The sequence below is a fragment of the Furipterus horrens genome, unplaced genomic scaffold (genome assembly GCF_987537825.1).
Source record: "Furipterus horrens unplaced genomic scaffold, mFurHor1.1.pri manual_scaffold_6, whole genome shotgun sequence".
Taxonomy (NCBI): domain Eukaryota; kingdom Metazoa; phylum Chordata; class Mammalia; order Chiroptera; family Furipteridae; genus Furipterus; species Furipterus horrens.
In genome coordinates, this window is record NW_028327176.1 from 81,967,164 (window position 1) to 82,111,342 (window position 144,179).

Consider the following 144,179-nt stretch of genomic DNA (forward strand, 5'->3'; position numbering starts at 1 on the left):
TGAAATCTACAATGATCTCAATTATATCAGAATTTACAATTATCACAAGGTAAAAAGTTTAATATAAACAAAATTTATGACTTAGCTTAAATAAGGAATTTACATGATTTCTTTTGTTGGTTTCTAATAAAATGAAAAAATGAGCTATGTGTCAAAATTTAGCAGAAGGTAAAACATTAGTTTTTCTCTTATTAACCATTATTTGAAGAGCTAGAAGACTTCTTTTAACTTTTTCTAAATCTATTCAATTTAACATTGAATAAAAATTAATAAGAATTCAACAAATTTGCTGTATAGACTTTATGTGGGACATTTAGAAGGGAAAGATAGAGTCATATTTCTGATACAAACATTACAAACATGTTGACTAAGTCATTGGTATATATAGGTATCCAAGTTGTACATAGTAATACTCCATGAATGTTTACAAAAAACAACTGTATTTCCAGTCATGTTACCCTAAACATTCTGAAAGAGAATTCTTCTGCTGCTTCTGTGAAAAAGCTATATCTGGACTCTCTTGTTTTTATTGATGGTGATTGCACATATCAATGAGGTTAATATAGGAAGTGTAATTCCGAAGTTAATTGTTTCAATATGCCTTGTATATACTGACTACTTCTAAAAGAGTTGTTTTTTTGCTTGCAATGTTATTTCTACAATATTTCCAAAAAGTCCCTATTTCATCTAACTAATTTAACCATCAAATACTATTCTGAAAATAAAACTTTTCTAGAATAATTCATGGATGGTTATTTCATTGCTGTAACAGCAAGTCAGCTTATTATAAAATTTGAATTGTGGAGATCCAAGATGGCAGAGGAGTAAGTGGAAGAAGTTACACTAACTTCCTCCCAGCACCAATCTGGAATTAGAACTTAATGGTGGATAAATTATCTGGAATAATCAACTGAACACTAGCTGGAGAGAAGTCCTATTACCATGGAGAGGCAGAATAGGCCGACTCACCACAACATGACAGGTAGGAAGTGCAGAGACGTGAAAGGGCTGGCTGGGCTCCCACGGATGGCAGCTGAAGGGACTGAGAAACAGTTCAGCAGCTGGGGGTTCCCCCTGAGAAGAGCAGGAACTAAACCCTGAGTTGGGCTTCCCAGCCTACAGCAACAGAGCAGAAAGTAAAACAGCATCCAGCTGCAAAAAGTGAAAAGCCACAGGGTTTTTTGCTGACCTTAAAGAAACAGCTGGAGAAAAAGAGTTCTTAAGCAGATCACGTACAAAAATATTTTGGCACCCACTTACCCTGGGTTCAAGCAGAGGGAGGGCAGAGAGGACTAGAGACAATTGGGGAGAATTTGGGGCGGTGGCTTTGAGGAGAGAACTGAGGGAGCAGCCAACCAGGTCCCTGTGCTGACTCATTCCCCATACTGCAGGCAGACCATTCCCCTCCAAGTGGTGTCAGCCTAAGGGGAAGCAAAAGCCCCTCCTACAGTAATTAAGCTGACCCACCCTCGGTGCTTAAGCCTGACAGCTGATCACAGATTGAATAGACTAACAACTAAAGGGGACAGACAAAAGCAGTAGTCTCCAACAGGCTGCCTAGGCCCCGACTTGTACACAATCTGATGCCATCAGGGGCAGGTCCAAAAAGTGCAGATCAATCTAAAAAGCAGCAACATACAAGAAGAGTCACAAAAATGGGGAGACTGGGAAACAACCTCCCATGGAATAAAAAGGAGGGATCCCCAGAAACTGTGCTAAATGAAATAGAGAAAAGCAAACTATCAGACATGGAATTCAAAACATGGATTATAGAGAAGCTCAATGAGCTCAGCGAGCTCAAGAAAACTCCAAAGAACTCCAGGGAAACTACGAGGAACTCCAGGGGAAATACAAGAAACTAACTGAGAATTACACAAGCATGAAAAAGGACATAGAAGCTATCAATAAGAACCAGGAGGAAATGAAGAATACAACTTCTGAATTGAAGAACACAGTAGAAGAAATTAAAAGCAGGCTAGAGGAAGCAGAAAATTGGATCAGCAAGATGGAGGAAAACATGTAGAAAAAAATTCCCAGACAGTACAACAAAATGAAAAAAGACTGAAAATGAATGAAGAGGTTTTAAGAGAGCTATAGGACAATATGAAACATAATAATATTTATATCATAGGAATACCAGAAGAAGAAGAGAAACAAGGGATAGAAAACCTGATCCTGATTGAAAAATTAATGACAGAAAACTTCCCTAACTTGATGAGAGAAAAAGTCACACAAATCCAGGAAGCAGAGAGGGTCCCAATGAAGATGAACCCCAACAGGCCCACTGCAAGACACATCATAATTAAAATGGCATTATTGAAAACCAAAGAGAGAATCCTAAAAGCAGCAAGAGAGAAACAGCTAATAATGTACAAGGAACTCCAATAAGGCTATCATCAGATTTCTCAACAGAAACACTACAAGCCAGAAGGGAATGGCAAAAAATATTCCAAGCAATGAAAAACAAAGGCCTACAACCAAGAATACTCTACCCAGCAAGGCTCTCATTCAAAATGGAAGGTGAAATAAGGAGTTTCCAAGACAAAAGAAGGCTGAAAGAATACATCCCCACCAAACCAGCATTGCAAGAGATGCTAAAGTGTCTGCTATAAGAAGATGAAGAAACAGAGAGAGACAGAGAGAAACACAAGTACAAAGGGGGAAAATGACAATGACTAAGTACCTATCGAGAATAACCTTAAATGTAAATGGATTAAATGCACGAATCAAAAAACAAGGGTAGCTGAATGGATTAGAAAGCATGACCCAAAGATATTCTGTCTACGAGACCCACCTTAGAACAAAAGATCTACACAGACTGAAAGTGAAAGGATGGAAAAAAATATTTCAAACAAAAGGACAGGAAAAAAAAAGCTGGGGTAGTAATACTCATATCAGAAAAAGCAGATTTCACAGCAAAGGCCATAAAGAGACAAAAAAGGACATTTCATAATACTTAAGGGAAGAATCCATCAAGATGATATAACTCTTGTAAACAAATATGCACCCAACATAGGAGCAACCAAATACGTAAGGAAATTTTTTAAAAGACTTCAGGAAGGATATAGACAGTGACACACTCATAGTAGGGGACTTTAACCCCCATTGTCAACAGTGGACAGATCTTCAAAGCAAAGAAACACCAAGGATACTGAGGCATTGAACAACACTCTAGATCAAATGGACTTAGTTGATATATATAGAACTTTTCAACCCAAAGAAGCAAAATATACCTTCTTTTCAAGAGCACATGGAACATTTTCAAAGAGAAAACCATTTGATAAGACACAAGAAAAGCCTTAACAATTATAAAAAAAATTGAAATTATATCAACCATCTTCTAAGATCATAATGGCTTGAAACTGGAAACCAACCTCAGGGATAAAACTCAAAAACATTGAAACTCATGGAGAGTGAATAACATGCTATTAAATAATGAATGGGTTAACAATGACATCAAGGAAGAAATCAAAAAGTTTCTGGAAATGAATGATAATGAACACACAACAAACCAAAACCTATGAAATACTGAGAAAGCAGTCCTGAGAGAAAGTTCATAGCAATACAGGCCTACCTAAAAAGAATAGAAAAATATTTAACAAAAATATCTAACCCTACCCCTACAAGAACGAGAGAAACAACAACAAACAAAGCCCAGAGTGAGTAGAAGGAAGAAAATCATCAAGATCAGAGCACAATTAAATGATATAGAGACTAAACAAACAATTCAAAAATCAATAAACCCAGGAGCTGGTTCTTTGAAAAGATAAACAAAATCGACAAGCCTTTAACCAGGCTTATTCAAGAAAAAAAGAGAGAGGACCCAAATAAACAAAAACAGAAATGAAAGAGGAGAAATCACAACCAATACTACGGAAATAAAAAGGATTGTAAGAAATTACTACAAACAACTGTATGGCAAGACACTTGACAACCTAGATGAAATGGATAAATTTCTGGAAACATAATCTTCCAAAACTAAATTAAGAAGAAGCAGAAAGCCTGAACAGATCAGTAATAAAGAGTGAAATTGAAGTAGTAATCAAAAAAATCCTGGCACACAAAAGCCCCAGACCGGATGGCTTCACAGGTGAATTCTACAAAACATTTAGAAAAGAACTAACTCCTATCCTTCTCAGAATATTTTAAAAAAAAAAAATACGAGAAGAGAGAAGACTCCCAAACTCTTTCTATGAAGCCAGTATTAATCTAATTCCAAAATCAGGTCAAGGGACAACAAAGAAAGAAAACTACAGGCCAATATCACTGATGATCATAGAGGCTAAAATCCTCAACAAAATATTGGCACACCGGATCCAGCAACACATTAGAAAGATGATACAAATTGAATAACCAAAAAATTAAATTAAAAAAAAAAGAAGAAGAAAAAAAAAAAGAAAGATGATACACCACGATCAAGTGGGATTAATCCCAGAAATGCAAGGATGGTTTAATATTCACAAATCAATAAACATAATATACCACATAAACAAAATGAAACACAAAAACCACATGATCATATCATTAGATGCTGAAAAAGCATTTGATAAAGTACAACACTCATTTATGATGAAAACACTCAGCAAAATGGGAATAGAGGGAGCATACCTCAACATAATAAAGGCCATATACGAGAAACCTGAAGCCAACATCATACTCAACGGACAAAAACTGAAAGCATTTTTCCTGAAGTCAGGAACAAGACAAGAATGTCCACTCTCCCCACTCCAGTTCAACATAAGTCTTGGAAGTTCTACCTACAGCAATCAGACAAGAAAAAGAAATAAAAGGCATCCAAATTGGGAAAGAGGAAGTAAAACTGTCATTATTTGCAGACGACATGGCAGCGAGCATAGAAAACCCTTATAGACTCCATGAAAAAACTACTCAACCTAACAAGTGAATATGGCAAAATAGCAGGGTACAAACTCAATATTCAGAAATCGAAGGCATTTCTGTACACAAGCAATAAAATATCAGAGTTAGAAACTAGGAAAAAATCCCATTTACTATACCAACAATAAAAATAAAATACTTAGGAATAAACTTAACCAAGGGGGTAAAAGACGTGTACTCGGAAAACTACTTAACACTGAAGAAAGAAATTAAGGAAGATACAAATAAATGGAAGCATATATCATGTTCATGGATGGGAAGAATCCACGTCATTAAAATGTCCATACTACCAAAGCAATTTATAGATTCAATGCAATCCCTTTTAAAATACAAATGACGTATTTCAGGATCTAGAACAAATACTTCAAAAATGTATCTGGAACCAAAAAAGACCCCGAATAGCCACAGCAACCTTGAGGGAGAAGAACACAGTAGGACGAATCACAATACCTGGTACCATACTATAATACAAGGCTACAAAAATCAAAACAATCTGGTACTGTCATAAGAGTAGACATATAGATCAACGAAACAGAATAGAGAGCCCAGAAATAAACCCTGTTCTACATGGTCAACTAATACACTGGGGAACACAGTTTTTGTTGAATTAGATCTGACACTTGTTTTTGATTAACTTTTGGCATCCGAATCCAAAAATGACTCCAGTTTTTCTCTATCACTTCAACTTTTGAAGGTACAGAACAACCTCCATTTGTCCCCAAAATCATACAAAATGTACATACAAAGGAAAATAAATTAAAAAATTACCTGAATATACCGTTTATTTAGAGTTATTTTATTCATATATATACAGTCACAATATAAAGACTATATATTGTGACTGTAAGTCAAAATGTGCACAAGCAGTAAAGTTCTGCTACCAAACATACATATTAAGGTATTTATCTTTTGAATCGACAGGCTAGGAAATGTCAGAATGAGATACTTGAAACAGCCTTCTTCAGTTGGCAAAGCTGTAACAAATTGCTTCATGAGGTCCAGATTTATGTGAAGAGGTGGGAATAAAATGTTCTTTGTGTCAACAAGTGGCTCATGTAGAATGTTTGGATCACCAGGTTTCAGGTCAGATCTTGGAGGCCAACTTGACTCCATCCAATGCTTCTCATAAGCTCTGCTGTCCTATATACACAGAAAACAGGGATACTTGGTGTATCCGCATTGCTGACTAAGAAGGAAGCAGACCATTTTAAGGTCAACACGGATGACCCAACTGTGCTTGTGATATTGCAACAGATCAATGACTCTCTTTATATCTTCATATTCTTCACAGAAACAAACTGAATGGCCAATTGGGACTACACCAAATAAATTGCTATTGTGGAGGAGGACACACTTGAAGCTCTGCTTTGAGCTACCAATGAATAGTCGCCATTCAGTTGCATTATAGATTGGAATTTCCAATTCCTCCATTAAACCATGTATGTTATGGCAATACACAAAGCCACCATCACTTTGAAAGTACTGCAGAAATGCACTTTCTCTTGATCAAAAGTAGGATACCTTTGCTCCTTTTTCAAGCAAGTTTTTCTTGTGCAGTCTTGATGCTAGGAGTTCTGAAGCCTTTCTGATGCACTGATGTTTGTCCTTTGACTGGGAATGGTGAAACTGCCAGAGATAGAACAAAACAAATCAGGCTTGTTTAGGCACTTGTGATGAGAAATAGCAGAGGCAAACATGATCTGAAGGAAAGGAAATAAGTATGTATATAAATAAAATAATAAATTCTGTTAACTCCTTGTATACAGACAAGAACTTGGACTACACTTCAGAATCTAATTCACTATATAGAGCGGCACACAACCTCTCACCACACTGTCTCTTGTGTAACTGAATAGCCTAGACAAGTATAAACCTGTCGCTGGTCTTCAAGGTCATCCCTCACCTCTTCCCACTCGAGGGAGGTTTGCTCTCAGCCGGTAGGAGAGCACTAGTGCTTCCCTTGATCCAAGCTCAATCCAGCCTAGAGTGGTTGCCTTAAGATAAACTGCACAGGAAAAACTTGACGTGATAGAAGAAAACTAGTTGCAGTTTTGAAATCAGCATGCCTATTTAAGTCTAAAATAGCTGAAAAATCAAGCTCAACAGGGATTATGTTATAAATTGTTCCCCTGTGCTATGCTGTTAGTCCCTGCACCATTTCCCCATTTCTTCCCCTTCTCCCTCCCAGCAGATAACCCTCCAAATGATCCCCATACCTATGATTCTATCCCTATTCTAGTTGTTTGCTTAGTTTGTTTTTGCATTTATGTTTTCAGATTCTATTGTTGATAGTTGTAAGTTTCTTGTCATTTTAATGTTCATAGTTTTAATCTTCTTTTCCTTAAATAAGTCTTTTTAACATTTCATATAATAATGGCTTGGTGATGGTGAATTCCTTTAGTTTTCCTTATCTGGGAAGCACTTTCTCTGCCCTTCCATTCTAAATGATAGCTTTGCTGGATAGAGTAATCTTGCTTGTAGGTCCTTGCTTTTCATCACTTTTAATACTTCTTGCCTGCAAAATTTCTTTTGAGAAATCAGCAATTAGTTTTATAGGCATCCCTTTGTACGTACCTCTTTGCTTTTCTCTTCCTGCTTTTAAGATTCTCTTTATCTTGAACCTTTGGCATTTTAATTATGATGTGTCTTAGTGTGGTCCTCTTTGGGTCTATCTTATTTAGACTTGTATGTCTATTTCCTTCGCCAAATTTGGGAAGTTTTTCTTTGTTATTTTCTCACATAAGTTTTTGATTTCTTGTTCTTCATCATCCTCTGGCATATCTATGATTAGGATATTGGCACGTTTAAAGTTGTTCTAGTGTTTCCTAAGCCTCTACTTGTTTTTTTTAATTCTTGTTTCTTCACTCTGTACTGGTTGACTTTATTTCTTCTTTATGTTCCAAATCATTGATTTGAACCCCTGTTTCCTTATCTTCACCATTGGTTTTGTGTGGATTTTCCTTTGTTTCACTTAGCCTAGCCTTCACGTCTTCCCTTCTGCATTTACTGTACTTCAAGCATACCTATCAAGCCTGTGAGCATCTTTATCACCAGTGCTTTGAAATGTGTGTCTGTTAGGTTGGCTATCTCCTCATCGCTCACTTCTCCCACTGGAATCTTGATCTGTCCCTGCTTTTGGGCCATACTTCTCTGACTGATCATCTTGACAGATTTCTGTGTTTGCCATTCTTAGGTAGAGCTGTCTTACCTGTTATGTTGTAAGGGTCGAAGCCTTAGGTATTTGCCAGTGCTGGTGACCTGTTTCACCACATTGTGGCGCTCTATGTGGGGGCGGGGTCTGAGAGGGAACAAGGTCGCTTGCTCAGCACTTGCCCCTTTTCCAGGCATTTCTCACACTTCCCATATGGTGCCTCTCTAGCTGTTGCTCTGGCTGTGGTTCACAGAGTAGGTGGGTTTGCGCATGTTCCAGGACCATGGGGGCCCTCTGAACAATCAGACTCTGCTTAGAGACCGACAATTTCTTCCTCACCTCAACACCCACTGGTTTTCAGAGTCAGAAGCAATGAGGCTTTATTTTGCATGGCACTGGAACCATGAGTAGCACAGTCTGGTCTGGTGCTTGGAGCACTCTCCAAGTGTCCCTCCCTGCTTTTATTTTAATGTGTGACTGGGCTTTCTGTCTGCTGGCCACAGCCGCTGTTGCCACCACCGCCACCTCATCCTCTCTGACACGACTCTGCCCCTCCTACCTGTCTGGATGAGTATTTCTTCTTTATATTGTTTTTTGTTGGACTTCCATGTGGCTTGATTTTCTGGAACTTCTGGTTGTCTCTAGTTTGAAGGTAGTTGTGTTTCCTCATAGTTGTGGAGGGAGACCCAGTGTGTCTGTCTAATCTTCAGTCTTGGCCAGACCCCCGCGGTTGCATGCTTCAACCAAGCAGAACAAGGAACTTGACCTAACTGTTATTCCTTTGAGCAGAGACCTATTCTTTTGAGCAATGACCTGGGGAATAGTGGAAAATTTTTGTCTATACATGCTGTATTTCTGTTCAAGTTCCCACCTGCAGGAACAAGAATGCACCTGAAATGCTTTATAACCCCCCAAACCCTAAGGTCACTGTGCACCTAAGTCCGACTTGTGGACTGGTGGGCAGTCATTGGCCAGCTAATAAAGGCTCCTTAAATTCTAATTTGGTTGTGTCCAACCTTTTGGTTCTCGCACTTGCTCCACAACACTTGTTTCCTGATTCTGTACTGGTTGACTGTTTTATTCTTCCTTATGTTCCATATTATTGATTTGAACCCCGGTTTCCTTCCCTTCAACATTGATTTTGTGTGGGTTTTCCTTCGTCTCACTTAGCATAGCCTTCACTTCTTCTCTTATGTGTTTGCCGTATTCAAGAATGTCTGTCAATCCTGTGAGCATCTTTATCACCAGTGTTTTGAATTCTGTGTCTGTCAGGTTGGTTATCTCCTCATCACTTAGTTCTCCCACTGGAACCTTGATCTGTTCCCTATTTTGGGCCATACTTCTCTGTCTTCTCATCTTGACAAGCTCCTGTGTTTGTTTGTCTCTGTGTCTTAGGTAGAGCTGTCACTCCTGTTACGTTGTAAGGGGCGGAGCCTTAGGGATTTGTCAGTACAGGGCGACCTGTTTCACCATGTTGTGGTGCTGTATGTGGGGAAGGGTCTGAGAGGGAACAATGCCATGTGCCCAGCACTCGCCCCTTTTCCAGACACTTCTCCCACTTCCATATGGGACTGGAGCCCCTCTAGCTGTTGCCCTGGCCATCGTTCCCAGAGTGAGTGGGTCTATGGATGTTCTAGGACTGTGGGGGCCCTTTAAACAAGCGGATACTGCTGAGAGGCCAGCAGTTTCTGCCTCCACCCCAACCCCCACTTGTTTGAACAGTCAGAAACAATGAGGCTTGATTTTCCCTGGCACTGGGACCGAGAGTTGCACAATCTGGTGAGGAGCTGGGAATGTTTCCCAGGTGTCCCTCCTGACTTTTTAAAACATGTAACTGTGCTTTCCACCAGCCTGCTGCTGCCACCACCACAACCATGGTCTTTCTGCCATGGCTTTTGCCCTCCTACCTGACTGGATGAGTATTTCTTCTTTATATCTTTGTTTGTTGAACTTCCACGCAGCTCAGTTTTCTGGAACTTCTGGTTGTTTCTAGTTTTGAGGTAGTTGTATTCCTTCTTAGTTGTGGAGGGAGATGTAGCATGTCTGTCTAAGCCTCCATCTTGGCCAGAAGTCTTCTCTCATGCAGTCTTGATGCTAGGACTTCTGAAACCTTTTTCTGTAGTCCCAAATCTCATGCCAAATCATTCAACATATGCTGAATAAATCCCTTATGAACTGAATCATCTTCAATTTCAAAATCTTCATCGTTGCTCTCACTTAGTTCTTCACCATACTTCGGTTTTATGAAAGAGAGTATTTCAATGAAAACTGGCACTGAGATTTCAACTGAATGAGATACTGGGTGTATAGCTGATGGCAGACTAGGATACTCTATTTTACATTTATTTTTCTTGTTATATCCTGACGTTTTCACTATACAAAAGGAACAGTCACTTGAATGACCTCTGTGCTCTCACAAACCATAGGTATACCAAATGGCAATTTATCATGTGTTCCCTTCATCCACATCTGTAAACTCTCAACACACTCTTGCACACCTTGTGAGAGACTGAAGACTTATCTTGATCACCAAGTGTTCCTTTAAAATATGCAATATAGGCTTGCCTGACAAATGCGCTGATGTTTGTCCTTTGACTGGGAATCGTGAAACTGCCAGAGATAGAACAAAATGAATCAGGGTTGTTTAGGCACTTACAACAAGAAATAGCAAAGGCAGACATGATCTGAAGGAAAGGAAATAAGTACATATGTAAATGAAAAAATAAATTCTGCTAACTCCTATATAGACAAGAAGTCGGACTACACTTCGGAATACGATTCACTATATTGAGTGGCACACAACCTCTCACCACACTGTCTCATGTGTAACTGAATATCCTAGACAGGTATGAACCTGTCACTGGTCTCCAAGGTCAACCCCAACCCCTCCCCACTTGAGGGAGATTTGCTCTCAGACAATAGGAGAGCACTAGTGCTTCCCTTCATCCAGGCTCAATCCAGCCTGGAGTGGTCACATTAAGATAAGCTGCACATAAAAACTCAACGTGAGAGAAGAAAACTAACTGCAGTTATGAAATCATCATGCCTATTTAAGTCTAAAACAGCTGAAAAATTGAACTCAATAGGAATTATGTTAAAAAATTTTCCCCTGTGATATTTGACAATGGGGGAAGGAACATAAAATGGTGTGAAAATAGCCTCTTCAACAAATGGTGCTGGGAGAACTGGACAGGGACATGCAAAAAAATGAAACTGGACCACTAACTTACACCATATACCAGAATAAACTCAAGATGGATCCAAGACTTTAAGGTAAGCCATGATACCATAAAAGTCCTAGAGGAAAACATAGGTAGAAAAATGTCAGATATTCCATATAGCAATATTTTTGCCAATGTATCTCCTAGGGCAAAGAAAATAAAGGAAAGAATAAAAAAATGGAACTACATCAAACTAATGGGTTTCTGCTCAGCAAAAGAAAACATCACCAAGATGAAAAGGGAATCAACCATATGGGAAAACATATTTGCCAATGATATCTCAGACAAGGCACTGATCTCCAAAATATATAAACTTATATAACTGAACACCAAGAAGTCAGATAATCCAGTTAAAAATAGGCTAAGAACCTAAACAAAGACCTCTCCAAAGAGGACATACAGAGAGTCCATGGGCATATGAAAGAATGCTCAACATCACTAGCCATCAGAGAGATGCAAATTAAAACCACAATGAGCTACCACCTCACACTGGTCAGAATGGCCATCATCAACAAGTCAACAAGCAACAAGTGCTGGTGGCGATGTAGAGAAAAGGGAACCCTAGTGCACTGTTGGTAGGAATGTAGACTGGTGCAGCCACTATGGAAAACAGTATGAAATTTCCTCAAAAAAATAAAGATGGAACTGCATTTTCATCCAGCAATTCCATTTCTAGGATTATACCTGAAGAATCCTGAAAAAACAATGCAAAAGAACCTATGCTCCCCTATGTTCATAGCAGCACTATTCATAATAGCTAAGTGCTGGAAACAGCCTAAGTGCCCATTAATAGATAAGTGGATTAAAAAACTGGTACATTTACACAATGAAATAATATGTAGCAGAAAGAAAGAAGGAACTCCTACCTTTTGTGACAACATGGATGGAACTGGAGAGAATTATGCTTAGTGAAATAAGCCAGGCAATGAAAGACAAATACCATATGATATCACCTAATACAGGACACTAATGAACAACACAAACCAATGAGCAAAATAGAACCAGAGGCAAGCAAACAAGGAGCAGACTGACAGTACCGGGAGGGGAGGAGGGAGAGGTGAAGTGGGGTGAGAAGGGAAAGGGTCTAGTCAAGGAACTAGCATGAATGACTCATGGACATGGACAACGGGGTGGGGATTGACTATTGGAGAAGGGATGGGCAGGGAGTGGGGGGAGCAATGGGGGAAAAAGTGGGACAACTATAGTAGAAAAACAATAAATAAAAATTAAAAAAAAACAAAAAACAAACCTGTGGAACACCACAAGCATCCCATACATAATGGGCATTCCAGAGGAGATGAAAAGTATAAGAAAAAATGATTAAAGAACTAATGGCTAAAAACTCCCCAAATTTTATGAAAAGAATGTTTTGCCACACATCAAAGCTCAAAATTGCAAGTAGAATAAACTTAAAGAGATTCACATCTATACACATTATAATCACACTGTTGAAAGACAGAGTGGATCCCATAGAGGCCAGAGGGCAGTGGGATGACATATTTAAAATGCTGAAATTAAAACCTGTCAACCAAAGAATCTAAACGCAGTAAAACTATACTTCAAAAAAGAAAGAGAAATTAAGACATTCCCAGATAAACAAACACAAAATTTAAAAGAATATATTGCTAGCAAACCTGCTCCATAAGAAATATTAAAGAGGGTCCTTCATATTGAAATGAAAGAACAATAAACAGCAAATTGAATACAAAGAAATAGAAAACTCTGGTAAAGGTAACTATGGCAGTAAACACAAATAGATAGTTTAATTATGGTTCTGTTTGTAACTCTTTTCTTCTCTTATCTGATTTAAAAGACACTGCATAAAGCAATAATTATAAAACTGTGTCGATGGTTTATAATGGATAAAGATATAAATGTATGAGCATAATTGAGGGGAAAAAAGAGCGAGACTTTCAGTCATGATAGCAGCATAAGTAAACACAGCTCACCTCCTCACACAAGCACATCGAAAATACAACTGAACTATAGAACAACCATCATTCAGAACTGTCAGAAATTGAGCTGAATGGTAGTTCTACAATTGCGGAATGAATGAAAATCAACTATGGAATTAATGAAGAAACCACATTGAGACTAGTAAGAGGGGCTGAGACGTGGAATGGGCTGGCCCCACACCCATGTGTGGTGGATAAAAATCAGGAGGGATATCACAGAGTGAGGGGTCCCAGTCCCACACCAGGACTAGCATCCCAGGGTTCCAGTGCCAGGAAGAGAAATTGCCGTAACTTCTAGGTATAAAAACTAGCAGAGATTGAGGCTGTGGAAGACAGAAACTTCTGGAGTCCCAGGCAGTTCCTTTTAAAGGGCCCACACACAGACTTACTTTTACTCACTCTCTTTGAGCTCCAGTATGGGGCAGCAGATTGAAAGGCATCAGAGAGACACAGGGAGGACCTGAATTATCTGTCATCAGGGTGAGAGTTAGGGAGCAGCTTTCTCTCACACAGAAGTGCTAGCAGAGGCCACTGTTCTTTCTCTGAGCTCTCCCTCCACAGAGTCACAGAGCTGGCAGACAGTTGCCATATCTGAAACTCCATCAACCTGACTCACACTGTTTACCTTTCCCTAGTGACTCCCTGAAGCCCAGCCCCATCCAACTTTAAGGTCCACCCAGACTGTTTACCATGGCTTTTCCATACAAATGGCTTGTCTTGGCCCATACTTCATATTTTCCTAAATTATCTCAAACAATTAGTATTTGGCTTCATTGTACCTCTCACTAAGTTGCCCCAGGCCCGGCACTAGGAGCAGCCAGCTTTGGTTCACAACTTGGCTTTGACTGGGCACCTCCAAGCCCAACACAAGTAGAAGCCATCTGCAGACCACTTTGTAGCTTAGGCTGTATGACCCTGGATAGAACACAGGCAGTGTTTGACCATGGACGTGCTAACAGCAATCAAGGCTCAACAACAAGAGCAGGGTATACACAGCCCACACAGTGGGTATACTTCAAGTATCCAGCTTGGGTAATAGGGGAGGCTGTGCCACTGGACCCTATAAGACACCTATTACATTAGGCCACTCTATTAAGCCTGGGAGACATAGCAGTTCTACCTAGTACATAGAAAGAAACCCAGGGAGGCTGCCACAATGAGGAGACAAAGAAACGTGGTCCAAATGAAAGAACAGAACCCAACTCCAGAAAAAGAACTAAACAAAACGGAGACAAGCAAGGTACTAGATATATAATTCAAAACCCTGGTCATCACCTTATACTAGTCAGAATGGCCATCATAAACAAATCAACAAACAAGTGCTGGCAAGATTGTGGAGAAAAGGGAACCCTAGTGCACTGTTGTTGTGAATGCAGACTGGTGTAGCCACTGTAGAAAACAATATGAAATTGCCTTTTCATCCAGTGATTACATTGCTAGGATTATACCCAAAGAATCCTGAAACACCAACTCAAAAGAACCTATGCTCTCCTATGTTCATAGCAGCTATTTACAATAGTCAAGTGCTGGAAACAGCCTAAGTGCCCATCTGTAGATGAGTGGATCAAAAAACTGTGGGACATTTACACAACGGAATACTATGCAGCGGAAAGAAGGAACTCCCACCACTTGCAAAAACATGGATGGAACTGGAGAGTGTTACGCTTAGTGAAATAAGCCAGGCAGTGAAAGACAAATACCATATGATATCTAATTCAAGGAACTAATGAACAACACAAACAAACAAGAAAAATAGAACCAGAGAAATGTAAACAAGGATCAGACTGTCAGTGACCAGAGGAGATGAGGGGAGGGGGAAAGGGGGAAAAAAGAGAAGGGTCTATTCAAGAAACTAGTATAAATGACCTATGGACATGGATAACAGGGTGAGGATTGCCTATGTGAGAAGGGGTGGGCAGGGTGGGTGAGAGCAATGGGGGGAAAAAGTGGGACAACTGTAATAGAAAAACAATAAATTACATACAAAGGGATCCCAATGAGACTATCAGCTGATTTCTCAAAAGAAACTCTGCAGGCAAGAAGGGACTGGCAAGAAATACTCAAAGTAATTAAAAGCAAAAACCTACAACAACAATTATTCTATCCAGTGAATTGTCATTCAGAATAGAAGGACAGAGAAAGTGCTACTAGGACAAAGGAAAACTGAAGGAGTTCATCAGATCCAAACCACTGTTATATGAAATGTTAAAGGGACTTGTTTAGGAGAAAGAGGATCAAAACTATGAACACTGTATCACAACAACCAACAACAGGAGCTAGGGAATTGAAACAAAGGCAAACTAAGTAGGCAACAAGAGTGGGAAAAGAATTATAGTTATGGGGAACATTACGGGGGGGAGGTCACCAGGGAGTGGGAAGGGGGAAAAGAGAGGGTGATAGTACAGGAATTAAGAAACATAATAGGAGGGAGTGGAGTAGACAGGAAGATGTTGAGAAGAACTATATGCACAACTAATGGGCATGGACTAAGGGTGGAGGACAACTGGAGGGAGGGGGGCCACTGGGTGGAGGGGAACAAAGGGAAAAGAAATTGGGACAACTGTAACAGCATAATCAATAAAGCATATAAAAAAAAGAAAAACAATACATATATTTTTAAAAACCACACTGGTTATAAGGATGTACAAGGGCCCTTGCTGGTATGGCTCAGTGGATTGAATGCTAGCCTGTGAACTGAAAGGTCACAGGTTTGATTACCAGTAAGGGTACATGTGTGGGTTGTGGGCCAGTCCCCAGTTGGGGTCTTGCAGGAGGCAGCTGAGCAATATTTCTCTCACACATCAATGTTTCTCTCCTCTTTCTCCCTCTCTTATCTTCTCTTTAAAAAGAAAGAAAAATAAAAATCATTTTTTAAAAAGGAACTTAGTGAGAACCTCAATAGCATTAAAAATCCAGTCAGAAACAAAGTATACACTAATAGAACTAAAGATCAACTTACCTGAAATCAGCAGTAGAGTAGATGAAGCCAAGAATCTGACCCGTCCGCAGGTCGAGCAACGAGGACCCTGGAGGGGGAGTGAGGATGAGAAAGGGGCAAGAGGCACAAAGAATGGAGACAAGACAGTGCTCTGATCAAGTCTCGTTTATTCTTAGTAAAAACAGCATTCTTATAGCTCAGGAGAGGAGGAATTTTTCACTAGGGAGGAGCGCAGCTGCAGCTGGGGCGTTATCTAACAGATAAGAGTTAAGATGAAGGACAGCAACTCCCAAGAAGAGAAAGAGGGAAGTTGCCCTTAATTAGGAGCAGACAACTGTTATGGGATAATGAGGCCATGCCAAGCAGAACTTTAGGATACCGGTCAGCAAGACTTTAGCCGAGGAACTTTTTAGTTCCCCACAAGAATCAAATAAGTGATTTGAACTATAAGAAAGCAAAAAATAATGAATCAGAACAGAAAGAAAATAATGAGTCCAAAAAACATGAGAGTAGTATAAGAAGCCTCTGGGACAAGTTTGAGCACACCGACATTCACATCATGGTGGTACTGGAAGGAGAAGAGAGAGAGCAAGTAACTGAAAACCTATTTGAAAAAGTAATGACAGAAAAATTACTTAATTCAGTGAAGGAAATAGACATACAAGTCCAAAAATTATAGAGTCCCAAACATGATAAACCCAAAGAGGCCCACAACAAGACATATCATAATTAAAATGTCAAAAGTTAAAGACAAAGAATACTAAAAGCAGCAAGAGAAAAGCAGTTAGTTACTTACAAGGGAGCCCCCATAAGACTGTCAGCTGAGTTACAACAGAAACTTTGCAGGTCAGAAGGGATTGGCAAGAAATATTCAGTGATGAAAACAAGGATCTACAAACCAGATTACTCTATCTAGCAAAGCTATCATTTGGAATTGCAGGCTTGTTAGAAATGTGAATTCATGGGCTGCACCCAGAATCCGGAGTCAAAATCTATGAGAGTGAAACCCAGGAATCTCTTTTAACAAGTTCTTCAGCTATGAGACCCAGACCCACATTAAAGTGTGAAAGATCCTGGGTTAGAGGATTCCAGAGGCATAGGGGTAAGCATGTGCCTGAAGAGATAAGAAGGAAGAGAGGAAGCCAGTCTCAAAGACAGTCCAGGCTCCAGGGCAATACAGAAGGGGCTGCTGAGATCTGAAGTGAGGAGGTCCTGGGGTGCTCACCTCAGCAAAGCCTCCTCCTTCCCTTCATGACAGGCAGGGAAACAATGTATAAAGGGACTGTAAGGCACCACTGGAGACCTTGACAGTCAGTTGCCAATGTGTTCACAAGGAGAGCCCCTCCCCAGCCCTAGACCTGGATTCTGGACCCCACTGGGGTCTACCACATTCTGAGGGACCCAATGATCACTGACACACCCATAATGGGACAGAGCCCATAGTCTGATTTATTTTTATTTAAAAACAAAAACAAAAACTACCACCACCCAAAAGAACAAAGAACTGGAGGACTCTTGCACACCCAAAATTATAACATTGGAAACTGAGATTCTTTCCCACTACGGGTATTATAATGTCAATAAACAAAACAAAGCACTATTTCAATAAATATAAAATTTTTTAATCTGGGGTTATGAATGATGCTTTCAGTCTTATATCAGCCTCACTTGCTTTAGTGTTTATTAGGGATTTTTTGAACAATATAAAGGAAATCTTAAATCTCAATAAGAGGTAGTATAGTAAGCAGTTAGATAGGCATGAGCAGAGCAGGAATGCTAGGCCAGGTTCAGAGGGTCACCAGGCCAGAGAGCCCCACGTGCCTAGCAATGGGCAAAACTACAAGCCCCTGAATGACCTTAAACATTAACCCTTGGAAGATGATATCTAAGCTTCAGCTGAAGCTCCAGGTCCAGAAAAGCAGCAAAATATGAGTGACTCCATGGCTGACGTCAGGACCAGCTGCATTGACCAATGATCCCCCAGCGCCAATCAGTGGAGACCATCAGGAGGCACACCTGGAAAACTGATGTATGTTCTATTGAGATCCTCCCCTGATACCACAGATAAAAGCACTCAGGATGGAGGACCCAGCAGGGCTCTCTCTATGGAGTTCTTTCCCCACCTCTTTCCTATTTTTTTTCCTCAGGTGTCTCTCTCTCTGTCTCTCTCTCTGTCTCTCTGTCTCTCTCTCTCTCTCTCTCCCCCTCTCCCCCCTTCTCTCCCCCTCTCCTCTACTCTTTGAGGAGGTCTAATACAGAATTATAACTTTTCTAACTAATACCATTTTGAAAAACTTAAAATATGTGTAGATGGAGAGCAGTATGACAGCTGGGTGGGGGAAGTTAGGGGGTGGAGGGATTGAGCAAAAAGGAAAAAGGACTCATGGACAAGGACAACATTGTGGTGATTGATTGCTGGGGAGAGGAGGGTATAAGGGACTAAAATAGTAATGGAAAAAATACAATAAAGATTAAATTTAAAAAATATTTGTAGAGGTGAAAAAAGCTTTATCCAGGAACAGGCAAAACAAAAACAAAAACAAAAAACAGAAAGGAAAAGACCATCTTGGTTGCAATTAAAATCTCTGATATGAATAAAATAAAATTTAGTATATTACATATTTAAATACATGTGTTTCTTACAACTTCAAAAGTTGGAACTCTATTAAGAATAATATATTGCAGCTAACAAGAAGGCTCTTGCAAAGTAAGTCATATATAAGCATAAGGCTACAGTTTATCATTTCTCAAGTGGAAAGGTTAAAATCCAGGTACCAGGAGAAATTGTATTTAGGGGATTAGATCAGTGGATTGGTGGTTCTCAAATGGAGGTGTGCCTCAGAATCACCTGAAGGGCTTTTCAAAACACAGAATCCTGGGCTCTACTCCCTCACCCTTCTCCCTAGTTCAGGATTCAGTAGATCTAGGGTGGAGCCTAAAAATTTGCATTTCTAGTAAATTCCCAGGTGATAATAATACTGGCCCAGGGACTACCCTTTCAGAACAACTACAACCAACTGTGGCTACCCTCCATTGCTTGCCTTGACCAGATTTCTTGCAAGAAAGAAGATTTCTAGGTGGCACCTCAAAGTTCCTCTGGGCTCAGAACAGTGTTGAACTATTATCCATCTACTTCATACTAGTACTTACTGCACCTGACAATCATCTAGGAACTTTTTGTAAGCTTGGAATACATAGGTCGTACCTCCAGAAAATCTGATTTAACTAGTCTGGAACCCTATTGGGGCTCCAATGATCATAGTGGGTCAACCCTGGGTCCAAATTTGCAACACTGGAAATCCTCTTAAAGCCTACCTAGTCCTGACTCCATTCCAGGCCTCTTATCAGAATCTCTAGGGCAGTGGTTCTCGACCTTCCTAATGCTGCGACCCTTTAATACAGTTCCTCATGTTGTGGTGACCCCCAACCATAAAATTATTTTTGTTGCTACTTCATAACTGTAATTTTGCTACTGTTATGAATCATAATGTAAATCTCTGATATGCAGGATGTATTTTCATTGTTACAAATTGAACGTAATTAAAGCATAGTGATTAATCACAAAAACAATATGTAATTATATATGTGTTTTCCGATGGTCTTAGGTGACCCCTGTGAAAAGGTCATTCGACCCCCAAAGGAGTTGTGACCCACAGATTGAGAACCACTGCTCTAGGGGAAGTGGTCCTTGGGTTGTTCTGGCTTTTTGGCTTCTGTTTTTAATGAATAGACTTTAGCCCTGACTGGTGTGGCTCACTGGATTGAGCATCAGCCTGCAAACCTAAAGGTCACCAGTTCATATTCCCGGTCAAGGCACATAACTGGGTTGCAGGCCAGGCCCCCAGTTATGGGCATGCAAGAGGCAACTAATCAATGTTTCTACATCTCCCTCCTTTCCTCTCTCTCTAAAAAATAATAATTAGTAGACTTCATTTCTTAGAGCAATTTTATGTTTACAGAAAAAAATGAACAGAAATTACAAAGCATTCCCATATATTTCCTTCCCCATACCCACCCCTCACAGTCTCCCATACTATTAACATCTTGCATTGCTGTGATATGTTTGTTACCACTGCTGAACACTAATAAATTGATGAATATTGGTAGGTTATTATTAACTAAAATCCGCAGTTTACATTAGGGTTCACGCTTTATGTCATATAGTTCTGTGGTTTTGACAAATGCATAATGTCAAGTATCCACCATTGTAGCATCACACACAATTGTTTTGGCCTTGCTGTTTTTAAAAAATACCCCAGGAGATTTGAGGAACAGCTAAGTTGAGAACCACTCATTTAACAATTATCAACAACTGGTAACAAAAATAACTGAGAACTTTCCCATAGTCGCTACTTTTAAAAATTCCTCATCTGGTTCCCAGTAATGAGCAGCAAATTAAAGGGACTGGGAGTCAATTGGAATAAAAACATGCATACCCAAATAAAACATTCTGATATTATTTGCCACTCAGATTGGCAAAGGTCTAAAAGTTTGCTAACACACTACACTGGTACTCTCTGATGGATGTCACTAGTGGAATAGAATTTGGTAAAACCTCTGAGCGGGGAACATATTGGCACTATCTACCAAAATTACAAATGCATTAACCTTTGCACCCACCAATTCTACTTCTAAAGCTCTGTTCTATAGATAAATGTGTAAAGGGGCATATGCGCAAGGTTATTTATTGCAAAGCTGTTTATAATGGCAAAAGACTGATAATAATCCAAATGTTCATTTGTTGGTGACTGGTTAAATAGATGATGGAACATTCATATTAGATACTATATAGCCTAAAAAAGGCTGCTCTTCATGAATCACTATGTAAAGATCTTTAACAAATAAACAAGTGAAAAGTACAAGGTGAAAGACAGTTTATAATATCTTACCATTTTTCTTAAAAAAAAAAAGGAGGGATGAAAAGTAAATATATAAACTAATTTGTTGTATAATTATAAAATTAATTACATTGAAACAATCTATAAGAAACTAATGACATTGATTGTCTCAGTGTAGGGTAGCTGAAGCAAAAGTCGCCAAGAGTATACTGTATTTGTACCCTTGGGACTTTTAATCATGAGAATGTATTATATTAAAAAGAATCTTTTAATGTGACCATTCTTAAGTCAAGCAACTTCAGTTTTAGCAACTGATCCTATAGGGGAAGGATTAAATCAGTGTGCAACTTTTCATTGATAAGTGTTATAAATATAAAATATTATATTATAAATTATGAATAAGAAAATATTATAAATTTTCTGTCTTTATTTATAATATGGAAAAATAAGAAACAACTTCTGTGTCCTAAAACAGGAATTGATTATAAAAACACTTTTGCTTTCTCCCTGGCCAGGTGGCTTAGTTGGTTGGAGCACCAACCTATACACCAAAAGGTAGGGGGTTTGATATCCAGTCAGGGCACATACTTAGGCTGCCTAGGTTTCCCCCCCCCCCCCGCCCCCATCTCTCTCTCATGAGGATTTTACAAAAAGATAAAAAAGAAAAAAACAGTTTGCTTTCAAATGATGGAATGCCATGTAGCCATTTAAATGATCTTAGAGAAGTGTTGTAACAGGAGTCCCCAAAAGTCCCCACAACCCATGCTTTGGGGGATGGAGGGAAGGGACAGTGAAGCCTTTAAGGTACTTTGCATATCTATGGCAGGCTGGTAGCTAGTTTCTTAGTTATGCAAATGGTATGGCCTTCCTCAGCCCAAGGAGATGGGAGGGGCTTTGACCACAGAATGATGATGAAAAAGCTTACAGTGTCTGCACAAAATTTTGGGAGTGGCCAGGACTAGTCACCACACTAACTGTGTCACAGGCCGCAGTCATGGGTTTAAAAATAAGGCAGTAGCCTTTTGGTGCACTGGGCCATGTGTTTTGAAAAGACTGCAGAAGTACTGTACCAGCCCTCCATGAGATCTGGTGCATAGGAAGAGAGCCATAATTTAACAACTAGGCAGCTTTGTAGTGAAGCTGGTCTGAGGTGAGAAGGAAGAAGCAGCTATGGGAGAGGCCATGTGACCTAGGCTACTAAGAAAGCTAGCATGCTGCTGCTTTGATCATGCCTGCTCCAGCTAACTTGGAAGCCACCAAGAACTCTCCCTTGCCAATCTGGACTCTCTCAGGACTCTTGGAACTTGGGACATGAAGAGAGGACTCTCTTAGGACTTGTGCCTTTCCTGGACTGCACCATGATCCAGTGCAACATGGCACATGCTTTTCTGGACTATTATATGAAGGGTAATGACATCATACCCCAGACCCTGAAGGAGAGAGCTGATAAGAAATGGGGAACTATTGGGTTTGGTTTTGGGGAGCAGGGGAAGTGCTGGGTCTCGTGGGAGAATAGGGCTCTGAGCTGCAGTGCTCCCAGCATCCCACAGGTTGGAAAATTGTAAATAAAGACCTGTTTTTCTCCACAGTAATTGTTGGGTCTTACACCAAGGCATCACATGAATGAACCCCCCTTTGCTTGGTAACATGTGTGCTTATGAAATAGAAAAAAATGCTCATGAGATTCTGCTGAGTTTTTTAAATGTAAATAAACAATATGCATTGTATTTTGTCATTTAAAAAAAATTTATAGGGTCATATAAAAAAGATCAGAATGTGGTTTATCAAAATTCAACAATACATCTCTGGTATAATTATGGTATTTTTAACTTTTTTCAATTTACCCATATATGTTTATCATTTTTTATTTTATAATGAGCATGTATTATTTCTTTTTCTTCTTTTCTTTTTTCTTTTTACAAAGCCAGAGGACAAATAGTAGTCTCTAAAAAAAGCATTTTCTACAAAAAGTAAACCAACAACAAACAACAACAACAACAAAAAACCCAGTTTCCTAGAGAAATAGCTGGTGCTCAGTTGACTTTAGAAAGCAAAGAAGGTATATAAGAATACCATCGATGGGAGAATTTGGGCTTCACAGAAAGGACCTGAAGAATTAAATCTTTGGAGGAAGTTAGGAATTCATTATTCCAAAAATTGATAAATAAAATAATTAAACATTTAACCTGACCCTTCTATACAAATGATGCCTCAGGGTAACCCCTATTTGTTGAGAGGTAGTTTCTTTTCACAGAAGTATTCCAGCTCCTAAATGAAGAAGGAATGCTAGAATTATAATGTCACTGCTCTGCAAAACCTTGATAAAATTATAGATTTAGGTACTAACATTACAAAACAGAAGAACACCCCAACATGATGTGCTCTTAGATGGAATTGCCCAGCACCACCTATGAAGTGTTCTTGCCCCCAAATATAAGCTGGATCAGATTAGACCTCTTGAAGTAACTACCAATTGACAGAAAATACTGGGGACAGAGGAATATGCTAAATTGTCACCAGCCATTATAATCAGTCAAATACAGAATGTGGAAAATTATACAGGACGAATTGTTACCGGACAAGGGCCTGGCCCTGAATGGGTCTGCCAAGGGCCAGACGATAGCATGCGTTCTTGATTTTGTGTAGAAGAGATTTCACAACAGCAGTCCAAGTCACTATGAGGGTATGTTTATTAAAGCTGGGGACAGTGAAACAAGGAAAGGCTTAGCATATAAGAACCATCAGGAGAGTCCAGGCTGTGCTGCCTTAGCTCACTGGGCACAGGTTCAGGGGATTAGCCTCGGACAAGCTGCCAGCTGCCCATTGTCTTAGGGTTTAGGAAATTAGTGGCTGTGGGGAAAGAAGGAGTGGGGAGAAGGAAAAGGAAATGGAGTGGGCTGCTCCCCAGACTGAGTGCACACTTGTGCTGGGTCCTTTGTCTTGAGGCTTTTATCTCTCTCTCGTAGGCAGAAATCTTAGGGGAGTTCTCAGGGGAGGGTTTCAGCAGAATATTCATCAGTTCTCCAGGTGTGCCCTTTTAGGTCATGGTCTCCTCTGATTGGTCATTGACAGGGTAGGGGATCTTTAGTCATTGCAGTTGGTTTTGGCATCCCCCACCTGGTTTTGCTACTTTTCTAGACCTGAAGCTGAAATAAAACTGAGGCCTAGATGTTATCTCCAGGGAGGAAAGGATAGGGAAGAAGAGTTTACCCTGAGGGTGAGGTCCTTGTTTTCCCTGTTTTGCTCCTGCCAGGCCTTCAGACCCTGGTGACCACCTGTACCTAGCTATAAATTGTTTGGCCATTGTGTTCAGCTATCTGTCTCAGTTTCCCTATTCTACTTGCTAAAGAATTTTCTTAGCTTCTCACTATCCTGTTTCAAAATCATCCAATTTCTTAAAAAAAGAAAAGAAAAGAAAAAGAAACTTATGAATAAAAGATATTTGAGAGACATTTCTTTCAAATGCAATATGTGAGTGTTTGAATCTTGACCCAAATAAACTAAAGGTAAAATAACATTCAGGAGACAATTGGGAAATTTATGCACCAGCTGGATATTTGATGATGTTAAAGAACTACGGACAATTTTTTGTGTGATTATGTTTTTGCTTTTGTTTATTAAAAATTGTGATAATATTGTGTTATGTTTTTGTTTTTAAACATTAAAATGTTTACAAACAAGATGATATGATATTGAGTGGGCAGAAAAATAGTTTTCTTTCTCTCTAAATTCTTTTGGCTAGACTAATCAAATTAACTAACATGAAACATTAACAGGAGAAAATTACCAAATATATTGTGTATGTACTTATGAGGTTCCATAAGAATATGAGACCCAGAACCCATTCAGCACTTGAGATTTATATGTCATTCTGGACAAAAGAGAGGGAAGTAGGGGTCTGGGATTTCAAAGGGATAGTAGGTAATTCACAGATAGTTGAAAAAGGGCAAACAAATTCTTGCCAGGCCACCCAGAAACAATGGAACATAGAGGGGGTTCTAACAAGAGGTTTGCCTGGATCTTCCCTGTCTGCCACACTTAATTCTTGCATGCTAAGGTGAATATGCCAAGGTTCTCTTCCTGCAGCAGGTTTTTCTATTGGAATTCCTTTGGGCAGGCAATGGGAAAGGGTCAAAGTTTCTTTCTAAGTCTTTTGTTTCTTAAAAATAACCAGCTTAAAATAATCAATACCCCAAAAATGCTTATTTGGGGGTGACAACTTCTGCTTCCCCTCAATGTCTGGGATTTCCTTCAAAATAATCCAATAGGGGCATGTGGAAGTCACTGGGTATACTGTATACTAAAAATGAAATTGGCCCTGAGTTGATCATTATTGAGTCTGTTATAGGTGCATAGAGGTTCATTATATTAGTCTCTCTACTTTTGGAACAGTTGAAATTTTCCATAATAAAACTATTGAAAGAAAAGACAATGACACCTGCCTCACCCCACCACCCCACCTCACGCATAAAGAGTGGTGGGGTGAGGCCTGTCAGCTCTTCTTCTGTGACAGTAGGGAAGAGACTGAGTGGCACCTGGCAACTAGTATAGGGAATGAAAGCCCTATCAGTATGAGTCAGTGGTGGCAGGTTTGGATGGGGGTAGAACCTGCAGAGGCCTGGAGTTGATAATGGAAAATAAAAACCAAGAAGTTGGGGTAGGCCTTGGGGCTCAACAGCTGTAAGGCCTGTCCCTATTAGCCTGTTGGACTTCACTGAGCTACATGCCTGTCAACAATCATGAATCCTTGACTCTGAAACAAGTCAAAAGAGATATTTTGCTCTTTTTAGACACATTGATTAGACACACATGACACTCTGCTGGCTGAGGTAGACTCATAAAAACAGCAAAGATGCAATCTTGGCCCTCAGGAAACCCAGTATTATAAAAAGGCTAAAAACTGTATTGGAAATCAGTATTGCTGATACAACATTAATTTGTAAGCATAATATAAGCAAGCAACAGAAAATAGGAGGAGCACCTAAGTTTGCCTTTAGGAACCAGAGGTCTCACTGAAGAATAACAAGTTAATACTTGAAGACTAACTTGGTGTCTTCTAGGACAAGAGCAGGGAGTAAGATTTCAAGGAGTAGCAGAAAAATTTGTAAAACAGCATGAAAATGCAAGGCTTGTTCTGGGAACTACAAGTATTTGCTTTGCTAGAATACAATGTGGGGGTCCTAGGACCTGCTCCTAGCCTGCCTCGACCACCATACTTTATCTTGCTTTGAGATAGGATAGTAAGAAGCTAGAAAATTCCTTGGCAAGTGGACTAGGGAAACTGAGACAAACAACTGAACAAACTGGCCAAGCCATTTACAGCTAGATGCAGGTCACCTCCCAGAGATAACATCTAGGCCTCAGTTGTATTTCAGCTCCAGGCCCAGAAAAGCAGCAAAAACCAGGTGGGTAACACCAAGACCAAATGTGATGACTAATGACTCCCTACCCTCGCACTGACCAATCAGTGGAGACCATGACCTGAAAGCGTTCACCTGGAGAACTGATGAATAATCTACTGAAACCCTCTCCTGAGACCTCCCCTAAGGTTCCCTCCTGCAAAACAGAGATAAAAGCCTAAAGGACCCAGCACAAGTGTGCTCTCCCTCTGGGGAGCAGCCCATGCCATTTCCTTCCCGCTTTTCTTCCCTGATAGCCACAAATCTCCTAAGCTCTAAGGACCCACACAGAGGTGGATAAAGGTCAGTTGAGGAACTGGGCGCAGAAGAAAATATTGGGCCCCTTAAAGAAAAGAGAGAGACAGGGAAAATAAAAATACATGTTAACCATATTTTTAAATAAATAAAAAATATTATGTACTATTAATGTTTTATTTCCAATAAAATTTGAATATATGTACAATATAATTAATAATAGCATAATAATCACAAAGTTTTGATGTGGTTTCATTTTTCTAGCTACCAATGAAAAGAAAAATATAAAATTTAATGGTCTGAATGATTAGCATACTAGAGAAGAGATTTTTTGGTATAGAGCAATAAATTAATATTAATTAAAATTAAAAAATTATTCATAAACTACAAAAATCCAGGCACTGATGTAACAACAGGAATTAATTTTATCTTAATATAATTTCAACTTACCTGAATATTTATTTATATGCACAGAAAACTATTTTTAAAACCGTAAATGGAACAAGTACATATCCACAAACTAATTTACATCCCTGCGTATTTACATATATCCTAAGTCTGTACTGTAGGAGAAGCTTTGTAAGTACAAAGTAGCAAATACGATTCTATTGCTCCAATGAGTGTTAGCGCACCCACCTGGGGCCTATACAGTGTAGTATGTGTGTAGTATGCAGCATAGTAATGAAATAATGAAAATAAGCGAATATAAACATACTATCAGGTTTTACCACCAATTGTAAACTTGTACGTAATTAAAACTGCACATATGAAACCAAACTTGGTGTCATGAGAAAAAAAGTGCAAACTTGGGGTTTTGCAGGGCCGTTCATAAGTCAGGGGCAAGGGTGCGCCATTAAATCTGCCTCTGGACCCACAAGACTTGCAACCAGGGGAGAAATGGGCAGCAGCACCTTGTCCCAGGCTAATCCCCTGAACCTGTACCCAAGGCCCTCTTTTCTCTGATTTTCCAGGAGCTAAGGCAGCACAGCCAGGGCTCTCCTGTTGTTTCTTCTATGCTAAGCCCTTCCTTGTTTCACTGTCCCTAGCTTTAATAAACATACCCTTATAGTCACCTGGACTACTGTTGTGAAATCTTCCCTACACGAAGTCAAGAACCCATGCTATCGGTTGGCCCTAGTCAGACCCACTCAGGGCCAGGCCCCTTGTCCCGTAATACCTTATTCTAGGTTTTGGATCCTTTCAGCCTTTTAAAACTAGTTTCTTGATGTGAAAGGGAGAAGAGATTCAACTTGAAAGAAAACTTAGTTTGTGGGCCAGACTGAATAATGGAAGACAGTTTTAAAATGCAGTCCAATAAAAATATTTAATAAAAAATGAGTCGTTTGTTAAAAAATAAAAAATAAACTAAAACGCAGTCTACAAAAAAGTTGATAACAAGAAATGTAAACGGGTTTAAGGCCCAACAAAAACCCCTGTTGTGAGTGGCAACAACCTACTTCCAGCCATTAGAGATCCTTCTTTGTACAAAGAAGGAAGATGAGTCAGAAGTTTTCTTAACTGCTTTTCCTTACAGCAGTGAGTGTCAGAACATGGAGGCAGCTAGAATGCACGCCTGGACTTTTGATATATGCTAATCAACCTGGCCCTGGCTAGGGCTCCAGGAGGCTATGCTGATGGACCTAGCCCATTCCCAGAGGATATGTTAATAGATTTAGCCCTAGCAGCAGGATAAGTTAACTAACCTTCGGGGGGTGGGGGTGGGCAATAAGATGCAAATGAACTACCGAATATGTTGATAAGCAAACTCACCCTCACCAAAATATGTGATTGACAAATATTAAAAGAATGCCTGTGGCAGTGCGGGCGGGACTCCTCCCTCGGGCCCATGAGGAAGATCGGGAGTCCCCATTCTCCTTGCTCCTATAGACAGACCCTCGAGTTGGTCCTGGGGCTCCTTCTCCCTTCCACCCCCCTTTCCCTCAATAAACCCATTGCCTGATCCCACAGTGGTCTCTGGGTGATTTCTCAGAGCAAGGCTGACTTGATAGTAAGGTTTTATATCCAGGGCAAGTTTATTTATTTCCAAACAAATTCTTTTCTTTTTATTTATTTATTGCTGTACAATTTGTTTGATGTACTTATTTCAAAACTACAGATTATATATAAAATACATAATAAATAGGGTTCTTGTGAGTATAACACTTGACAAAAACCACCAAGCAGCAATTGGCATTACAAAATTGTAGCAGTAAGTACTTGTAAAATGTGTGTAGCTTTGGATTTTTTAAATTGGATTTTTAAATGTTTTAGACATGCAAGTTCTTTGCCACAGTAAATTATTCATAAACATCCGTTGATGATTTTACACAATCCCACTCTCATGCCTCGCAAAGAAGCTTCCCGTTTCTCTGACGGTCACCTCCCCTGGCTTCCTGGGCGTCAGAGGTACTCTTGCACGAGGTCGACCGCTGCCTACTGTGCGGGCATTGCCCAACACATCGCAAGGGCAATCTGCACCACCTTCTCAGTCCCCAGGGTCTCCTGCGTCTCAGGACCAAGCGACTACAATGCACCAGACTCTCACAGGAGCAAGCGAGGCTCCAGCCCAAGGGCAACTCAACCGACTGGGGGAGGGGAAAGGGCGAGGGGCCACGCCCTTCCTATCGCTCCGCCCCGCTCCGGGCCACCAGGTGCGCCTGCGTCGCGGCTGGCGGGTCTTCCTGTTGCCCTCTTCTCGGGGCCCGCTGGGAACGCTAGCTTCCTGGTGGTTCTCAGCTTCCTCTAACGCTTGCGCTCCCTCTGGAAGTTGTTTGACCCCCGGCTGGGCCTGCTCCTAGTCAGCGGGACGGTGAGGCCATGACGCGGCGGCTGCAGCGGCCTGCAGCTGGCTGCGGGGCCCGCGACGTGCTGGCGCTGTTGGCGCTTGCCTTGTGCGTGCCCGGGACACGGGGTCGGACGCTCGAGTGGTACTCCGCTGTGGTGAGCGTCGAGTACGTGGACAGACAGACGAACCGGACCGCGTTTAGCGTCTCGGAGAGCGGCCGCTTCGGCGACAGCTCACCCAAGGAGGGCGCGCTAGGCCTGGTGGGCATCCCACGCGCGGTGGATGCTGACCCTGAGGGTTGCGCGCCGGACACGCGCTTCGTTGTACCCCGGCCCGGCGGTCGAAGTGCCGAGTCTTGGGTCGCCCTGGTGGCACGCGGGGGCTGCACCTTCAAGGACAAGGTGCTGGTGGCCGCGCGGAGGAATGCCTCGGCTGTGGTGATCTACAACGAGGAGCGCTATGGGAACCTCACCGCGCCCATGTCCCACCCCGGTGAGCCGGGCTGGGGATTCGGGGAAGTGGAGGGGGCGTCTTTGCAGCGCGGTTATGACTGGCGGTCTTAACGTTCTCCCACTCGATCCCTGAGCGGATGGGTGGTGAGGATGGTACGACTTGGATGGCCCACGGCAGTTCGGAACTTTTAGGGAAGCACTAGAGTTGTTCGGTGTGCCCACTGGGGTGCTGTTAAGAGGGAGCCCAGGCTCCTGAAGGCAATGGGGAGAACGAGAGAAAAAAAACACTGGAGAAGGAATATGGTTCTAACCTGGAAAATTTCATCATGTGTCCATTTCCATTCAGTGTATCAGAGAATCAGCTACAAAGCACTCCAGGGTCTGGCTGTCACTTCACCAGGGTAAAGTGGTAGCTTAATAGCACTCTGGTTTCTTGACCTAGAGCTTGTCAGAATATTCTAAACTGTGAGTTAGAAAATCGGATTTAACTCTCAGAAAGCCTGGATATAAATTCGGGTATGTTCTTTCACTAAAGGTAGGGTTATAATACTGGCTTGACTGCCAATAAGATTTATTTAGCCTTGAGTTTAGATGAAAATTTTAAAGCTGTGTTCATTCAAGAAAAGATCTTGCTCTTTGCAAGGCAAGCCTTCTTACATACACGTATTCCCCAGGGCAACAGGTTGCATCTTCAAGCGGTAGTGATAGTTTAAAAGTCTTATTTTGTAAGATATCTTCTATTTGAATCCAAGTGCTTTTTGACCAGTGCACAGCAGAATAGTGTATTTCTGTTCTGCCAACATCACGACTCATTCTGAACTTAACTGTTATTAAAATCTCTTTAAAGTTCCTTCGGCTACAAGTTGGATATCCTTTCTCCTGTACTTTTGTTTTTCATTCTGTTTTGGCCTTCTGAATGTACGTTTAGATATTAACAGTAAAATGAGGGCAGAAAAGTGACTTTGGATTTGTCCTATTTTAGCTGAGTGATAGGAACAAGTCAGTTGAGAGGTGAGGAAGTGGAGACAAAACAACACTTTCAAGAAGATTGACTGGAAGGGCTTGGGAGGGGCTGATAAATGGGGTGAAGATGATAAATGGGGCAGGGAGAGTAGGATTGACAATGGTGAGGCATATTTGAAATTGGACGGGAGTGATCTGGTAGAGATCTAGGATAGAAATGAGGTAACTAAAAGAGTAAGGTCTTTCAGAGGCTGTGTCCAGAATACTTGTGGAGGTGTTGGCCTCAGATAGTAGAGGGAAAATTCCTCAGTTACAACAGAAAGAAAGTGTGTTTGGAGAGGACATGGAGTAGATGTCCATTGATAGCATTGGGCCAGGCACCACTTTCGGTGCACTTATTCCAGTGATTACAAATCTGTCCTTTTGTCATTGTATCCAAGTCATGCTTCTACAAGACTCATGAAAAGTCCTGCTTGTCAGATTTCACATAGCATTCCAGATACATCCTATCAGTAGTGTTCCCCAAGTTTGGTAGTTTTGTCCCAGAAGAGTTTAGTGTGTCAGAATTCTCTGATTCTGGGTTCTTGCAATCCCCTCTCAGTCTACATCTTAATGTAGCTGTGTTCTTCCCAATGGCTTATAAGCCAGCAATTGTCTAAATCTGTTTACTGCCATTTTTTGTTATGACACTAACATCTTTCCAGGCTAACAGCACTTGCTCTAACCATGGTTCAGCAATCTTGCTTTCTTATATTTTTGACATACAGTTTATCCAAGCCCAGAAAAACGTCTCTCATTTTAAATCCTCTTCTCATAAGTTTTTGCTCCTATTATCAATGTCCATCCTAGCCTTTTTGCTGTGGGAATAATTCTCTTTGAGAAAAATGATGAAAATAGCAGCAGTTTTTATAAAATGTGTGAAGTACCCAGTGCTTAGGCATAGTGCTCAGTATTCTTTATACAACGGTTCTGGTAATCCTCCTGACAGCCCTTTAAGGTAGGAATTTTAACCCCATTTTACCAGTGAGGAAACTGATGCTCAAAGAATTTAAATGGCCCAAGGTAACAAGGTGATATATGGCCAGATCATTCTTTGTTCTGGGAAGGGTCATTATGTGCATTATATGATATTTAGCAGCATCCCTTTCCTCTACCAACTAGATTCCAGTAGCACTCCCCCAGTTGTGACATCAAAAAATGTCTCCAGATAATTCCAGATGTTCAGGTAGAGAAGGGGGGTGACAAAATCATCCAAGTTTTTGAACCACTGACTTAATGTGCTAGCATTGTGATTAATGGATTAAACAGAAAAACCGGAAACAAAGAATCCAGTTTGATTGTTGGGCTAGTCCAAATAGAAATATAAGGGCCAGTATAGTGGTTACTGTAAAAACGGAAAAGAATGACCCTCACAGAACTTGGCCCAATGGGCATAGTGGTACAAATGTATCATGATTTTTTGAGAATGGAATATACAGTAATTAAGAAAAAAATGGATGTAATTAAGTCAGAAGAGGAACTGGCTCTGATAAACATGAATTTGAAATGTTACACATAACCTGGTAGGCATCACAGACTTAGATTTCTTGTATTTTTCCAGAATGGGTCTAGAGCCAGTAAAAATCTTAGATTTAGTGGTTCCCAGGCTTCTGTATAACACTGGTGTTAGACAAAATAGGTAGAAATGGCTGCTTGTAAAATGGAATCAAGAGAGTCTCACGGAGAATTTCTCCAGTTTTTCTTAAACCTGTTGCTTGACTGTATTAGAACCCAGTATAAGATATTTTGAGAACCCTGATCAGGTGGCTCAGTTGATTGGAGCATTGTCCTGTATACCAAAAGGTTGGGGATTTGACCCTCATCAGAGTATGTACAGAAGTCAACCCCATCAATGTTCTCTCTCACATCAGTGTTTTTATCTCTGTCTTTCAAATCAATAAACATATATACAGGGAAGGATTAAAATTTTTTTTCCATGAAAAAAGTTATTTGGGATTTATATCAATATTGAATAGTGGCTCTAAAATATATCATGACTTTAAAGTAATACTCTGACAGAACAACTGTAAGAACTGTTAGACTAATGGCCAGAGTTGATTTCCTTTAGCAGACAGATACTGAGCCAAGTAATGTGCCTTCTCAGAGACAGAAATGCATAAGACACATGCCTCTCTCTGAGGAGTTTGTGGCTTAGTGAGCAATAAACAACTTCCCAGACAATCTGGTTTGGACCCCGACAGAATTATATGCACAAGTGCTTAGAAAGCATAAAGGAAGGACATGGAATGTGGATATTGCAAAGATGACTAGAAGTTAGTTGAACAAGATGGATAAAAATTGATACAAGTCATATAATTAAAAGCTTTTATGAAGTATTGGCCTTAGTGTAGTTATTATTGAATAATAAATAGGATGATTCTTTAGCTGAAATCTTAGCATGGTCTTTTAGTAATGATGCTTTTATTCTGGTAAAAGTTGTTTACTTAGTGCCAAGTACTGGCAAGGCTTAGAGCTGTGTTTGGGGAAGAGGCCAGAGTTGGAATGGAGGGAGATGACAGAGAGGTATATGAAGTTCCTAACCCTAAGAGAGACATGCAGTTTGTGTTTGCAGAGCACAGTAAAATTGATGAATAATAAAATACTTTTAGTTTAAATACTTTTTTATTTTTCAATTACAGTTGACATATATTGTTTCAGGTGTACAACTCATTAATTAAACATTATAAAACTTACTAACGGATCATCCTGATAAATCTTGCACCGATCTGACATCATGCACATTTATTGGAATATTATTGACTGTATTCCCTATGCTATATTTTATATTCCCATGGACTACCTGATCCCTTCATCTTTTTCATCTAGCCCCTCCAACCCTTCTCCCATCTGGCCACCATCAAAATGTTCTCTGTATCTCTACCTTGTTCATTTTGCTTTTTATATTCATTTGTTGATATGTATTTCCTGCCATTTTATTGTTCATATTTTTAATCTTTTTTTCTTCTTCTTTAAGAAGACCCTTTAACATTTTTTGTTTGGTGGTGATGAACTCCTTTAGCTTTTTCTTCCCTGGAAAGCACTATGTTAGTACTTCAATTCTAAATAATAGATTTGCTGGGTAGAATAATCTTGATTATAGGTCTTTGCTTTTCATCACTTTGATATTTCTTGCCAATCCCTTCAGGCCTGCAAAGTTTCTTTTGAGAAATCAGATGACAATCTTATGGGAGCTCCCTTGTAGGTAACTGTTTCTCTCTTGCTGCTTTTAAGGTTCTCTCTTTGTCTTCAAATTTGGCATTTTAATTATGTGTCCTGGTGTGGGCCTCTTTGGGCTCATCTTGTTCGGGACGCTGCACTTCTTGGACTTGTATGTCTATTTCCTTCACCAGGTTAGGGAAATTTTCTGTCATTATTTTTTCACATAGGTTTTCAATTCATTGCACTCTCTCCTCCTCATGGCACCTCTATAATACAAATGTTGATATGCGTGAAGTTGTCTCAGAGGTTCCTTATACTGTTCTTTTTTTCTCTTCTGGATTCTTTTTTTCTTTTTGCTGTACTGATTGGGTGTTTTCTGCTTCCTTAGCTTCCAAATCTCTGGTTTGACCTTCTGCTTCATCTACTCCACTGTTGATTTCCTGTAATGTATGTTCTTCATTTCAGTTAATGCATTTGTCATTTTTCACTGTTTCATTTTTACGTTTTCTAGTTCCATTATGTTTCCTATCTCTTTGTTGAAGTTCTAAGTTCATACTCTTCTAGTTCATTAAGCATCCTTATAACCAGTGTTTTAAACTCTGTCTGGTAGACTGTTTGTCTCTATTTTGCTTAGTTCCTTTTCTGGATTTTTTTGCTTTGTTGGTTCATTTGGGACATGTTTCTTTGCCTCCCTACCCACCCCATCCCCTTCTCTTTTTTTTGCCTCCCCATGTTTGTTTCTATGTATTAGGTAGAGCTGCTATGTCTCCTAGGCTTGGTAGAGTGGCCTTATGTGGTAGGTGTCCTGAAGGGTCCAGCGTCACAGCCTCCCCAATCACCCAAGCTGGACACTCCAGGTGCACCCCCACTACACCCTCATGTGGGCTGTGTGCATCCTTCTGCTGTAGTTGAGCCTTGATTGCTGTTGGCACATCAGTAGGAGGGGTTTGTCCCCAGGCTGATCAGTTGCAAAGACTGGCTGCAACCACTGTGAAGGATCAGCTGTAAAGGGGCACACCCCATGGGACAGGACTTACTTAGGTGGGGCGCTTGTGCCTACTGAGCCCGCCCATTGCGTGTGTCACCCATGGAGGTGGTTGGATTGTGCTTTGACATGGTTTAAAGCTGTCCACCTGTTGCACTGGCTCTTGGGCCTTCTGGGAGGTGCAGGCCAAGGTCAGCCACTGCCTGTATTCTGCTTGGGGTCACCTAGCATGAGCTACAGTGTGATCTGCAGATAGATGGCTGCTACTCGTGCTGAGCTTGGAGGTGCCCAGGAGAGGCCAAGCTGCGAAACAAGGTCGGCAGAACAAGGGCTGGGGCAATTTAGCAAGAGGCCAGATGCTGCTTGTTTGAGAGATTTTAGGAAAGTCTGAATCATGAGCTGGGACAGGCTGTGTCTTTGAAAAAGCCAGCTTGGGTAGGCTGAAAGTTGGGTAGGGTGGGATCATAGGGAATCACCAGGGTGAACATTGTTAGCCAGGTTGATGGGGTCTCAGATATGGTTCCTGCCTGCTGGCTCTATGGAGGGAGGGTTTATCAAAGGAACAATGGCCACTGCCAGCACTCTTGTCTGGGAGAAAGGTGCCCCTCTAGCTCTCACCCTGAAGCCAGACAATTCACTTCCTCCCATATGTCCCTGGTGTCTTTCAAGCTGCTGCTCCAGTGCTGGAGCTTAGAGGGAGTGAGTCAAAGTTAGTGAGGTGTCCCTTTAAGAGGAACACCTGACTCCTCTGTCTCACTCAGCCTAATCCCCACTGGTTTTTATAGCCAGAAGTTATGGGACTTATCTTATGAGCACCCTGGGCTGAGGGCATGGTGTGGGCCTGGGGTGCCTGGTTTTTCAGGGGGACTTCCACAACCAAGATGTCCCTCGCAATTTTATCTGGCACATGTGGGTGTATGGGACCAGTCCGTTCTGTTCTGTGTCTCTGCCCCTCCTACAAGTCTCAATGTGACTTCTTTATGTCCTTAGTTGTAGGACTTTTGTTCAGGAAGATTTCAGGCTTTTCTGAATGATAGTTATTCTGCAGTTGAGTGTAATTTTGATGTGGTTGTGGAGGAGGTGAGTACCAGATTTACCTACAATGCCATCTTGACCAGAAGCCTCGAATAATAAAATCTTGTTTTATTTTGGTTATTTATTTATTTATTTATTTATTTATAAATAAATAAATAAATAAATAAACATCAATGTGTGGTTGCCTCTCACGCACCCCCAACTGGGGACCTGGCCCACAACCCAGGCATGTGCGCTGACTGGGAATCGAACCAGTGACCTTTTGGTTTGCAGGCTGGTACTCAGTCCACTGAGCCACAGCATCCAGGGCTTGATGATCTTTAATGCTCACTGCCACAAATGATCTAAAAATTTAGCTTTGAATTTAGAATGTATTTTGGTGTTATAGAAAGATAGAAATGGCACCTGAGAACTTCATAGAAGGTGGAATTAACTAGAACAGTTTCTAGAAAGATTGAGTTTGAAGGACAAGTGAAGATGATGGAGAAGGTGTCTCTGGGATGTATAGTATTAGTTAAGGGTTGGTAGGCTATAGGACATTCTGGGTAGTGGGATTAGCCCTGCAGAAGGCTGAGTGCCTGAGATAAAGTAATACATTTAGGAAAACAGCAAAGAGTTCCCAATAAGATTGTTGATTAGTACATTCAACAAATACAAAATATTTTTGAGCAAACCAAATTATCCAAAATATAATTTAAAGTTCCAAGAAGAGAATTACGTTTAATTTTTGGGTCCTCTTTGCTCTGAGCCAACCGTAAACATATGTAAAATAGTTCCAAATTTTGGAGACATTTACATTCATATTTAGTGTACTATTTCCCCTGCAAAGGAGTTAATATTCTCCTTATTGGGTCATTTCAACTATAATACTAGAAGATAAGCCAATTTTTCAAATTTATTCATTCAGAAACCTTTCTATAAATCATCAGTGTGGTGCTGGGCTACAAAACTAATAAATAAGAGCAAATAGTACTGGTCTAGTGAGGCAGAGAGACCTATAAAGAAATTAGAATAGGTACATAAAAAGAGGTATATCTAAGAGGCTTTGATGCATTGCATACCCAAAGGGGTAGATGGTGCTGAAAAAACCTTAATTTGAGCTTAGGCTGAACCTTCAGTATTTAACCAGGAAGTCTCCTGGATGGGGGTAAAGGTGGAGAGGGTATGGAAGTTAAGTTATTGGAAAAAAGAAAACCTGAAAGTTCATGGAACTCTTTTGCTAGAACTTTAAAATGTATTTCTTGCTGCCCAAATTAGTTTTCTGCAACAGAAATGTAATCCACTATTTAAAATATTTTAGTATTTCCTATCTCTTTCAACAGAATGTTGAAATTCATTTAAAATAGTTTCCTTTGGAGGAGAAATGGTACACTAAACTCAAAGGTCACCCTCTAGAATTTTGAAGCTATTGACCACAAACCAGATTTTTAAAAAACATTTGTTTATTTTTGACAAGATGGTAGGAGGAAAACAGAAATTTGAAAGGCAGTGGAAATACATCCAACTTTATTTGGGGCATGGAAGAGTTTAATGGATGATTTGGCTTTCTAAAGAATACTTTATTTGGTATTTATTATTATTTAACAAGTAGGTTTTTGATTATGTACTGTGTGCAAAGACCTTGTGATAAGTGTATGATAAAAATAAAATAAACTGCCTCAGATTCTCCTATCTGATGGTGATGTGTATAGATTATTTGGGGGAGCATAGGGGGTTGCACTAGGTGACCTTTTAGTCAAATGTGATTGGTGGCAATGTTAAGGCCTAAGGAAGAAAAATAGATTTAAGGGCTTTTTCTCACCTGTGCCAAGTCCTTGGGTGTCTGTGTAGTTTGTGAAGAAATCTACCTATTTCATTTGAGAATAAATAGTGGTGTGCTGTCATATGCCACTGAGGTTCTCTGGGATTGGTAGAGATGCATCAGGAGAGAGCAGGGCCAGCCCCCTTGGGTTGTGCAGACAGTGACCTCAAGCTGGTGCATTTTTACTCAACTTCCCTGCCTTCTGTTTATCCCCCCAAAATGTCACAGAAAAGCATATCACAAGAGCCTTTGTTCTGAATTTTATTAATTTATAGTATTGGGTTGGTCAGAAAGTCTGTATGGTTTTTTTCCATAAAATAAAAGACACATTTTTCATTTTCACCAGTAACTTTGATTTGGATATTTTGAGTATGTCACCTATCTCCTGCTATTGGCTTCTGGTGGGTAGAGGCCAAGGGTGCTGCTAAACATTTTTCCAATGCATAAGACAGCCCCACAGCAAAGAATTATTTGGCCAAAATGTCAGTAGTACCAAGAAACTTTGCAAATCACTTTGAATACATTTGATTAGCCACAGCACCTTCTCCATACACTGCATAAATCTTATATTGCATTTCAGTTCCATTTTTAACCTTTCTTGAAATAATAAAGCATAATATGCCAAAAACTGTTACTTATTTTCTTCTATCTTCAATATTAAAATGGCTACACAAAAATTTATCAATTTTGGTAAATTTTTTTAAATGCATGCTGATATGACCGCTGTCACAATACAATCCAACAAAATTGTTTTGAATGAAGTTAAATATGACTAAGCACTATTAGAGCCTTCTTATGGAAAAAAACAAATGAACTTTTTGGCCAACTCAATAGTTCCCAGAAGCAATCTTGCTGCTGTAATTACAGAACATACAGTAAACAGTTCAGCAATCATTCTAGGCATGGGATTTTTAAAAAATGATTTCTTTTGCCTCACTAAACTAAGATTAATTTCCTAGTTGAAAAATTTCAGATTGGTATGACAAATTTTTCAGTTCAGGGTATCCTTCTGATGGTCATTGTGTATTAGTTGCCCCATCCCTCTCACATGTGAGATTGTATGTGCTTAAGAACCTCTCTCATCTCAGTTTATATTTAATTTTCATTCATTCATTTATCTATTCAACAAATATTTTCTAAACACTCTGCCAGCTTGTATGTGAGGCATTGGGGATAATAAGATTAACACCTTTAGTCACTAATGAGACTAAATTAGTCACCATACCTAATACATTATTGTGATGGTTTCACAGCCTAGAGGGTTTCACAATTTACTTTCCTTGGTAAAGTTTCCTGTCCTCCACGATGTAACTCAGATGTACATCTGAGGGAAAGAGTTCCCCATCTGCCCAGACAAGATAATCACATTGTTTCTATAGCTCTTTCTTTTCCCTTATTAAGTGACAGTTCAAAATAGAAAAATTTTCATCTCTATTTTATAGCTAAGAAATATTCTCAGAGAAGACAGATTCTCCAGACCCAGACAGTGGTAACACAGTGAGATTTGAACCCAGTCTGCAGCTCCGATGCTTGTGTCCCTGTGATGACCACATAGGTGTTGATTCTTCTAGAATCCACTTTTTCAGGTGCCGTATGACATTGGGCAGCTCTTAATGATTCCCAAGCCGTCATCTGTAAAATGGTAATATGGCCTCTTTTCACTTCAAGTGAGATCTAAATGCGAAAGTGCTTCAAAGTTGTTTGTCAACAACTGGCATAGACAGTTTTATTTTCTGTATAAAAATTTTTAACAGAGACAGGTACATGTGGTTCCTTATACTAGTCTTCCTACTTTAAGTATGTTTCTGAAAATTTCCACAAAAAGGAGCTTTATTAAAAAGGCTTTCAGCTTGTGAAGTGCCATATCATTATAAGTAGTGTAACTATCATAATTGTTTTTGTAGTTCTCTTTTTTAGCCACTAGGTGTTTATTTTTCTGAAGCCAGGAAATGCCCTAGTCCTTATTGTATCTCCCAGTGATGACATGGTAGATTGTGTCAGTGCTGAGACAACCTGAGTTCTTGTGAAGTGGCGCTTTTAGGTACAACTCATATGATTGCCTTCCAGGCAGGAGCCACTTAGAAGGATGCCCTTCTAGTGTTTCAGTAACTAAATCCCAATGGCTGAGGGCCACATTGGATTTGCTATACAATAAATTTCCCTCTAAGGTAAAATAGTGTTATAATGTGTTTTTGTGTAATGTCAAAGAACATTATATATATATTTTTATTGTTTTAAAGATTTGATTTAGAAAAAAATTATTGTAGAGAGAGGGGAAGGGAGGTAGAAAGAGAGGGAGAGAAACATTAATTGGTTGCCTTCCATACATACCCCAGCTGGGACCCAACCCAAAACCCAGGCATGTGCCCAGGCTGGAAATGAACCGGAGACCTTTTGCCTTGTGAGATGACACCCAACAAAATGAAACACACCAGTTGGCGCTATATATGTGTTTTTGAAATTGATTTTTGAATAGTAATATGTGCACATGGTACAGAGGTTTTACTATGCCCAGCTCCTCTCGCAGAGGCAGTAGGGTCCCCAATCTCTGGGGTTGCCTGCCAGGAGTAGTCTGTATTGATATGACCATAAAAATCTCAGGGTCACACAGTTTTAATGCTGCATTTTTTCTCATTTGCATAGCTTGAGTGCTATCAGTATTGACAGAGTTGATGCCTCTGTCTGTGTACATATACTTTGATTTATATAACTTTTCTTACAGACATTTCAATTGTGATAGCAAAAACTTAAAAAAACATTGACAGTCAATATCTTTATAGATACCTCATGTGTACATATGTAGGTATATCTGTGCAGTTAAGTTCTCGGATGTGGAATCACTAGGTCAAAGAAACTTGTGCATTAAAAAACATTTTTGATAGCCATTGCCCTCTATACCAGATTGTAATAATTCAGTACCTGGCAGTGTGCAAGAGTGCATATTTGTGTTCACTCCTCCCAATATAGTGTATCAAACATTTTTAATTTTTGCCGTTGTATAGGTATAATGTTTTTATGTATATCATGATTTTTCATATGTCTAAAATCTATATGTTGGGGGGAAGATCCAAGATGGTGGAGGAGTAAGTGGAAGCTACACTAACCTTCTCCCAGCACCAATCTGGAATTACAACCTAATTGTAGAGAAATAATATGGAATAATCAACTGAACACTAGCTGGAGAGAAGTCTTTAATCACAGAGAGACAGAAAGGCCATTTCAGCACAACGTGACTGATAGGAAGTGCGGAGATGTGAAATGGCTGGCTGGGCTCCCATGGGTGGCAGCAGAAGGGACTGAGAAAGAGCTTAGCAGCTGGGGTTCCCCCTGAGAAGTGAGGGTCTAAACCCCTGGCTGGGCTTCCCAGAGTACAGCAACAGAGCAGAAAGGAAGATAGCATCCAGATTTAAAAAGTGAAAAGCTGCAGGGTTTTTTTTTGTTTGTTTGTGTTTTTCTTTTTGCTGGCCTGAAAGAAACAGCTGGAAACAAATAGCTCTTAAAGGGATCATGTACAAAAATATTTTGGCACCAACTTACCCTGGGCTCAAACAGAGGGATGGCAGAGAGGACTGGAGACACTTAAGGAGAGTTTGGGGCGGTGCCTTTGAGGAGATAACTGAGGGAGCAGCCCACCGGGTCCCAGTGCTGACTCATTCCCCATACTGCAGGCAGACCATTCCCCTCCAAGTGGTGTCAACCTGAGGGGACGCAAAAGCCCTGCCCGCAGGAATTAATCTGCTCCACACTCAGTGCTTAGGCCTGATGGCTGATCACAAATTGAATAGATTAACAACTAAAGGAGACAGACAAAGGCAGTAGATCTCTGGTAGTTTCTCCAACAGGTTGCCTAGGCCCAGACTGGTACATGATCTGACGCCACTGGGACAGATCCAGGAAATGCAGATCAATCTAAAAAGCAGCAACAAACAAGAAGAGTCACAAAAAATGAGACAGAGAAACAACCCCCCATCGAAAGGAAAGGAGGAATCCCCAGAAAGAGTGCTAAATGAAATAGAGGAAAGCAAACTGTCAGACATGGAATTCAAAACATGGATTATAGGGAAGCTCAGTGAGCTCAAAGAAAACTGCAAAGAACTCCAGGGAAACTACAAGGAACTTACTGAGAATTACATCAGCATGAAAAAGGACATAGAAGCTATTAATAATAGGAGGAAATGAAGAATACAATTTCTGAATTGAAGAATACAGTGAAAGGAATTAAAAGCAGGCTAGAGGAAGCAGAAGATTGGATCAGCGAACTGGAGGACAATGTAGAAAAGAATTCCCAGATAGTGCAACAAAATGAAAAAAGACTGAAAAAGAATGAAGAGGTTTTAAGAGAGCTATAGGACAACATGAAATGTAATACTATCTGTATCATAGGAATACCAGAAGGAGAAGAGGAGCAAGGGATAGAAAACCTGATTGAAAAAGTAATGACAGGAAACTTCCCTAACTTGATGAGAGAAAAAGTCACCCAAGTCCAGGAAGCACAGAGGGTCCCAATGAAGATGAACCCCAACAGGCCCACTGCAAGACACATCATAATTAAAATGGCATTATTGAAAGACAAAGAGAGAATCCTAAAAGCAGCAAGAGAGAAACAGCTAGTAATGTACAAGGAGCTCCAATAAGGCTATCATCAGATTTCTTAACAGAAACACTACAAACCAGAAGGGAATGGCAAAAAATATTCCAAGCAATGAAAAGCAAAGGCCTACAACCAAGACTATTCTACCCAGCAAGGCTCTCATTCCAAATGGAAGGTGAAATCAGGAGTTTCCAAGACAAAAGAAGACTAAAGAATACATCTCCACCAAATCATCATTGCAAGAGATGCTAAAGGGTCTGCTTTAAGAAGATGAAGAAACAGCCCTGACTGGCATGGCTCAGTGGATGGGGTATTGTCCCACAAAGCAAAAGGTCACTGCTTTGATTCCCAGTTGGGACACATGCCTGGGTTTGCAGGTCAGGTCCCCAGTTTTGGGCATGGGAGACAAACCGAGCAATGTATCTCCCACACTGATGTTTCTCTCTCTCTCTTTTTATCTCCCTTCCCTTCTCTCTAAAAGTAAATAAAACATTTTTAAAAAAGATGAGGAAACAAACAGTGAGGAACAAAAGTGCAAAGCGGAAAAATGACATTGAATAAGTACCTATCAATAATAACCTTAAATGTAAATGGATTAAATGCAACAATCAAAAGACATAGGATAGCTGAATGAATTAGAAAGCATGACCCACATATATGCTGTCTACAAGAGACCCACCTCTGAACAAAAGAGCTACACAGACTGAAAGTGAAGGGACAGAAAAAAATATATCAAGCAAATGGACATGAAAAAGCAGAGGTACCAATACTTATATCAGACAAAACAGATTTCACAGCAAAGGCCATAAAAAGAGATAAAGAAGGACATTTCATAATACTTAAGGGAAAAATCCATCAAGATGACATAACCCTTGTAAACATATATGTACCCAACATAGGAGTACCCAAATATATAAGGAAAATTTTGAAGAACTTCAAGAAGGATAGACAAAAACACACTCATAGTAGGGGACTTTAACACCCCATTGTCAACAATGGACAGATCTTCAAAGCAAAGAAACACCAAGGATATTGAGGCATTGAACAACACTCTAGATCAAATGGACTTAGTTGATATATATAGAACTTTTCACCCCAAAGAGGCAAAATATACATTCTTTTCAAGAGCATATGACATTTTCAAAGATAGAACACATGATAGGACACAAAACAAGCCTCAACAAATTCAAGAAAGTTGAAATCATATCAAGCAAGTTCTCAGATCATAATGGCTTGAAACTGGAAACCAACCTAAGGAAAAAACTAAAAGACACTCAAACTCATGGAGAATGAATAACATGCTATTAAATAATGAATGTATTAACAATGACATCAAGGAAGAAATCAAAAAGTTTCTTGAAACAAATGATAATGAACACACAACAACCCAAAACCTATGGGATACAATGAAAGCAGTTCTGAGAGGAAAGTTCATAGCAATACAGGCCTACATAAAAGGGACAGAATAATCTCAAATAAAAAAGTTTAACCCTACAGCCTGAAGAACTAGAGAAACAACAGAAAACAAAGCCCAGAGCGAGAAGAAGGAAATCATAAAGATCAGAGCAGAATTAAATGACATAAAGATTAAACAAACAATTCAAAAGATCAATAAACCCAGGAGCTGGTTCTTCGAAAAGACAAATACCATATGATTTCACGTATAAGAAGAACCTAATGAACAAAACAAACAAGTAAAATAGAAGCAGAGGCATAGGAACAAGGAATAGACCAGAGAGTGGGGAGGAGGGGGATAAAGAGGGAAAGAAGGGGAAAGGTCTAGTCAAGGAACATGTATAAAAGACCCATGGACATGGACGACAGGGTAGGGGTTGACTGTGGGAGCTGGGGGTGGGGTGGACGGGGCTGAAGAGAGCAATAGGGGGAAATTGGGACAACTGTAAGAAGAACAACAATAGAAAAAGCAAAACCAAAAAAATTAAAGCTATTTAAAAAAATAAAACCCTTTTCTATTTTTCTTTCTGCAAACTGACTTCATTTACAGTATTTCCTTACTTATCCACGGGTATTATGTTCTAGACCCGCCCCCCCTACCCCCCCGCGATAGGTGAAAATCCGCAAAGTAGGAACCTTACATTTATTTTAGTATATATATATTTAAGGCTTTATAAACCCTTCCCACACACTTTATAAACCGTTTCCACACTTTTATAAACACTACTTATGTTTTTAAACATATTCTACATTCTTAAACCTACATAACTTTAACAACATACGTATACAGTACAGCAAAATCCCGCTATATAGCGAAAAATCTGCGATAATTTAATATATATTTTTAAGTATATTTTATTGACTATGTTGTTACAGTAGTTCCAATTTTTTTCCCCCTTTGCTCCCCTCTGCCCGGTACCCCCTTCCCTCTAGCAATCTCACCCCCTTAGTTCATGTCCATGGGTCATGCATATAAGTTCGTTGGCTTCACCCTTTCCTATATTATTCTTAACTTCCCCCTATTTTGTACCAACCGATTATGCTTCTTAGTCCCTGAACCATTTCCCCATTTCTCCCCCTTCCGGGCCCTCCCAGCTGATAACCCTCCAGGTGATCCCCGTACCTATGATTCTGTTCCTATTCTGGTTTGCCTAGTTGGATTTTGTTTTTATTTTTTAGATTCAGTTGTTGAGAGTTGTGAGTTTGTTGTTATTTTAGTGTTCATAGTTTTGATCTTTTTCTTAAGTCCCTTTGACATTTCATATAATAATGGCTTGGTGATGATAAACTGCTTTAGCTCCACCTTGTCTGGGAAGCACTTCATCTGCCCTTCCATTCCAAATGATAGCTTTGCTGGAGAGAGTAATGTTGGTTGTAGGTTGCTTTTTATTACATTGAATACTGCTTGGCAGTTCCTTCCTGCCTGCAAAGTGTCCTCTGAGAAATCAGCTGATAGTCTGTAGGCAACTCTCCGCCCCACTCTTGCTGCTCACAGGACTCTGTCTTTATCTTTTGCCTTTGGTATCTCAATCATGATGCATCCTGGTGTGGTCTCCTCTGGGTCCAGCTCACCCAGGACCCTCTGTGCTTCCGGGACCTGTATGTCCATATCCTTCCCAAAATTTGGGAAGTTTTCCTCATTTTTTCCAATTCTTGTTTCATCATTCTGCACTGTTTGACTTTTTTTCTTTCTTATGTTCCAAATCATTGATTTGAACCCCAGTTTTCTTACCTTCACCATTGGTTTTGTGTGGATTTTCCTTCGTTTGATTTAGCATAGCCTTCACTTCTTTTATGCGTTTGCTGTAGTGAAGCATATCTGGCAAGCCTGTGAGCATCTTTATCATCAGTGTTTTGAATTCTGCATCTGTTAGGTTGTCTATCTCCTCATCTGTGAGGTTGGCTCTCTCTTCATCGCTTAGTTCTCCCACTGGAACCTTGATCCGTTCCCCCTTTTGGGCCATACTTCTCTGTCTCCTCATTCTAACAGGCTCCTGTGTTTGTTTGCTTCCGTGTCCAGGTAGAGCTGTCACTTCTGTTACATTGTAAGGGTCGGAGCCTTAGGGATTTGTGAGTATGGGACGACCTGTTTCACCACGTTGTGGTGCTGTATGTGGGGGAGGGGTCTGAGAGGGAACAATGCCGTGTGCCCAGCACTCGCCCCTTTTCCAGGCACCTCTACCAATTCCACACTGGACTGGCGCCTCTCTAGGTGCTGCCCTGGCTGTCGTTTCCAGAGTGGGTGGGTCTGCGGACTCTCTAGGACCATGGGGGGCCCTTTAAACAAGCAGACTCTGCTGAGACCGGCAGTTTCTGCGTTCACCCCAAACCCCACTGGTATGCACAGTCAGAAGCAATGAGGCTTGATTTTCCGCGGTGCTGGGACCATGAGCTGCGAGGTCTAGTGAGGAGCTGGGAACGCTCCCCACATGTCCCTCCTGACTTTTTAAAACGTGTGACTGCGCTTTCTGCTGGTCTGCCACTGCTGCCGCCACAACACCGTGTCTTCTCCTCCCCTCCTACCTGTTTGGATGAGTATTTTTTCTTTATATCTTTGTTTGCTGAACTTCCATGCAGTTTGATTTCCTGGAACTTCTTGTTGTTTCTAGTTTTGAGGTAATTGTATTCCTTCTTAGTTGTGGAGGGAGACGCAGTGTGTCTGTCTATGCCTCCATCTTGGCCGGAAGTCCCTAAATATAATATTTTTAAAAATCCAACAATACAGTGAGGCCATGATAAGTGAACCGCGATATAGAGAGGGACTATTGTATTTTTTCTGTTGTTTTTCTTATAGGAAATTAGTTTTTAGTTTTAGTTTTTATAATGTTACATGTATTTCTCTCCAGTTGCAGTAATAATCTTGATTCCTTTATTTTGCTCTTCAGGTATGTAGAAAATTTTTATTTATATGGTTGGTCAAATCGTTTATTTTTGCTTTCCATTCTTGTTTTTAAACTTTGAGTTGCTTTTTCATACTTTGAAAGGTTTTTCTTTGATATTTTTAAATTCCCATGTTTCTTCTAGCTCTTTCAATTTTCTTTTTCCTTTTCACTTTTGGTTCTAGAGAGAGGGGAAGTGAGGGAGAAAGAGAAGAAGAGAAACATCTATGTGAGACAGAAACATCAATTGGTTGCTTCTTGCATGTGCCCCAACCCCTGGCTCAACTCAGGCATATGCCCTGACCTGGAATCAAGCGGGCAATCTTGCATGTTGCAGGATGATTCCCAACCAACTGAGCCACACTGTCCAGGGTTCTTCTGGCTATTTTGTATTTACTTTTTTAAATATTTAATTCTTTGATTTTAAATCTTTAGAATTTATTTTGGCATGAGTTGTAAACAAGGGGCAATAGGTTTTTTCCCCTTCAGATCATACCCAGTTGCCCCCTCATTTCATTTTACCCCATTGATTTGAAATTCCACTTTTATTATTTCTTAAATTCTTTTATGTTTTGGGGCCTAAAGTCTAGATTTTTAATTCTGCCCCGTTATTGTCATCTTCATATGTTACTACACACTGTTTTAATTACTTGAAATAAAAAGGCTAGTCCAGGTTTTACTGTTTGAAAGGTTTTCCTGATCATTCTTGATAATTTTTCCCTGAAGTGAACTTCAGAAGTGGCATTTTTTAAGGTTTTTAAAATCCTATTGACATTTTATGGTTATTGCATTAACTTACAGAGATATTCATGAAATTGATTATTTCACTCCTTTGCTATTTCTCTTTATGTTTTATCTTATTTTTGCTTGTGCATTCAGGGCAGTGTTAAATACTAGTGATCACAGGAGTTCTCAGCTTGCCTCCCTGGGTGTAATGTGCATGCTTTAGGCATTATAGTCATAAGAGAATTGGGCTGTATGGTTCTTTTGCTTTTTTTTATTACCATGGTAGGTTTTATGATCTTAAAAATAATTTTTAAAAAAATCTGTTATGGAACAATTTAAATATTGGTGTTGTTCGCCCTTAAAAGGTTTGGTGGTACAATTCACCTGTGAAACTGAGTGGGACTCTTTGCTTTTGGGGAGGTAGTTCTTAGTGATTTATTCTACTTCTTATATAATCAGTCTGCTTTTTCTTTTGGGTCCAGTTTTGGTAACTTCTGTCTTTCTTAAAATTACCCATTTTATCAAAGTTTTTGAATGTATATGCATGGACAAGTTATAGTACTCTTACATTTACTCTGTATCTTATTTCATGTTCTTTATATTGATATCTTTGTTGTTTCTTACAGGGACAGGAAATATAGTGGTCATTATGGTTAGTTATCCAAAAGCAAAAGAAATTTTGGATCTGGTGCAAAAAGGAATTCAAGTCAAAATGACCATAGAGGTTGGCACCCGTCATATACAGGAATTCATCAGTGGTCAGTCTGTCGTGTTTGTGGCCATCGCCTTTATCACCATGATGATTATCTCATTAGCATGGCTGATATTTTACTATATACAGCGTTTCCTGTATACTGGCTCACAGTTTGGAAGTCGGGTAATTATAGTTAACTCTTTTCAACTTTGCTTTTTAAAAGATAGTTTGTAAATATTTTCTATACATATTGCTTTAAGTTGTGTCAGACCCATTCTTAATTTCATTTTTACTCATATAATTTAAGAATTAATATTTTTCTGAAAATAACCTTTAAATTAGAATATATTAAATTTTCTCTTCAGTGGCAAATTTGATATCTTTAAATCCAGGTCACTTTTTGCATGTTGTGCTCCTTTTCCAGACATAAAGGAATGACAAAAAGGCAGGAGGTAGATGGGACCTGATTTTGTGTTTAAAAAGAGAGAACTCTGGGCCCTAAGGTGAGAAGCACAGTGGGAGGGGCTTCCCTGTCTATCGCAGAGCAACAATCAAAGCCATTTATCTGCCGAGAAACACTGTCTCAGTGTCAGCACAGAAGAGGGCGGTTGAAGAGCCAGAGGCTTCCAACACAGACTCTTTGAATTTCGCACTTACCTTTGTTGCGTTAAAAAGTCACCCTTCCTGACTTTGTAGGCATTAGGTAGTCATTTCTGAGTAGTCTTCTACCTGGTAACTAGGAAACCTCTTTTCTTTTAGGGAATTTAATAGATGGTAGCCCTATCCTCAGCATGTTACTTTCTTTCCAATATTTAATAATAAGAATTTGAATTGGGTTCTTGTTCAGGTATGGAATTGAAAAACGTATTTTGCCCCCACTACCCACCATTACTGTTTATATTCAGTGTTATTTTATAGTGGTTAGACAGTCATGTAACTTACAAAGTATTCCCCGTTATATTTCTAGTACCCTCTTGGCATCATCCATCGTTATTACATTATTGACTATATTTCCGATGCTGTACTTTATATCTCCATGACTATTTTGTAATTACCAATCTGTACTTCTCAATCCTGTCACCTTTTACACCTAGTCCTCCAACTCCCCTCCCCTCTGGCAACCATAATTCTCTTGTCTGTATCTATGAGTCTATTGTTGTTTTGTTTATTCAGTTTATATTTTTCTTTAGATGCCACATATAAGTGAAATCATATAGTATTTGTTTCTCTGGCTGACTCATTTGCAACAGCATGGATGACTCTAGAGAGTATTATGCTAAGTGAAAATAAGTATTCTTGATCAAATAGCTCTTAAGTTATATGTACATATTCTATATATTAAGACAAGTGGTAATTTTTAAAGTTATTTTCATTATAGTCATTTAACTTCGCTTTTAAATGAAATTTTTTCTGTAAGCCACCTTATATATTATGAAGTTTTAAAATAGTGATTTTTACATAAAATTTTTAATAATTTTTTTTTCCTATCTAAGAGCCATAGAAAAGAAACCAAGAAGGTTATTGGCCAGCTTCCACTCCATACTCTAAAGCATGGGGAAAAGGTAATATTTTTCTGTTCTTCTGTTTTGTTTTGTTTTTGGTTTAGACTAGACTGTATATCTGTCTTTGTGTCTAAGTAATGCTTTCCAATCTGCTAAATTCACAGTATTGAACATGTGGAGTTTTAACTAGTTTGAGTTAATACTGACTTCTTTTATGTATGTTCATTTAAAGCAGTGTTGTCAGAAATAATTTTGTTGCATATGTGATGAGCCTTTCAGACTTAGGTAGCCAGTAGTCATAGATGGCTACTGGAATTTAAATGAAATAAATTAAACTTGAAATTTATTTCCTCCATCACACTGAGCTACATTCAAATGCTCAAATTATCCACATTGGCTGGTTGCTACCATCCTGGACAGTGCCAGTATTGCCCATCATTAAAAAAACTTCTACCTGTTGGTCAGACTCAGATGACTCTAAAGAAGATTAAGAAGTTCCCTGACTAGTGTGACTCAGTTGGGTGTCATCCCACAGAGTGAAAGGTCGCCAGATCATTTCTGGTCTGGACACATGCCTGGGTAGCGGGTTCAGTTCTGGGTTGGGGAGCTTGCGACAGGCAACCTAGCGATGTTTCTCTCCCTTTCTTTCTCCCTCCCTTCCCTCTTGCTAAAAGTAAATAAATAAAATCTTTAAAAAAAAGAGGTTAAAGTCTACCACAGACCCTTGAAAAAAAATTTTTTTTGACTTCTTTTAGAATTTTTTAAAGTATATTCTATTGATTATGCTATTACATTTGTCCCAATTTCTTTTCCCTTTTCTCCCCTCTGCCCAGAACCCCATTTCCCTCCAGCAACCCCACCCCCCTTAGTTCATGTCCATGGGTTGTGCATATAAGTTCTTTGGCTTCACCCTTTCCTATATTGGTCTTAACATTCCTGTCTGTTTTGTACCTACCAATTCACTGGGGAACACAATTTTCATTGACTTAGATCTGACACTTGTTTTTGACTAACTTTTGGCATCTGAATCCAAAAATGACCTCAGTTTTTCTTTAATCACGTCACCTTTTTAAGGTACAGGATACCCTCCCTTTATCCCCAAAATCATACAAAATGTACATACAAAGGAAAATAAATAAAAAGTTACCTGAAAATACTGTTTAGTTAGAGTTATTTTATTCATATTGTTACTGTAAGTCAAATTGTGTACAAGTAATAAAATTCTGCTGGCAAACATACATTTTAAGGTATTTTATCTTTTCAAATGACAAGCTAGGAAATGCCCAAATGAGATACTTGAAACAGTCTCCTTCAGTTGGCAAAGCTATAACAGATTGCTTCAGGAGGTCCAGTTTTATGTGCAGAGATGGGAATAGAATGTTCTTTCTATCAACAAATGGCTCCTGTAGAATGTTTGGATCACCAGGTTTGAGGTCAGATCTTGGAGGCCAATTCGACTCCACCCAATGCTTCTCATGAGCTCTGCTGTCCCACGTACACAGAAAACAGGGATACTTGGTGTGTCTGCATTGCTGAGCAAGAAGGAAGCAGACTATTTTAAGGTCAGCATGGATGATCCAGTTGTGTTTGTGATATTGCAACAGATCAATGACTCTCTTTATGTCTTCATATTTTTCACGAAAACAAACTTAATGGCCAACTGGGACTGCACCAAATAAATTGCTATTGTGGAGGAGGACACACTTCAAGCTCCACTTTGAACTATCGATGAACAGTCGCCATTCAGTTGCGTTATAGATTTGGAATTTCCAATTCCTCCATTAAACCATCCATGTTATGGCAATACACAAAGCCACCATCACTTCAAAAGTATTGCAGAAATGCACTTTCTCTTGATCAAAAGTAGGATACCTTTGCTCCTTTTTCAAGCAAGTTTTTCTTGTGCAGTCTTGATGCTAGGAGTTCTGAAGCCTTTCTGATGCACTGATGTTTGTCCTTTGACTGGGAATGGTGAAACTGCCGGAGATAGAACAAAACAAATCAGGCTTGTTTAGGCACTTGTGATGAGAAATAGCAGAGGCAGACATGATCTGAAGGAAAGGAAATAAGTATGTATATAAATAAAATAATAAATTCTGTTAACTCCTTGTATACAGACAAGAACTTGGACTACACTTCAGAATCTAATTCACTATATAGAGCAGCACACAACCTCTCACCACACTGTCTCTTGTGTAACTGAATAGCCTAGACAAGTATAAACCTGTCGCTGGTCTTCAAGGTCATCCCTCACCTCTTCCCACTCGAGGGAGGTTTGCTCTCAGCCGGTAGGAGAGCACTAGTGCTTCTCTTGATCCAGGCTCAATCCAGCCTAGAGTGGTTGCCTTAAGATAAACTGCACAGGAAAAACTTGACGTGATAGAAGAAAACTAGTTGCAGTTTTGAAATCAGCATGCCTATTTAAGTCTAAAATAGCTGAAAAATCAAGTTCAACAGGAATTATGTTAAAAATTGTTCCCCTGTGCTATGCTATTAGTCCCTGAACCATTTCCCCATTTCTCCCCCTTCTCCCTCCCAGCAGATAACCCTCCAAATGATCCCCATACCTATGATTCTATCCCTATTCTAGTTGTTTGCTTAGTTTGTTTTTGCATTTATGTTTTCAGATTCTATTGTTGATAGTTGTAAGTTTCTTGTCATTTTAATGTTCATAGTTTTAATCTTCTTTTCCTTAAATAAGTCTTTTTAACATTTCATATAATAATGGCTTGGTGATGGTGAATTCCTTTGGTTTTCCTTATCTGGGAAGCACTTTCTCTGCCCTTCCATTCTAAATGATAGCTTTGCTGGATAGAGTAATCTTGCTTGTAGGTCCTTGCTTTTCATCACTTTTAATACTTCTTGCCTGCAAAATTTCTTTTGAGAAATCAGCAATTAGTTTTATAGGCACCCCTTTGTACGTACCTCTTTGCTTTTCTCTTCCTGCTTTTAAGATTCTCTTTATCTTGAACCTTTGGCATTTTAATTATGATGTGTCTTAGTGTGGTCCTCTTTGGGTCTATCTTATTTAGACTTGTATGTCTATTTCCTTCGCCAAATTTGGGAAGTTTTTCTTTGTTATTTTCTCACATAAGTTTTTGATTTCTTGTTCTTCATCATCCTCTGGCACATCTATGATTAGGATATTGGCACGTTTAAAGTTGTTCCAGAGTTTCTTAAGCCTCTACTTGTTTTTTTTTAATTCTTGTTTCTTCATTCTGTACTGGTTGACTTTATTTCTTCTTTATGTTCCAAATCATTGATTTGAACCCCCGTTTCCTTATCTTCACCATTGGTTTTGTGTGGATTTTCCTTTGTTTCACTTAGCCTAGCCTTCACGTCTTCCCTTCTGCATTTACTGTACTTAAAGCATACCTATCAAGCCTGTGAGCATCTTTATCACCAGTGCTTTGAAATGTGTGTCTGTTAGGTTGGCTATCTCCTCATCGCTCACTTCTCCCACTGGAATCTTGATCTGTCCCTGCTTTTGGGCCATACTTCTCTGACTGATCATCTTGACAGATTTCTGTGTTTGCCATTCTTAGGTAGAGCTGTCTTACCTGTTATGTTGTAAGGGTCGAAGCCTTAGGTATTTGCCAGTGCTGGTGACCTGTTTCACCACATTGTGGCACTCTATGTGGGGGCGGGGTCTGAGAGGGAACAAGGTTGCTTGCTCAGCACTTGCCCCTTTTCCAGGCATTTCTCACACTTCCCATATGGTGCCTCTCTAGCTGTTGCTCTGGCTGTGGTTCACAGAGTAGGTGGGTTTGCGCATGTTCCAGGACCATGGGGGCCCTCTGAACAATCAGACTCTGCTTAGAGACCGACAATTTCTTCCTCACCTCAACACCCACTGGTTTTCAGAGTCAGAAGCAATGAGGCTTTATTTTGCATGGCACTGGAACCATGAGTAGCACAGTCTGGTCTGGTGCTTGGAGCACTCTCCAAGTGTCCCTCCCTGCTTTTATTTTAATGTGTGACTGGGCTTTCTGTCTGCTGGCCACAGCCGCTGTTGCCACCACCGCCACCTCGTCCTCTCTGACACGACTCTGCCCCTCCTACCTGTCTGGATGAGTATTTCTTCTTTATATTGTTTTTTGTTGGACTTCCATGTGGCTTGATTTTCTGGAACTTCTGGTTGTCTCTAGTTTGAAGGTAGTTGTGTTTCCTCATAGTTGTGGAGGGAGACCCAGTGTGTCTGTCTAATCTTCAGTCTTGGCCAGAACTGGAAAATTTTAGTCCATCTGTGTTGAATCTGCGACTATGATGTTCCTTCTCTCTAATTCCTTTAATTGGAGAAAATTTGTGTAGAAGGGGAGAAAAGATGTTTTGTTAAAATAAAATAAAATAAAATAAAAAGACATTTTGACATGGTCAATCTGAGACTTAATAGGTCAAAATTATACCAGAGTAGAAGCATTTGTAGACTAGGATAGATCCTGAACCTAGATCCTCAAATCTGAGAAGGTAGATTCTCTAAAATAGTTGCTAATGCAGTGGTATTTGTTCTTTTAACAATCCATCTTTTCTGCTGTTAATGTTGGTAACTGTGTTGACGTAGCTGTGGGTTGGTTCAGTTGTTCTGGTTTTTATTTTCTCTCATTAAGTTGTTGAGAAAATCTATTCCTCCTTAATCTAGTCTCTACTTCAAAAAAAGAAAAGAAAGTTGCACTTACGGTATTTACCTCTTCCTCTGACCTACTTAAAGAATCAAAACAGAAATAACATAGACTTTTGATTTAAAAAATTTGGAATCTAATATCAATGGTTTATATCTTTAATATTAAGATATTCCTGGCATTGTATTATTGATTGCCATTCCTTCCCTAAAGCCTTCACATTGTAGTAACAGTTGTTTTAATGGCTTGTGGAAAGTTTCTTGCCATGAAGATGAACTGAACAGAAAAAGTTTTATTAAAGTTTCCGATCTTAAGGGTTAAGGTTAGCCCCATTTATAAAACAAGGGTCCTTGTGGAGAAAGTCTCCAGTGATGAATTCCTATGACAAACTAATGTATTTGGTGTAGTCAGTTACTTAACAAGCATGTAGTCTGTTTCTCTTGGAATAGGTCTTCTCTCCATAGCAGGAATTCTCAGTCCTTAAATGAGAAGACATAGATCTATATGTAATAGTTTACTGAGTTGAGTCTTTGAGAACATAAGTAAATTGATATCCTCTTTCTATACATAAAATTTTTGAAAAAAGTCTTACATGCACTGTTTTTTTTTTTTAATTAATTAATTTGTTTGTTTTATTTTTTAGAGAGAGGGGAAAGGAGAAAGAGAACGAGAGAAACATCACTGTATGGTTGCTTCTCACTTGCGCCCCCAACTGGGGACCTGACGTGCAACCTAATCGTGTGCCCTGACTAGGAATTGAACCAGTGACACTTGGCTCTCAGGCCAACGCTCAATCCACTGAGCCACAGCAGCCAGGGCTTGTTTTTTTTTTTTTTTTAAGTTTTCAAAATGGTAGTTTAGAAAAGAGGATTCATATGGTCCAGGAGATATATACATGGATTTTCTGACGATTTTATATTTTAAACTTTATGGAAAAATGTTCTTTTCTTAAATCTGGAGGAGACTAGTGTTTGTTTTCTAATTTTTCTTATGGACTCATTCACAGTAACATATAAACTTGTCAGTCATTAGGGACTTTAAAAGTATTTCATCACTCTTGTATGGCATATAATAAATAGTAAGTGATAATATTTACTTTAGTTGTAACATAATTTTAAGTGTTATAAGGTTCATTTTAATACAGTTTCTGATAACTATATCTATAAAATCAGTTTTTATTGGTTGTTAACAAGTGATATACACATGACTAAATATATTTTAAAATAATTATCATGTAGCCAAGATCCGTACAATTAACTTGTTAAAGTTGTAGCCACCTGCAGACACTGCTTGGTGTTTCCCCAGTCCCCATCCCAGCATCTTGGGAATGTATATGAGTCTCATTGGTCTTTCTGGGTCAAATAATCACTCTGGCCCCACATGCTTTCATTGATGGGATGAGGCCAGGCGGGTAGATCCTCACTACCCAGGAAAATGTGAGGGGTGGGGGATTGACCCATACATTCTTAGAAGTGGAAATTTTGTCATAAGACTGCTTCCTTCCTTGCTATTTTTTCTTATTTTTACCTTTGTTAATGTGATAGATTTTAAAAATGGTAACTTATTTCAATTTGTAATTTTTAAATCACCAGTGAGGTGAATATTTACATTTCTCCCTTTGCAAGTTGAAACTGTGCTTAAGCAAATTCTCATGCACATGCTCTAGTTTTTCTTTTTAATGATTCCAGAAAACAAGCAGCTTATTGGATATTCATTCTCTTTATAAATTTTCTTTGAAAAATATTATCATAGTAAAGCAGGCATTTGCATTTCTAACGTCTTTAAAGCATGAACACTCTTAAAAAACCATGAACACTAGCCTAGTATATAACTACTATTCATGTCTGATTATGTAGACAATGAGGTTTTTTTCTTTTCAGCCAAATTCTTTAAATATTCTATTGATAGAGGTAAAAAGTAAATACCAAATAGAAATTGTGTGTTTAGTTTCAGGTAGTACCCATGTAGACTAGAATTCATCACTGTTTTACCCAGGGTACAGTGAGTTTTACCAAGGATATGCTATACACCTAGGTTAATAAACTTACTTCTTCTTATTACAGGGAATTGATGTCAGTGCTGAGAATTGTGCAGTGTGTATTGAAAATTTTAAAGTGAAGGATGTTATCAGAATTCTGCCATGCAAGTATGTTCTTTTTACTTCCTGGGATGTTAAAAAGTACTTGACAGGCTTCAGGTTTCCAGCAGAAGAGTTTCGTGTCTTCATGACATGAAGATCTTGCTATCATCATGATCTCATGATCACCTTCTTCTTCTGAAAAGACGTTTTCCAGTCTACAAAGCTCCTGTTTTTTATAGCTTTAAAATTGCTTTGCTTAGGAGACTGTAGGTGAGACTTATTGGGACCCATAATATATCTTTGTCATGGATGGGCCGTTTAAACGTGTGATGTGTAAGGGGCAAGGGAACTGAAGCATCACAGGTGAAAGCCCTGGTTGAGGGCTAGAATGGGGTGGCAGAGAGAGTAGGTTGGGAGGGCAGTGGTTTGCTATTATTTGCATCCTAGCTTTGGGTTCTTTTGTGGGTTGCATAAAATAAATATTCCTCCCCTTACTCTAGGTACATTAGGGGCCTGGGTATTTTTTTAGCAACAGGAGTTATATTTCCTTTTTAATAATGAGATAGTTTGATAACTTTTAAAAAATTGTTTTGTTAGCAGAAGGATGTACTAAATTTACAATATTAATACATTTAAGTGTGATCAGTTTTAATTATACTTCACAGCTATTACAAGCAAGTCACCAGTTAATACAGGGTAGGGCAAAAGTAGGTTTACAGTTGTGAGTATGTGGAACACAGTTTATTCCTGTATTCATTATTGTATTAATTTTCCATACAAACAACTGAAAACCTGCTTTTCCCCTACTCTGTATATAATTATGTTTGCAAATATTTTAATTTATATACAAGTACTTTGCATTAGATTGAGTTCTCAATAGTTGTGGAGGAAATGAATAAATATCATAATAACAAAAGTTTCCTGAATAAAGATATATAGCTTAAAACTATAGGTATTTATAGTAGGTTGGTGTGGTGGGTACTTAATGAACTGGGGTCAGTACAGGTTGATCATATCCTATAGAAAGTTATTGAAATAGAAAAGTATTTTTACACTAGACTGGTTTAGGACAAGTCTTGCTGACTTAAAAATGATGTTTGGGATGCTGCACAGAGAAGCACCAGATATATCCTGACAGCGGAGCTGGGGTTTGTACTTGACCCTCATGTGACATGTGAACATTTCCTGGTCTCCTTAGGGGTTTTGATGTTTTTACTCCATTTTCTCCTGTGCTTTGTTTAATGAGTTTCTCAGTAAAGCCAATATGTTCCTTTTATGTTTTTATAAAAATATTTCCTTTGAGTGAGTCAGTTTCAGTTTGAAGATGGAAAGGTCAAAAGAGAAGTTGGACTAGACTGTGTTATATTAAGTACTGATATTTTTAACTGCACCAGCAGACTGTTGTATGATGAACAGTTTCTAAGTATTTCCTGTTCCCAGCACTGTTATAAGCACATTACATGTTTGCTCCTCAAAAAGCTTGTGGTATAGGTGCAGAGAGGTTATGGAACTAGCTCAAAGTCACAGTGTCAAGTCACACAACTGGTAATTGAGCCTAATCTGTCTGGTCTAACACCTATGCACTTAAGTCCTTATCTTCATCACATAAGAGCCAGCAAACACAAGTCAGTAAAAGAAAATATGTACAGTAGTTCCTCTCTATATCGCGGTTCACTTATCGTGGCCTCACTGTATCGTGGGATTTTAAAAAATATTATATTTATTTATCGCAGATTTTTCGCTATATTGTGGGATTTTGCGGTACTGTATACGGATGTTGTTAAAGTTATGTAGGTTTTAAGAGTATAAAATAAATGTAAGGTTCCTACTTTGCGGGGGGTCTAGAATGTAATACCTGCGATAAGTGAGGGAATACTGTACATTATTTTATCTGAAAATGATAGGTATTTGTTACAGAAAAATGTAGCATATAGAAAAATATGTGACAAGGAAATGTGCTTTTTTAAGCCTACAACCCAGAGATAATTTGTTAATATTTTGGTGTATTTCCATTTGAGTCATTTTATAGACTTATATAAGTAAGATGCTACAGTTTAGTATTAGTTTATTATTATTAGTTTACTGTTCATTTAGTTATTCTGCATTTATTCCCAAAAGGCTTCAAAAGCACATAAAAATATAATATAGCATAAGGTGAAAAAACACCATGCTATTTTTTGTGGAATGAGGGGGAAATTTTCCTGTAAGGTTCTGTTTAACATGGAAAATAGAATAGATAAGAACTTAGGGTAAGTGAATAGCCTAGAATGTTAATTGGATGTTATTTAACTTGTAACAAGAGGATATGTTGGTAGAATGTGTAGTTTCCTTTATAAGATACAAACATTGATTTCACTTAATTTTTTAGGCATGTTTTTCATAGAATGTGCATTGACCAATGGCTTTTGGATCACCACACGTGTCCCATGTGTAAACTTGACGTCATCAAAGCCCTGGGATATTGGGTTTGTTACATTTTTGTTTATATTCAATCTTTGCCCTGGTTTTTCCTGAGGGATATGATGTCATCACTGAGCAGAGGCAAGAGAGATGGACTAAATACACCTTCTAACATTCTTGTGGTTCTCTGAATAAATTTTCCTCTTCATTAAAAATGAATTAAGACTCTTCAAAAAAATTAATGAACTGAATTTGTGTTTATAGAATAATATGCTTGATTTTTTTTAGAGAGTTTGTAATTACTAAGAGCAATATATTTTGGTATAATACATTGCAGAATATGTATGTACTGATCAGTCTCGTATAAACAAGAATTATGAACTATTGGAAATGGAAGGAGCCCCAGATGTTTTCTGGCTCAAGGTGCACACCTTGTATATGAGGAAGTCAAAGCCAACACTTCCTAACACCAGTTCTCTTGATTCCTGGGTTTCAAGATCAAATACTGTTGGGGAAATGTGTCCTGTATTGAATTTGTTCCATCAGTTTGATACTTAGATAGTCATAGTACCTTCCTCAGACAACAGACACTAGGGCAAAGTGAGAGACAGCACATAATAACAGTCAAACTGTGTGCTAAATGCCATACACATTATTACATTTCCCCCTCACAGGTCTCCATGAGGTAAGTACTGAACTATCTATTTTGTTCGTTAGAAACTAGAATTAAGGAGATGCTAAATAGCTCACCTAAGGTTACAGCTTGTTGATGGGGAGTCAGCTTTCAGAAACAAGTTTGCTTATTTCCAGGATCTAAGCTCCCATCCTACTCAAAAGGGGAGACAGAGAGAGAAGAGAACAGGTTTTTCTAGGTGGTTCTATTTTTTATCCTTTTTAGAGTCTTTATATAATCAAATCAGTGTTCCAAAATATTCTTGATTAAATAATAAATAGTTGTAGAATAAAGATCTTTGAAAGAAGTAATGTAAATATAAAATATAATTTTCTTATTGCTAACGTATTTTTAGTTTCTTGTGTTTATTTTAGTTAGAAACTGTTGCGGTTTTTTTTAAATGATAATTTTATGCTTCGTAAAGCCATAATGGCCTTTAAAGCTGTAGGCCTGCTTAAAGTGTTCTCTCATCATGTAGCTTAGCATATCTACAAAGTATCTAGTTGAGAAACCACTACCTTAATAACCATCATAATTTCCTGTGAATTATAGTTTTGAAGTGTAAGTTCTGAAATGCCCTCATCATAGGTACAAAGAAAGGGGGAAGGTCAGTATTCAACAACTATCTTACTTAAATCTCATTTGCTTTGATAGCTAGAAAATTTGTCTTTTCTGTAGAATTTCATAGTTGCTATTTTAAGTTTTTTTTTTAAGATTTTAATTTTAGAGAGGAAAAGGGAGGGAGAGAAACTTGGATGTGCGAGAGATACATCAATCGGTTACCTCTGACACACCCCCAACCGGGGACCTGGCTTACAACCCAGGCATATACCCTGACTGGGAATCAAACCAGTGACCTTTTGGTTTGCAGGCTGGCGCTCAATCCACTGAGCCACACCAGTCAGAGCTGTAGAATTTCATAGTTTTTAATAATGATGGCTCTGTGTAGCATGTTGTAACATGCTTTCTTAGTGAACTAGGCTCATCCCCTCTCTGCAGCAGACAAGGCGATGCACCTTCCTGGGACAGCATTTTACATGGTAGAATCCAGGCAGCTTGACAGATCCTTTCTTGGCAAAATCCACCCCTCCCCATCCTTCCTTAGATACACTCTGAAGCTCATTTAAAGTAACCTACTTCATGCCAGAGGTGGACTTAATAGTGGGCGCACCGGGCACACTAGGCGCACGCCCTGGGCCCTGACTTCTGAAGGGCCCCCCAAAACCCCAACTTTACACTTTTTTCTAATGACACCAAGTTTGGTTTCATATGTGCAGTTTTAATTACGTACAGGTTGTAAACTTGTGGGGCCTTTCAGAAGTTGGGGCCCAGGGAGCGCACCTGGTGCGCCCGCTGTTAAATCCGCCTCTGTTACTCACTGATTTTAAACTTGCTTGGCATTTCTAAAAATTTGTATAAAAGGAATTTCACTGACAATTAGTATTAAGACTTTAATCCTCATGAGTTTTGTTTTGGAAAAGTCAAGATTCTTCATTTTATATGAGGTTGGATTGCTTTCTTAGAATGTTAACTTCACAAAGCTAGAATATGTATCCCCAGAAAGCTTTTTAAAGAACAGAAACCTGTAGTAACTCTAACTCAAACTAAATAACTTGTCTTGCCTTTACATTTTTCTAATCTTTCGACAAGTACGCCATTTTCTTTATACCCATTGGCCCCTCCTATGTTGGATTTCATAGGTAGTTATGATATGCTGTCATGTAACAACTATAACTAGTTGTCATTTCCAAGAAAATGTCCCCAGTGGGAAAGAGGTCATCCGTCCTTCACATAGACATCAAAGGTGGACCTTTGGTTTGCAGTTGTAACCACTTTGATGTGCCATTTGTCACTGTTGTTTTCATTAATTTGGCAAACATTTATCAAATAAATGCTGTCTAAGGTGCTGGATCTGAACTTGGCACTGGGGAATCAGTGATGAAGACACAGCCCTTCCACTCTCGGCTTTTGGGGATTTCACTGTCTGGGCTGGTGGGGGCCGGGGCATCCACCCAAACATAGCATGGTAGTAGAGGCTGTAGGAATGCAGCAGAAGGAGGGTTTTCTCTGCCAGGTTCATGTGGGAAGGAAAGAGAGTAGTGTTTTAGAGGGGCATCTGAGCCAGATGTTAAAGAATTTGTCTGACAGATGAGTAGATTGCAGGGGTATGAACGTCGGTTTTGAGGCTAACAGGTGTTTAAGTTTGGCAGGTATTTAGAGAAGTACCTTGAAAATATGATTAGGGTGGGCTGAGCGAGTTTGGACATTATGGCAACTCAACAGGATTTGGTGTGTGGTGTGTCAGGAGTCATATTCTGAGCGTTCATTACTGATGAGAAGGCGGCAGTATACCATGTGGTAGTCGGAAGGTATGGGCTGTTCTAGAACACAGGTGGAGCTGTAGTGGGAGCAGCAGGCCAACGTGCCCTTGGCCCTGAGAGCCCAGAGGACGGGAGAGGGGGAACAATTGTGCAGCGTTTTCACTTGGAGCAAAGGTGACAGACAGTCTCAGGCAAACTCACAGTAAACCCACAGTCACCCCTCATTTCATAGGTCACCAGCAGTTTCATCTAATCACAACACAGCTTGACTCTGGCTTATCAAATAGGTTTCTCGATAGCCCCCAGATTTTGATACTTAATGTAGTAATCATCCTAGAGTTTTGGCCCTTACTTTTATTATTTTATTTTCTTCTTTAAAGCAGCAAATGGGAGGGAAATTTTGAGGCAAATTGACAGCCAATATTTTTAAGTGAACCAAAATCCAGTCTGAAGCCCTGTGTTGTTCAGAAGCCTTGTTCATTTCTGAAACTCTAGCACCTCACTGTAAAACAGTACAGCAGTTCCAGGCAGTGATTGTAACTCATGGCCAAGGCCAGAAGTGATCAGCAACAGCCAGGCTGATTTCCACCATCTGTTCAAGAAGGCAGCAGTGTAACAAAACCTCACTTTCTGTCAACAAATAGTTTAAACGCTGGCATTGTTTGTATCTAGAGAAAAATGGTTTTTAGAATAAAAATGCTTAGGTCCTAGAAAGCTGCTTATTTGCGAAGTAATTCATTGATGATGCTAAATAAAGAAGACATCAATGTGCTTTTTGCCATATTCTGTGTATAAGTAAACATTTTGTGTGAATTTTGAACAAAAGATGATAAACTTTGATTTTGTTACTTAGAAACACATTTTCTTTTGTGCTAACTCTCAAGGGAGAGCTTGAGGAAGTCCACGAGATGCCCACTCCAGAATTGGCCCCTGGAAGTGTTCTGGCTGCAAATTTGAATATTACTGTACAAGACAATGACAGGAGCAATTCACCATTACCCTCCAGTAATGAACCCACGCCACAATGCGATGTACATTTTAAAGAAGATGCAGGTGAAAACACAGCTTTACTGGGTAAGTAGCTTGCAGATTATAAAACAAACTGATATTATTAGTCATTGAAAGAAAATGAAGAAAAATATAAAGAAAATACCATTTTAACATTTTTACAAATATCTTTTAAAAGTTTTTTCTGTGTTTAAGGATGGGGAGAATGTCATTTATGTGTTATTAGGTAACCTGTTTTTTTTTCCTTAGTGGATGAAGCTCTTTCTATATCAATAGAGACTTTTTTTTTTTTTTTTTAATTTATTGATTTTGGAGAGAGAGAGGGGAAGAGAGAGAAACATCAATTTGTTGTTCCTCTTGTTTATGCATTTATTGGTTGATTCTTGTGTGTGCCCTGACCAGAGATTGAACCCACAACCTTGGCATATCAGGATGAAGCTGTAACTAACTGAGCCATTTCTTTAAACCATGCCCTGTCGATGAAATTCTGTCAGTCGTCGGCAGCCGTCCGTCTCGAGAGACAATGGTGTAGCTTCTTAAGAGTCTATCTGCACCGCCGAGAATGGCTGTGCAGTCCGACTCGGGAGTGACATGGTATCTGTCTCCTCCCGTGTTGAATCGACATCTTGCGATGAAGCTACAGAGCCTGGGCAGGGTGATATGGAGGGTCTGCTGTTGCCCATGCAGCAGACCCCCCCCCTCTCTTCGCAGCTGAAGGGTCCAAGGGAAAGACGGAGTCAATACAGCTTGGCTTCAGGTGCGCCGCAGGAGTTGCCGGTGTTGACTACAACGTCAAACCGCCTTAGGGACTCCGGCTCCGGATTTTCTGTCGGGGTTTACTCCCTTAGCCTTTCCCCTGAAGAGGTATGCCGCAAGGCAGAGGAGGTTTTTTGGAGTCAGAGTTTTCCTTCTCTGATGTGCCCTGACTGAAAGATTGAACCAGCGACACTTAGCTCGCAGGCCGACGCTCAATCCACTGAGCTAAACCAGCCAGTAATACTTTAATATCATTATGTGTATGTTTACCACTTGCTTGTTTTCTGTCCTTCTGATAGGTAAAACAGAGTGAATTGTATTTTTTAATTATTGATGAGATTACCTTCTTTTTGTATTTGTCAGTCATTTGTTTATAAGATGTCTATTTCATTCTGAGCTTATTTTTCTATAGAGAAACTAATTTTTCATACTGATTCCAAGAGCACTTTGGTCTTTGTCATATATATTATATATATCATCACCTCCTCCCCTCAATATCCATCTTTGACTTTCTGATGTATTTTGCTTAGATAGAAATTTTAAATTTTTATTGAATGTTTGATTTTGTATTTTATATTTAAACATTTAATCCCTACAGTTTAAAGGGAGATTGAGCTAACATATTTTTTTCCTAGTGTTTAACCAATTATCCTAATATTCTTTAGTGAATAACAATTATTTATGAATAACATGTTTTGATATTTGTAAGACAATGCAATTTCCTTCATCTTTATTCTTTTAAAAAATTTCCTGGCCTGTTCCACGTTTTTAAAGATTAATTTTGACTGGTAATTGTTTCCTTCATATTGGTGGCCCTGATAGAGGGACTGTAAGCCCTGGCAGTAATATCATAGAGGTTATACTACCTGCCTGAATTTAATCTTCATTTCCTGTGTTTGTTTCCTGAATTGGACCTACGTTACTGTATTTCTTTTTCTCATTTTTATTATTGTACAGTTTCTTTACCTTTTAAGTTTAAATATGTACATAAAATGTAAATACAAAGAATTCACTAAAACCCACTATTACCAATTACCGTGTAAATAAAACTTGTAAGCAGTTATCATTTGAAATGAGTTTTCATTACTTTGGGGATATCTGACTTATTTACCTATATTTAGAGGAAAAAAGGAGTAAACTTTTTTCTTGCCAAATCCAACTAAAATATTGTACTGTATCTCCCTGTGAACCTCCTATACAGGCAATATGGTATTATTCACATTGTCAGTTTTTCTTTTAGTTAAAGTATATTTTCAATTAAAAAATAACTTTTCCTGCAGGCCTCACGATAATGTGAAATTTAATATGTTGTTTCATTTATTTGTCTACTTAGTAAATATATGTACTTTTCACTTCGTTGTCCTTTTAGCCCAGGTCTACATTGTCTTATTTAAGTGCTGCTAGAAGATTACAGTAACTAGCATAGTTTTCTAAAGTCATAGAACATAGTCATAGTTTCTCCTGATTTCTTTTGCATTAACAACCTTCATGTAATGTCACCGGTTTCAGTATAGTATTTGACTTTACAAAAGCTACGTAGCATTTGCAGAAGGGCATTGAGATTTTTAAAGCCTCTGATTTCAGGATAACAGTTTTCATTGTAGCTTAGGAACTGACACAATTTTCATCTAGAAAAATCAAGTTTTTAGAGTCTGTACTATTGAAGGGTATAATTCTAAAGCATATACTCATGGAATAATTTATCTTCATAATGCCATATGGTTTATTTTGATTTTTTATTTCCTATTTTTGTTTGGATAACATATAATGATATTGTATTCCATGAACATATTCAGACAGCATAGATTGGTATAAAAGAGGTAAAAACATGTTAGTATTGGAAAATCAGATTTTAATTTACCATGACTAGTTGACCTAGTCTTAGAAAACAAAGTCTTACCTCTGGGGGAAAAATTGATATTTGTATTAAATTCATATTATATATTGTCAAAGTGGTGTCTAAAATATGAATTCCCAAAGGTAGCAAAACTTACTTAATTAGGACTTTACTGCTTTACAACATGTAAAAACAAAAATGAAATAGTAATTTAAAAAATTTTAGGGATACTAGCTACTTCAGAAAGAAAAGCCTTGTTGTTTAAAAGGGTTGTTTGCTTACTAACAGTGTAATTGCAATATACCTGAACGTCTTGCTACTTTGAATGAATACAGGAACATTTGTACGATTATATGCCATGCACTGCCTCTTAATATTTTGATAGGCTAAATAAAGTTTCAAGATTAGGGAGGTTAGCAAAATTGCATTTCTTGCTAAACATTCTACCATTTATATGATCCTCTCTTGGTTCCAGTTAATGAAGTTTGACTATGTACATTTCATTCTGTGGGTTGGGATTATTTTCTAATAAACATCAAGAAGAAAATTTGACTTTTAAAAATTGCATTGACAAAGTATTTCATTTGTTGGAACATTTAAGTAAATAGTGCTTTCATGATTTTATTTAAAACAAAGTGACTTTGTACTATTATAGTTTATTTGGAAAATCACTTTTGTAATACAAATATAAATGGTTAATATATATTTGCAATATATAAAATTTATAACAATGAGGGGGGTCTCCCCAAAACCCGAATTTATTCATAAACAATTGTGTATTTATTCTTACATGTTTAAACTTCAGGCACCTTCAAAGTTCTTTCCATTTGATGCAGTACAATTGAGACTTTTCCACTGCTCAAAACAGTTTCCGAACTCATTGATTTTGATGCCTTTTAATGCTTCTGCCATTTTTTGTTTCTCCTCTTCCACGTTTCCCTTTGAGGACTTTCATATGGGTGAAATCTGGTGAATTGGGAGGGTGAGGTATAGGGGTCATGCTGTTTTTGGTCAAAAACTGCTGAATGCTCAGCATGGTACAGGCAGGTATGCTTGTAAATCACCCATCATGAAATGGGCAAATCTGTGAGTCTTCAAAAAGAATGCAGGCTCTCACAACACCACCAACTAGTACAATTATGCAGTTGGGTTCCTAGAACACTCATCTAATGGAGGAAGCCTGTACTATTAAGAGGTCCACCCTCCAGAAGATAACTCCAGGTTATTTGGGGGGGTCTCCCCTTGTATATATGTTCTAATTTTTCATCTTCGGGCATAATATTATATAAATGGTATTATAAAAGTAGAAAGTAAAACTTAAAATTTCCCTGGTCTAGGCAGTATTTGATAATTGATATTGTAAGTAGATGATACATTTTGATTATCAAATAAATCCCAAGGCTTTTAATTTTAGCATCTTTAGTCTTAAGAAACTTTGAAAGGGATGTATTTACTTGATTGAAACCTTTGTAGATTGTGGAAGTCTTTGAATGCCTGTGTTTATAAGTGTTTGAATGATAGTGTTCTAGTCTTAAATTAGTACCCAATGATTTTAAAATAAATTATGCTGCAATGAAAAAAAACCCGACCTGTTCTACATTTTTAAAGATTAATCTTAAAATCATTTTACCAAGTAAAAGAAAGTTCCATAAGAACTTTTATTGTAATTGAATTATTTTACAAATTATTGATGCTTCTGATTTTAATATTTGCCATCTTGGAAGAGGAAGTATGTTTCTCCAAATCTGTAATATACAGACTGAATCAGTTTCTCATTTGTTTTATATGTTTAGGATCTGTGAGGCAAAGATAGAAATTTTAGAGCTTAAGTTTTAAATGGATACCAGAGGAAGAAAGGCTGCACTATGGAAGAAAATGAAGACTATATTTCAGAGAATTAGACAGTTGGGAGGTTGATCTCTTATAGGCATTCTTTTAACCAGCTCTCTGGTCTCCTGCTTAGACTAAACCAACTTACAAGGCAGTGCCTTGGTTTATACATAACTCATATTTTTAAAAATTCCATTGTTGTTAAGCCAAAGTGCATACCAATGTAACTTATGACATTGCTGGCAGTCTCCTGAAAAGGAAGGAACTTTGCTTCTCTAGTACTTGGCCACCCTTGAGATATTTAAAGACAGATAAAACTTCTGTCCTGACCAAACATCCTTCAAAAGTGGTCTCCAGGTTTTTCTTCATTCTTTTCTTTTTTTTAAAGTATATTTTATTATGTTGTTACAGTAGTCCCAATTTCTTTTTTCTTTGCTCCCCTCTGCCCAGTACCCACCTTCCCTCCAGCAATCCTACCCCTCTTAGTTCATGTCCATGGCTCATACATATAAGTTCTTTGGCTTCACCCTTTCCTATATTATTCTTAACTTCCCCCTATTTTCTACCAACCAATTATGCATCATAGTCCCTGCACCATTTCCCTATTTCTCCCCCTTCTCCCTCCCCGCTGATAATCCATCAAATGATCCCCATACCTATGATTCTGTTCCTGTTCTGGTTGTTTGTTTAGTTTGTTTTTGCTTTTATTTTTTAGAGTCAGTTGTTGATACTTGTGAGTTTGTTGTCATTTTAATGTTCATAGTTTTGATCTTCTTTTTCTTAAATAAGTCTCTTTAACATGTCATATAATAATGGCTTGGTGATAATGAACTCCTTTAGCTTTACCTTGTCTGGGAAGCACTTTATCTGCCTGTCCATTCTAAATGATAGCTTTGCTGGATATAGTCTTGTTTGTAGGTCCTTACTTTTCATCACATTGAATACTTCTTGCCAGGCCCTTCTTGCCTGCAAAGTTTCTTTTGAGAAATCAGCTGATAGTCTTATAGGCAGGCACCCCTTTGTAGGCAACTCTCTGCTTTTCTCTTGCTGCTTTTAAGATTCTTTATCTTTCACCTTTGGCATTTTAATGATGATATGTCTTGGTGTGGTCCTCTTTGGGTCTAGCTTGTTTGGGACTCCCTGTGCTCCCTAGCCTTGTATGTCTATTTCCTTCGCCAAATTAGGGAAATTTTCCTTCATTATTTTTTCACATAAGCTTTCAATTTCTTGCTCTTCCTCTTCTCCTTCTGGCACCCCTATGATTCGGATGTTGGCACATTTAAAGTCGACCCAGAGGTTCCTAAGCCTCTCATTTTTTAAAATTCTTGTCTCCTCATTCTGTACTGGTTGACTTTTTTTCTTCCTTATGTTCCAAATCATTGATTTGAACCCCAGTTTCCTTCCCTTCACCATACGTTTTGTGTGGATTTTCCTTCATTTCATTTAGCATAGCCTTCACTTCTTCCCTTATGCATTTGCCATACTTAAGCATATGTCAAGTCTGTGAGCATCTTTATCACCAGTGTTTTGAACTCTGTGTCTGTTAGATTGGCTATCTCCTTGTCTGTTGGGTTAGCTATCTCCTCGTCACTTAGTTCTCCCACTAGAACCTTATTCCAGTCCCTCTTTTGGGCCATACTTCTCTGTCTCCTCATCTTGACAGGCTCCTGTGTTTGTTTGCCTCTGTGTCTTAGGTAGAGCTGTCGCACATGTTATGTTGTAAGGGGTGGAGCCTTAGGTATTCATCAGTACAGGGCAACGTGTTTCACCACATTGTGGTGCTGTGGGGGAACAGTGCCACCTGCTCAGCACTCACCCCCCTTTCAGGTACTTCTCCCACTTCCGTATGGGCCCGGTGCCTCTCTAGCTGTTGCCCTGGCTGTTGTTCCCAGGGTGGGCGGGTCTGCGGACGTTCTAGGACCATGGGTGCCCTTTAAATAAGCGGACTCTGCTAAGAGAACGGCAGTTTTTGCCTCTGCCCCAACCACCACTGTTTTGCACAGTTAGAAGCAATGAGGATTTACTGTTCCCGGTGCTGGAGTCATGAGCTGTGCAGTCTGGTCTGGTGCTGGGAATGCTCCTCAGGAGTCCCTTTTGATTTTTTTAAATGTTTGACTGTGCTTTCTCCCAGCCTGCCACTGCCACTGCTGCCACCGCTGCTGTCAGCACCACACCTTGTCCTCTCCACCACTCCTATCTGTCTGGATGAGTACTTCTTCTTTATATCTTTGTTTGTTGGACTTCCATGCAGCTTGATTTTCTGGAACTTCTGGTTGTCTCTAGTTTTGAGGTAATTGTATTCCTTCTTAGTTGTGGAGGGAGATGCAGCTTCTCTATTTAAGCCTCCATCTTGGCTGGAAGTCTCTTCGTTCTTGTTACCTGTAGTACAATAATTTGTCAGGATCTCTCCTCAAATGCCCTCTTAAAACTAAGATAATATAATTTCAAATAATACATAGAAACAAAATTGTGGGAAAAAAACTGAGGTTACAAAAAAGAATGGTAGACCACTCACTGGAGAATGTATTTCTCTGGTTGGTTTTCCTTCCATTGTCCAGTTCACCTTGCACTTAGCTCCATTGTAGGTGAGTTCAAAGTATTTGGTTCTCGTGCATTAAAGAATATTCTATTATTGTGAGAAACTTTGTGCTGAAATTATTTTGTACTCCTTTTCCTAATATATCAGATTGTCAGGATTTAAATACGATTCTCTTCCAAGATACTTTTACTTCTCTGTGCTTCAGTTTTCTCATCTGTAAAATGAGGATAATATATAGTGTCTACCTTGGGTCGATATATATTGCCAGATAAATGGTAGCTATTGGTTTCATAGGCGGTGACATCATCATCATCATCATCACCAAAGCTACTTGTTTTACTTTTGGAAGCATACTCTTAACACCAGTTCAGACAGCATCATTTTTTATAGCACCATGCTGATCAGATTACTGTTGATTAGGCTAATACTGGAAAGCCAAGAGGCTTTCCATACATATGTGACTTGACTCTGGAATGGGTTGCCATTTTTACATGTAAGTTTTATTTAAAATTTTTTGTGATTTATTGCTTGAATTACAGTCTCTAAATGAGTAACAGTACTCATTTAATTGAAGTGCAGAATATGCCAATTGACTAATGGCTTTTGTTGCTTTGTTGTAGAAATGGGCAGGAGTGACCTTCAGCACGGAGGACCCATTTCCTAGCATATTAGCCACTGACAGTGGCATGGACAGAACTTTTAATTGAAGGACATTTTATTTTTTTTACTTTAATACATAGTGTGTATATTTGAAAATAATGTACATTCTTTTATCTTTCGTGTTCTGATTTGATATACAAAGGAATATTTTATTCTTGAGACTTTTTGATTAGTGTCATATATTTATCTACTAAAGTATATCATTTACAATAACTAATATGTTATTCCTGTCTGTTTACAGAGATGACTAGGGAAAAGCATGTTAATGTCATGATGGGCAGTGTGTCTAAATACTAGAGTAGCTACTATGGTACTATATAAATAAGATTAATTCTGTCTCTAAAGGGTGGTTTTAGCTAAACGCACTGAATTTACACTATTTGAAATGGAACTGTGTAATTAAATTCTGTAAATTGATCATGTTGATTATCCCTGGAGATGTTTTTTAGAACATTAAACTTGTAAATAACATGAGAGAAATATACAACTTTCTTGCACATTGGTATTATTGAGAGATTACAAAACCTGATAACACTTTTTCATTGTTATATTATCTAATTTCTTGTGACATTTTGATGGGAAGTTTGTTCTTTTCAACAAATAAAACTACTAAGAATCTGCATTTCACATGAGCATTAAGGTCTTCATTGCTTTGTTAGGAAATCAAGTGGATAGAGACTGATTTTTTTTGTAAATGATTGATGTAATAGATCAGTTCCAATTACAATTTAATATTTACAATTACATGGGTGAGGAATGGAGGATTTTTTATTGTTAACAAAATGAATAACCAGTTTTCTTCATTTTAAAGCAAGCTTTTGTGACCATGACCTTGTTTAATCTTTTTTTTTTTTTTTTTTAAACTTTAGTTTGCTGTTCTTGTAGTTGAAAGAAGCAGGCGAATATAAAGCATTTGGGGACTAAGTTACACAAAGTGAATAAACACACACACCCTGCTCTTCCACCCTGTAGAGGTGGAAGTTGAGGAATATGAGGGAGAGAGTTTTTTATTTTTTTATTCTTTTAGGGAGAGAGATTTATTGTTCCACTTAGTTATGTATTCATTGGTTGATTCTTATATGTATTCTGACCAGGGATCTAACCCGCATCTTGGGCATATTGGGACAACATTCTAACCAACTGAGCTACTTGGCCACAGCCCAGAGTTACTTTTTTTAGAACTTGAAATTGTAGCTATTTGTTACTTTGCTTCTAAACTAGTTACTTATGTGTATTTTTTCTTGTGGGTAAAACTAAATGTTAGTGACAAAATATATTTTACAAAATTTAAAGAACTTATTCTTATAGCTATATCTAAGATATAAAGTTTTAGGTAGCTTTTTTTTTTTTTTTCAAACTACTTACCACACTTTGAGTGTAGCCGCTCACAGTGAGTTGAAATACTTGATGAGTAAACAGTTTTTTACTAAAGTAAACTCTATGGCCAGATTCAGTTTGAAGAGCTATTAAAATAGAAAATTTATCATACTCTTGAGCTCTCATTTAAACAGACATCCTCAAAGTAGGTTTTCATTTTAGTCATAATCTTTAAAATCTGCCTTGTTTGGTTCATTGTGAATAGTAAAATATGGCCTTGGGTCTATACCAAGTAAATTGCTTGCTTCTTTGTATTTTAAGCAACATACTAGGGAGAAATGCTTTAACAATTTTTTTTCAGTAGCCAATGAAGCTGACTTCTAAAAGAATACTGTGATTTCATAATCAGGGGCTGTCAGATATAGCTTTCCTTAATTCAAAAGTTTGAACACTAAATTATAAATAGAAGAGGTTGTAAGAACTGAGATGTCTAGAAACATAGATCTTTAACAGCAGGAAAAAAGCAAGATAAACTCTTCAGTACTTCAAAAGGAAAAAGTTTCCTTTGGTAGGTATTTTTAAATATGGAAATAAATGAGAAGTCATACTTACAGAATTTGGGCTGAAACATAAAGTTGGTAAATTGCTGGGAATATGGGGAATATAAGTGAAGAAAGAGCATTCTAAATCAGATTTAGTTTTTATGGCACTATAATCATTTTCCTTCAAACAATTGTCATAAAAGTCATTTGTTCGCAAATAATGTAGAAAGTTTTAATTTTAAAAGTTGACAGGCAGCCTGAGAAAGAGGCAGTGTGTCCATGAATGTGAAGCACTCTGCGTAGTCCCCTGCCTGCCCATGTGCTGCTTTTGGTTGTCCCTTCAAAAACCAGGAAGGTCTGGAGGAGAGGCGTGGAAACAGCACCATGTCAGGTAATTCCTTGCATGCTGTCTTTTTAGGGACCTTGACTATACAAAGCCTTTCTAGAAAGCTTGCTCCCTATGGTTACTGAGGAATGATGACAATAAAAGGCCGAATTGCAGTGCTTCCATCAGCAGTTTACTCTCTTTGTGGATGCACAATGACAAAATCTCCTGAAGCGAACCATTGGTCTGACCTCAGTAACAGGATAGAAACTGCATGCCTTGGGCAAGCTTTCCAGGAAAGGCTTCAAATAGCTCAGGTATTTTTAAGGAAAAATAATCAGTGAATCTTGGACAACACTAGGCCTTAAATGAATAATAAATGTCTCTGTATAATTTACAATATACTTGCTCAATCAAAGACAGCTAGGATCATAAAGATAATAAACCTTTAAGAACAGGTGTGTCCCCAGTTGGATGAAGGACCCAGTATAACCAAATTTCCCGGTTAAGATAGCTTAATTTGGCAAGTTTCTTCTTTTGAATACACTAAAGTTTATTTGCTCAAGGAAGGCTAAGATTAAATCAGTATGTATATATTACTAACTTGAACATGATAATTATATGTATTAGTTAAAAGTTTTTTAAGGCTTGGTGTAAACCCTACTTTGTGATTTAAAAAGCACAGCACGTTGGCCTGAACCTAAACTAGTTTTGTGGCATAAAATGTTGTGCTTCTTTGACACAACCAATTAGAAAAGCCACCTACACCTTTTCTAGTTAGTTTTTGAAGGTTTAAAAATACTTATAAGCATTTCACTTTCAAAAATATGTATATGGCCCTGGCTGGTGTGGCATAGTGGATTGAGTGTCAGCCTGCAAACCAAAGGGTCGCCAGTTCAATTCCCGGTCAGGGCACATGCCTGGGTTATGGGCCAGGTCCCCAGTTGGGGGAGTAAGAGAGGCAACCACACATCATGTTTCTCTCCCTCTCCTTCTCCCTCCCTTCCCCTCTCTTTAAAAATAAGTAAATAAAATCTTTTTTAAATATATGGATATGTGTATTAGTTATAAAAAGTGAAATTTTTAGTGTCATAGTCATACCACTAGAAATTGACAAAGTATTAAGTTGTAAATTGAGGAAAGTATTATATTAATTTAAAACTAATGTAACACCACAAAGTCAATCCATTCTTTTTCATCAGTTGTAGGCTTGTGTATTATGGGCTAATGAGAAATCTGGGAACACCATTATTTCTGTGCACTGATTGCAACATTTAAATCCTGGGATTAGATGAGTGCTATTGGAAGTGTCTTGGGGGGGTTTCCTGAAAACAACAGTGACTGCAAAGATGAGATATAAAGTGAAATCAGCAAACTGTCTTAGGTAGAGGGTGCAAGAATTTTAATGAATATGTAAATAGTACTTCATTAGTTTTCCAGATACCCTTAAAATGTGATCTGAAAGGGCTATCACTGAACATTTTATTTAAAATATAGGGTGGGGCAAAGGTCGGTTTACAGTTGTCATAGGGAAAATAATATAGTAATTAAACTCTTGTGTACATACAACTGTAAACCTACTTTTGCCCACTCTGTAGGTGTGTGAGCCCTCATTATCCATGGAAAGGTGAACCATTACAGAAAATATAAGATGGTTCGTGCTGCCTAAAATTATGTGAAAATGTATGTATACTCTTAAGAATAAAAAGTGAATAACATTTTTAATACCATTTCTTAAGGTTGTTTAAATATATACTGTTAATTATTTGAAAGTTATATTTTAGGATCCGAAATATTTTTTTAAGTTCTACTCTGTTACTTAGTGTTGTCTTCTTTTTAACAGGTGGTTCGAAGACATTAAAGCAAAACATTGGACCTAGAAAATCCAGAGAATTCAAGATGTGTTTTTTAAGATGTTAAATTGAACTAGCTTGAGTACACTTAAAAGTTGATTGCACACTTCCAGTCAAGATGGAGGCATAGGTGGACACATTACCCCTCCTTCCACAACCATAAGAAGGCTCACAACTAACCTCAAAATAAAAAACAGCCAGAACTGCCAGAAAATCTTAACTGTATGGAACTCCGGCACCCAAGGATTTAAAGAAGCCTATTCATCCAGATGGGTAGGAGGGACAGAGACATGGAGCCAGGGCAGAGAGGACACAGCGAGGTGGAGGTGGTGAACAGGTGATTCTACATTCACATGTAGTGGATAATAATTGAAGGGATATCTTGTGAGTGAGTGATCCCAGCCCCAGGCCAGACCATGCAGCCAGGGTTCCAACACCAGGGAAAAACAAAGCCTCATAACTGCTGACTGTAAAAACCAGTAGTGGTTGTAGTGGTAGAAGAAACTGCCAGTTTCTCAGGAGAGTTTGTTTATAGGGACTACCTGGACCCGTAATGTACACAAAACTACCAGCCAGGGTAGCAACTGGAGGGGTGCCAGTCACATATAGGAAGTGGGTGAAGTGACTGGAAACAGGGCGAGTGCCAGGCAAGCCTCCAGAAGTCAGGCAGCAGCAGCATTGTCCCCTCACCAACCCCCGCCACACACACATACACAGCCACAAAGGGATGAAGTGGGTTGCCCCGCCCTGGCGAATACCAAGGCTCCACCCCATACAATTTAACAGGTGTGCTACAACAAGGGGCTAGAGCACTTCTATGTAGTACACAGAAACAAACACAGGGAGGCTGCCAAGTTGAGAAGACAAAATCTGGCCCAAATTAAGGAACACAACAGAACCACAGAAAAAAGAGCTGAGCAAAGCGGAGATAGCCAACATGCCAGATGCAGAGTTCAAAACACTGGTAATGAGAATGCTCAGAGATCTGAGTATGGCAAAGATGTAAAGGAAGAAATAAAGTCTACACTAAGTGAAAGAAAAGTCTACAGGGAACCAACAGCGATGGGAAGGAAGCTGGGGTTCAAATCAACGATTTGGAACATAGAAAGAAACAGACATTGAACCAGAACAGAATGAAGAAACAAGAATCCAAAAAAATGAGAGAATAAGATTCTGGAACATCTTCAAAAGTGCCAACATCCAAATTATAGGGATGTCAAAAGGAGAAGAGGAAGAGCAAGAAATTGAAAACTTATTTGAAAAAATAATGAAGGAAAACTTCCCTAATGTGGCGAAGGAAATAGACATACAAGTCCAGGAAGCACAGAGTACCAAACAAGCTAGACACAAAGAGGACCACACCAAGACACATAATTAAAATGCCAAAGGCTAATGATAAAAAGAGAATCTTAAATGCAGCAAGAGAAAGAAGAGATTTCCTATGAGACTATTAGCTAATTTCTTAAACTACAGGCAAGGAGAGAATGGCAAGAAGTATTCAAAGTGATGAAAAGCAAGGACCTACAACCAAGATTACTCTATGCAGCAAAGCTATCATTTAGAATGGAAGGGCAGATAAGGCTAAAGTTAAAGGAATTCATCATCACCAAGCCCTTATCATAAGAAATGTTAAAGGCACTCATTTAAAAAAAGATCAAAACTATGAACATTAAAATGACAACAAACTCACAACTATCAACAACTGAATCTAAAAAACAAAAACCACCAAACTAAGCAAGCAACTAGAACAGGAGCAGAATCATAGATGTGGAGATCATTTGGAGGGTTATCAGCGGAGAGGGAGTAGGGGGAGAAAGAGGGTCATGGTGTAGGGATTAAGAAGCATAATTGGTAGGTACAAAATAGATGGGGATGTTAAAAATAGTATAGGAGGTGGAGAATTCTTGCCAAAGAACTTACATGCCCTACCCATGGACAAGAACTAAGAGGGAGACAGCTGGAGGAAAGGCGGGGTACCAGGTGGAGGGATCATAGGGAAAAAACTTGGGACAACTGTAATAGCATAATCAATATATACTTTTAAAATTGATTGCATAAAAATAAGCAAAAAATATAAATAAAAAGTTCATTGCAGTTACCGTATCCTGGGATCAGTTTCTTGTATTTCAGGTAGACTTTCCTCTGTTTTTAAACTGTTTAATGAAGAACTTTCTGATGTTCTAAATGTTGAATCAGGTTTACAGTACTCCCTCTCTATATCGTGGTTCATTCATTGTGGCCTCACTGTATCACAAGATTTTTTAAAATATATTTGTTGCAGATTTTTCACTTTATTGCAGGATTTTGCAGTACTGTATATGTATGTTGTTAAAGTTACGTAGGTTTAAGAGTGTAGAATATGTTTAAGAACATAAGTAGTGTTTGTAAAAGTGTGGAAAAGGTTAATAAGGGACTGGAAATGGTTTATAAGTGTGTGGGAAGCGTTTATAAAGCCTTAAAAAATATTTTAAGGTTCCTACTGCACGGATTTTTCACCTATTGCGGGGGGGTCTGGAATGTAATACCCGTGGTAAGTGAGGGAATACTACATAATGTTCTGTAAATATAACTACTATTCTTTGTAAGCTACCTGAAGTAAATCTGAAAGTCTTTACTCCTTGAAGAAAACACCAGTATTGTGATTTTGAAATGATCAGCAGCCATCATTCTATTCAGTCCATGTCTGTGAATTTGCCTACTGAGACTTACTTGTAATCCAAAAATCAGTATGGGCAGAGCTTTTGCAGTTGTGTATAAACACAAAGCAGTAAAAATCCTGAGTTGCCTGACACGCATGCTCCAGTTGAGGAAGACTCTTGTTTCAGCTCTCAAACTGTCAATATGTGACTTTTTCATGGTCTCTTCACTGCCAGTTTTTACTTTTTGTGGCCACCATGTGTAGTGCTTAAGTGCTGTCTCCTGGTCCTAAGCACAAGGTTGTGATGTGCCTCACAGAGAAAATGTATGTTAAATAAGCTTCCCTCAGGCAAGAGTTCCAGTGCTACTGGCCATGAGTTCAAGTTGTCAGAGAATCAGGAGCAAGGTTTGGATTGCTTCCAACAGTGGCAGTGGTTGAAACTTTGCCATTCCAAAAAGTATTTTAATAATGAACTTGTTTTCCACAATGATAATATGCAAAAAATAGTGATGCTCACTTTGAGGTATTGAAAGAAGTCAAGTTTGTTGTTCTCTGAAGGTGCTGCTCTTGTTACATCAGCTTGGGTCCTTATTTTAAGGAAATATAAACCCCTTACTTTCATAAGGATACCCAAGATAAAATTTATTATAAATGTAGGAGTACTACTCTTACCAATATTTATACAATTGAAACTTATACTTGAAACCACTAGACTTGGTTTTCTTGAATTTTTGCTGAGAATTGGACTGGAAGGTAATTCATATTGAATAGATTACTTCCCTATAAAGTATATATGCTTTGAAAATACCTCAGTACACGAAGAGTTTTTCAATTTTTTAAAGAAAAAAAGTACAGACAATACAGAATTTATAAAAAAGAACTTTAATGTAAGGCACTGTTGTCCAAAAGTTAAATGAGTGATGAGAGCCCACGTGATGCCCTCTTCCTCTCCTACTTCTCAAACAGTGCGCTTGCCCCACCACCGGCAGAAGACTGCAGAGCCTACTCAGCAAGCAGTTTTATATTACAGTTCCTCAGTAATGATATTACTTCCCAAAGCACTGACTTTTTCCTTAAAACAAAAACTGACTATCTTAGACTAATAACAGAAGAACTAATGAACATCTCAAGAGATAACCCAGAAAACTATACCAGCTAATCTATTAAGACCTCATAACAAGAAAGGATAAAGTTACCCGTCCTTGGTTCAAACTCTGCTTAATGAGAAGCTAAGAGTTACATGCGGCAAATGAGTTCAAGGATCAAACTTCTGTTTGCCATGTGATTAAAAACACTCAACTGATTTCACCTCAAGGGCAGTACAACAAATTCTTAAGACTGTCTTCATTTACTCTCATTAAATACATTTAACATTGGAACTGGATTCTTGACTTAATCAGAAGCCTGTAATTTGTTTCAAACAAAAACAGGCACCTTGCTCTTTAGTACCAAAGACCTCAGCTACTTTTTTGCCATAATTTTGTTTGGATAAGCATTTTAGTGTGTTAAGACACCTAAAGTCATTCTTCCAAGTTCTTACTGAAAATTCTAAAGGAAAGTAAAACTTTTAAGTAGCTCAGGTGTTGTTTATATGCATTACGCCAAACAATCCACTCAGGGTTTTAACAGTTTCAAAAATTAAATAACAGTATAGCTGAACAATGAATGAGGTGGTTCTGATGGGGTATTATTTTGACATTTTGGTCTCAGAAGGTGTTTCCCCAGTATCTAATGTCTTCAACAACCGGAAAAGGCCAGCTGCTTCTCGTATCCTGCTGAACTCAATACAGAATGCCTGCACTTCTATAAACAAATCCTGCACATTAATAATTTTGTTACGGATCAAGGATTGGAGAAAGACACACACAAGACGCACCAAACGATTCTGAAAAAGAAAAAGAAAAACTTAGTGTGGCCATTTTCTTGGCAAGTATTTGTAAAATTGACTAAAATTCTAGTACTTACCTGCATATATTTATCCTTAATTTGTTCACAGGTAGAGATGCAATTTGATATATAAAGGTGAATAAATTCAGGAGGTAGATCAACAGCTGTAGTTAGTCTGTTTCATAAAATTAGAAAATTAGGTCTGTTCATTGAATTTGCTAACATTAAAAAACATTGTTAACCATAAAATATAGTTTCCTTTGGTCATTTAGTGCCAATTTCTGATAGATGACCAATTACCTAGTTTAAATATACTAATGCAAATAAACATAAGAGCCACACCCATTTGTTAATAAATGACACTTCCATTTTTTGTCTGTACTTGGCATTATGCATTGTAATTACTCATTAAGCAATCAATTCTTTTTTTTCAGCTAGGAAGAAATGATTTATTGTACACATTCAGCCACAAATGAGAACAGAACCAGTCCAGAATGTCACAGGTCCAGGGCAAAGAACCAAAGGGGACTATTGTTTTAAGAGCAGGGTGGGTCTTTTAAAAGGTGGTTGTGGATCAAATGGCAGTGTGTGTTATAGATCCATCAAGAAATTCTAGATAGGCACACACAGTTCAACAATTTGTACCAGTATCCCTGGCCTCTAACTTCCCTTATTTCTGCTTCTGTGGCTTGCACGGTTGCACAAGCTAGCAGTTTACTTGGACCTCTGCTTCATCTTTCTTCTTTTGCGCTTAAGCCTGTGCATTCACTTCTTCCTCCACTTAGCTCTCATAGTGCAGGGGTTTCTAAGAAGATGGTGCTAAGGCCAAGAGCTAAGCAATCAATTATTTGAGCACAATGTCCCTGTGTGTTTTTGGCCAAATCATAATTCAGTTATGTTCCTGGCTCTAATTGCCTTGGCAATGACTATTCATTTACTAAACCCTGATTACATGTAAGTGCTATGCAAAGCAGTGTGAAGGAGGTGTAAGTTTAGTGACTAAATGGTATAAGATGTAACAATGCTAAAATGAGGCACTTGCAAAAAATAACATGGGAAGAGTTGGGAAAAGCCTTAAAAGGGTAAATGACTTGAATTGACAGCTCAGAGAAGTACGTAATGTGAGTAAAGCTTGGAATCAGGGATTAGCACAGCATGTTCAGGAGCACAGTTGGCAACACCTGGCTGGAAGTTAACATAAGGCATGGCATGGTGGCAGGTCAGTTTAGAGCCTCAAAAGGGGAGGCTGGTATTTTTCAAAGGATTCTATGGAATGTTTTAAGAGAAATAAAATGAAGTGGGAATTCCATGTTCATGTAAATGTATACATACTAACTATACAGTATGAATTTCCAGAAGAAACTAGACTTTCTTGTGTCTAGAACTTTATCCCATAAGGCACTGACAAACTAGTGTTCCAAGGAAACTGCTACTGGCTGCTGAGGTCACAAATTGTTTCACACTTACAGGTGATGCACTATGATTTGGTGGGGTGGAGCACAAAGAATGGATCTTGTCCTTGAAATTATTGATAAGAAGATGTATTCTTGGACTAAGTTCCAAATGTCTGATAGACAATATCTCCTACAAGTATGTGATGTATGGAAAGAAGTGAGCTTTCAGAACTCCGTCAACCCAAAAGACTCGACAGAATGCAGCCCCTAAAAGAAGAGTGACTCTTAACAGTAGGGGAAAGTCTTCAATAAGGAGAATGCAGAAGTGAAGTAGCATATTTTAAACAAGTAGCTAACCAGTTTTGACAGTGACAATAAATAAAGTTGAAAACCTCATGCTTCTTTACCCATCCCAAAAAGGAAGCACTCTCTTATATTTGGGATCACCTGTCTTCAGCTAGGTTTTTTTTCACCAGTTGATTAACTTAAAATGAAATAGTCTCTAGTACAACTTCAAGTAGGTGAAAAAATAATCACAAAAATAAACAGGTGTTCAAAAAAATGAGCTCTAATTGAAGTTCAGTTGCCTGGCACTCAGAATGGATTTCCCCACAGAGCAGAAAGACCATATAAATATAATTTAGCACCCCAAACAGGACACCGCATGAAAGGAGGCCAAGAGAAGCCTAAATTGGGATTACTCAGATAAACCTGGGTATATGGCCACCCTATATATCATATAAACAACTTCATAAAATAGGCTACCAAGAAAACCCCACAAGCCTATTAAATCCACAGTTTTAAGGAAAACAGTATAAAATGGGAATACACTCTACAAAGAACATCTGAAAGGAATGCATTATATTTTTCTGACAGTCCGTGACAACAGAGGAGAATCAAAGATTGGGAAAACAGAACAACGACTTTTAGGATGACATTCCCAGAATTCTTGCAACTCTTAAAACCCACACTTTCCCACAATATAGCTGTTAGTCACTAACAAAAAATAATGTAACATCTGTATTTGTGTAGAGGTAGAGAATATACCACTATATAGAGAAATAAATTTTAGCAATTATGTCTGTTAATGCTAAATATTTGAAATCCTACTTTTGGGTTTTTTCCCTGTGGATGCTCAATTCACATGCAGTGAACACTAAGGCTCAGATTATTTATTTAATGGATTTTCTCAGGCTAACAGGATCAGAAAAAATTTTTGCTAGCTTTTCCCACCTGGTCATGTAATCAGGATCTATATACTCTCACATTTGGTCAAGTATAGGAACTTACCGATTTACAACTTCCATGGAATGTAAAGACATATCCATATTGACCAGGACTGAAAAATATTCGGTGATCTGGCTTGACTGCATTAACTTCAGCAACATTTCTATGGCAACTAGAGGGTTGTTTTCCACTAGGTCAGGAAGTTTGGCTGGAGTGAGGCCAATATGATAAACAAGTTTGGGGTCTTTTTCCAATTCACCAAGGAGCTAAATACAATCAAATTTTTAAAAAGAGAAAGAGATAAGTCTTAAGTCAAAGAGACCTTCTGTTTCCTGCATACAAAATATGTATTTTACACAAAAAGCTATAAAATTACCTGCAATGAACTTCATAAATTTCTTCCCTGAAACCCATGTTCTTAACAACCTGATATTTTTCAATATATATCTGAATTATAAAGATATTAAAATATCACTCTTAAATATGCCAGTGATTTTTCCTGGGCATTAAACCAGACTCAATATTGTCCAGTTGAATAACATATTTCTGGATTGTAACAACATTGTCCTTAAGTCCTTTGTGGGTTTCTTTTTCTGTCATCTTTACAACCAAAAATAATTTTAATTACCAACTAGTTCTCCCAAAAAACAGACCGTAGAGCACTGAGGAGCATCTGAATCAACAGCATAGCCAGCTCCATCCAAGTGGGGAAGAGAAATTCCTGAGAAGGAAGCAGGATGGGAAGAGGGAGCTCTGTCCTGCAACCCCATCCGTTTGTAGATTTATGGTTCAAGTTGCATTCACACTGTGTAATTCAAAGAAATATCCTCTAAAATAAGTTTTTCCCACCAAATGATTACTTTTTATTTAAAATTTTCTATGTTCTTTCCCCTACCTACTTATATGTACCACAGTGGACTGGGTTTCAGGATGACTTAGTTAAGTACAGTGAACTACAAATATAGTTATTTACTTGACTTTGAAAATAGTGTTTTTGGCAGTAAACTGCACTGGAGATGTTAACATCTGACAAATTCTAATGTGAAAGCATGAAATCTGAATAAAACTCACCAACCAGAAACCACCCACAGGGGGTCCTTGTCTTCCCAAGGGGAGTCTTCTAATTGGGCACCAGGGGCTAGTTTACGTTACCTGAGTGTTTTTCCTCTTCCAACATATTAATAAATCCAGTGACCCTCTGGAGTTACTGTCCAGCTTCAACATAACAATGAACATAAGGTGTAGCTGGCACAGAGCAGAGGCAGAGTGCCAAAAAAGTGAGACCCATCCTATCCCTCCTCCCAGAGTCAAACTGATTCCAAACAAATGTTGGTACATGTTTAGTCCTCAGACTTTTTACCCCATCACAGTGAGAGGGGCAGAAGAGAGTTTTAGAGAGCCAAAGACGATCCCCAAAACTGCCTACTGCTGGCTCATGTTAACAGTATCATTCTATTGGTCATTTATCATGTTATGAAAAACTAAAATAAATACTTGATGAATTAAAGAAAAGGTTTACCTGTGTTTGTTGAGGAGAAGATAAGGGGCTTTTGAAAGCTTTGGCCATTATTCGCTTGATCTCTACACCCGTGCTATTCTTAACACACATTGATTTATCCCACTGAATCGAATGATCAGGCTCTGTTGGATTTAGCCATGCCAGCTCATCCTCACAAACATGGAGTGGAGGTGGTGGACGAATAAACTCTGGCCGAAAATGGCCTGTAAAGAGAGCAGTAACATGTGACTGCTTCAGTCAGGAAGCTAACACCTGTACACATCTATATACATCTCATATGTTTCACTTAATGAAGTAAACTAACACCCTTTTAAGAAGGATAACATAATGAAACTGAGACTTCAAAACCACAAGCACAAGTGATAGAAAGTCAGGGTTTTATTCTTAATACAAAGAAGAAAGTGAAAGACTAATATTATGCCAGAGACCAAATCTATGTATTTTTGGAAAGAGGAGAGGAATGCATCACCATGATCTTACAACTTTCCATTCAAGCATGATTACCACTCAGTAGCAAAAAGACACAACCTACTATATTGGTAAAAGTCTTTTGGTGGTAAAAATGAAATCCTATTTGATTTCACTCATCCTATTCTTAAGTTATCACTATTTTATTCTGAGACCATTATGATTTGTACTTACTTTATCTCTCTATCTTACAACCTTGAAGTGGCAAATTACATGGAAATGAAAAACCAGGGGGAAAAAAGTATGGTAGACCTGACATTTTCAAATGAACCTGAAGACTTCCATAAATACACAAATACCATATTCATTTTCATAAAACAGTAAAAGTGTAACAGGAAAATAAAGTGACTCAACACCTCAACTATTTCATAAAACAAGATTGATCTCTAAGTTAGAAACCCACTAAAATAAATGCTGGCTGGGACTTACGCTAAACAAGTTTCACACCTCTGGTTTCCACATATGGCCTAAGATGTCTTGTTTCTACCATGGATCCTAGCCCTTGCCAAATTTGAGATTATACTCTATTTTATTTAAAATGTCTGTTTTCTAGCTAAGAATTAACACCGTAGTTTATACTATCTTGTAACTTACCTCACCATAACTAGCACCTGAATCTCTTTTCATGAGAAGCACTATATTGGGATGGCCAAAAAATTTGTTAGATTTCCCCAAAGGCTTCATTTGAAACAGTTTTGCTAGATTGTATTGTGACATGTGTCTTATCAGTGTGCATTTAAAAACATAAAAATTGGTGAATTTTTGTGTAGCCACTTTAATACTGAAGATGGAAGAAATTAAGCAACATTTTCCCCATATTATGCTTCATTACTTCAAGAAAGGTAAAAACGCAATTGGAACGCAAAGACAGATCTGTGCAGTGTACAGAGAAGGTGCTGTGACTAATCGAATGTGTCAAAAGTGGTTTGTGAAGTTTTGTGCTGGAGCTTTTTCCCTGAACAATGCTCCACAGTTGGGTAGACCAGCTGAGGTTGACAGCGATCAAATCGAGACATTAATTGAGTACAATCAATGTTATAGTGGGAGAGAGCCAACATACTCAAAATTTCCAAATCAGGCACTGAAAATAATTTGCACCAGCTTGGTTATGCTAATCACTCTGATGTTTCAATTCCACATTAAGTTAAGCAAAAAAATGGTTCTTGACTGTATTTTACATGCGATTCTCTACTTAAACATGACAAAAACGTTGTTTTTAAAGATTTTATTTATTTTAACAGAGGGGAAGGGAGGGAGAAAGAGAGGAAGAGAAACATCAATGTGCAAGAGAAACATCGATTGGCTGCCTCTTGCACACCCCCAAATGGGGACCTGGCCTGCAATCCATGTATGTGTCCTGACCAGGAATCGAACTGGGCACTCAATCCAATGAACTACATCAGCCAGGACAAAAGCGTTCCGTTTTTAAAACAAACTGTGACAGGCAATGAAAAGTGGATACTTTACAATAATATGGAACAGAAGAGATCATGGGGCAAGCAAAATGAACCATCAACCACACCAAAGGCTGGTCTTCATATCCAAAGAAGTTGATGTTGTGTATGTGGTGGGACTAGAAGGGAGTCCTCTATTATGAGCTCCTTCCAGGAAACCAAATGATTAATTCCAACAAGTACTGCTATCAATTAGACCAACTGAAAGCAGTACTCGAGGAAAAGTATCCAGATTTATTCAATAGAAAATGCATAATTTTCCATCAGGATAACACAAGACCACATGTTTCTTTGATGAACAGACAAAAGTTGTTACAGCTTGGCTGGGAAGTTCTGATCCATCCACTGTATTCACCAGACATTGCACCTTTGGATTTCCATTTATTTTGGTCTTTACAAAATTCACTTAATGGGAAAAATTTTAATTCCCCAGAGGACTGCAAAAGGCACCTGAACAGTTCTTTACTCAAAAAGATAAAAAGTTTTGGGAAGACGGAATTATGAAGTTGTCTAAAAGATGGCAGAAGGCAGTGAAACAAACAGTAAATATGTTGTTCCATAAAGTTCTTGGTGAAAATAAAATATATGTCTCTTATTTTTACTTAAAACTGAACAAACTTTCTGGCTAACACAGTATGATCAACTTCCCGTGAGGTAAAGATGCTGGGTGTTTACTAAATGTCTTATAGATTTGCTTTTCACACACGTTTCTGGTGACCCATGAAGTCAAAACTAAACCTGAGGGAGCATTAAAACCAGTATGTGCCATGGACCTTCAGGCATACTTGTAACCAGCTGAGACTTTGATACTAAACCCATATATGCCAAAAATTCATTGTAAATGGCATAAATAGAAAGTGGAGAACATGTTGTTATCCCTAAGCAGAAAGTCCATCATTAAAACCATACAGAAGACTATAAAACCAAAAGATGCAGCTATAATATTTCAAGTTCAATAGATGTTTTGAATTAAAGAGCTCTAAGATCAGTAAAACTTTACAATGAAGAATGATAGTGATTAAATTAAAGAAGGTAACTTTTACCAAGCATCTCCAGCATGTTCTAGACAATATACTAAGAAGTTTCTCATTAAATTCTAATTTAGGCAGCAATGAAAATAACAGTGTTTCAGAAAACCATCTCAGAGGATCTGATAAAATAAAACCAAGGGTATAAAATATATACATACTTTCAATAGGTGGCTTTGGTCCACTGACTAAAGCTTCTGTGATCTGAGAGGCAACTGAGCTGTCAAATCCAGAATTAGAAGAATCCGGGTCTGGGTCACTGAGAATACTAGGGAAACTAGCCTTACTTTGGGTTGGCAATTCAGACTGGCGTTCTGAAAAGGTTAAAAGAGGAGACATTTTAAAACTGAGGGCACCACAAGGAGAGTGAAAAGATAAGCTACTAACTGGGGAAAGCTATCTGCAACACATAAGCATAGGGCCAGATTCAGAATATGCATATATATATTTTTAAACTCCTACAAATAAATTTTTATAAATAGGAAAAAATAGGCTAATGACTTCAACAAGCATCTTATTTTTAAAAAACAAAAGCCTAAATGGCCAATAAATATTAACAAAAATGTTCAATCCCATTAGACACCTGGGAAAAATCAGTTAAAAACATAAGATACTATTACACACCCACTAGATTGGAAAAAATTAACATTAACAAACCTGACATTATCAAATGCAGAGGAGGTTGTCAAGTAACTCGCAGACTGCTAATGGAATGAAAAGAGGCACAACAACTTTGGAAACCTATTTGCCATTACCTAGTAAAGTTTAACGTGCTTATCTTTCCATCTAAAAGAAACTTTTAGATGGAATATACAAAAATGATGTTGATAGCAACACTATGTCCATCAACAGTAGAGCAGATAAAGAACTTGGTATTCCACTATTTGGAATATATACTTACAACTCACTATCAAAAATCAATCCAATTAAAAAATGGGCAAAAGGCCTGAACAGACAGTTTTCCAAAGAAGACAGATGACCATGAATAGATGCTCTACATCACTAATCACCAGAGAAATGGAAATAAAACCACAATGATATGTCACCTTGCACTAGTCAGAATGGCCATCATCAAAAAGACGAGATAATAATGCTGGCAAGGATGCAGAGAAAAGGGAATCCTCATGCATTGTTGGTAGGATTGTAAACTGGTACACCTACTATGGTGAACAGTATGGATGTTCTTCAAAATGTTAAAAATAGAACTACCATATAATTCAGCAATTCCACTGCTGGGCATTTACCCAAAGAAAACAAAAACAGTAATTCAAAAGATATATGCACCCCTATATTCACTGCAGTATTATTTATAATAGCCAAGATATGGAAACATCCCAAATGTCCACCAATGGATGAATGGATAAAGAAAATGTGTTGTCTCCATCTATAGCACACCTTTGGCCCATGGATCCCGCTGTGATATCTGAATTTTAGGCTTCTGCAAAGATGATGTATGTAGCTAGGTCCAGAGAAGATAGATGAATTTCCATTTATTTTGCAATTGTGAAATAAATGGCTTACGATATCTTCAATTTGGGTAGGGGACAGCAAGAAGCAAACTTAGCCACTCTGCCAAGCTTCTCAATCCTAACTGTGGTCATATATTCCTTTCTGAGCTTGACATACCTTAACACTTTCTCACAGGCTGACTCAAGTCATCACAAGTTGAGGGGTCAGATCTGAGTCTTACTATCTGGAATACAAAGCTAAAGCCCTCAAAATACCACTTCTGAAGGTTAAGGTAATTGCTACTGTTTATCACCTCTGTACCCCAGAGGTATGGAAATAATCATATTATGTAGCATTAGTGACTAATAAGTACTTCTGTGTACCTTTAATCCTAAAAGTCTTAAAAAGATTTTCCTTGCTTTCAGTAAAATAACCAGTTACAGTATACCCTCACTTGTCACGTGTATTACATTCTAGAGTCCCCCGCGATAGGTGAAAATCCGCGTAGTAGGAACCTTATATTTCTTTTAGTATTTATATATATATATATATATATACATATATATATGTATATATATTAAGGCTTTATAAACCCTTCCCACACACTTATAAACAATTCCCAGTCCCTTATTTTCCCAGTCCCTTATTAACCTTTTCCACACTTTTATAAACACTACATGTTTTTAAACATATTCTACACTCTTAAACCTACGTAACTTTAACAACATACGTATACAGTACCATAAAATCCCGCGATATAGCGAAAAGTCCATGATAAATAATTAAATATAATACAGTAGTCCCTCTCTATATCGCGATTCACTTATCACGGCCTCACTGTATCATGGGATTTTTAAAAATATTATATTTAATTATTTATCGCGGATTTTTCTCTATATCGCGGGATTTTGTGGTACTGTATAAGTATGTTGTTAAAGTTACGTAGGTTTAAGAGTGTAGAATAAATGTAAGGTTCCTACTTCGCGAGGGCGGGGGGGTCTAGAATGTAATACCCGCGGTAAGTGAGGGAATACTGTATTTTAAAAAACCCCGCGATACAGTGAGGCCACAATAAGTGAACCGTGATATAGAGAGGGATTACTGTATATTGTTAATACCCAGTGGTTAAAAAGTGAGATTCAGAATGCTGTAAGGAAAAAGTAGTCACCTGAAAGATGTCACCTTTTATAAGCAGCCAAATGTCACAGGTATGTTTAGTCTAAAAATGGGGCAGTCAAAATAAATACTGAGGCTCATTTAATCGGAAGATCAAGGGTTCACAAATCTGGCAATATAGTAGAATTTCCCCACTAAATCACTCCCAAGTGATAAGACCCAAGCATCTGTATTTTTGCTCACAGCAGGCAAGCAAAAGTTGCCTCTTCTCCTTCACTCCTCAGAGAGGCTCTCTCTGACTACCCAGTTCAAGAAGGTCCCCTTATTTTCTATCACAACACACTTTTGTTTCAAGAGCACCCACTAACGTGCTTATATGTGTAACACAGGAAGTGCCAAAAACAAAGGTCTCACGCTTCCTAATCTCAAAACTTACTACAAAAGCTACTATAATCAAAAGTGTGGCATTGGAATAAAGAGAGACTATAAGATGGAGGCAGAAGTAGACATCCTGCATCTCCCTCACAACTAAGAAGGAATTTACAACCACTTCAAAACTAAAAAACCCAGAAGATCCAGAAAATCAAATTACATGGAAGTTCAATAAACAAAGAAATAAAGAAGAAATATTCAGCCAGACAGGTAGGAGGGCAGAGCTGGGACAGAGAGAATGAGGTATGGCACTGTGGCAGTGGTTGCAGGGGTAGCGCTTAGCGGTGGTGACAGCGACACAGGGACTGCAGCTGCGGCAAAAAGCAGTCATACATTTTAAATCTGGCAAGCAATCCCAGCCCCAGACCAGACCATGCAGCTCATAGTTTCAGAGTCAGGAAAAACAGTCACATTGCTTCTGACTGTGAAAACCAGTAGGGGGTTGGAGCACAGGAAGAAACTGCTGGGCTCTCAAATGAGGCAGCTTGTTTTAGTACAGGAAGGGGGAGAAGTGCCTGGAAAAGGGGCGAGTGCTGAGCTGGAGGCATTATTGCCTCTCAGACCCCTCCCCCCCTCCCCCACATACAGCGCCACAACATGGTGAAACAGGTCACCAGCACTGGCGAATACCTAAGGCTTCGCCCCTTAGAGCACAACAGGTGAGACAGCTCTACCTAAGACAAGCAAACAGAGAAAGCTGTCAAGTTGAGGAGACAGAGAAGTATGGCCCCAAAGGGGGAGCAGATCAAGGTTCCAGTGGGAGAACTGAGTGATGAGGAGATAGCCAACCTAACAGTCACATGGTTCAAAGCACTGGTGATAACGATGCTCACAGACTTGACAAACAAAATTGAGTACAGCAAATACAAAAGAGAAGAAATGAAGGCTATGTTAAATGAAACAAAGGAAAACCCACATGAAACCAGTGGTGAAGGGAAGGAAACCAGGGTTCAAATCAACAAATTGGAACATAAGAAATAAACAGTCAACTAGTACAGAAGGAGGAAACAAGAATGGGAAAAATGAGCAGCTTAGAAATCTCTGGGATAACTTTAAACATGCCAACATCTAAATCATAGGGGTGCCAGAAGGAGAAGAGGAAAAACAAGAAATTGAAAGCTTATGTGAAAAAACAATGAAGGAAAACTTCTCTAATGTGGGGAAGGAAATAAACATACAGGTCCAGGAAGGACAGAGAGTCCTAAACAAAGTAGACCCAGAGAGGACCACACCAAAACACATCATAATTAAAATGCTAAAGGTTAAGGATAAAGAGAAAATCTTAAACTCAGCAAGAGAAAAAAAAAAGAGTTACCTACAAAGGAGTTCCCATAAGATTATCAGCTGAGTTCTCAAAAGAAACTTTGCAGGCAAGAAGAGACTGACAGGAAATATTCCAAGTGATGGGAGGCAAGGACCTACAACCAAGACTACTCTATCCATTAAAGCTATCACTTAGAACGGAAGGGCAGATAAAGTACTTCCCAGACAAGGTAAAGCTAAAGGAGTACATCATCACCAAACCACTATTACATGAAATGTTAAAGCGATTTATTTAAGGAAAAAAGATCAATATTATGAACATTAAAATGACAACAAACTCACAACTATCAACAACAGAATCGAAAAAATAAAAACAAAAGCAAACTAAGTAGACAACCAGAGTAGGAACAGAATCATAGGTATGGGGAGCATGTGGAGGGGTGTTTTGGGAGGGGGATGGGGTAGAGAGAGGGACATGGTGCAGGGATTAAGAAGCATAATTGGTAGGTACAGGATGGACGAGAAAATGTTAAGAATAGTACAGGAAAGGGTAAAGTCAAAGAATTTATATGCACGACCCATGGACATGAACTAAGGCAGGATGGGACTGCTGGAGGGAGGGCGGATGGGGATGCTGGGTGGAGGGGAACAAAGGGAAAAGGAATTGGGATAACTGTAATAGCATAATCAATTAAAAAATACACACACAGACACACACAAAAAGACAGACATATAAACTGTGACACAAAACAGGGACCCCAGAAAGTTCCATATGGTCAAATGATTTTCAACAACAGTGCCAAGAGGACATTGTTTTAGCTATTCAGTGTCCCTTGAGATTCCATATAAATTTTATAATGGGTTTTTCTATTTCTGCAAAACATACTGTTGGGATGTTTACAGGAATTGCACTAAATCTGAGTAGAACTGACATGAGTAAAATATTTTTATATTTTTAACAGACTTAATTTTATCCGGCATTCTTCTGAAGTTGGAAAAGCAATCCAATCAAGTAAAAACTCAAATGAACTTACATGCCATTTTAGCAAGAATCTAGAACTGAAGCTGTGTTTTTCATGGAAAATACTAACCTTTAGCACAGCTACTAACCTTCATTTTAAGGAGGGAGTACCTTAAGAAAAAAGGCTTAATACTACCCCACAAGAATGCCCAAACCGCCAATTCCTCCTTACCAGCCAAGGCTAGTTGAAGCCCGCTAATGTCCACAGACTGGCCCATGTTTCCAACGTCCATCAAAGCAATTTGTCGAGGTGTCTTTTTAAAGAGTTCCCTTGGGGGTGCCAGCATTAGCTGGGAAAGAAAAAACTTTTCTGGCGGAGTTATAGGAGGTAAAAATCCTGTAAACAAAGATGTATAACGATTTCTCCAGTGGTTATTTTAAAAAATTAATACAAATCTGGTAAAATTAGCATTTGCCATCTCAACTTACACATTTTCAAAGACAAAATTATTTTAAGTTTCAGTTACCCAAACATATATATTTATGAAAATAATTAAATGTCATTTGAAGTTCTATGATTTGTGGCAATATCAACAAAACTTAAGATTTTTATAATTATTAAGAACTTTGTTTTTAACATGCCTCACTTCCTGCAAGCAAAAACATTTAAAAACTACAACATTCAGAAATGCTTTCCTGCTGCTACCAGCAACTGTGCAGAGGTTGAAGAGACAAGGAAATACTCACTAGCAATACAAACACATTTCACATACCTACTTCACAATATACAGTGCAGCTACAAAACTCCTAGTGCCGAATGTTGCTTCCCTTTTGTCCCATATTCAACTGGTCACCAAGCCTCATTCGTCCTACCAAAGCAATGTTTCCAGATGCCATTCCCACATCACCATTCCCTGTCCCCTCCTTTTGCCTGAACCACATACAGAACAGCCTTTTTGGTTTTCCCAGCTCCCAGTTTTGACTCCTGCCCTACCCACCACCCACAGTCCACACCCTCACTTACCATTTAGTTACATTTCTAGGTACAAATCTGCTTCGAATATATTTACACAGAAATAAACCCAAACTTCTGCACCATTATAAAACCCTCACCCACTTTCCGAAACTCATCTCTTGAATCCCTCTCTAATCCATGTACCCTACTCTCTAGCTACAAATTCTCTCAGCTTCTCTGATTCCAGATTTCAAAATATCCAATACACCAAGTTCTTTATAACCTGGCAGGGCCACACCTTTTCCTTCCACTACTGTCTCCAATCAATACCCAGGAAAACATCACTCCCTTTGAGAAGCTTTTCAGTTACACTTAGGTAGTTCTTCCTCTGTGATACCAAGCATTTTGTATGTGATACCTAGCATAGTCCTTACCGCACTGTGTTTTGACTATGTTTACATCTCCCCAACCAGACTGCAAGCTTCTTGAGTACAAGGAAGCCTTATTTACTTTCAGATACATTCTCAACCCTCGCTCTGTATCAGAATCACCTGAAAAACTTTAAAATACATCGCATTAGATGCTTACCCTGCTTACCCTAGGTGTACAATATCTTAAGCCTTGGCACTGATATTCCCTTTGTTGTATATTTAAGCACCATCCCTACCTAATTTAATGAAAGTAATGATGATAATGGCTAACATTTATCACACTTTTATTCCTCATAATAAGGCTACCAGCTAGAAATTATTGCATTTTTACAGATGAAAAATCTGAGGCACAGAGAGAGAAAACAAACAACCCATGGGTTACTTCCTTGACAAATCTGTGTTTACAATGCAGTCTACGGCCTACATTTAGGTTTAGACTCATTGCATTTGAGAATGCATCATATAAATCATGGTTCCTTTGTCAAGAAATCAAAGGGTCATGTGACCTAAATCCCACTGTCCTCATCCTCTGCTAAGGGCAACTGAGGGTGGTGGGTTTTGACCACCAATACACAGGTTGCATTCAGTTTCTGGGCATTCTCAAACTTCCTGAAACCCTAGGGCATCTCAACCACCATGAAGGTTCTCCTCTTAGACAAGGGCAGAGAAGGAAACAAACCAGAAGATGCTCTAGATCCAGAGGGTTTCCAGGCAGGACCAGACTAACATAAAATGTAGAAGCCTTGCTGTTCCATGTAAAACTTCCTGGTTTACCCTTTGATTCCCTGTATAAGTAAGTGGCCCCAACCTACGGAGTGATTTGCTCTTTTTCCCATGCGTTAACTACTATAAAATCAAGTCGTTTCCCACCTCCAACTACCTGCTCCCCCCATTACACTGGTTCTTGTCTAAATCTTCTAAGTACCCCCACAATCCCGACTGTGCCTTTCTCCTCTCCTGGCTGCTAGTCTCATAAAGCATCTCGACTTTAAAACAAAATGAAAACGAAAAGGCAGCCTCACAAAGACCCACTGATCTGACGAATGTTGCACACATACACATTTTACACAATGTCCAGTAATCGTGCGCTTTCTGAACTGTGCCGTGAATTTGAGACTACCTTCTATCTATTCTCTGCTCCCACCACATTATCCGAAGGCACCTAATAGCCCAACGAAGGCGACTGCAAAGTTTATAAACACTGTTTTATGTGTTTCCGCCCAACAACGTCTTTGGCTTCCGAACAGTGGCCTCTACTTACTCGTCTGAGACTTAAAACCAGGGGCAGATGCAGTGTGTCATTAGTCACAATTTCACACCCCCGAGATGGGCTTTACAAAAATGACCTGTATTTAAGGTATTAAAAACGTCAAGCTCCACTATGCACTGCACGACTTGACGACCTGTACTAAGAGAATTATTTTCGGTGCCATGAATTTCTAATTAAACCACCACTTTTCCACATGTCAGAGTTGAAGGCGGAGGAAATCGGTTCAGATTTCCTTTCACTTGGCGGGTGTAAAGCGGTAGAACCTAACGATTCACAACGCATCCCTGGCTCCCAGCGCCTGAGGAACGCACCTGAGAGCGGCGGCCGGTCGGGCTCCTGGCCGCCGCGGGCGGGCGGCGCGGGGTTGAGTAGGTGCGCAAAGCTGGCGGCGAAGGGGTTGGCGGCGAGTGGCTCCGTGCGGTACATCTCCCAGAGCAGGTAGAGCGCCGTGAGCCGCTGCGCTGCGCTGGGCAGCAAGTCCGGCTGCTGCAACAGCATGACCAGCACCGAACCCAGGCGGAAGTGGTCAGCCTTGCTAAAGTAGTGGTGGAAGGCGGTGGACAGGCCCTCGAAGGTGCTGCCGCCGCCCGCCTCCTCAGAGATTATGCTCAGCAGGCTAGAGAGCTCCTTCGGGGTCAGGCTCATCCTGCCTGCGGAACCCACCGGGCCTCCACTCCCCGGCCCGGGGCCTCCTGCTGCGCCTCTGCTGCCGCTGCCGGAGCCGGAGCCACCCGAGCCGTCCCTGGATGCCGACACCGCAGCTTCCGGGACCCCTCTTTGCTCCGCGGCAGTGAACAGCCGGCCAGACGCCGCGCTCACCCCACCACCAGGCATCAACCTCACTCACTCGCCAGTACCGCTTCCCGGAGGGTGCGGCCTTGGCAACGGCTTGCTCTTATCTGCCACCGTAAAGCGTGCTGTTACACGACAGAGTCGCAAACAAAACACGTGCAACAAACCAGAGAGCCGCAGAGGGGAGGGGTATCTCTGAGCAAAAACGAGGCCAGTGGAGCAAGGACAGAGAGGCCTAGAGCCGCAGGGTGGGCGGGATAAAGAGGCCGGAAGTGGGCGGGGCCTGCGCGGTCCGGTCTCTAGCTGCAGAGACCTGGCGGTCTGGCAACTGGATTGGGCTGAGGTGTATACCTCGGTGACCAGGCTCTCAGGGACGTGTGTGGAAACATGGGTTATTGTTTGGAAAAATGCATATTAGATTCTAAATAGCTTAATATATCACACGTGAGTCTTAAAGGTAATAAAACAGTTCAAGTGCAAATAACTGAAAACATCACACATTACTCAACCAGAGTTCATTTCCAGTCTTACACACTCCTTTTTGCAGAAATGGAATCATACTGCATGAGAGTTTTTGTATATGGTCACTGTGGAGAGCAGGACCAATAAAATGGCATTCGTCTGGTCAAGATAGCATAAAGCATATAAAACAAAATGGAGACACTCATGTCAACCGAGAGAGCTGCTCATGCTAAACACATCTGGTAAGGAGACACATATAAGATATCTTCACACGTGACCAGAACAGCCATGTCTGCAGAGCGGAACCACCCATAGGTAGGCTCCTGGGAAAATTCCCCACTTTGCATCAAGGGTGCCAAGACACCTATCAAGAGACCCAGAAGGGTAGAGTACACCACTCTCAAGGAATAACTGAGGCAGCCTTCAGGCTACTGCTGAGACAGCTGAGCTCCACACACCAAGATGCTGCTCCGTGCCATGCTGATCTCCCTTGGCATCAGCGGCAGGAGGATCTGCTCTGCTCTGCTGGACCGAGGGCATCGTCTGCTCTGCTGCCCACCTACCTCCAGAATCCTTCCTTGCAAGATGCTGATGGCTCCCTTGCCCACTGTGCTGTCTCCCAGACCCGCAGACTGAGACTCTGGGAATCATGTTCGTTATCCCCCAATTCTCTTATGTGATGTTATTACTGATTGTTTCTGAGTGATTAATATTGTTATTAGGTTAGTATAGATTGGATTAACTCTGCATTAATAAAAGCTGAGGGAACCTGCATTAATAAGATCTGAGTGAATAGCACTGTTATTGCTCAGTGCTGGTGAAACCTATAGGCAGCCCCACCCTTTCAGTTTTTAAGGCCTGAAACAGACAATCCAAGTGGAGACAAAAAGCTGATGTATAGGAAAGTCTACATCATGTACAGGAAAGACTATATCATGAACATATACTCTGGGCAATCATTTTAACAAGATTTTGGGGAAATGTTTTCAATAAATATTCATTTACGAAATCGGTGTGCAACTTTTTACTTAGCCTGCCCCACCGATTTCTGGGTCTTGATTGCACATTGAAGGCCCTGGGGACATGTGTCCTAGTGCCTGGTTCAACTCCTGGGGGTGATGACTCAGGTATTAAAGAATAAAGACCAAAACACCTCCCCAAGTGAGTCTAGTGTGCACTCTGGGCTGAGAAACACCCAGTGGCGTTTCCCAGATTTGCCCATTACCTCTCTAGACCTATGGGAAGCCTACAGGCATTTCACTAAACAGTAATTCATTCCCACCAGGCAAGTTTGATAAATCCAGTCTTCACTAAACAATGCTAACAGCTCAATAATTGCCAAGTTAAGTGCCACCTTAATTCTAAAGTAAAATTGAAGGGATAGAAATCTCTGGATCATTGGATGTGCATATTTTGAAGGCTTCTTCAACTTCTTGCTACATTGCTCTCTAGAAAGCTCCTGCCAAATACCATTCCTAAAAGCAGCTGTTAAAAAATTCAACCAAGTAAATTTGAAAATCTAATTGACTTTTTTGAAAGATTCATAAATCAGGCAATATTCCATCTAGTCAGTAAGAGAGGTGCTCCGAGGGCCTGTACAAAATAAGAGGTTTTTCTAGGAAACTGAGTGGGGCAAGAAAGTTATTAGCAAAAGACAAAAAACAAGATTGTTTAGGCAAGGTCACCTGCCTTTGGAAGAAAGGTGACAGGGGTCTTATCAGGCAGATTACCTCACTAGTGTTGATCAGGAAATTCCACACTGATTGGTTTAAGATCACATTCCTGAGCCCACATGTGTAGATTTTACTGTTTGTCTATTTTCTAAAGATACTTCAAAATATTTGAAGATTATGTTACCCCTTCCCCACCCCTGCAAAAAGCAAGAAAACCACAGGCCCAAAATGGCATCACTTATGCCAAAAGCCCATGATACTAAACCTTGATTTAATGCTTGACATAACCGCTATTTCAACTCTCCTAGAAATATAATTTTAATCAATCAGTCAGAATATTCTGGACAAGCACCAGTTAGGTAATCTATTACTCAGCCCTCTCTAATCCCCCATGGAAAGAAGAGGTAAACTGCATGATAAAAACCTTTCCCACTCTCTCACCCTCCCCCCCAAAAATGTACTGCCCCCAAATAAACCTTTCTTTCCTTTTCTTAATCATTCCCTTGCCCCACCTTGTTTCATATAAAAACCTTCCATCTTGTACAGCACCTAGAATTCCCTGTTAGTTGCTATATAGTATACTACCCTTATTCATGAATCACCTAATAAAGCCAATTAGATCTTCAGATTTACTTAGTTGAATTTTGTTTTTTAACAAACAATACTTTTTTTTTTCCTATAGGAGTATTTTCAAAATTTAGATGTTATCCAGAGCTTTCTACATATTCCCTGAAAACAACACTCAGGTTTTGAATTAATTTCCTGATAACCACAACGTGAGTGGTTTAACACAACAGAAATTTGTTCTTTCATGGTCCTGGAGGCTAAAAGTCTGAAATGAAGGTGTTAGGAGTGCCATGCCCCCTTCAAATGCTCTAGGGAAGAATCCCCACTTGTCTCCTTCTAGCTTCTGCTGGTTTCCAGCCATCTCTGATGTCCCTTGGCTTATAGCTGCACCATTCCAATCTCCACCTTTGCAGCCACATAGCCTTCTTCCCATTGTGTCTATATTTTATATGACCTTCTTATGAGGATACTAGTCATTGGATTTAGAGCCCACCCTAATCCAGTATGACCTCATCTTAACTAATTACACCTGAAAATACCCCCATTTCAAAATAAGGTCACACTCTGAGGTTCGAAGTAGAGATGAGGCCCACAGCTCTCCTGAGCATATGTCTTGGTAGTTCACACCCAACTCAGATTTGCCCTTAGATTTGTTAACCTACAAATAAAAGGCCAGGGTGAGAAGCAACAGCATTTATCTGAGATCAGAAGAACAGCTAATTGGGAAGGATTGATTCAGTCAGAAACCCAAATGGTGTTCTGATTAGGAGATTAGAAGACAAGGTTTACTTATGAGAAAGGGAAGGAGAACAATTACATCAAGGAATCAAGGTTTTTCTATAGGTGCAGGTAAGCTAACATAGTTATGTTAATTCTAAAGTATGTTTTTGCTTCTCAGTCCCATAGGTAGTCATCACTCCAGTAATCATAACTGCTTTCTTGTTACCTTTGCAAACAGTTCTTTGGTCCTCTTAACTCCACTGGCTGGCAACCCTGACTTGAGTTTACAAGGTTCTCTCAGGTTTAGCTCTGGATAATGGTTGCCTATAGAGTTTGTCAGTTTTCCCCAGCTGAGTCCAGGAACTGGCAGGTCAAAGCTTATTGCAGATCCCTGGATTAGAGCTATCAATATGTCCTAGGATAAGGGTGCAAGTGCTTATGACACTGAACACATGATAGTAAGACAGTAGCATTGTTAGCCTAAATTTTTCAATTGTTAATGTTAGAAGAAATGTATTTCAGAGATCTTTGTACTATATGGATGAGGTGCTTTGGGGATTCAATTCATGAGGTTAACTGATTAAGATCTAATGATGCAGCAATAGTCCCAAGTCAGTTGATTTAATTTAAACTGTTGGTCAGTCCTAAAGATGGAGCTCCCAGCTGGTTGTTGATATTGGTGGGCTCAACATGTCGGTGGTGTACACATTCATGTCAGTCACTTGCCCTCTCAGATCTGAACTTACCTTTTTAAAATCCTCACCTGAGGATACGTTTTTATTGATTTTAGAGAGAGAAGAAGGGAGAAAGAGAGAGAGAGAAAAACATCAATGTGAGAGAAAAACATCAATTGGTTGCTTCCCATACATGCCTCAACCAGGGCTTGAACTTACAACCTAGGTATGTGCCCAGACTGGGAATCAAACCCAGAAACTTTTGGTGTATGAGATGACACTCCAACCAAATGAGTCACCCAGCTAGGGCTGAACTTTTCTGATGCTCACACTTTCCTTCTTTTCTTTCAGGGATCAGCCTTCTTAGGTAGGCAACAAAAAATCCAGAGACCAGGTTTAAAGCATGAGTAGGTGTCCTGGTCACCATTGTACAATATCATGCAAGTATGTGAAATTTTTCCTCCAGTCACATTGGTCATGGTGGGCAGCATAATACCAAGATAACTTTAAATCACACATAAAAAACTAAGTACATCTCAGACCAAAAAGGGCTCATTAGCTTCTGCTATGAACAGTGAGTTGGCTTTTGCAGAGAGTTATACATTTATTACTGATTTTGTAATTTAGGAAAACCTTTAATCTTAGTCTCTAATTGGCTTGTGGGATTATATATATATATATATATATATATATATATATATATATATATATATATATGTACACCTTTCAGAAAAATAATTTGGTAGTATGCATTAAGAGTCTGAAAGACATTAACATATTTTGTTGAAATATTTCCACTTCTATCAGAATCAGGAAACCTTTTTTTAGACAAGATATTCAATAGCGCTTATTTTCATCAGCAACACCTAAATGTACAACAATATGAAAATAGCTACAGCACATCTACCAGCAAGAATATTATGGGAGACTTCCGGCCAAGATGGAGGTGTAGACAGACGTCTGCATCTCCCTCCACAACTAAGAAAGAATACAACTACCTCAAAACTATAAACAACCAGAAGTTCCAGAAAATTAAACTGCATGGAAGTCCAGCAAACAAAGATATAAAGAAGAAATACTCATCCAGACAGGTAGGAGGGGCGGAGCTGGGGGAGAGGACACGGTGTGGTGGTGGCAGCAGCAGCAACAGCAGCAGGCCAACAGAAAGCACAGTTACACATTTTAAAAAGTCAGGAGGGACACCTGGGAGCTTGCCCAGCTCGTCCCCAAACCGCGAAGCTCACTGTCCCAGCACCAGGGAAAATCAAGCCTCATTGCTTTTGACTGTGCAAACCAGTGGGGGTTGGGATGGAGGCAGAAACTGCCAGTCTCTCAGTAGAGACCGATTGTTTAAAGGGTCCCCATGGACCTAGAACATATGCAGACCTGCCCACTCTGGAAACGACAGCCAGGGAAGCAGCTAGAGGGGGGCCAGTCTGGTGCAGAAGTGGGAGGAGTGCCTGGAAAAGGGGCAAGTGCTGGGCAAGCAGCATTGTTCCGTCTCAGGCCCCTCCCCCACATACAGCGCCACACCGTGGTGAAACAGGTCACCCGTTACTGACGAATAACTAAGGCTCCACCCCTTACAATGCAGTAGGAGCAACAGCTCTCCGTGGGACACAGAAACAAACAAAAACAGGAGACTTCTGGCCAAGATGGAGGCCTAGACTGACATGCTCCATCTCCCTCCACAACTAAGAGGGAATACAACTACTGCAAAACCAGAAATAACCAGAAGTTCCAGAAAATAAATGGAAGTTCAATGTATGAAGTTATAAAGAAGTGGTGCTCATCCAGACAGGTAGGAGGAGCAAAGCCAGGGAGGAGAGTTCAAGCTGTGCTGACCGCGGCAGCAGCAGCAAAGGACGCAGGACAGCAGTAAGCACAGGCACCCATATTTAGGGGGAGGCGAGATGCACCTGTGGAGCACCTGCGACTGAGAACCAGACCCCTCAGCTTGCGATTCCAAAGCCAGGGAAGGCAGATCTCCATTGCCTTGGACTGTGAGGCCCAGAGGGGGTGGGGACGGAGGAGGAGGCTCCCGGCTCCCAGTCTCTCAGCGGAGAGTGAACAGCAGGAATCCATCTTGGGCCCCCACCCCTGCAGAAAACACCACAGTGTGGTGAGACAGGTCGCCTGGTTGTGACAATGCACTGGGCTCTAGCCCCTATAGTGTAGGAGGTGTGACAGCCCTGACCAGGAAGCAAAGGTAAACACAAAAGGGTCAAGATGGCACAGATCATGATAGAGATCTCAGTGACACAGTTGACCAGACAGCAAATTTCTAATCTAACAAAGCAGCAGACAGGAAATCTTTCTGAGGCTCAGTTCAGAGCTTTGATTATAAAAATGCTTACAGACCTAACAGCAGATCTTAAACAAGACGGGGAAGGAATGAAGGCTAGTCCTGCTGAAATGGACAAAAACACATACAAAAGTAGTGGTGAGGGAAAGAAAACCAGGGATCAAATCAACAAATCGGAACATAGGGAAGGAACAAACAGTCAACTGGTGCAGAAAGAGGAAATGAGAAGTGAGGAAAATGAGGAGAGGCTCAAAGACTTATCAGACAGCTATAAGTGGGCCAACATCTGAATCATAGGGCTGCCAGAAGGTGAAGAAGAAGAATTAGAAATTTAAAAATTATGTGAAAAAATAATGAAGCAGAACTTCCCTAACTTGGGGAAGGAAATAGACTTACAGGTCCAGGAAGAACAAAGAGTTCCAAAAAAACCTGGACCCAGGGTGAACCACACCAAGACACATTATAATCAAAATGTCAAAAATTAAGGATAAAGAAAGAATCTTAAAAGCAGCAAGAGAGAAAAAGAGAATTACATACAAAGGAGTCCCAGTAAGGCTATCAGCTGATTTCTCAAAAGAAACTCTGCAGGCAAGAAGGGACTGGCAAGAAATACTCGAAGTAATGAAAAGCAAAAACCAACCATGATTACTCTCTCCAGTGAAGCTGTCATTCAGAATAGAAGGGCAGAGAGAGTGCTTCCAAGACAAAAAAAAACTGAAGGAGTTCATCAGATCCAAACCACTGTTATATGAAATGTTAAAGGAACTTGTTTAGGAGAAAGAGGATCAAAACTATGAATGTTAAAATGAAAACTGTATCACAACAACCAACAACAGAAGCTAGGGAATTGAAACAAAGGCAGACTAAGTAGGCAATGTGAGTGGGAAAAGAATTATAGGTATGGGGATCATTTTGGGGGGAGGTCAGTGGGGAGAGGGAAGCAGGGAAAGGGAGGGAGATGGTACAGGAATTAAGAAGCATAGTAGGAGGGAGTAGAGTAGATAGGAAGATGTTGAGAAGAACTATATGCACAACCAATGGACATGGACTAAAGGGGGGTGACAACTTGAGGGAGGGGTGTCACTGGGTGGAGGGGAACAAAGGGAAAAGAAATTGTGACAACTGTAATAGCATAAACAAGCATATTTTTAAAAATATTATGAAGTCATTGTAAATATTATTTACCAACAATTTAATATTTGTTATATGGCAAATCCATACATGGAATACTACTCAGCAATTAAAACTGAATGAACTGCCATGGCTGGGTGGCTCAGTTGGTTGGAGTGTTGTCCAGTACACCAAAATGTTGTGGGTTTGATCCCCAGTCAGTATACATATTAGGTTTCAGGTTTGATCCCCAGTGGGAGCATGTACAGGAGGCAACTGATTGATGTTTTTCTCTCACATTGATATCTCCCTTTCTCTTTCTCTCCTTTCCTCACTCTCTAAAATCAGTAAACACCCTCCACACCCCCACTGTTATTAGGGATTTCTGGACCCAAGGGTAGGTAGGACGACGACCATGTCCAGCTTGAAGCAGCTAGAGGAGCTTGAGACCTTCGCCCATTGTCCTTTACAAGATTACAAAGGGTCTTAATATCTGAGAGGGAGGGATAGTTATTTTTTACGAACCATGGGTATGGACTTGGGGGGGGATGCTGGGGGAGGGAGATACTGGGTGGAGGGGAGTAAAGGGGAAAAAAATTGGAACTACTGTAACAACATAATCAATAAAATATACTTTAAAAAAAATAAAATAAAATAAAATCAGTAAACATATCCTTGGATGAGAACTAAAAAAGAAATGAATGAACTATTGGGGAATTAGCTTGGATGGATCTCAAGGGAAATATGCTTGGTGAAACAATAAAGCTAATATGACAAGGTCACATACTTATGATTATATTTATATAACATTCTTGAAAATAAAATTTTAGAGATAAAAGAATAGATTAATGGTTTTCAGAGATTAGGATTGGCAGGGACGGGGAGGAGGCAGAGAGGTGGGTGTGACTTCAAAACGGAAGCATGAAGGAATTTTGTGGTGATGGAACACTTCTGTATCTCAACTGTGATGGTGGCTACACAGATGTACACATAGACTAGAACTGTATAGAAGTAAGTGTACACATACCTTGTAACACTGTTGGTTTTCTGATTGTCATTGTGCACTGTCATTACATGAGATATTACCATGGAGGCAAATTGGGCAAAGGGTATGGGTGACTCTCTCTCTCTCTCTCTCTCTCTCTATATATATATATATATTGGAGTTTTCTGTGAAACTGTAATTATTTCAAAATTAAAAATTAAATAGCAATATTCCCATGGCATAATGCTGATTTCAAAAAGCAAAATAAATGTGGTGTGTGTGTGTGTGTGTGTGTGTACATACATACATATATAAACTTGTAAACAGTGATTGTCTTTAGACAGATACCTTTTTCTCTTGTGACTTTCAAATAGGCATGTATTATTTTAGAATGGAAAAAATTGTATTGAGAGATGGCAAACATTCATTAAAAAGTATATGTTGGAATTTGTGCTTGTTTACTCTGACAATCTGTCTATGAGTTCCCGCTGCAGTCTTCCCCACTGCCCAAACTGAAGAAATGTGAAATGTTCCTTCTCCTTTGTTCTGCCTCTCAACTTCTTTATAGGTTGTTGACAATGGAGTCAATTCACTTTCCCTGTGGAATGCTATGCAACACATAAGACAAAGCAGTCTAAGTCTTCCTGTGGTGCTAATAGCTCTTGCAGTTGGCTTCTTATCCCTCTCAAGTGGTTCTTACAGAAAAACTGGGAGAGGCAAAAAAGATGGAGGAAGTTGGCTTCAGTGGTTTTCTGCCCATCATATGAATAGTCACCTCCTGCGAATATGTGAGCTCTTCCCACATCTCTGATTCTCCCCAAATCCTTCTATGTTCTGCACATAGTCATCAGTCACATGGGATTTCTTTTCAACTGAGGGCATTCAAATGACCTGACCAACCCAGTCATAAGAGTATTAAGCTTCTGAATCAGGTTCACCTGGTCTGAAACATGAATGCAGCTCAGCAATGAAGTGCCAAGTCCCATGTGCATGCCCCTCTTTCACTAGCTGGGAGATACAACCTGAATGAGATCCTTTCCCTGCCCTTGAAGGGATTTCAGGCTAAATGAAGAGGCACTTAGGTCTTCTCCTCTGTTTTGTAACCATGGGCAAGTTCTTGATCCCTTTGACCCTCAGTTTATTTTCTGGGTAATAGAGAAAATTTGTGGGGAAGGCTCCCCTCTATCTTGAGAAAAAGAGAAAGAGTGATGTTTTTTAAAAGAAATAATCTTTCTTTATTTGTAAGCATAAAACTTGTCTGACTGTTCACCATCTTCAATTAAATTTTTATTTTAGCATTTAGATTACTTCAACACAACACATCTGACAAAGTTAATTTCAGGTATTTCTAAACCCTCCAAATGAAAAAGACCAAATGTACGAATACAGATAGCTTTGAACACTCCTTTCCTACCTGAAGCAATAAGTGATTCCGCTGAAGAGAACTAGGAGTGCCACTTTGTTTCTAAACCCTCCCAATGAAAAAGACCAAACTTATGAATACAGATACTTTTGAACACTCCTTTCTTACCTGAAGCAATAAGTGATTCTGCTGAAGAGAACTAGGAGTGCCACTTTGTTTGTTAATTGCAATAACAGAATTGAAAACAGCTGTAAATTGTGACTTACAAACTCAAAAGGGGAAACAAAAGAACTTTACAAAAAAAATAGCAATGAAAATGGCCTTTTTTTCCCCCCAAATAAAACACATTTCATGAGAATAGTAGCATTACATTTTAGAAGTGCCTTTAATGTCTGGCTTAATGACATTAAAAAAGAACTCAAGACTTCTGGCTGAGATGGAGGCCTAAACAGATGCACTGCACCTCCCTCCACAACTAAGAAGGAATGTAACAACCTCAGAACCAGAGACAGCCAGAAGTTCCAGAAAATCAAGCTGCATAGAAGTCCAACAAACAAAGATTTAAAGAAGAAATACTCATCCAGACAGGTAGGTGGAGCAGAGCTGGAGCAGAGAAGACATGGTGTGGTGGTGGCAGCAGCAGTGGCGGCAGCAAGCTTTCAGGAAGCACCGTCACATGTTTTATAAAGTAGGAAGAAACACCTGGGGCATGCTCCCAGCACCAGACCAGACCACAGAACTCACAGTTCCAGTGCTGGGAAAAATAAAGCCTTATTGCTTCTGACTGTGAAAACCAATGGGGGTTAGGGCAGAGGAAGAACTTCAGGTATCTCAACAAAGTCCACTTGTTTAGAGGCCCCCATGGTCCTAGAATGCCCATAGACCCACCCACTCTGAGAACGACAGCCAGGGTAACAGCTAGAGAGGTGCCAGTCCCATAGGGAAGTGGAAGAAGTGCCTGGAAAAGGGGCGAGTGCTGAGCAAGTGGCATTGCTCCCTCTCAGCCCCCTCCCCTACATACAGCACCTCAATTTGGTGAAACGGGTCACCCGTACTGACAAATACCTGAGGCTCCACCCCTTACAATGTAACAGGAGCAACAGCTCTACCTAAGACACAGAGGCAAACAAACACAGGAGGCTGTCAAGATGAGGAGACAGAAGTATGGCCCAAAAGAGGGAACGGGTCAAGGTTCCAGTGGGAGAACTAAGCGACGAGGAGATAGCCAACCTAACAGACAAGGAGATAGCCAACCTAACAGATGAAGAGTTCAAAACACTAATGATAAAGATGCTCACAGACTTGACAAATAGGCTTAAGTATGGCAAACACATAAGGGAAGAAGTGAAGGCTATGTTAAATGAAACGAAGGAAAATCCACACAAAACCAATGGTGGACGGAAGGAAACCAGGGTTCAAATAAATGATTTGGAACATAAAAAAGAAAAAAACTATCAACCAGTACAAAATGAGGAAACAAGAATTGAAAAAAAATAAGGCGAGGCTTAGGAACCTCTGGAACAACTTTAAACATGCCAACATCTGAATCATAGGGGTGCCAGAAGGAGAAGAGGAAGAGCAAGAAATTATAAGCTTATGTGAAAAAATAATGGAGGAAAACGTCCCAAATTTGGTGGTGGAAATAGACATACAAGTCCAGATAGCACAGAGAGTCCCAAACAAGCTAGACCCAAAGAGGACCACACCAAGACACATCATCATTATAATGCCTAAGGTTAAAGATAAAGAGGGAATCTTAAAAGCAGCACGAGAAAAGCAGAGAGTTATCTACAAAGGGGTGCCTATAAAACTATCAGCTGATTTATCAAAAGAAACTTTGAGGGAAGACGGGACTGGCGAGAAGTGACTGGCAAGAAGTATTCAAGGTGATGAAAAGCAAGGACTTACAATCAAGATTACTCTATCCAGCAAAGCTATCATTTAGAATGGAAAGGCAGATAAAGTGCTTCCCAGACAAGGTAAAGCTAAAGGAGCTCATCATCGCCAAGCTATTATTATGTGAAATGTTAAAGGGACTTACTTAAGAAAAAGATTAAAATTATGAACATTAAAATGACAACAAACTCACACCTATCAACAATTGAATGTAAAGAATAAAAACAAAATCCAACTAAGCAAACCAGAATAGAAACAGAATCGTAGGTATGGGGACCATTTGATGGGTAATCATCTGGGAGTTGGAAGGGGGAGACATCAGGAAATGGTTCAAGGATTAAGAAGCAAAATTGGTAGGTACACAATAGACAGAGGGAAGTTAAGAATAATATAGGAAAGAGTGAAGCCAAAGAACTTATATGCACAATCCATAGACATGAACTAAGGTGAGGTGGGATTGCTGGAGGGAAGTAGAGTACTGTGCAGAGGGTAGCAAAGGGAAAAGAAATTGGGACTACTGTAACAACATAATCAATAAAATAGACTTTACAAGTAAATAAGTAAATTCCAAATATAAAATAAAATAAAAAAGCGCTCAATTTGGCTCTTCAGGAAGATAGCAGCCTAGGTAAACACGGATGACCTCCTTGCACAACCACATCAAAATTACAACTAAACAGCCATTATTCAGAACCATCATAAACTGAACCGAATCAAAGTCCTACAACTACAGAATTAAAGAAGAAACTACATTGAGACTGGTAGGAGGGTCAGAGACAGGGAACAGGCTGGTCCCACACTCCTATGTAGTGGATAAAAATTGAGAGGGATATCTCATGAGTGAAGGGTCCCAGCCCCACACAAGACCCCCCAGCCCAGGGTTCCAGTGCCAGGAAGAGAAATTGCCGTAACTTCTGACTGTAAAAACCAGTGGGTATTGAGGCTGTGGAAGACAGAAAGTTCTGGATTTCCTGGCAGTTCCTCTCAAAGAGCCCAAGCACAGGTTTGTTCTGACTTGCTCCCTCTGAACTCCAGCATGGGGTCAGCAGATTAAAAGGCACCAGAGACATACAGGAAGAACTAAATTGTCTGGTCTCAAGGTGAGAGCTGGGGACAGCTTTCTCTCACACAGAAGTGCTGGCAGAGGCAACTATTCCTTTTCTGAGCCCTCCCCCAACAGAGCCACAGAGTCGACAAGATAGGAACCATATCTGAGATCCATAAACCTGGCTCATACTATTTACCCCACCCAGCATTAGGGCCCACTCAAGCTATTTACAGCAGCTTTTCCATACAAATGTCTTATTTTGGTCAATGCTTCAAATTTTTCAAGTTGCATCTGGCTTCAGTGAGCCCCATATCTCTCACCAAGGCTAGCAGCAGCCAGCCTTGGTTAACAACTTGGCTTCTCCTAGGCACCTCCAAGCACAGCCTTACAAGCAGCCATCTTCAGGTCACTTTGTAGCTTAGGCTGTGTGGACCCAGACAGAACACAGGCAGTGACTGACCTTGGATGTGCCAACAGCAATCAAGGCTCAACTACAAGAGCAGGGTGTACACAGCCCATATGGTGGGTGCACCTCAAATACCCAGCTTGGATAATAGGGGAGGCTGTGCGAGTGGATCCTACAGGACACTTACTACATTAGGTCACTTTACCAAGCCTAGGAGATGTAGCAGCTCTACCTAATACATAGAAACAAACACAGGAAGGCTGCCAAAATGAGGAGACAAAGAAACATGGCCCAAATTAAAGAACAGAACCAAAGTCTAAGAAAACAACTAAACAAAATGGAGACAAGTAAGCTACTAGATGCAGAGTTCAAAACACTGGTTATAAGAATGCTCAAGGAATTTAGTGAGATCCTCAACAGCATAGAAAAGACCCAGTCAAATGAAAGGATACATTAATTAAAATAAAAAACAATTTACAGGGCATCAATAGTGAAGTGGATGAAGCCAAGACTCAAATCAGCAAATTGGAATTTAAGGAAGCAAAAAACAACCAATCAGAACAAGAAGAAAAAAAAAAGAATTAAGAAAAGAAGAAGAAGATAGTGTAAGGAGCCTCTGAGACAACTTCAGGCATACCAAAGTTCACATGATGGTGGTGCCAGAAGGAGAAGAGAGAGAGAAAAAAAATGGAAACATATTTGCAAAAATAATAAAAGAAAAGTTTCTAACTTGGTGAAGGAAATAGACATAATAGACATACAAGTTCAGGGAGCAAAGAGAGTCCCAAACAAGGTGAACCCAGAGACCTATCCCAAGACATATCATAATTTAAATGCCAAAGGTTAAAGACAGAGAGAATTTTAAAAGCAGCAAGAGAAAGGCAGTTAGTTACCTACCAGGGAGCTCCCATAATACTGTCAGATGATTTCTCAAAGAAACTTTTCAGGCTAGAAGGGAAGGCAAGAAATATTCAAAATGATAAAAAGCAAGGTCCTACAACAAAGATTACTCTACCCAGCAAAGCTATAATTTAGAATCAAAGGATGGTTAAAGAGCTTCTCAGACAAGAAAAAGCTAAAGAAGTTCATCACCACCAAGTCAATATTAAATAAAATGTTAAAGGGTCTTCTTCTTCAAGAAGAAGAAAATAAAAAATATGAAAAATAAAATGGCAATAAACATATATCTGTCAACAATTGAATCTAAAAAACAAATAAATGAGATGAACAGAAACAAAATCATAGATACAGAGCATGCTTTGATGTTTTCCAGATGGGAGGCGAGTCAGAGGGATGGGTGGAAATGGTGAAGGGATTAATAAGTACAAATTGGTAGTTATAAAATAGTCATGGGGATGTAAAGTATAGTATAGGAAATAGAGTAGCCAAAGAACATATACACATGCCCTTTGGACATGGACAATGATGTGGGGATTGCCTGAAGTGGAGTGGGGGGCTGAGTGGAGAGAGGCAAAGGGAAAAAGTTGGGACAACTGTAATAGCATAGTCAATAAGATATAATTTAAAAAAGAAAAAGAGCCCAATTCTCATATCTGCTTCTGCATTTAATCTGTTGGAATATGTTGTTTTGGTTCATGTACAAAGGTCAGTCCAAAAAAAGTCAAGCCATTGTTAATATAATGAGAACAGTTTGTGTGACATCAATGTAACCTGGCAGCCAGGGAGAGTGGACTGGAATGCACATGCATGAACAATGACAACTTCACTGTACAGTTAGTGAGGGCAGTAGATACTGTTGAATGAGCATGTGTATTGTGTGGCCATCACATTCAAAATGACTAAGCGAGTAGAGCAATGAACCTGCATCAAAACTATTTGAATGATTCAGAAGGCTTTTGGGGATGATGCAATGAGTGCAACACAAATAAAATATGGCACAAATGCTTCAAAGATGGTCGAGAATCTGTTAAAAGTGATCCACATTCTGGAAGGCCTGCAACAAGGAGAACAACTGAGAATGTTGAACATGTATGGGCTGCAATCAACAAAGATCAGTGAGAGAACAGATGTGAGAGAGACAGTGTGAGAACAGAAGCTGATCTGGGGATTACAAAAACTACTGTGTCAGAGATTTTGATGCAAGGTCTTAGCATGAAACATGTTGTTGCAAAATTTGTTTCGTGGCTTCTGCTGCCAGAGCAGAAGGAACATTGTGCTGCAGTTGCTAATGACTTGATTCAAACCACTACCAATGAACCAGGTTTCCTCAAGAAGGTCATAACCTGAGCTGAATCATGGGTCTAAGACTATGATCTGGAAACAAAAGCCCAGTTGTCCCAATGGAAGTCATCTGGTTCTCCACACCCAAAGATGCAGCATAGTTACAGCAACATCAAGACTATGTTAGCTGTGATTTTTTTATTAGAAGGTGCTGTCCATCATGAATATGCCCCTCCAGGCCAAACAATTAATAAGGAGTACTACTTCAATGTTCTTCATTGGTTGAGAGATGCAATATGATGAGAACAGCTGCAGCTATGGGCAACTGGCAATCAACAGCTTCACCATAACAATGCACCCGCTCATATATCATGTCTCATGCAGAGTTTTTTGGAGAAACATCAAATCACCTAGGAGATTCTGCCCCACTACAGCCCAGATTTGGCACCCTGTGATGTCTGGCTTTTCCCAAAACTAAAATTACCTTTGAAAGGGAAGAGATTTCAGATTCAGGAAAATATGAGGGTGCAGCTGATGGTGGTTCCAAAAAAAAATTTTGTATTGTTTTAAACAGTGGAAAAGGTGTTGGGAAAACTGTGTGAGGTCCCAAGGTGCCTACTTTGGAGGGGACTGAGGCATCATTGTCCTATGTACAGTGTTTCTTGTATCTTGTATCTTCTTCAATAAATGTCTATATTTTCCATAGCATATGGCTGGATACTTTCTGGACAGACCTAATGTATGCAGACAATCCAGCCTTACTCAGATATTACTAAAAAAGGAAGGAGTATTTTAGTAGACTTTTTACGTAACTGTGGCTATTTTTGATACAATAAAACTTAACAAGTTGTAGTTTGTTACGCTTCTTTATAATGTGGAATTTGTTACATTAATTATTGGCCTATCTTGTACATTGCATGCATCTTTCACCATGGATGATTTTGGAATTATCAGATATTAGTTATCTGAAAAATATTGTTCACTGCAATATACAGATCTTCTAAATGTTGACACATTTCATACAATATAAAACATCACATTTATTAATATCATCACTGACCTCATCAGAAAAGTATTTTTAGAATTTAAAAGCTGTGTAGTTCACAGTGTCAATACAAACTTTCCAAAATTCTAATTTTCAAATGAATGCCCAAATTTTATCATTGGCAACAGATACCATTAGTAGTTTTCCTTGAAGTGACAGGCTCCCATTGTTCATTTTCAAGAAAATGTTTGCCAAGTACTTGAATCTGAATAGTTGTCGTTTGTCTGCTAATCTTCCTTTGAAGTAAAAATGTTATTCCATGAAAAAAAAGTGGCTAATTTGGCTCATAATTCAATGTCCTATGTGCTTTTTTTTGAGACAGCAATGGAGGCAGTAGGAGTACTTTATGTGTACTTCCCATTTTATCAGATAGAATATTAAAAACGTATGTGCACAAGGGATGAGATTAATAAAATTAACAACAATTATTGCTTCATCAATGATATTCTTTTTTCACAAAATCCTCACCTGAGGATATGTTTATTGATTTTTAGAGATAGAAAAAGGGAGAGGGAGAAACATCAATGTGAGAGAGAAACATTGATCCATTTACCTCCTGTACACACCCTGATTGGGGATGGGGATCAAACCTGAAACCTAGGCATGTGCCCTGGCTGGCAATTAAACCCTGCAACCTTTTGTTGCATGGGGTGATACTCCAACCAACTGAACCATCTGGCTAGGATGATGACATTTTTAAGTGAAACTGGCTTTTATTCCTTTTTTAATGTGAGTCACAGCAGTCAAGAATAAGTTGCTGGAATAACTTTGTGCTACTACCTTATTTATGCAAAAGGACAGCAATCAGGGCAAATGCAAATGCCACAAAAAGGCAATGAACGTCTTACTTTTATTATGTAAATAATTTTGATGTCACCAATCTCCTGAAAGGGTCTCAATTATCCCCATCAAGTTTCCTTTGACCACACTTTGAGAACTGCTGCCTTAGACCCAGGATCAGCAACCTGAAAAGAGACAGATAATAAATATTTTCAGCTTTGTGGTCCATATAATCTCTGTCATGATTACTGTGCTCAACTCTGCTCTTATAACGCTAAAATGGCCACAGACAATTTGTAAATGAAGGGGTGTCACTGTATTCCAATAAAACTTTATTTATAAAAACAGGCAGATTTGGCTCAGGTAGTGATTTACTGATTCATGCTTTAGACAACCCAAACAGTTTATGGGCTTTTAAATCACAAGATGACTATTAATGTCAATCAAATTAGGACACAATAACATTTACCCCAATGTTCCTGTCTCACACAACATCTTCCCTACACCCTAATAACAAGACAGGCAATACTCAGCCCTAACATCGCACTTGTCAGAGTTGCTCTGGTCAAGGTCCCAACAGGAAACTGATGTTATGTTCAAATTACGTAACTCCATGGGACTTTGTGTGGGGTGTGGGACAACACAACAAATGGTGCAATAATCCAGAGCAGGGAGCCACGGAGCGGTTACCACCTTTAGGCCCAAAAAAGCAAATGTAGGGAGGGACTGTCAGAACTCGGAAGAAAAGTCATGTAGGATTAGTGACCTTCACATGAGTTGTGGAAATAAATACCCTAAATGTTATACTCTTGTCCTCTGAGATCTGCTGGAGAAACCCAATGTCAAAACCCCACTGGAAGCCAAAGGTCTAAGGAACCTGTTGACAAGGCCCACAGGAGGCAATCCCCAGCTTCATGCAGTGGAGTATAGGATATAGAAATGTGGAGAGTGCTCCTGGTGCAGGCAGGGGGGCAATAGAAGTTATATGGCCCAAGAATGTTCTATAATTGCTGCTAGACCAGCCCGTGTTACCAATTAAACTATCCAATGTAAGACAGGTAATGCCCTTCTTCACTGCTGGATCCACAGCTCCTACCCAGTACCTGGATCACTACAGAGTTCAGTCCAATAAAGGTTTGCTGACGAAGAGTGCACGGGAGCCCTGATGTTGTGATGAGTATGCTCTACAGAGCTAAGAAACTCTCACTCACTCACTCACTGGTAACTTCATTATTCAAACCTGCCAATACAGGAGGCCACCGGCACCCACGCTTCTAGCACCTGACTGCTATAGCTGCTGCTGCCCCTGTTTGAAACCTAGCACAAGTGTCCAAAGAAAGAACTCAGTGCCTAGACATGTGAACTGAAATATTTCTTAGTTTAAGTGTAGAATCCCTCCTCAAGCACAATACTAAGATCAGGACTTAGTATTCTGCCAGTGGTTGTCAGACATTCTTTCATCAACAGAGGTCCCCCTTTCATAAGAAATGTTATGGAGAACACTACTGTGTAAACCAACTAAAGAAAAGGTATTCTGGTTAAAGTGGGGGCACCCAGAATCCCACTCATTTTGCCTCCTCTCCTTGACTAACCATCCAGTGGACATAGAGGTGCCTCCACAATGCCACAAGCTCTGAGAAATACAAGTTGAAACACTGCCTTCTGCAAAAAATGAAGGCACTGATGTTGCAAATGAACCTAGGAAAACAGTTGCAGTTTTTTTATTTGTCATTTTTTTCTTCCTAGAACATGTTCTGGATCTCTATATCTTCCATCCCCTCTTAAAAAGTTTAAAATATTTAAAAAATTAATTTTTACCATCCTTTTATAATTTTTAAAAACAATACATTTTCTTCTGCCACCTGTTTAAATTTGTTAACAAATTAATTTTTTTAATCCTCACCTAGGACATTTTTTTCATTGATTTTAGAGAGAGAGGAAGAGAGGACAAGAAACATCAATGCAAGAAAGAAGCATCAGTTGGTTGCCTTCCACACAAACCTGCAACCTAGGTATGTGTCCTGACAAGGAATCAAACCTGCAACCTTTGGTCATGGGACAACACTCCAACCAACTGAGCCACACTGGCCAGGGCTAATTAATTTTTATTTTACCACGTTGATATTTACACAAGAGACCAAATAATTATAAGAGGCTTATAATGAAGAAACAGCAGTCTCCTAGCCTACTCTTCCTCAGACATTGTTTTTTTTTCCAGCGAAAACCACTTTCAACTCTTTTAGCTGTTTTATGTTTATGCTGCCTTTTTGATGTATTACTTTTATTAATATATAAGAGGTGCCTGGTTAGCAATGCTCTGTGCATGTTGCCACACACTCTTGCTGAGAGGAGTGAGTAGTCTGTATGGCCCCAATGGGAGAGAAACTGGGAGCTTACACCTGCTGTCTTCTGGGCACAATGTAATAAACCATAGCTGTGAATATAACAACCTTTCTGAGTTCTATGAATCCTTCTGGTAAATCATTCAGTCTGAGAGTGGTGTTGGAGACCTCTGAACTGCAATACTTTTTTAAAGATGAAATTTAACAAAGACAGAATACTCAATTATAATAATTAAATGTATCTAACTTCTACTTATAGAAATCTAACTGCTACTTATAGAAACAATCTTGAATGTGATATCCTTGAGAGAAATCTGATGAAAAAAACTCCAGTTTAAGATGTGTGAAAGTATATTCCTAGTATTTTAGATAATTTGTTACATTGCTTAAAAGCCCAGTGGCTTCTTGGTGAGGGTGGAATAAAATCCCAACTTCTTTCCCTAGTTTACAAAGTCAAACTCTCTCTCATCTCCTGATGTGTCACCTGTCCCTCTATCTCTACACTCTTTCAACTTGGTCTTTCTTCTCTTCTTAGGGCAAACTCATTCCAAGCACAGGGCCCTTGCAGGTGCTGTTTCCTCCATCAGAAGAACCTACTCCTTCTTGTCTTTTCATCCCCAGCCCCTCCCCAGAGATTTCTCTGGCCTTGAGGAAAGTAGCCACCCCACTAGTCTACATACCATTACTCTTTCTTTAATTCTCTGCAGAATACTCGTCATTGCCTGATAGGGTTCTTGGCTTTTTAATTATTTATTGATTCATGTCTTTCTTCTTTTAATAGAATATACATTCCATAGGGATGTATGGATCTTGAGTGTCTAATTACTATGCTCTTCTAAGACCTAGGAGAGTACTTGGCATATAATACAAACTCAATTAATATTCCCTGAGTGAATGAAGGAAAGAATAAATAATTTGTCATTTTAGAAGCACTTTAGAAGTTAAAGTTTCTTTCATTCATTTTAAGATGGTGGTTCTCAATCTTGGCTTTGCATTCAAATCACTTGGAAGTTTTTAAAAAGTCCTGATGCCCATGCCATACCAAATTCAGTCAGAATCTCTGGGGGTGGAGTCCAGATGTCAGTATTTTTTTAAAACTTCTGGTTTTTCCAAGGCTGAATCTGAGGCTACTCCCAAAGATTGTACGTGTTATTACCACTAGATGGCAACAGAAATTTTTATGTTACCAACAAAGGCCTAAGGCCCAGATTTTAGCTAATGATAAACCCATCATTTCACTTCCTTTTATTGTAAAATTAAGCAAAAACAGAAAATCAGCTGTAATTAACACTTTTGTAATTATTTCCAAAAAAAAAAAACAAAAAACCAACCTTAATCTGATAAAACAAGTTTAAATCTAGAGTAGGTGAAATTACTTTTCTGAATGAATTTTAGCTCTTTCTAGTCACTTCCCCTTAAAGAAATAAAACACTTTAAGTATATAAAAAATCACAGACATTACCTTAATAAGTACCTGTATGCTTATCACCTAGGCTAATAAATCAAAAATACAAATAGAATTGTAATCCCCTGGGTATGTTTCTTCTCTCCCTGCCCCATCTTTTCTATTCTAAAAAGCCTAAATCTATGCATTTCCTCATAGATGTATGGAATCCCTCTATAGACATCATAGGTACACCTAAAATGTAAGCCTGTATCTGGGTTTTAAAATAATCTATCTTTGTTCTGACCGGTATGGCTCAGTCAGTTGGGTGTCATCTGGCAAAGTGAAAAGTCATCAGTTGGATTCCCAGTCAGAGCACGTATCTGAGTTGTGGATTTGGCTCCCAAGAGGCAACCCATTGATGTTTCTCTCTCTTTCTCCCTCCTTTTCCCTCTCTCTAAACACAAATAAATAAAAGCTTTAAAAAAAATCTCTCTTCTCTTCTTACTAACCTAACTTGGTTTGAAATCCCTTTTTATTATAACAACTTTATTGCGATATAATCCACATGCCATACAATTCACCCATTTTGAGTATACAAGTCAATGGTGACAAGAATGGAATCTTTCTCTTTGAGGAACTACTTTCTATAATGGGTTCTGTCTTCTTTAGAAATGTTTTCTGACCCTCTCTAAACTGGTCATGCATGAAACTCACACCTGCTTCCATGGCTTTCTTTTTGAGCCATTAATATCCTTCCTCATATACACATTTTTCCTCATCCCCAGATGGACAAAGAAAAAGGCCTGATATAACAGCCATCAAACTGTGGGGTGCTAAGAAGAGCTTAGTGTATTCAATAAGTGTCTGTGTCATTTGAAAGTTTCCTAAGTGGCCTGTCTATTATTTTACATTTTTTATTTGTCCTCACCCAAGGATATCTTTATTGATTTTTTTAGGGAGAGAGAGAGAGAGAGAGAGAGAGAGAGAGAGAGAGAGAGAGAAAGAAACATTGATGTGAGAGAGAAACATTGATCAGTTGCCTCCTTTATGTGCCCCACCTGGGATTGAACTCCCAATCCAGTACTATTTTAATTTTTTTCAAAAATTTCCTTTATGTCTTATCTCTCTTCAGCCTTTGTCTATTTTTAATCTTTCTATCTGGAAAATGTCACGGGGAGCAGAGGAAGGCCGAGTGTCTCCTTACCTCCTAGAGAGAAGGCTCAGGGTGTCTGAGTTTTCTCCAATCTGTCTCTTCTTCTCTCCTTTCTTGTCACTCTGAGGGTGAAGACCATCCCCATGCTGACTCCTCTGCAAAGAGTAATGGGGGTTACTGCCTTCCAGTAGGTAAAATTTTAAGTCACAGAATTCTTTTTAATAGAGAGCAGTCCACTGGCCTTCAAAATGCAGTAAACTAAGCAGAACAAGTGTTAAATTCCATTAAAGTTCCATATAGCAACTCAGAGTGCAGCCACTGCAGTCCAACATGGGCTCAGCTCATCACTGACTTCGTGTCTAGTGCAGAACCTGCTCCTGAGTTCAGGTGTGAGGGGACATTGAACACACCATTTCCAGGCTAGTGAACATGGTGAACAGTACACCGTGTTTACTCAAGTTTCCCTGGGACAGTGTTACCTGGTCTAGAACAGTGATTTTACCTCACAGGTTAGCCTGCCACAGTTTCACAGTTGCTGCTAAAGAAGGAGATTCCTGAGCCCAAGATGAAGGATGGTTTATTACTCACAGCAACAGTAACAGCCAGAGCTCCAGCACAGTGTCAGTTCCCAAAGCCCCAGCTTCCAGGATGACACAGAGCCCTCCAGGTGACACCTGCACAACAGTGGGAAGGACCCAGAATTTGTGGAACCCACATCTTTTATAATGCTCAGCAAGCATCTTTGACCTTTGTTACAGAGAAATATCCTTAGTCACACCTACCCTTTCCCCCAGGCTACTCATTGTACTCAAGTCCTTAGAAGGACATCCTAAACAAAGACAGTCAGGGTCTTACTCTATAAGATCCAATGAGAATTGTCTTAACATACTTGAGCTGCTAATGTGCTTAAATCAGCGGGTTGCCAGTCTGATCATAGGTCATGTCTCTGAGTTGTGTGGGTTGCAGTGAGGCAGGGTGCCTTCAGAAGAAGGGCCTGCCCCGCCCCCATCCCCTGCAACAGAAAGCCCTGGAAGAGGGGAAGAGGAAGGTCAGTCCTGAATTATATGCACTTTAAATTTTTTTCATTGATTGATTTGGCATAATGAGACAATGCTCCAACCAACTGAGCTACCTGGGCAGGGCTTAATTATATGCATTTTAAATTAAATAGAGCCCTTAAGAAAATGTATCTTACCTAAAATTAAACTCCTCCATATTTTCTTACTAGGTTACTTAGCCTCAAAGCAAAGTTAAAACTTAATTTTACTTCAGACATTCTAAGAGTGTTATCTCTAGGCTGAGACCTTATGGGAGAGAAGCAGTGAGTAAATTACATTTCTGTAAGCAGACAGGAGATCTTCCTTTCTTGCTACTTTGTTCTTAGAAAGATGAAAACTAAATCTTAGCAAATGTGCTTAATATCAACACTATCTCAGATAAATTTGTGCTTACCTTCTGACTAGGAAAATGGTACCTCTTGGTTGATTTCTCCTTTTCTGTCTTTTTATGATGCAGCCTGAGGTGGAAACTTGGTTTCCCTGAGCAGGGTTGTGGGTGGGGATCCAAATGAGCAGAGGGGTCAAGAGAGCCTAGAGGAAAAGCAAAAATTATGCAGAAAGGGAGAGGGTAGGAGAAGGGTGGTAGGCAGATCTGGACAAGAGGAGATAGTGACAGTTGGTGGGACTGTAAACTGATGTAGCCACTATGGAAAAAAGTATGGAGGATTTCTCAAAAAATTAAAAACAGAAATACTATATAATCCAGCAATTTCACTTCTGGGTATTTATCCAAAGAAAACAAAAACACTAATTCAAAAAGATATATGCACCCTTATGTTCACTGCAGCATTACTTACAATATGGAAGCAACCTAAGTGCCCATCAATAGACAACTGGATAAAGAAGATGTAGTACATATATGCAATAGAATATTACCCAGCCATAGAAAGAATGAAATTTTGCCATTTGTGACAACATGGATAGACCTAGACAGTATTGTGTTAAGTGAAATAACTCAGACAAGGACAAATATGATCTCGATTATATGTGGAATCTGAAAAACAAAATAAATGAACAAACATAACAGAAACAAACTCAGAGATACAGAGAAAATTTTGATGGCTGTCAGATGGGAGGGAGGTTGAGGAGCTAAGTAGAAAAGGTGAAGGGATTGAGAAGTACAAAGTGCCAGTTTTAAAAACAGTCACAGAGCCCTGGCCATGTGGCTCAGTTGGTTAGAGCATCATCCTGATAAACCAAGGTTGTGGTTCTATCCCAGGTCAGGGCACATAGAAGAATCAACCAATGAATGCATAAATAAGTAGAACAACAAATCGACATTTCTTTTTCTCTCTCTTTTTTCCTCTCTCAAATCAATAAATAAAGAAATTCAAAAGAAACAGTCACAGGAGGTACAGTATAAGAAACATCATCAATGATACTATAATACACTTGTATGTATGGTGTCAGATGGGTACAAGACTTATCAGAGTGATCACTCATAAGATATATAAATGTCTAATCACTATATTGTATACCTGAAACTTATATAATATTGTTTGTCAGTTGTAGTTGAAAAACACTTTTTAAAGGGGATATAGCCCTGGCTGCTGTGGCTTAGTGGATTGAGCTCCGGTCTATGAACCAGAAGGTCGCAGGTTAGGTTCCCATTCAGAGCACATGCCTGGGTTGTGGGCCAGATCACTGGTTGGGGGTGTGCGAGGGACAACCAATTTATGTATCTCTCACACAGCAATGTTTCTCTCCTCCCATTTCTCCCTCCTTTCTCCTTGTTCTAAAACATTAATTAATTAAATCTTTTTAAAAAGAGAACTTAGTGACTGTCTCAGCAAGTGGAACTTTGGGTGAGATGTGATAGCAGATTTTTCAGATGTTTTCTGGTACGATGTTGGTGGAACCTTTCCTTTTCCTTTCTATAAAACTTTATCTACATTATTTGGGAAAAATTTTCAGTAGTTTTAGGGTTTTAAAAAACATAAAGCTAGACAGCCCTGGCCTAAGGGTGACAGCCTGGGGAGCCCAGTCAGATTTGAGTTACCACATTACTTTTAACCCCCAAATGAATCCTACTGGTTTACCTGTGCAATGATAGGCAAACACCAGGTCACTGATCAGACACTTTAGAAAAGACTGCTCAGCCTCAAGCAAGGAAACATAATTATCTGCAATGAATGAGGGGATATTTTGAAGATAAAGGACAAGTATCTGGAAGGCCCACTTTCTCTCCTCACAGCTGCCCCTGCAGGACAGAAAGTATGTGTTTGTTTCTCAATACTAGTTTTTTTGTTCTTTCTCATATTGAACACACTCAATAGCCATCACCATGCTATTTGAAACTCCCTCTTCTGTCAGCTTTGGGATTCTGGTTACATAAGTAACGAGGTAAAAATCTTTAGTATTTTCTGAGTACCTGCCAATGCTACAATGTGTTCATACTTCACATGCATTACCACGTTTAATCTTTGCACCTGCTCAGGTGCGTTGGTAAATAATCATTTCTCATTTTCAGTTGAGTAGGCTGAATCTTAGAGATGGGAGACAAAGAGCACTGCCTCTGACCTCAGGGCAGTAAGGCTGGAGCTGGGCAGTGAAGACTGGCAGAAAGAAGTGAAAGTGCTGTGAACTTATTGCCATTTTAATGTTCATTGTTTTGATCTTTTTCTTATATAATTCCCTCTAGCATTTCATATAATAATGGCTTGGTGACGATGAACTACTTTAGTTTTACCTTGGATTCCAAATAAAAAGCCAAACAAACAAGCAGAACAGGAACAGAATCACAGATATGAAGATCATTTGGAGGGTTATCAGTTGGGAAGAGGAGCGGGGAGAATGGGGAGGAAAGGTGCAGGGATTAAGAAGCACAAATTGGTAGATACAAAATAGACAGAGGGATGCTAAGAAAAGTATATATAGGTAGCGGAGAAGCCAAAAAACATATACATGACCCATGGACATGAACTAAGGGGGATTGCTTGAGGGAATGGGGGTACAAGGTGGAGGGGGACACAGGGTAAAATTGGGACAACTATAATAGCATAATCAATAAAACATATTTAAAAATAAAAATTTTTTTTAAACATTTAAAAAGAGGTAGAAGTGCTAAGAAAGAAAAACAAATGCTAGCGCCATGGACAGCTCCAACTCACTGTGCCTCAAGGGCTTACTGTTCAGGCCTTACTCTAATCCTGGCCACAGTGGAAGAAGCAGGCCCTGCTGAGGTGGAGGGTGACTTGTACAGGATCACAGAGTAGCAGAGACAGGTTTGGGCTCCAAAGTGGGTGCTCTTTGCCTGTTACAAGATCTGGAAAAAGCTTTGCCTCCCATCTGGGTGGTTAGAACCAGCCCTGTATGGGGCTTCTTCCTCTGCAGTCACCTCTGTTGGACAGGACCTAGACTGGTGTAGGTAACAGCCCAGGGCCCTGGGCAAGTGACCCATCTCAGACGGGCTACACTAGGCCTGCTCTGCACCCAGGGGAGCCTTCCAAGCACTTCATGTACACACAGAAGCTTTTCTAAAAATTTTTTATCACCCATCCTTCGCTTTCTGTTTATTTGCTATATACCCAACAGTTCTCATTCTTCCTTGGAATACCATGCAATGTTGAAAAAGCTTTAAATACACTTTAAGGAAGCATAATAGCATCATATATGCTCAGTAGGAGTTATTGATTATTTTGTATAAAATATTAACATGTCTTTCAGGCTATTTATGTCCAATGCACTGACCACACCAAGACAGCTTTCTTTCTGGGAAAAGATCAAGCATTTACTACTAGTGTCACTTTTGGTTTTCTCTCCTCATTATAATTATGTGTTCAGACTAAATAATACTGGCCATAGGTTGGTCATGTTAATGAATTGGCCATGTCAGTTTTTAAGGATTCCATCCAGACTCTTCATATACAGAGTCATAGTCTCGCATTCCTTCCCACTGACCTGATTTCTAGTGGAGAAATCTAAAGTCATTGACTCAATTGCTTCTATCAAATTTTGTCTGTGATGAAATAAAAAAATGTAAAGTATTTCTGGCATGTCATCTTCCCAGTGTTCTTGTTTTTACTAGAGGTATAGATGATTGATGACACTATAAGTGCAGGCTCTTCCTGGATCCATTAAGAGAGTTGGGCTCCGAGGCCTACCCTTGGGAGTGAGTCTGAGAGCAAAGATCACAGTATTCTTTGGGGTTTCTTTACATGCTCTCAGTCAACATGATGCCTGTCCTGAAGGCATGTAAATGTCCAGAGCAATGATTCCAAAAGTGTGTGTCTGGTATCACACAATGGGACACCAAACCTTTTCCTTCTAAGTACACCATAAGACCATGTTGTATCTAATGGATAAAACTATTCTAGCCAAGGTCAAGCCCATAAAAATCTGTCACCCATGCTTCTCTGTTCTTTCTTTCTCTCTTCCCTGGTTACTTTGGAGGCTACATGTACCAGATGGTGTGGCCATAGGAGGGAGAAGGGCCGCTGACCCTCACTGCTGCACTATGATGTGAATGTTAACGGATTGTCATTGTGTTAGGTCACTAAGATTTCCCTAAGATAGCCAATTCTCTCCTGACCATTCAAATGTATACTAGTCCCAAACTAGTTTCTTGTTTGTAATAATGTCCTGTGGGCAGGGCCAGCATCCTCCCCAACAGAAGACTCTTGATCTATCACTCTGATTGGGGGTGGCTGAAATTGCTCCTGCAGTGGTGACACTGGCTCAACCCAACCTGAACCCATGGTGTGCCCCTCCTGAAGAAACTAGAGTTGAAGATACTGAAAGACACTGAGTGTTTTAGCACTGGAGTAGGGCCATGTTTCCCTCATTGAATGCCTGACCATGTAACTCCCAATTAGGGAACTCACTAGCCCTGACCCCCTGACCCTGGTTGCCCTGAGCTCCTAACCTGTGGAAGGGTCTGTGGGTTGTGGCCAGCCTGGACCCACTCTAAATTTTTTCTTCAGAAAACTCTGGACACACAGGAGACTTCTGGCCAAGATGGAGGCCTAGACTGACACGCTCTGTCTCCCTCCACAACTAAGAAGGGCTACAACTACCACAAAACCAGAAAAAAACAGAAGTTCCAGAAGATAAATGTAGTCCAACATATGAAGTTATAAAGAAGTGATGCTCATCTGGATGGGTAGGAGGGGCAAAGCCTGGGTGGAGTGCTGGCAGTGGCAGTGGATGGTGGTAAGCACAGATTCCCGTATTTAAGGGGAGGTAAGAGGTGCCTGGGGAGCACCCCCTGCTGCAGACCAGACCTGTCAGCTTGTGATTCCAATGCTGGGAAAGGCAGATGCCCAATGCCTTGGACTGTGAGACCTGAAGGTGGTGGGGATGGAGAAGGAGGCTTCCAGTCTCTCAGTGGAGAGTGAATGGCAGGAAGCGATCTTGGACCCCCACTACCACAGAAAACACCACAGTGTGGTGAGAAGGGTCACCCAGTTGTGACAAGCGCATGGGGCTCTGCCTCCTATAGCACAGGAGGTGTGACAGCCCTGCCCTGGAAGCAAAGGTAAACACAAAACTGTCAGGATGGCACAGATCATGATAGAGATCCCAGTGACTCAGCAGACCAGACAGCAAATGTCTAATCTAATGGATCAGCATTTAGGAAATCTTTCTGAGGCACAGTTCAGAGATTTGGTTATAAAAATGCTTACAGACCTAACAGCAGATCTCAAACAAGATGGGGAAGAAATGAAGGCCAGTTGTGCTGAAATGAACAAAAACACATACGAAACTAGTGGTGAGGGAAAGAAAACCGGGGATAAAATCAACAAATCAGAACATAGGGAAGGAACAGTCAACCAGTGCAGAAAGAGGAAACAAAAAGTAAGGAAGATGAGGAGAGGCTCAGAAACCTATGGGACAGCTATAAGCGGGCCAACCTCTGAATCATAGGGTTGCCAGAAGGTGAAGAAGAACTAGAAATTTAAAAATTATGTGAAAAAATAATGAAGCAGAACTTCCCTAACTTGGGGGAAAAAAATAGACTTACAGATCCAGGAAGCACAAAGAGTTCCAAAAAAGCTGGACCCAGGGAGAACCACACCAAGACACATTATAACCAAAATGTCAAAAATTATGGATAAAAAGAGAATCTTAAAAGCAGCAAGAGAGAAGAAGAGAATTACATACAAGGGGGTCCCAATAAGACTATCAGCAGGTTTCTCAAAAGGAATCTGCAGCCGAGAAGGGACTGGCAAGAAATAGTCAAAGTAATGAAAAGAAAAAACCTACAACCACGATTACTCTACCCAGCGAAGCTGTCATTCAGAATAGAAGGGCAGAGAAAGTGCTTCCAGGACAAAGGAAAACTGAAGGAGTTCATCAGATCCAAACCACTCTTATATGAAATGTTAAAGGAACTTATTTAGGAGAAAGAGAATTAAAACTATGAGCATTAAAATGAAAACTGTATAACAACAACCAAAAACAGAAGCTAGGGAATTGAAACAAAGGCAAACTAAGTAGGCAACGAGAGTGGGAAAAGAATGATAGGTATGGGGAACATTATGGGGGGAGGTCAGCAGGGAGGGAGAAGGGGGAAAGAGAGAGATGGTACAGGAATTAAGAAGCATAGTAGGAGGGAGTGGAATAGATAGGAAGATGTTGAAAAAAACTATATGCGAAAAAAATGGACTTCCGGCCAAGATGGAGGCTTAGACGGACACGCTAGGTCTCACTCTACAACTAGAGAGGAATACAACTACTTCAAAACAAAGGATAACTAGAAATTCCAGAAAATAAAACTACACGGAAGTCCAACATATGAAGTTATAAACCAGCAGTGCCATTTGGGCAGGTAAGAGTTAAAGAGGGCAGTGCTGTTTGCGGTCGCACCCGGAGCGGCGGGCGGCGAGGAATCCCGGCTGCGCAAGCCCCTGGCGGTGCGCGACTCCGGCGCTGGGGAGAGCGGCCGCCGCATCGCCTTGAACAGTGAGGCCCAGGGGGACGGGAGGACGGATCCCGGTCTCCTAGCTGAATAACTGTGTGAATCCATCTTGGACCCCCGCCCCCAAAGAAAGCACCACAGGGCTGCGAAATAGGTCGTGGACAGGCAGGCGCCGGTCGCTGATTTGTGACGCCAAACGGCGCCGGTCGCTGGGTCATTACGAGTACACAGGCACTGCCCCCGACAGCCGGCCCAAGAAAACAAAACGCATCTGTCAAAATGAGGCAGACAACTATAGAAATCCCGGTGACACAACTCACCAGACAGCAGATAGAGAACCTGACAGATGAACAGATAAGAAACCTGTCAGAGGCTCAGTTCTGGGCCATTGTTATCAGGTGGCTTACAGAATTCACAAAAGAGCAGGAAAAAGATAAGAAAGAAGCGAAAAAATTTCATAACGAAAGGAACAAAACCGCATACGAGATAGAAGGTGAGAAAAAATCCAGAGTTCATTTCAACAAACTGGAATATGGAGAAGGAACAAGCAGTCAACCAATGCAGCGAGAGGAAATGGGAAGCAACAATCAGAGGATCAGAAACCTCTGAGACAGCTATAAAAGGCCCAACATAAGAATCATTGGTTTGCCAGAGAATGAGGAAGATGAACTAGAACTTGAAAAATTGAGTGAAAATATAATAAAGGAGAACTTCCCAGACTTGGGGAAGGGAATAGACTTGCAGGTCCAGGAAGCAAGGAGAGTTCCCAAGAGACTGGACCCAGGGAGAACCACTCCAAGACACATTATAATCAAAATGTCAAAAATTAAAGATAAAGAGAGAATCTTAAAAGCAGCAAGAGAGAAGAAAAGAATTATGTACAAAGGGGTCCCAATTAGACTATCAGCTGACTTCTCAAGGGAGACCCTACAGGCAAGAAGGGACTGGCAAGAAATATTCAAAGTAATGAAAATCCAAAACCTACAACCACGAATACTCTATCCAGCGAAATTGTCATTCAGAATAGAAGGACAGAGAAAGTGTTTCCAGGACAAAATAAAACTGAAAGAGTTCATTAGATCCAAACCACTGTTATATGAGATGTTAAAGGGACTGGTTTAAAAAAACAGAAGCTAGGGAGATGAAACAAAGGCAAACTAAATAGGCAACGAGAGTGGAAAAGGAACTGTGGGTACGGGAAGCATATTGGGGGGAGGTCAACAGGGAGGGGGAATGGGGAAAGGGAGGGAGATGATATAGGAATTGGGGATCAAGGTAGGAGGGAATGGAATAGACGGAGAGAGGTTGGGAGGAACTGTATGCACAACTAATGGACATAATCTAAAAGGGGGGGACAACTGGAGGGAGGGGGGCCACCGGGTGGAGGGGAGCAGAGGGAAGGGAAATTGGCACAAATGTAATATTTTAATCAATAAAACACATTAAATCTGAAAAAAAAATAAAATAAAAATTAAAAATGGAAAAAAAAAAAGAAAAAAACTATATGCACAACCAATGGGCATGGACTAAGGGTGGGAGGGCAACTGGAGGGAGGGGTGTCACTGGGTGGAGGGGAGCAAAGGGAAAAGAAATTGGAACAACTGTAACAGCATAATCAACAAAGCATATTTAAAAAAAAAAAGAAAAGAAAACTCTGAAGGAAGATCTGGCAGCCTTAGGGAGAAGTAAAGTAAATGACACGTAGAGGTGGATCTCAGGGAGCCTGAACCCTGCCCAACTGGACCCAGAACCAACATAACCAGTTTTGGGCTTCAAACCACAGAAGAACTCAACCCAACTAGCCACTCAAGTATCACACCCTGAAAGGGATTCTGGCAGGCACCAGATACTGCTAGGAACAACTCCGACTCAGGGGCAGCCCCAGCACAGTGTCTCAGCATGGTGATCAAGGTTTACTCTTATAATCACACAGTCTGAAGGGTTATCTCCACCCACAGAAGGGACAACAGTATTCAAGACTCAACTACAACAGGGGGTGCACCCAACCCATAAGAAACATTTTTGGAGGATGGAGCTCAGGTGATCTGGAAGATTGTGGACTGAGCCCAACCAAACACCTTCATTATAAAGTAATCATAGCAAGTTTGAGAGTCATAGTAAACCTATCTACTGCACAGAGACAAAATGGAGAGACAAAGAAATATGCCCCAAATGAAATAATAAGAGAAACCCCCTGAAAAAGAATTAAATGAAATGGAAGCAACCAAACACCAGAGGCAGAGTTTAAAACAATGCTTATAAAGATATTCAAGGACCTCATTGGAAGAATGAATGATCTAAGTGAGAACTTAAACAAAGAGATAATGAACATTAAAAAGGCATAGAAATCATAAAAAGAACCAGTCAGAAATAGAGAGTACAATACCTGAAGTGAAAAACACACTAGAAAGAATCAACAGCAGGTTAGATAAAATAGAAGATCAAATCAGTTATTTAGAGGACAAGATAAGAGTAAGCACCCAAGCAGAGCATCAAAAAAGAAAGGAGTTTTTTGTTTTTTGGTTTTTTTTTTTAATTAGGAAAGTCTAAGGGACCTTGGAGAAAACATCAGGATTAACAACATCCATATCATAGGGGTTCCAGAAGGAGAAGAGAGTGAGCAAAGGATAGTGAACCTGTTTGAAGAAATAATGGTTGAAAACTTCCCTAACCTGGTGAAGAAAAAGTCACATAAATTCAGGAAGCATAGAGAGTCTCAGTAAAGATGAACCCAAAGAGCTTCCAGAATCTTCTTCCTGAGCTGCTGGTCTTGGTGTTTGTGTCTCAGAGCCGCTGATAGCAAGATGTCTTCTGGACGTGCTAAAATTGGGCACCCTGCTCCCAACTTCAAAGCCACAGCTGTTATGCCAGATGGTCAGTTCAAGGATATCAGCCTATCTGACTACAAAGGAAAATATGTGGTGTTCTTCTTTTACCCTCTTGACTTTACCTTTGTGTGCCCCATGGAGATCATTGCTTTCAGTGACAGGGCAGAAGAATTTAAGAAACTCAACTGCCAAGTGAATGGTGCTTCTGTGGATTCTCATTTCTGTCACCTGGCCTGGATCAACACACCCAGGAAACAAGGAGGACTGGGACGTAGAACATTCCCTTGGTGTCAGACCCCAAAAGTGCCATTGTTCATGACTATGGGGTCTTAAAGGCTGATGAAGGCATTACATTCAGGGGACTCTTTACCGTTGATGACAAAGGTATCCTTCGCCAGATCACTGTAAACGACCTTCCTGTTGGCCGCTCTGTGGATGAGACTCTGAGACTAGTTCAGGCTTTCCAGTTCACTGACAAACATGGGGAAGTGTGCCCAGCTGGCTGGAAACCTGGCAGTGATACCATCAAGCCTGATGTCCAGAAGAGCAAAGAATATTTCTCTAAGCAGAAGTGAGCACTGGACCATTATAGGGTCATGGTGGCAGTGTACAGCCATGAGAACAAAACCTCTCTTTTACTATTGTCATGCTTAAAACACAAGACCTTAGATTTAGGCCAGATGTGGTATGAGACAGAACAGGCCTTTCCTGCAGGATCTGGGGAGGACAACTTTTCTTTTTCTGGAGGAAATGCCCTGAACTTATGGAGCAGGCCAATTGATGTGTACACTAGTGGGGCATCACCTCTTATCTTTTGTAGTTTCTATTAGACTTGAACTGAGAGAAAAAAAAAAAAAGATTAACCCAAAGAGACCCATACTAAGACACATTGTGATTAAAATGCCAAAGATTAAAGACAAAGAGAGATTCTTAAAAGCAGTAAAAGAAAAGCAATTAGGTATGTACATAGGAACTCCCATAAAGCTGTCAGCTGCTTTCTCAACAGAAACACTTCATGCCAGAAGGGATTGACATGAAGTAATCAAAGCAGCTGAGACTAACCAGCTGAAAACCAAAGACCTATAACCAAGAATACTCTATCCAGCAAGGCTATCATTTAAAATTGAAGGCTTCCCAGACAGGAAAAAAACTAATGGAGTTTACTGGCACCAAACCAGTATTGCAAGAAATGTTAAAGGGCTTGCTTTAAGAAAAAGAAAGAAAAAAATAATAGAGAGGAACATGAGAATATATGGCAATAAATAAGTAACTATCAATAATAACCTTAAATGTAAATGGATTAAGTGATCAATCACAAGACATAGGGAGGCTGAATAGTTAAGAAAACAAGATCCATGTGCATGCTGTCTTCAAGAGACCTACCTTAGAACAAAAGACATGCACAAACTGAAAATGAAGGAATGAAAAATGTTTCCATAAAATGGAAACAAAAAAAGAAAGCTGGGATAGCAATTCTTATATTTGACAAAATAGATTTCAAAACAAAGGTCATAACAAGAGACAAAAAAGATCACTACATAATACTAAAGGGATCATTTCAACAAAAGGATATATAACCCTTGTAAACATTTATGCACCCAATACAGGAGTAATTAAATATATTTTTAAAAATTGGTGGACATTAAGGGAGAGATCAGTAGCAATATAGTCATAATAAGGAATTTTAACAACCTACTGCCATCAATGGATACATCTTCCAGACACAAAATCAGCAAGGCTATAGTGACCTTAAATGACACACTGGATTAAATAGATTTAATTGATATGTACAGAACAATTCATCCCAAATCAACAGAATATACATTCTTCTCAAGTGCACACAGAACATTCTCAAAGACAAGCCATATGTTAGGACACAAAATGCCTTTAAATATTCACGAAGATTGAAATCTTATCAAGCATCTTCTCTGACCACAATGGTATGAAACTAGAAATCAACTGTAATAGAAAAATTCAAAAACATTCAAATACATGGAGGCTAAATAACATGTTATTAAACAATAAATGGGTTAACAATGATATCAATGAAAAAATCAAAAGAGACCTTGAAACAAAGGAAAATGAGAGCACACAAACCAAAATCTATGGGAAACAGCAAAAGCAGTCCTGAGAGGAAAGGTCACAGCATTACAGTCCTACCTCAAGAAGCAAGAAAATCTCAAATGCACAATCCAACCCTACACCTAAAAGAACTAGAGAAAGAACAACAAAGAAAGTCAAGAGTAAGTAGAAGGAAGGAAGTAATTAGATCAGAGTGAAAATACAATCAAACCTCAGTTCTTGAATGTCTCCCATCTCAAACAATTTGGTTCTTGATCAAGTTGTTCATGAAAAGGATCTCAGTTGTCAAACAAAACTTCGGCTCTCGACCCAGCAACCCTTTCATGCTGTTACTTTTATGATCACTCACACATCTCTCAGGTGAGAAACAAAGAAGAGAAAGCATGAGTATAATTTGATTTTGAACAAATCACTTCTCAAACAGTCCCCTGAAATGACTTAAGCTTGAGAACTGAGATTCCATTGTAAATGACATAGAGACTAAAACAGCAATGCAAAACATCAAGGAATCCAAGAGATGGTTCTTTGAAAAGATAAACAAGATTGACTAACTTTTAACCAGACTCATCATGAAAAAAAAAAAAAAAAGGAAGAGGACCCAAATAAATAAAATCAGAAATGAAAGAGAAGTAACAACTGACATCACAGACATATAAAGGATTGAGAGAAAATACTATGAACAGCTACATGCCAACAAATGGAACAACCTGAATGAAATGGTTAAATTCATAGAAACATACAATCTTCTAAAACTGAATCAGGAAGTATCAGAACACCTGAATAGACTGATTCCAGCTAATGAAATTAAAGCAGTAATAAGAAAAACTACCAGCAAACAAAAATCCTGGATTGGATAGCTTCACGGGCAAAGTGTACCAAACATTCAAAGAAGAACTAACACTTACACTTCTCAAACTATTCCAAAAAATTCAAGAGGGAAGACTTCAAATCTTTTTTTACAAGGCCAGCATTATCCTAATTCCAAAACCAGATGAGGACACTAGAAAGAGAAAATTACAGAGCAATATCTGTGATGAACACAGATGCTAAAATCCTCAACAAAATACTAGCAAACTGAATACAGCAGTACATTAGAAAGATCATACACCGTGATCTAGTAGGATTTATTCTGGGAATACAAGGTTGGTACATTACTCAGAAATCAGTAAAAATGATACAGCACATAAAATAAAAGATTAAAATCACATGATCATATCAATAGATGCAGAAGAAGCATTTGATAAAATTTAGCACCCTTTTATGATTAAAAAAGAACTTAGTAAAGTGGGAATAGAAGGATCATACCTCAACATAATAAAGCTCATATATGAAAAACCTGTTGCCAACACCATACTCAATGGACAAAAACTTAAAAGCATTTCCCTTAAGATCAGGAACAATACAGGGATGTCCACTTTTATTACTCTTATTCAACATAGTACTGAAAGTTCTAGCCATGAAAATCAGACAAAAAGAAATAAAATGCATCCAAATTGGAAAGGAAGGAAGAAGTAAAACTGCCATTATTTTCAGATAACAAGATATTGTACATAGAAAACCCTAAATAGGACCAGAGGCACGTAAACAGGGAACAGACTGACAGTGACAAAAGGGGAGAGGGGAGGGGGAAAGAAGGGGAAGTGTCTAGTCAAGAAATTAATATGAATGACCCATGGACATGGACACCTAAATGGAGATTCATTGTGGGAGAGGAGGGTGTGAGTGGAGCCAGGGAGAGCAAAGGGGGGGAGGGGTAAATGGGACAACTGTAATAGAAAAACAATTTAAAAATTTTTTAAATACACTAAAAAAAAAGAAAAGAAAACCCTAAAGAATTTACCTCTCCCCCCCCAAAATACTAGATCTAATAAATGAATTCAGCAAGGTAGCAGAATACAAAATGAATATTCAGAAATCAGAGGCATTCTTACACACTAATAATGAACTACCAGAAAAAAACTTAGATAACAACCCCATTTACTATTGCAACAACAACAAAAAAATAAGGTGCCTAGGAATAATTTTAACCAAGTAGGTAAAAGACCTGTACTCAAAAACTATAGGATATTTAAGAAAGAAGTTGAGGAAGATACAAATAAGTGGGAGCATATACCATGTTAACGGATTGGAAGAATTAACATCATTAAAATATCCATACTACCCAAAGCAATCTATAGATTCAATGCAATTCCTATTAAAATACCAGCAACATATTTCACAACTATTCCAAAAAATGTATATGGAACCAATGCAGACCCCAAATAGCCTCAGCAATCTTGAGAAAAAAGAACGAAGTTGGAGGTATTACAATACCTGATATCAAACTATACTACAAGGCTATTTTATTCAAAACAACCTGTTACTGGCATAAGAACAGGCATATACGTAAATGTGATAGAACAGAGTCCAGAAATAAACCCATGCCTTTGTGGCCAACTAATATTTGATAAAGGAGACTAGAGTATACAATGGAGTAAAGACAGTCTCTTCAATAAATGGTGCTGGGAAAATTGGACAGGTACATGCAAAATAATGAAACTAGACCATCAGCTTACACCATACACAAGAATAAACTCAAAATGGATAAAAGACTTAAATGTAAGTCATGAAACCATAAAAATCCTACAAGAAAACATGGGCAGTAAAATCTTAGACATCTCATGTAGCAATATTTTTGCCGATACATCTCCTCGGGCAAGGAGAACAAAGGAAAAAGTAAACAATGGGTCTACATCAACTAAAAAATTTTTGCACAGCAAAAGAAACAAACCATCAACAAAATGAAAAGGGAACTTACTGTATGAGAGATCATATTTTCCACTGATACATCTGATAATGGGTTAATTTCCCCCAAATGTGAAAACTTGTACAACTCAACACCAAGACAAACAATCTAATTAAAAAATAGGTGAAGGACCTGAATAGACACTTCTTCAAAGAGGACACAGAGATGATCAATAGATATATGAAAAAGTGGTCAATGTCACTAGTCATCAGAGAGATGCAAATTAAAACCACAATGAGATATCACAACTCACAGCTGCTAGAATGATTATCATAATCAATAAATCAACAAACAAGTGCTGTTAAGAATATGGAGAAATGGGAACCTTAGTGCACTGTCATTGGGAATTTAGATTAGTGCAGCTACTGTGGAAAACAGTATGGAGTTTCCTCAAAAAATTAAAAATGGAACTGCCTTTTGACCTACCAATCCCAATTCTGGGAATATATCCTAAGAAACCTGAAACACAAATTCAGAAGAATATATGCACTGCTATGTTCATTGTCATCATATTTATAATAGCTAAGATCGGAAACAGCCCAAGTACCCATCAGCAAATGAGTGGATAAAAAAGCTGTCGTACATTTACACAATGGAATATGATGCAGCCATAAAAATTAGAAAATTTTACCTTCTTTGACAGCATGGTTGGACCTGGAGAGTATTATGTTAAATGAATTAAGCCAGTCAGAGTCAGACAAACACCATATGAGCTCACTTACATTTGGAATCTAATTAATAAAATAACTAATGAGCAAAATGGAAACAGAAGCATGGATACAAGGAACAGGCTGACAGTTGTCAGGGGGGAGGGAGGTTGGGGAACAGGATGAAAGAAGGTGAAAGGTTTAGTTAAAAAACACATAGACACAGATAACATTGTGGTGATAGAGGAAACAGTGGATGGGGCCTTGGTGAAGGGGGGCAATGGGGTCACAAAGAGACTTTGCTTGCGGTGATGGGTGCATGATGTAGTGTACAGATGATGTTTTGTTGAGTTGTACCCTGGAAACCTGTTTGGTTTTGTGAACCAATGTTACCCCAATAAATTGAATTTAAAAAAGAATAAAAATTATTGGAATAGTAGGAAGTAGGGTACCTTTTAATGCCAGCTGCCTCACAGGACTCTCCACATAACTGGCAACATGTAAAATGTCATTAAGAGGCAAACAATACAAAACAAAAATTAAACAGGGCACCGTTTGTCAGCAGCACCAACATAATTCTATAGCATAATTTTGTCCTGTGTGTCTGGAAATCTGTCCTGTGGAAACAGACTCAGCCTTGAACGTAAGACTAACCAGATGACAGTCACTCACTCAAGGTAATGCCAGACAAAATAATGCCTAGATTAGTGCTGAGAACCGAAGATGAGTAATTTATTTCATCATCTACATTGTAGCCACTTTAATATTTTGCCATGATTGCCTGATTCAAAAAATAACAAGTGAAAACTGGAGAACAAGAACTACAGAAAAGTAGGGAAGTGTTGGCAACAGATAAGGCAAAAGAAAGTACATGTGAGAAGGATCATTAGAGCTGAACTTAGTGAGTCCAGTAATAAGTTACAGAAAAAAAATGGTGACATGAAAGACAATTCTTTAAAAAATGAAATGTCCTTTAGGGCATGACAATGTTGACCTGAGCCTTGTGCTCCTGCAAAACAGTAACAGTTAAGAAGTGCCCCACACCCTGAAACAGCTAACCTTAGTTGCAAAGAACCACCCTTTTCCATTTTACTTAGGTAAAACCCGCTGTCCACTTCTTCTCTTGATGCCATAGGCCTGGATGGCTCCCTGGATTTCCTGCTTCTGTAAACCCAGGCCCCCTGCCTTTACATTGAGGCATTCTTCATTAATGAGCGTTCTCCCTCTTGCCATAACCTGAATGAAATGATCTCCTTAATTATCCGGTACATTCTTTGTGAAAGACAATACAATAAATATTTTCTTTTAAAGAAAGAATATACGGTGTTTGTCACTAGACAATCTATTCTTTTTGCCCCCACTAAGAAAATGTTGAAAAAAATATTTAAAGAATTTCAGTTTGAAGGGTGCCAAATTATTCACCAGCTGAGGGTATCCACAGCTAGAGTTTGATTGATCTCAGATAACAAGGACTGTGAAGCAGATTTTTTGAAGGAAAATTCACCCCCTTGTGGTGACAAATCAAGGAAGGATCTATTTTTTAAAGCAAAACCTCTCCAAGGTCACCAGTGTTACATTTCTAGAGTAACCATTCACATTCCAGTGTCTAGGCCTACTGCTTCTCCATTCCTGGAGCTCTTCAAGTGCCAAGCACCTAACTTTTCCCACTTTTTTTGGAGATTAAGAGGGAAAATACATGCACAGAACTAGTTTCCTGCCAGGTTATCAGACTTTTTATGTTATTGCTACATCTTATTTCCAACTCCTTTTTATCCTTGACATATATTACACACACACATACACACACACACACATATGTTGGCATGCTTAGAGCCATTATAAACCATGGATGGAAAATAAATTGCAACTACTTGGGGATATCACAATTCAGTAGCACACTGAACTTTCTCAAGGGGGGTCTTTGGTCTGTTAATTAGGCATGTCACAGAATTTTCCTCATACATTCATCCCAGATTCTTCCCCGTGATCTACTGGGAAGCTTCAGGAGCTGGACCATCATCAGCATTTGCCCAATTTATTCTGATTCTTCCCATCCTGACCCATAGGGATTTCAAGAATAGGAAATGCTGTACTATTGAACATTGATGGCCATTTCCTTTACATGACAAGAGGAGACCTGATTTTTACCTTGGGCACATATCAGTTTGAAGGTTGGTTACTTCATCTAAGAAACCCAAGTTGAAACTGGAAAATCAGGGCTTAGAAAAATGTATGATTCATCTTGGAAACTGCCTGGATGCCCCACTTCACAGATACAGGATACAACTTTAGGCTAGTTTAACAACACCTCTTCTAATGATCAGAGTAGAAATAAGACTGATTGCCATAGTCCTTGGGTCTATAGCATCTGTTTTGCTGGTGCTTTGGGAAGGAGAGCTGAGCCCATCACCTTCTGGTCACTGTGTGCCTGCTGAGTCATGTCAGTGTCATCAGAAAGCAGAGGAACAAGCAGCTCTTGCCCAATGTCTACCCACAAGTACTAAGGAAGGGAGGTTGTCTGCTGCAGTAGAAAGATAGCTGAGCCCGAGACCCAGGCTCTGGTCCTGGGCTGTCACCTGCATGTTGTAAGACTTTGACAAGAGATTTTCCTTTGGGGGGCCCATTTATTTCCCTCTATAAAATGAAGGGACCAAATCAAATGACTTGTCAAGCTTCTTCTAAATCCAGATTTTGCTTATCAGTTACTTTGGAAATAATGTAAAAAGTTTAACTAATAGTGACCTAACAGGGTTATTTCTAATACAGCCATGCACCAATAACAGCTGGGCTGAATTCTGAGATATGCATGGTTAAACGATTTTGTCATTGTGCAAACATAATAGATTGTACTTACACAAACCTACACACCTGGGCTATCTGGTATAGTCTTTCGCTTCTAGGCTATGAGCCTATATAATATGTTACTGAATACCAGTAGGAAACTTAACACAATGGTAAGTATTTGTGTATCTAAACAGATCTAAACATAAAAAAGGTATGGTAAAAATACAGTATAAAATATATGGATGGAGCTTGTGGACTGGAATTGCGCTGAGTGAGCAAACATACCCAAAAGGAAGACCTTGATGAAGTGTACTTGTCCTGGGGGACTTGCTTGCAACACCCTAGTCCAACTTGGCTTGTTCTCCGTCAGGGGCTAAAAGCAGCTCTGGATACCTCCCAGGACCTAGGTGTCTTGCTATACCACATCAGACACATCCAAGTAGCCAATACTCTACGTTAAATGTAGTTGCTATAATAAATATTAAAGATTTTACAATTTTAGGTATAGAAATAAATAGTACCTTGATTTTGCCATTTTCTCTTCATATTTTGGAGCCCATAACATTTCTTTCCAGAGCTCAAACATTTTCAAGGGGCCTTAAAACACAAGCATGCTCTGGGCCCAGAGTGACTGCCCCTCTCAGCCCCTCCTAAACCCTCAGCCAATTCATTCTGATTGTTTCCATTTCCAAAAGGCCCAGGTGAAATTTATCTGATGATATCTGATGGCAAGATTTGATAAAGAGGCCAGGTAAGAACCCAAGCAGCCTTGGGGATCTTGGAAATCTCACAGCAGACACACATCCTCCATTAACCACCTCCAAGGAAGCCCACTTCAGCAGGATCATTAAAAATTGATGATTCTACAAATGCTTTTTGTCTGCTGTGTTGTGTGTGGTGGGGGAAGGAGGGGAAAGTAGTTTTCCTCCAGAGGAGTTAAGCACTAGCTAAAGAAAGGCTGTACGATAATCCTGCACATAATCTTAGACTGACCGTGAAATTAAACATTTAAGAAAGATTCAGGAGGAAAGGAAAGCTGGGAGACAACTGAAATATTTAAAGGTCAGGAAGTGGGGAAAGGAGGTCAAGGAATGCTTTCACAATAGATCAGAGAGCTCAAAGACCAAGTCTTAGCATTAATTCTCCCCCCCAGCCCCCCCAAGAATTTAGGCATCTTACTGTTTGTGCTTTGGCTGTTATTTGAAGACACTGGACAACAGCCCTGAGTGTGGGGACATCCTTCTGTGTCCAGCCCTCCGCTGGGCTGGGGTCCCTCATCTCCTGTAAAGGGAGGACCCACTGGGCCCTAGATAAACAGAGAAATAACCCCCTTGACAGAGGGTCACCTGCTCCTTGTAATCAGAGTGAGAGCAGAACTGAGCTGGGGTCGTGTTTCCTCACTCTCAGTCCTGAACTTTGCCCTGACCACCCACTATGTAGCCACAAGTCAGCTCACCTGGGAAAACATTTCTACATTCTGAATGATGTTCACCAACGACTAGCTAACACTAATAGTTTAGAAAGCTAGTCCTTAAATTCTGTATTTCTTTCCAATTAAAGATGAGTTCATTTTCAGTGAGTTTTGTTTGTTGAACTAATTCTTTCTGGTTATTTGTCACAGACCCACACGTAAGCAGCATAACCACAGTATCTGGGAAAAACAGCTTCTGGGCAGTTTCACATAATAAAAACTTCTTGCTATTATTGAACAGAAAAAAAAATGCCTATGAACTCAAAGAAGGAGAGGGCTCTTTAAGACACTGGAGAGGTGTTTTGTAATGTGTAGGTCATGGCCATGAGCAGTTCAGATCATGAGCATTTCTTCTCCCAGATGAGCCAATTATAATTGTCGTCCCCTGAGAGGAGAGACTCCAAGGGTCAGGACTTTCTTAGCACAACATGGGAAAAGTTGTCACAAAAAGTTTGTTCTTGTCCTTCCTCAAGCCCTGAGCAGCCTCTTATCATGGCCCCCTCCCTTCTGGAGTGATAGGGTTGCCTGTGCTGTGGCAAGGACACCACAGGGGACTGGAGGCCTCAGTTCCACTGTGCTCACCACAGAGCAGCCGCCAGCTCTCCTTCACTAGCACTGGCACTGACTGCTGTTACTGTGCAGCAACTGGGGGCAAAGGTGAGGACCCACTTACTCCACACCCCCCTTCCCTGCTCGGGAAAGGGGCAGGGTATGGAAGGGAAATCCTGAAGGTTGATAGCTTCCCACTGAGGAAGACAAGCACCCCTGACTGGAAACTGCCCCAAATGGAAAACCCCAGGCTTTAGTCTGTGAAGCCAGCCTGCCTTTTGCTTTCTATTTCTGAGAGCATGTGAGGAACCAAGGAACTGAGACCAGAGGGGGAAGTGAGGATGACCCCAGGTTGGGGGACTGCAGTAGCTTAACAGCTCCACACAGGAAGCTTCCTAACATGTTTCTTGTTTGTGCACTTAGTGGGGAAGACACTTCTGGTGTTGGAGCAAAAAGTGAGGGGAGGGGCAAAAGCCAAAACCATAGCTTTTGTGGGGAGAGAGCCCTGACGTTTCAGAAGGTAGCATCAAATGACCTCACAGGGAGCTCGGAAACTGTCACTCATTAATTGATTTATCACACGCCTACAGTGGATAGGTGCTGGGCGAGGCACTTGGGGAGAGGAGTACTAGAGCACACACCTGCCTCCAACAGCCACAGCTGAGAGTTCTAGGATATCAAGGAAGGTGTTCTGAATGCTGAATGTGAGCAAAAGTTGCCCAGATGCAGATGACATGAAGGACTGGGAGAGATGTGAGCACTTCTGGCTGAAGAAGCTGCAGTGTGAGGGCAATGAGTTGGAGAGGGCTAGGCAGGTGTGTGTAGGACTCCACACCTCAGTGTGGCCTGAACACAGCCTTCACCTTCCAGTTAGGACTCTGCAATGATAGTCTAGATAAGAGATGATGTGGGCCTCACATGGCAGGGACACTAGAGATGGAGAGGGGGTGAAGTTAAGAAATACTAAGGAGGGGGGCATTTGAGATCTTGTTGCCTGAAATATGTCATCAATTTTGGCTTAAATAAACTCAAATAAGGAAAAGAATGAAAGAAAGAGAGAAAGGAAGCAAAGAAAGAGAAAGAAAGAAAGAGAAGAGAGAGAGAGAGAGAAAGAAAGAAAGAAAGAAAGAAAGAAAGAAAAAGAAAAAAAGAAAGAAAGAAAAAGGAAGAAAGAAAGAAAGAAAAAGGAAGAAAGAAAGGAAGGAAGACTAAGAGGGGAAAACAACAAAAGTTAGTGCCAAATAGTAAGAGGCTAAACTGCTGTGATCAATAGGCAATGGCTCCGGCAGTGAGACATTCTCTCTAACAGTTCCACAGAGGTGTCAACAGGGCTTCTGCTTCACACAGTCATCAAGGTTGATGATCGCCCTGCCATTTCCCACTCCCAGCTTCCAAAGAGGCCCTGGTTGGTCCCAACCAGTGACAAGGAAGGGGCAAAGGGCACAAAGAAGTGTTCATGGAGGTCTCACAGAGCAGGCCTGGAAATGATCCTCTCACCTCTTCTCACTTCAACTGGTGAGGGCTTGGTCTCATGGCCACTCCAGGCTAGAAGGAGGGCTAAGAAACGTTCTTTGGCTTTGAGTTCAGAAAAAGGGTAGGACTGGACTTTGGTGGTCAGCCAGCAGTCTCTGCTCTGGTACTAATGATGACTTTAATCAACATAGGAGACATCTAAAGAAAAAACTACTTCCCAGCATTCAGCTCACCTCCTACACATCCAGGATCCCTATAAATCCCCCAGGCCTCCCCAGAAGGCCAACCTTACACTCTGAGGATTGCCCAACCCTCATCTCCCAGGAACACTAGAGCAGTGAATCAGGATGCCTGGGGCCACATTTGAAGTTCATTTCTTTGGATCAAGCATACGTTTTTGTGGTTCTGTTTCATAACCTATTATTTCTTCTGTGATGGTACTAGAATCAATTGTGCTAGATGTCCAACTAAACAAAGTACACTCAAGAAATAGCTTTCAACCTTGGCTGGCACCAGCCTTCAAACAGAAAAGTCGCCTGTTCAATTCCCAGTCAGGGCACATGCCTGGGTTGTGGGCCAGGTCCCTAGTTGGGAGTGTGCAAGAGGCAACTGATTGAGAGGCAACCGATGGATATAGCTCTCGTACATTGATGTTTCTCTCCCTCTCTTTCTTCCTCCATTCCCCTCTTTCTAAAAGTAAATAAATGAAATCTTAAAAAAAAATAGCTTTCCCATCAGCTATACTAAAATGTTACTTTCACAATTGTCAAAGAAGGCAAAGACCGGCCTTGTAGTAATGAAAACTACAAATATACTTGCAAAAGAGTTATCGTTATGTCCAGTACACAGCTTCAGACAACTCCAGTGGGAAAAACCCTCTCATAATCTCATCTGAGGTAATGCTGGAAAAAAATATTCAAGATTAAGGCCTAGAGCATTTTTAGGGGGTTTCTGTTTTCCCCTTACCTATAAACTTGCCTGACCTTTTCTTGAAGTTATATTACGTAGTTACTGGAGATAAATTAAATGTTGAAATTTTGGTGAGCATAGCAGAAGAATGACATCTTTGGACAAGCATGGGGTTACATCTAGATAGTGTTTTCAAATTGCACATTATTTAGAGGGTTTGTGACCTTTTTGTTTAGAATATAAGAAGGGGCCCCATTTATAGAACCACACAGCTGGATACCATTATAAAACTCTAATAAATCCACAGTCTTGACTCTTTAAAAGTAGTCAGTCCTCACATATTGGGAGACAGCTGTCTCAGGCTGTAAATTATCTAACTTTGTTTCTTTTCTTCTTGTTAGGCCATTCTTGTGGTTTCCTTACATACACAGGGGTGGGTGGCCTAGGAAAGGTGAGATTATGTACACTCAGTTCTGACTTGAAATGTTGCTTGTCAACAAGGAAATATGAAGGCAAGGAGACTGGATCCAAAGATTTAATTCAAGTCATTACACAGATATGACAAGTTAGCCAACCTCAGGATTAGATCAGGGGTTTCAGATAAAATAAGTGAGTTTGCTCTTTGGTGGCACATTCTGTGTCCTGGTCTTGTCATATCTGTCCTACCATTTTCTCTCTCAGATAATGCTCAAGAGACCTGATCTGTAGGAAAAATACACTCAGGCATGAAGCACTTCTAAGGCTTATTAAATAATCAATCCCAGAGGTAACTGCTTTTCAACCCTAATGCCTCAAACCAAAGAGATTAACCTCTAATTCCAGAAGTTGGCATTGGTATGCAATAAATTCTATCAGAAAAATGGTGTAAATTACTGATCTGGGAGTTTCTTAAGTCCATGAAAACTGGCTACACAAATGGCAGCCTTCTCTCCTATGACCACAGTGATCCTTGGCCATTATAAATAATCACTGGGAAAACCCAGCACTAATGCAAATCCCAGAAACTGTTTGACTTGTTGTGCAGGCACATTTCTCCATTTAGGCAATTTTTAAAAATATTTTTAATTTTTTTCAGTGAAGAAGCTTGGGATATAACATCATATTTGGTGCAGTTTGTGCACACATACTGAGGGGAAATGGCCTCCATTGCCAGCTGTTAAGAAAATAGAAACAATTGGTCTCCTTGCTTCTGTGTTCTACTTCCCTTTTCTTTTGTTCACCTTAGAGAGGCTGGTAGGACCTTGTGTTACAGAACCCCAGCCTGTGCTGTTCTGGAACAGCTGTGGGGTCCAATTGCCCACCACCAAGCAATGTAACTCCCAATACAAAACTTTGGTGGAAAAGGAAAGGGGGCTTATTTAAAAGTATTACAAATTCAGAATAACGGTGGGTTTCTACCTTTACGTCCCACTCTTTAAAACACCCCAAAACACTTGGTACTGCCTTCCCCTGACAAACTATAACAGAACCCACAAGCTCCCTCGATTGAAACAAAACCCATGGGCTATTCGGTTATGAGGGGCCCAATTGCCCGCCGCCAGAAGCAGAACTCTCAATACCAGAGTTTGGTGAAAAGAAAAAGAATTGTTTATTTAAAGGTTATACAGATTTAGATTACTGGCGGATTTCTGCCATTAAGTCTTATTTTCTTTAAAACACCCACAAACACATAGTTCTGCCTCCCCCTGCCAAACCAAGCTAGTTTTAGAAAGTCGGAGATATAGTTTTCCTACTTCCCAGACACAGTTCAGTTTTACCAGCAGCTCCCAATCATTTGAACTTGATTGGGGAGGTTTTGCCTGTGTTGCGGTGCTCTCCAGCTCTTAATTCAGAACCACATGGAGTTCCCAGCCTCCTTGTAAAACCCCATGGATCTCTCCTCTCTGCAAACCGCATGGTTCTCCTTCCCAAAATGGCTGTCGCCTTATTTTTAAATCCCTGACCACGGCCTGTGACACAGTGCATGTGGTAACTGATTCTGACCATTCACAGAACCTTGTGCAGGCCCTGTATGCCCTTTTCTCACCATTCCATGGTCAAAACCCCTCCCATCTCCTTGGCACCTTGGAAGAACTAAAGCCATTGCATAACTAAAACACTAACTACCAGCTATAGATATGCAAAGGCATCTTGAAAGCTGTGCCCGTCTCCCAACCCGCAAGCTCTGGGGATTTTGGGGGACCCTGCTCTGTAACAAAACCAGGCCAGTTTCAGAATATATCAGTCAGAGGTACCATTTTTCAGAAAAGCAGAAGTCCATGGCTCAGTATTCCTAGCTACAGTTCAGCATTTCAGGCATCTCTGACTAATCCATGCTTGGTTAGGCAGGTCCCCACAATTCCAGCCTCATCAGCCGTGTGGAGGTGTTCTCTAGGCAGGTTTCCAATGGGTTTCCTCTTTCTTACTCCAGACCTTGGTGGCAAACTCTCTTCAAACCATGTGGCTTCCCCCTTACAACCCAGACCTCCTAGCTGACTCCCAGCTACACCCTTTCAGACTGTATGACTTCTCTCCCATTTATCCTCACAGCTCTCCCTAATTTTAAATGCTGACCCCAAGCACCATATGTCATTGTTATGAGAAGTATCTTAAGTGGATCATCCACCCTTTTACCTGGGGGCAGCATAGCTTCCTTTCAGAAAAGGCTAGTATTTTAAGCCTATCATCTACCCTTTTGTCCTGGGTTACAGCATGGCTATTTTCTAGTTACCTACTTGCCATAGATATGCAAAGTACCTTGAAAGCTGTATTATCTCTTTTCCTCACCCCCAAACCATGAGCTGTGGGGACTTTGGGGACCCCTCCCCCACTCTGTTGCAATTGTTCATACATGTCTAAGTGAGCAAATTCAGGCAACAAAGTAGGCAGAAAGGAAGGGAAAGTGAGGGCAAAGTGATGAAAAGCTAATGGGGAGATTTTGTGAGGAAATTTTAATGATCACCTCTATAAGGGAACTATTTTTTTCTCTTAGAACTGTAACTCTATTTCCCACAAACCTTCAGCAGTACAACACTGTTTAAAATCTTTTATTCAGACTACAGAGTTCCAGCCAAGATGGAGGCACTGTGTCTCCCTCCACAACTAAGAACGCATTACAACTACCTCAAAACTAAACAAACAAACAAAGAAAAAATAGAAGTACCAGAAAATTGAACTGTATGGAAGTCCAACAAATGAAGAAATAAAAAAGAAATACTCATCCAGTCAGGTAGGAGGGGCAGAGAGGACATGGTGCGGTGTCAGAGGTGGCAATTGTGGCAGCAGGACAGTGGCTGTGGTCAGGGGCAGAAAGCTCAGTCATACATTTTTAAAGTAGGGAGGGAAACCTGGGAAGCCATCCCAGCCTCAGACAGGCCGCACAGCTCATGGTTTCAGCACTGGGGAAAATAAAGCCACATTGTTTCTGACTGTGAAAACCAGTGGGAGTTAGGGCAGAGGAAGAAACTGCCAGGTTCTCAGCAAAGTCTGCTTGTTTAGAGGGTCCCTGCAGTCCGAGAACATCCGCAAACCCACCCACTCTGGGAACCATCACCAAGCAACTGCTAGAGGAGTGCCAGTAGCATAAGGGAAGTGGGCAAAGTGCCTGGAAAAGGGGCAAGTGCTGGGCAGGTGCCATTGGAAGTTCCCTCTCAGAACCCTCCCACACATACAGTGCCACAACATAGTGAAATGGGCCACCCTGCATTGACGAATACCTAAGGCTCCGACCCTTAAACATAATCGGTGTGGCAGCTCTACCTAAGACCCAGAGGTAAACACAGAAAGCTGTCAAGTTGAGGAGACAGAGAAGTATGGGCCAAAAGAGGGAGCAGATCAAGATTCCAGTGGGAGAACTGAGAGATGAGGAGATAGCCAACTAAACAGAAGCAGAGTT

General features: G+C 39.6%; 2 protein-coding genes, 1 non-coding gene and 1 pseudogene across 4 annotated transcripts; 3 read left to right on the forward strand and 1 right to left on the reverse strand.

Moving 5' to 3' along the window:
* The first annotated feature begins 29,251 nt into the window (after positions 1-29,251).
* RNF149 (ring finger protein 149) lies at positions 29,252-75,844 on the forward strand. Of its 2 annotated transcripts, XR_016511959.1 has the most exons (8): positions 29,252-29,930; positions 48,150-48,400; positions 49,711-49,779; positions 56,402-56,484; positions 58,787-58,883; positions 62,697-62,886; positions 72,547-72,692; positions 74,470-75,844. XR_016511959.1 is itself a non-coding variant. In XM_090281931.1 (7 exons), exons 1-7 carry the CDS (start codon positions 29,471-29,473, stop codon positions 70,444-70,446), a joined length of 1,194 nt encoding a protein of 397 aa, XP_090138057.1. In that variant the 5' UTR covers positions 29,263-29,470; the 3' UTR covers positions 70,447-71,069. The 2 variants fall into 2 exon arrangements, 1 of the variants encoding a protein (XP_090138057.1); XM_090281931.1 differs by lacking the exons at positions 72,547-72,692; positions 74,470-75,844 and adding an exon at positions 70,403-71,069 and having other exon boundaries at positions 29,263-29,930.
* LOC150006621 (small nucleolar RNA SNORD89) lies at positions 72,768-72,883 on the forward strand. Its single transcript, XR_016512182.1, has one exon. It is a non-coding gene; the product is annotated as a small nucleolar RNA SNORD89 (small nucleolar RNA).
* A 2,248-nt stretch (positions 75,845-78,092) lies between the features above and the next one.
* CNOT11 (CCR4-NOT transcription complex subunit 11) lies at positions 78,093-94,949 on the reverse strand. The gene is made up of 7 exons (XM_090281929.1): positions 94,283-94,949; positions 91,548-91,712; positions 86,256-86,408; positions 83,145-83,347; positions 81,689-81,891; positions 79,083-79,179; positions 78,093-79,002 (listed from the first exon to the last, which is right to left on the reverse strand). The coding sequence occupies exons 1-7, from the start codon at positions 94,803-94,805 to the stop codon at positions 78,805-78,807; spliced, it is 1,542 nt and encodes a 513-aa protein (XP_090138055.1). The 5' UTR covers positions 94,806-94,949; the 3' UTR covers positions 78,093-78,804.
* Positions 94,950-127,581: 32,632 nt separating this feature from the next.
* On the forward strand, positions 127,582-128,315 carry LOC150006623 (peroxiredoxin-1 pseudogene; annotated as a pseudogene).
* Positions 128,316-144,179: the final 15,864 nt, after the last annotated feature.

What these genes read in the sequence shown, in the direction of transcription:
- RNF149 (XM_090281931.1), top strand. Translation starts at nt 29,471, where the DNA reads ATGACGCGGCGGCTGCAGCGGCCTGCAGCTGGCTGCGGGGCCCGCGAC. An exon ending in GCTCACAGTTTGGAAGTCGG is followed by an intron (nt 48,401 to 49,710) that starts GTAATTATAGTT and finishes TTCCTATCTAAG; the next exon opens with AGCCATAGAAAAGAAACCAA. An exon ending in TCAAAGCCCTGGGATATTGG is followed by an intron (nt 58,884 to 62,696) that starts GTTTGTTACATT and finishes CTAACTCTCAAG; the next exon opens with GGAGAGCTTGAGGAAGTCCA.
- CNOT11 (XM_090281929.1), bottom strand. Translation starts at nt 94,805, where the DNA reads ATGCCTGGTGGTGGGGTGAGCGCGGCGTCTGGCCGGCTGTTCACTGCC. An exon ending in CTTCTCCTCAACAAACACAG is followed by an intron (nt 81,892 to 83,144) that starts GTAAACCTTTTC and finishes GATTGTATTTAG; the next exon opens with CTCCTTGGTGAATTGGAAAA. An exon ending in TTAAGGATAAATATATGCAG is followed by an intron (nt 79,003 to 79,082) that starts GTAAGTACTAGA and finishes TTTCTTTTTCAG; the next exon opens with AATCGTTTGGTGCGTCTTGT.